This window comes from Lingula anatina, chromosome 6, assembly GCF_051362555.1.
Source record: "Lingula anatina isolate TDL-2025a chromosome 6, LinAna3.0, whole genome shotgun sequence".
NCBI classification, from domain to species: Eukaryota; Metazoa; Brachiopoda; class Lingulata; order Lingulida; family Lingulidae; genus Lingula; species Lingula anatina.
This window is the reverse complement of record NC_141772.1, coordinates 13,189,381-13,311,276: the sequence shown is the minus strand read 5'-3', so window position 1 is coordinate 13,311,276 and position 121,896 is coordinate 13,189,381. Positions and strand designations below refer to the sequence as shown.

Genomic DNA, 121,896 nt, shown 5'->3' with positions numbered 1-121,896 from the left:
AAGCTTGCGAAAGGCAGAAACCATCCCGTATCCCCACCTCATCGTACCGTATTCCTACCTCATTCCTTATCCCCACCTCGTCCCTTATCCCCACCTATCCCCACCCCACCGTAACATAATTACAAGTTAGGACAAGTCAAAACGTCAAACAACGGGACACGGATTTGCGTGGACAGCCTAACCTAACTCAAGCAAGTGATGGATTTTGAATGGAGATTCTGGACAGGTCAGAAACGGGCCAACTTTGAAGCGATTTTGGTGATGATTCATAGGCTTTCCGTTAAACTGGAGATGGCTTGACGGGCATCTGCGCTTTCTGTGTTTTTCAGGTTATATTCTTTTTCTAATTTTGGCATTGATTCTTTAGATTTTATTTTGTGTTGAGCGTTATACACAGAAGTTACAAAATATATTTGAAAGTTCCAGTATCAACAGGTTCACGTGCCACTGACAATACCTTGTAGTGAAACATAATTTAATTATACAGTTTAATTTCTAATGAATTGAAGCATGTATTTCCGTGCCCTATATGTTCTTCCGCAATATTTACAACTGTAGATATAGGTGTACCCAAAATCTGCAGGAGTCAATCAATCTGTTTTCAAAGAAAAAATACATTTTTAAATAAATACAAGTCCATGTCACATACACAGGGAGATCACATTTACGGCAGACATCAGCGGCTGGTATCCACTTTCCGGGCCACAAACTGATTTTCACACACATTTCTCTGGATAATTCTGTGCACGTTTCTATTGTGTCCAGCGAGAAGTTTGGCACAAAATACACATATTTTGGCTTCTCAGCTGGCCTTTGTCAGACAGTTAGGCTGTATCCTTTAAAATACTCTATCATACACATTTACTGGATCGATCAAGAGACAGAATGTAGTGTATACTACAAAGGGTTAAGAATTCACACGGTTTCACTGCCGTGCTTGTCTGCAATACTGTTTCTTCTGCATCTATAAACAATCCAATTGTTGCATATACCTAAAGTAAACTATTGAATAGATGGAGACCATGCATGGTTTTCCGGGATACATCAGCCCATTCAAGTGTAACAATTTCCTCAATTAAAACAGTCCGTGGTGAGCTCCTGGTTATTTCTGAATCTGTCCCCTAGAGTGTCAGCAATTTCGATTTTCTCAATATCCCGTATTGCCCTCTCCAGTTCCGCCACCTTGTCTTTGTCCCTCGCTGCGACACGCATGGACTTCCAGTACAACAAAATGTGCTCGGCCAACTCGGCGTCTGTCCACCTTGAATGAGAAAAGGCCATTATCAGAAGCCAAATGTGAAAAATGACAAAATGTTAATAATAATAATAATAATAATGATAATAATAAAGTGCACTGATAAAAGAAGACCAAAAACATGACGGAGAGATTTCAAAGATGACATCATTATTGGCATGAAAACAATTACTTGTCGTCCATTCACAGCTGAAATTAAACATGCATATTTCCCTGCCGTCGCGAGCAGGACATGGTTATAACACGATCAGTTATGAAGGTAGCAAGTTTACATGTGTATTCACTAATAAAGTTCCAGATTTACAGTTTGAAGCCCAGTGCTTCATCCTTCTCTGGTACGTATAATATAGTCTATTCGTGACGTCATCCAGAACTGAACCCGGATAGGTTTTAATCTGTGTCTGAATGCACCCTAAGTAAAAAAAATTAAAAATTAAAAAAAAATAATAATTAAAAAAAATTAAAAAAAAAAAAAAAAAAAAACACGGTACCCACCCTAGTCTGTTGTAATCGTTCTTGAAATTGACGATGGTTCCAGTTGGGATATTAAGGTACATCCCTAACCACATTCCGTCATCCACGTGCCGGGCGAGGTTAGACAGACTCAGCTGGGTTAACACGCTGGCTTCGGGCTTCGGGGGTTTCCCTGAAAAAAAGGGGAGAGGGAGAAATAGATTTTTCAATTTTCTTTTTATGTGGAATATATCAATTATTTTCTGAAAAGATTCTATGTTGAAGTATACATGTATCAGTGCCTAATATTAATCAATTTTAAGAATTTTTAATAGAACTACACACACTGGAAATAGACGATGAATCAGAGTAATCAAGTATTAACCTGAGAGGCGGAATATAAGCAATGTCAGAAAATCGATACAGTTGAATTGTTCAGTCAGAACCGTTTCTTTTGTGAAATTTGATGTTAATAAAATGATACCAGGAGCATATCATTCCACAGTCATTTATCTCCCCCTAAGTATTGGTTCAGTAGGGGTGACACTTCTATTGTCCAGTGAGTGTAAATCCATGGTATCGAAGTATTCCACTGAAAGAGGGCTAAAACAGGCCAATTATAATTATCCGTAAACACTCTTTGACGAATTAATTTTTTTAGCCGTGTAGTCTAATGTAAGGTTTTAAAAATAGATTTTTTGTGAAACAAGCAGCTGGTCTGGGTCGCAGTGGAGTTTTCCATGCTCGACCAGTGCGCAAATTTGAATGCCAACGAAAAATCGAAAAATAAAATGAAAAAAAGAAGAAAAAACACCCAAAAACGATGCCAAAGGCCTTTGTACAATAAGACACTTTCGATCTAATACTCTTGATATAATTTATTTTAATTAAACGTGTGCCTGAAGCTACAGATCGATACATAAGCTCCATCACAAGCACTGTTCTGATAGATAGAACAGACCGCGGGTTCTCTGACACACTGACATTTACTTTATTCTTCATTATAAGTCGCATAATGTGCCGGAAAAGACCGTGTACTGTAACTACGCGAAGTGTTTGCCTCGCTGCGCTAAAAGCATGGGCATAAAAAGGCACAGACGCCACTTATCGAAAACCGGCTTATTTACACTACTTACAGTTCGTTCGTTCGATGCTTACATATATTGGGTTTTGTTCAATGATTGCGATACCCCACCCAGTTAAAAATGACGGTAATAATCAAGGAAAAACACCGAAGCTAAACCTCCTGATTTTTTATGTTTTTTTTTTATCACAACAACGCTAAGGCCAACGTCATAAAAGGCGTCTCAGCTCTGCTTCACCAGAGCTTAACGTGAACACCTCAGCACGAGCAGACGTATTAATTCAGGCGTTCTGCTGCCTGGGATCCCGAGCTTAGTTACCGGTTAATAACTCTTTTCTGACTCGGAGTCAATGGCACTCAACAGTATTAGCTTTCCATGTTTGCTTTGGCATTATTTTCAGTAAAAAGTGGGTCGCGAAAATGCTCATATGTCGCTTGCACTGTGATTTAAAGGCTGCGATATTTGTTCGGTAACCGTATAATGTATCTTGCCTGCGTTTTAAGACTAAAAACGGATGCTATCAACAGTTAACGCTTGCCTCCATACTTGTCTAAAACTGGTTAATTACTATTTGCAGTTTTATATACTTTCTAACAGAATTACAGAAACATTTCTTGATCATTTGACCACTTGAAAAGGATGCATCAAACCCATATCTCAGCCGATATCTCTTGTCAGTAATCAAGTATTGATGAATTTGGACAAAATCTCTGGCGTTATAGGTATAATATGCGTATTTAATTCAAAGTAAAACTACACTAAGCATCCTTTATCATTTGATACACATGTAGTAACTTCTTGTGTCTACACGGAAAGGCAGTAGAAAGACATCAGCAAATTTTGAGAACGCGCGAGAAACAGGTCACAGCACCCCATCTTTAGGTGCACAGAATGGTGCTCTTGTACATGTTCTATTCTTACTTGACCATGATAGGAAATAGACTGAATGAAACCATTCTGCAAAGATTATCGTCTGTTATCTCGTAAAGAACAGAAAACTAGGATCAAAAACCGATGCACGAGCGGCAATCTGGTGCACGTACTCCATGGATGCACAGACCCACTGATCAGACTGATGTTTCATGTTAAAACAAATAAAGATATGAAAAGAGCACCAAATGTAAATGTCACTTGTGCAAGACAGATCAAGTTTGCCAACTTATATATAGTAGCAGACTTTTAAACGGTTGTGCAAACCTGCATGCAAAACCTTGTCAGGGGACCCATTTATTGTTACATTGGATTCGAGATTTACACAGCTGTACAGTAGTTGACTGTCCGAAAAAAGAGGGGCTTGGGTAGACTTGGTTGGCATACAGAACCCGTGATAATAAGCCCCATTAATCAAAGTGCAGTTGCTAACATCAAAGAGAGCTTAAAAACTTACCATCGGCAGCCATGGTGGATACAATATCCCACTGCAATTATCGCGTGGCAACAGCCTCAGATTCCTTCCGTGGCTAAAACTTGATATTTGTACACACCAGCGATCAAACCGACCGTAAAAACACAATAATTACCAAAACACAAAAACGGCTCGTGCTCAACCAAATGGGGTCGCTACCTGACAACAAGCCCAGCCCAGTGTATAGAAACCACCTTTAGTTAAAGGCCCTTTACAAAACCTGTTTGCCCGTCAAACAAGGGCAGTTTGTGTAAGCTATACGGCTTAGGATCGCTCTTCTTTAATCGCTGATAAAAGAGACTTATTCAAACCTTTGAACGCATTGATTGCTTTGGTTGTCAGCGCCGACCCTCTGTGAACCCGGCAGAGGGCGCTTTACATCAATTTGTAGCTTTATCAGGCCCTTGCTTGTAAACGTATGTCTGTTTCTAACAAGTTCTCGTTTTTGCGGCAACACGACGATTCACGAATTGAAAAAACTATGAGAATAATTAGGTTTAATGAACCACCAATGAACTAAATAATAACTGAGATTCAATTTGAGTTAGGAATATTTGAAATTATTAAAACTAAGTATGACATATCGCCGAGTGTATTTTACAACATTTCATCAATTCAAATAGGGATATGTCCTTTCCTTAATTAAAAAATGAATAAAAGCATGAATTAATAGAAAAGAAAAAAGCAAAAAAAAAAAAAAAAAAAAAAAAAAAAAAAAAAAAAGCGAAAGAATGAATGGAAAATCACACGCACCACTAGACGATCTTTTTAATACGTAAACACGATGCAAATTTCGCAGATACATTACTAGTCCCTCTCTCATTTGCAGACAAAATTTGATCACGTTTTCCAGGAAAATGTGAACTTTTCACATCCTCTAGTACTTTTTCCCGTGTCATCTTACAATTTTAAGGTTAAAAGTAAAAATAAAAGAGAAAAAAGAGGCTAATGTAAATCATAATCGACTACGGAACGATTTTCAGTGGGTCCTTTCTTTACTAAGAAAGACCCCATTATTATTATTATATAATTTTGCAGACTTTTCTCACTTTACAAATTCCTCTACATTTTCATGAGACACGGATAAAATAAAACGTCGGAGTCATTGGGCGTACATGTATGTCCAGGTGTACAAATTGCAGGCAAGTCCGACAGATCATTTCGTGTTTATTCAAGTGTAGCTCCTATCTGAATTAAAAAGCGTCGTTTAGAAGAATCTGAAACAATTTCAATTTGGTAAAACCTTTAGCATCATTTATTAATCACAGACGGTCGAATCTGAGAAGTACTAGTAGTTTCCGTGAAATTTTCTTGGAGAAATGGGATATTATAATGACGCAAAACCTTTAGGGTTCGTTTTCAAAACGCAAGTCGTAAGAAGCATCAAAAGGCACTAATCATGGAGAAAACAAAGCTCCTTCGATAGAGAAAAAACGGATGATCAGTTACTTTTGACAAGAAATCGAAGGAGATAGTTATTAAAGGAAACAAGAAGACACAAACTAAAAGTCATTCAGTAGCTTATTTGAAAGAAAAGACACCACGTTGCATTTCCTATTTCTTTCATTCGGCATATCCTGTCAAGTTATCCGATCATCATTACAAGTTACTTAAACGTATTCGTTTCACGAGGTCTTTTATCATTTTTGTGTGCATGTCTTTATGTTTAAAAAAATTAGCTAGGCTTTTCATGCCCAGGGCAAATCAACTAATTATTTCCTACAAAATGTGAACATTAAAAGGTTACACCGGGAAAATTTGTATCTAAATTAAAGGTAACTGTGATCAAGTTAATCCGATGGAAATTATCAATAATCATGGCAAACATTATGTGCATTCAGTAGGAATATGCTTTTCTTTCTGTCTTTCTTCTTTGTTTTCCCATCGAACACTTCCTTTGAAATAATTTTTTTTATTCTGAAAATTGGGTTACGCTAGATACCCCGCGGCTTCAATGGGTTTTCTTTTACAAAAAAGTAATAGTGTTTTATAAAATCTTGAAGAATTGCTATTAAACAGAAAAAAAGTTTTTAAAAACTTTTTCATTGAGCATTCTACGAGCAAATTACAAATCAGGGGAAAAACTTGTCGGTCACAGATTGGTAAAGGCATTTGCGGAAAGGCAGTTTGGAGAACTCGGCCCCATAGAACGGGAACGGTGAGCGTTAAGCCTTTGTGCCGATGTGCCAATCACTGTATTGGCGTGACACAGTGGGTTGGAGCGATTTGATGACATTTTGAGATGTTAAAGCAGATCCATTCTGCCAATCACCGCATATAGGCGTGGCGCCTGAAGGACTGAACGGTATTTGAAGGAGTAAAAGCAGAGCTCTTCCTAGCATATCAACAGTCTCAGTTTATTGGTTCATCTATACCGAAGAATAAGAGAGAGCTCTCGACATTAGTTCAAGTTTTTCGTTGTATAGCCTTTCGTGAATTCGCCACCCCCTCCACCATGGTGTATTACTACATACCTATGTGTGTTTTACGATTGTCTGTGTTCCAAATACTACGTATGGGATCACTTGACACATCGCCAGTGGGAAACGTGAAAGTTCTCGTCGGCTGCCACGTGAACATGTCCCAAGCAGCATTTGAACAGGTAGTAACGACAGCCGGTTTGGGCATGCCTGACCAGTCTTCATTTGTCCGAAAGTATTTTGAACCCACTTGCAAGCTGGCCTATCAGAGATTGCTTCTGGAAACGCCCTTCCATCAGACCCTATTCCTCATGGGGCTTAACGAAAGCTTCTGCACAGAGTTGGAATTTGCTGGACGGAATTCCAGCTTCGCCAGTTTTAGACAGACCATGGACAGACTTCTAGCAAATGGCAGAAAGATAATTGCCGACATCATTGAAATGAGTAGCAATGCCGCCGGAGAAAATGACACGGTAGAGGATGTCGCTGAGAACTTTGTCACAAGTATGAGAGAAAATACTCAAGTTTGTCTAAGGGTTCTGGACATGAACAAAGCTCATCCTGTTTTCCTTGAAGAGTATCCAAGCTTTCTTCAGGACTCTATCCAGACGTTCCACTGCGTGCTAAAGGGCAACAGTAGCAGGGGAACCGTTTTTCAATCTGAAAACACATGGTTCTCAGCGGACACGTTTGTTGGAGACTGTGGAGTGCTTGAGTTAAACTCAAAGACGGTTCAAATAACACCAATATTCGATGTATCGAAGGATGAATGCTTGGGTAACAACACGCATTTTAATTACCCACTCAATGATACGAAATATATCTGCATTCAACCGAAGACTCCAGATGGTTCCCCACTTCCATCACCTTCGTTTTGCCAGTTCAGAGACAGCGATTATCCCATAGAAATGCGATTTAACATAACCTCATTGACTTTGCAAGTTTGTCCGTCAGTTTTCCACCCTGCAGAGGGCGTGTTGCATACCGTAACAGTGACAAACTCCCTACAGCAATGTTTCGAATTGTTTTCATCCATCGATTTCGATGAGATGGGACGCTATACGCTACTTTATGCTTACTTCACCATCGGTTTCGGCCCATTAGGACTTTTCGCCAATAGTATTATTATGGCTGTTCTACTCTGCAACCCAAAGAAAAGCCGAAGTACGGTCCTGCTACCGGTTTTTCTTGCTCTTACAAACTGTTTTTACTTGCTAGTGACATTCGCCGAAAGTATACTTATTCTTTTTACAATCTCTATAGCGGACTCTTTGCCAGGGTGGTCATGTATACCGATACCCGTCCTGCTAGTGTTCACCCAAGACACATGTGCATTCATGGTCTGCCTAATGACCTTTGACAGATTCCTTGTCGTATGTTTTCCTTTAAAGAGAATGTTTGGATGTTCTCACTCGACTCTCATGAAATCGGTAAGTGCATAGTATTTTTTGCGTTGTTTCTATTCAATACAGGTGTTATGGTCATCGACGATAATTGTTCATTTTTGTGACAGAAACTTGTGGAAATTGATCGAAACACAAGTAGGCCTAGTGATAATTTTGGTTTCGAACAAACTCGTACTTGCCAAACACTTAATCACCGGACCATATTTTCCAAGATGGCTGCCAAAATAATATCTGGCAATATTTTGATATTTAAAGTGGCCAATCAGTGGTGTAAATTCAGTATTCCATCTACTAGTAGAAAAAGTAAACTGGAACACGGTTACTACTGATCTCTATGATTGAAAGAAATATTCTCTCATTTTTTCAGTTCGCCTTACTCGCTTTGATCATTTCCTTTATCGGGGGACTTCTGTTTTCCACAAATCTTCCACAGATGATGTTGGAAAATAAATGTGCCTTTTCACTTGAAAGTTATACCCATGTCATGAAAAAGATGGGCAAGTCAGCCGCCGTGCGGATGTCAGGATATGTACTTTTATTCCTCTTCATGTTAATCATGAATGTCAAAATAGCTGCCGTAATGAACATCCAAGCGAAAAAGCGGAAACAAATCTCTTCTGCAAGTTCCTCAAACGCAAAACGAGAATTAGTTGGCACCGTGTGCCTTTTGACTTCGTCCATATCGTTTCTCTTTTTGTGTTTGCCCTACGTGACGAGTTTGGTGCTGTTTTTTCTACCAGAAAATGGAATTATAAATCTTGAGGAAATGGCTTTCCAAATAATCGGCAAGCTGACATTTGAACTTTACAGCGTTGTTAACCTTATAGTATTCTTAGTCAGTGGCGCCACCTTTCGTTTAGCGTTTAAATCCTTGGTATCTAAAGTTTTCCACGGCACTATTTCGTTGTTCAGGGCGAAAAGTGCCTCTGAATCAAGTTCACACAATTAATGAATATCAGTATTCTTTATGGACTCTACATTCAATGTGTACGTTATCCGTTTCGTACTGAAAATAAAAATAAAAAGTAAAGTTTTTGGCACGTGAAAGAAAGAAACTAAAGAATATACTTATCATAAATTTTATTATGTTATATACTTGTGATGTTTGTCATACATCAGGGCCGTAGCCTGAGCAAAATGCCAGGGGGGCAGTAAGCGGGCACGAGGGGGCGAAGCTACCGAAAGGGGAGGGTGTGGTGTGTAAAATTCCAAATTCCAGGGGGGGCAGCTGGCCCCCTGCCCCCCCCCCCCCCCCCCCCCCCCCCCCGGAGGCTACGGCCCTGTACATTAAAAATATATAATATATTAAATTGTGATCCTCTAATGTCGATTAGTTGTTTGTGAACCTTCATATGAATAGGATCAAACGTTTGTGACCTTCGCAACGGTATTCATAGCATCCGAACGTACGTACAGCTGGTCTTATCCACTCTTGTGTCAGCTGAGCTTGCGAGCAAATTAACTGGAAAGTATTTCTTAAATGAGGTTAAAACAATTAATTAGTTCATCCTAAACACCAAAAAACTATCAATGCCCCTTTTAAACCCTCTTTTAATAATTTTGATAATATGCGTAACAGTATTGATGTCTGTTTAATCAAGGACGTATATTGAATATTCAATATACGTCCTTGGTTTAATCTTTCATGTAAGTAGCCGTAAGTAATGAACACTACCCGGTACGACATGGGAGGTGTTTTGACTATAATAGTTTATGCTTTCCGTCTTTTTTTCGGACCGAGAGTCAAAAGGTTTTAAAATCCCCACAGGTCTGGTCGCCAACTAACCCAAACCGAAATTTTAAAATAAGCTGCTGCTCGGAATAATTATGCTAATAGTGACAGTGTAAAAGGTTAAAATAACGTTCACTTACTGAAGGTCTAACCAATATAATAGGCCTACATTGTAATCCTGTGGTAACGTAATTGTACTGTACGTGACATCTATAAAACGGACTTACTGAACATTAGTGAACAGTTTCGGTTACAGACTCCCACCTTAATGAGACATACCTGTTGTTATTTGCATAACAATAAGTTGTTCATCGTAGTGCGAGCTGTCTTCCCGAACGCTCACTTGACTGTTGGACACGGTGGGGTGTAGACGCAACAAAATGTGTGGTGCAGTCACAAGGGTGACCTTTTACAAGGCGTAGAGGCAAATGCATGTATGTGAGTATCACCTTTTTTTTACAATGATCACCAGCATTGAATGCTAAAGGCGCAGACGAAAGAAACAACATGAATCCTTGTACAACTATTCCCATTTTTATTTGTATGTCACTCAGATAGAAAATGGGACTCCAAACTGAATGCACGGAATGAAGGGCGCTCTCACCTTTGATGATAACCTAAGATTGCTTAAATCTTTTAGGTCTGCACACTTTAGCTCTGTTTGAATATTTTGTGTTCCCCTTGATAATTGATAACGAACATTTCAATCTATTTTTTTTAAAAAATGGCGTGTGTGTGTGTGTGTGTTTAAATATACGTACTACTCACTGATGAATTTATTAGATGATGTTTGTCCCAGTTCGGAGATTCTGATCCAAAGATAAGCGTGTCCAGTCAATGTGTAGGGCCTATATCAATTCCACAGTGAAATTCTATGGTCAAAGTTGATCAACAATACAAACGTCTCTTTTGACGACAAGCGCGATAGTTCAAAAAGGAATTTCAAAACCTTTTTATTTAAACTAAATAATCTTAAGTTCCTTCCCTTTTTATTGATTTTTACCTTAAACAAATCAGTATTTGCATTTTTTGTTATTATTTATAATGTTTATAGCAGTGCTGAAACCTTTGTAACGCTACTTTGAGAAATGAATTATTATCACTGTAAGGTAACGTACTATCCTAGCCCTAATGGTTCTCAGTTTCAAATGAAAATCGGGTTCTCTGTTTTCGCTTATGATTGATAAGTTCTCAAAGATCTTTATATAAAACAGTAAAGACACGCATATGCCCATTTTAAGTGCACAGTAAATAATGATTTCCCAGATACATATTTTATTCAGCCTGCCGTCTTCAGTCTGCCGTATGTTTTCCAACCATTACACGGTTCACTATATTAAAAGTTAATTGCACAACAAAATTATGCGCAATGTTTTTGTGAAATTCTTCGAAGAAAATTTGTATATTAAATATTTTGCCCTTTTCTAATTTGCGTTAACATGTAGCTCACTTGAAGTGTTACAATATGTGAAAATTACTTTCTCTTTTCAGAAGCTCAACGAGATTCTTAACAACATGCGCCTGCAAATAACCCACGGTCGGGTGCCCAGAACCCCACGCTCATCCGTGCATCTATTATAACAAAACTGAATAAATACTTTAAAATTCAGCATTTTTGTTATGAAATTATAATGATTAATATAGAAGTAATGATAAGGAAAAATGAGTAGTATTATTTCATGTTTGAGGACTGATCTAGTTTGTGTGGTTGACGGTCTTCTGTAATAATAATAATAATATTTATTCATAGTCTAAAATCCATATAAAATGTTCAGTAGACTTTACATGGGTAAAATGAACAGAACAAGATGACTAAAGTAAATGAAAAGTTAGTTAAAATAATAAGATCTGAACTAAAGGACAGTTGGGATTTTAAGATATTAAAAATAAATTGTACAGTGTAAAAGATAACAGCCAGTTAACTTGATTATAAAACTTTTTGAAGATATAAGTTTTTAATTCTTTTTTAAAATTGTCTTCAGACTCTATTATTTTTATGCTACCTAAAGTAATCTAAAAAGTTGAAAGTCGTCAATGCAATGAGAAATGTGCCCGGCATTTTGTAAAGAATGAAATTTGAGCATGTAAGCCGTTTTAACACTGAAAGATAATATTAAAAACGGTTTCCTCCAACCACCCATATTAATAGATTAGATTTGTATGAATTTTTAAATCAGCTTTTTAAAAATTCACATTAAATTTTTGTTCTACAGCAAAATGAAACAAATTCATCCCCCCTGCTGATGGATGGACTCTATACATCTGTCACCTCTTGCATAAATGGACCCAACCCAACTGTCTACCCCTACAATAAAATGGAATCGCCCTAAATATAACCCCAATCATGGAATAAACTTGCCCAACCTGTCACCCCTCAAATGGAATGGACTGGCCCCACCTGACACCCCTTAAATGGAATAAACTTGCCCCACCTGACACCCCTCAAATGAAATGGACTCACACTACCCGACACCTCTCAAATGAAATGGACTCACACTATCTGACACCCCTCAAATAAGATGGACTCATCTCACCCTACACCCCTCAAATAGAATGGACTCACCCCACCTGTTACCCCTTAAATGGAATGGACTCACCCTGCCTGACACCCCTGAAATGGAATGCACTTGCCCCACCTGACACCCCTGGATTGGAATGGACTATCCCCACCTGACATCTTTCAAATGAAATGGACAGTGAAGAACATTAGAATAATGTCATGTTAACGTTTGCTATGGTCTAATCTATATATAACCCTGTGGCAATGTTATCAAAATGTTGTGTTAACTGGGTAAATGGCCATGTGTAGTATCTGAATTGATTTACTCTGCAAATATGTAATATCTTTAAACACTTAGGTCTAAAATATTTTAAATTTAACCCAGTCATCATATACATATATATCTTGGAATTTTACAAGTATCAAGCCTGGTTATATTTATTGTGTACCATTCATCAATAAAAAAATAATAATTTGGATACACATTAAATTTAAACGAGTAAATGGACTGACAATTTCTCTCAAAAGATACTACCTAACATCTTGTTCAGCATTGAAATCCTTGGTATCTCACTACAAATTCTACTGAATCAAGTTCAGTTATTAATGAATATCAGTCATCTTTCTGCCTTACATTTAAAGTGTGCATTTTCTGCTTTGTACAGTACAGTGTATGTCATGAAAACCAGGGACTGCTATGGATATATATTTAACTGAAGCAGGTCCAATTTTTGGCCTAATCGTTAGATGTATGACAACCCTTAATTATTTAATATTGCCACTTTGCAAAACCACCATTAGAAAAAAAAACAACAAAACTTAAGCTGGGTAGAATGTCTAAAAAAAAAAAAAAAACAATTAAGCTGAGTAGAATGTCTACCAAAGGAAAAGATTTGACATCTAAATATAATGCATCATTGAAAGTGGGAGGATTAATAACCTTTTCTACAAAGTATAGTCTGAAGTTGCATAGAAAAAAAAACCTAAACAAAAGAAAAAAGTTAAAGACTTCGGAGTCAAACATTTGAGAAACCTTACACTTCATTTCCATTGGGTGTGCTTTAAATTGCCTGGCAATTAACCAACACTTAAGCTTCATTTTATCATTATTATAAAGATGATAATGTCTACGGTTATTAAATTAATAGGGAAGCATTGATTTTAATTTGTAAGAGTATGTAAATGAGACAATTAGCATAATGAACAGTACTATACATCATGACATTAGGACAAAAAGGTTTTATTTATTACACAATAAAAAATTTAACATTTTGCAGAAGCTATTAATGTTAAATTTTAGCGTAACTTCCACTTACATGTTAGAACAGAGAACTTTAACAATAAATAATGCTATTTATTATGTAAGTCTGCTATCCAAACAGGATTTTAAAATAATAATAATTAACTTAAAGCTACATGCTCACCCTTGACAATAAAATTTAAATTTTGACATGTTAAATCAGCACCATGAATTACTATTAAGATATTTGATTTTTTTACATACTTCACAGCAATAAAGAAAATAAATAAATAAACAAACTGTGATAACTAATAGTTCATTTGTTGACAATTGTGCAAAAATATATTTTCAAGTAACATAACAGAAAATATTAAATTGATGTGCAGCAATAAAACAGTCAGCTTTATGAAGTGTGGTCAGTTTCATTACACAAGGATTGAAGGACAGGATACTATTAAAAGGAACCCATTTGTAACCTCTGCTGATATCTCCCATATTTGAAAACTGTACAAATTACACCAATTTCTTTAACTTCTTCTTCTCCTTTTCTCCTCAAACATAAGGAAATCACCCACAAGAAGGCATTTCTGTATCATATACCTGTAATGTTGACTTAATGCTGATTTAATTTTTTTTTGTGCAAATGAGTAAGTTCAAATCTATAAATAAAAATGTCAAAAACAAATTTACAATTATACATATTATTTGAGTGTGATGTCTTATATCAGTCAAAGGAAAATACAGGTACAATAATTATATCTTACAGGAAATAAGTTAAGTATGCAAACAACATACTAAGAATTAAACAAATATATTTACAAACATTTTATAAATTGAAATAAATCTGAAGATGCATACTTTTCTAGGCAGTTACATCAACTTGCACAGTACATAAAGCAGTATACAAAATTTTGATTAGGTTATGTAAGAGAACTGTACAAATCAATATCTAAGAGAAAAGTTATAAATTGGGAACACATAGATCTATCACATTATGATTGTTGAATATTTTATATAACATGGAATGTTTATTGTACAATGTCACCAGCAAAAGCTATTTTCACCACTGCATATTAACAAAAATGATTGTTTAGTGCACCCCTGATAAACGTCTTTCTCAAAATTAAGTGAAAACTAGTTATATCACTAATATGAACTGTAAGTTGAACAAAGTAAAGAAAATATATAAGGCCTTTGCTAATAAGGGAATGTCTATAATAACATTTAGAACAGCCATGAAGTAATAGAATATTTTCTGTCCTGTAAGTTGCAGTCACTTTGAACTTTTCCTTGTAAGTTTTGCCTTCTTTGAGGTATACTAACCCATGTTACAAGCACACATTGATCCCATTAGACCATATCAAGTCTTTGGGCTTTTTTTTTCAAAATATTAAGTGCACCTCACTGAAAATGCTACTAATTTGTTACAATATAAAATACAATATGATACAAAACTGTATATACACACCATCTTTTCACAGATTTGAAACAAAAAGACATGCAAAAGATACACTTAACAATGTATCAAATTCTTCACTATATATTATGATAACTTAGGTTCCATGAATTATGCCTGCTCTGTCTCTGAATAAATTTGACCATATGGTATCACATCATCACCTCCAATGATTTCATTTTTTTTAAAATTCATTGTCAGTATCTAGATATTAATGTATGGGTAGTCTGTTGGGTAATGTGACCCAGTGAACAAACATGGCCTCTGAATTTTCACCTCATGGGTATACAAATGAGACATCTGAATGTTCAAAATGTACATCTATAAGTCAACAAGGCAATGCTATCTGTATATTCTGTGCACTTAAATGACAGGTCCCCTTTGTTTTATGATATGATTCTGATTGAAGCTACATTTCAGATCCTGCACACTTTACCAGAGGAGATCCATCCTTGGTGCCACAAATTGTGCACACTTATGGAGTACATTTCTTTTCCACTGGAAGGCTTAGATGGCTTCTAAATCACCAGTTTCTTTTCTGAACCACTGAATTATTTCAGATTGTCATTGGTAAATAATTTTATTTCACCTCCAGTCCTGCTGTTCTTTTAGTACAGAGAAAGAGTCGGAGTGAACAGACATGGAGTCGGCGTCCATGAAGCCCCCGTGGCGTCGTTTTTGATACTCCTGCAGCTGTCTGGCATGTTGGTCCAACCCTCCATCCCACATTGCTATATAGCCATAGGTCTTCTCTGGAAAAACAATGTAATTCTTCTGTTATTTTGACACATAATTAATTTGTGATTTTAATTATAGTTGGTAATATTTATGAAAAAAAAGATAAGCTTTAGGTCAAAACTAAGACAAGGCAGCAAAGCTGTCAAATGTACAGACAAAAAACAGGAAATAACTATGCACAAAATAGGCTACTGTCAATTCTGATGCAAAAGTACATTATGTTAAACTGCAAATTCAACATCAAATTTTAACTATGCTCAACAGGTAATACCAATGTAAGTAAATTGTGTAACAAGTTCACACTGTGAAAATGTATAACTTCCAGAAAAAGAAGCCAATTAGACTGCTTTTCCAACTCGGGCTGCATTTTAGTCCTGTATTACTTTTTTGAAAGTTTGGGAATCATAAGTAACATGGTTTTCCCATAATGGTCATCATGGCAGCAGCACCCAAAATTGCATTTTCTTCTATTCTGATGCCATATTACATAATGGTTAACAGCATAATGACCGTCAATTTTTAATAATAAAATATACGTATCATGGATTTTCAGAAAATGTGACTAGCATGGGTCTTCAAGCCCGAGGAACTTCAAAGTCACACCTTGAAAATGTCAATATGTGAAAAAATTAAATTTTCACAAAAAAAAACATTTAACTGTCAGTAAGAATTACCAAACAGACTGCATTGCCTACTGAAGCTGTATTTTAGTCCCATGTTTCTTTCCTGTAAGTTTGAGAACAGTAAGTGACATGGTTTTTCTTAAATGGTCATCATGGGAGCAGTGCCCAAAATAGATTTTTTTCAAATTTTGATGCAATATTACATAATGTTTAACAGCATAATGACCATCAATTTTTAATAATAAAATATTAGTATTATGGATATTCAGAAAATGTGACTAGCAAAGGTCTTCAGGCCCATGGAACTTCAATGTCACAACTTGAAAATGCCAAAATATAAACAAAGACAGCAATGTTCTGAAATGTTTTTTTTTTTTTCCAGTTTTAACAATTTCTAACATAAAACAAAATTAACAGTTTACTACCATTTTTATATGATCAACTAAGAAAATTGATGAGATGGGAAAAATATCAATAGAATAGTGTTAAATGTCCAAATTCCTCCATTCTGAGATTCTGAACATAGTGAATGATTGAATCTGACAAACTGTAATGATATGAGTTTATTTCCATTTTTGACACTTTATTACACAATACACGATAACAAGTTTACCATCATTTTTACATAATCAACTAACGATGTTGTAAAGATGCAGGAAATGTCAAACAAACACTTTTATGTATCTTATTAGTAAAATAATAAGACTGTTAACATGCCTAAGAATTGAATCTGAGGAAATGTGAAAAAGCAGCATAACTTCTAAAATAATGACCTGATTATGCTGATTTTTGAACTCAACCTGCATTTTAGCAGGAATGACCACTTCTGTGAGTTTAATGACAATTGGCCTATCTGTTTTTCGTATATTGTGTTTACAGTGTTGCATATATGCAGAAAAATGAAAAAACAGCATAACAACTAAAATAGTGGCCCGATCATGCCGATTTTCAAACTTGACCTGCATTTTAGTAAGATTGATTACTCCTGTGAGTTTCATGACAACAGGCCTAACGGTTTTCCTTAAAATGCGTTTACAGGGTTGCATATATGCTGAAAAGTGAAAAAATAGCATAACTTCTACAATAATGGCCCGATCATGCTGATTTTCGAACTTGACCTGCGTTTTATGAATATTCATCAGCTCTGAAAATATAAAGCCAAAAAGTAAAACTGCCTTCCACTTATTGTGTTTACAATGAAAGTGCACGGCGCCAGCGCCAGTGACAGTGACGACAGACGCAGGTGATGGCAATATGTACAGACACATCTGTACTTATTTACTGTACTGTTTGAGAACAGTAAGTGACATGGTTTTTCTTAAATGGTCATCATGGGAGCAGTGCCCAAAATAGATTTTTTTCAGATTTTGATGCAATATTACATAATGTTTAACAGCATAATGACCATCAATTTTTAATAATAAAATATTAGTATCATGGATATTCAGAAAATGTGACTAGCAAAGGTCTTCAGGCCCATGGAACTTCAATGTCACAACTTGAAAATGCCAAAATGTAAACAAAGACAGCACTGTTCTGAAATGTTTTTTTTTTTTATTTTTAACAATTTTTTTAACATAAAACAAAATTAACAGGTTACTGCCATTTTTATACGATCAACTAAGAAAATTGATGAGATGGGAAAAATATCAATACAACAGTGTTAAATGTCCAATTTCCTCCATTCTGAGATTCTGAACATAGTGAATGATTGAATCTGACAAACTGTAATGATATGAGTTTATTTCCATTTTTGAAACTTTATTACACAATACACGATAACAAGTTTACCATCATTTTTACAAAATCAACTAACAATGTTGAAAAGATGCAGGAAATGTCAAACAAACACTTTTACGTATCTTATTAGTTTAATAATGAGACTGTTAACATGCCTAAGAATTGAATCTGAGGAAATGTGAAAAATATGCTGAAAAGTGAAAAAACAGCATAACTTCTACAATAATGGCCCGATCATGCTGATTTTCGAACTTGACCTGCGTTTTATGAATATTCATCAGCTCTGTAAATATAAAGCCAAAAAGTAAAACTGCCCTCCACTTATCGTGTTTACAAGGAAAGAGCACGGCGCCGGCATCGGCATTGGCATCGGCATCGCCATCGGCGACGACAGACGCAGGTGATGGCAATATGTACAGACACATCTGTGTCTGTACATAAAAAAAAGAGAACAGAATTATATCATAATTTCTATCTGACAAATTATGTTTTAAAGCTTTTTGTCAATAAATTCTGTAAGAATATTTCATCAGTGACATATCTAACTTAAGTCGTCATGGGAAACATAATACAAAATTTTCATTATTTTCACACAAACAAGCCAGTCGAATTTCAAATTACATCCTGCGCCTCTCTTAACTCACCATCCTGAGCAGTTTCAAACTCCTCTCGGAATGTATGGAACCCAAAACCACCTGTCACCACGCAGGATGTACCCCTCTGACCTGGAAAAAACAGAAATAATGAAAAAAATGATAGCTTTTTGTTACTTTTATTTGGCTACACAATATTTTCATTTAAAGGGCAAATTTATAATGTTTGGATAAAACTTTTAATTATAGACATGGGCACCTTTATAGTGCCTCACTGAAAGTGTTCTGACTGAAAAAAAGAGAGAGGAGAAGCTAAGGTGGAAAATGATTTTTATCTTGAAAGTGAACACAAAAAAAGATGAGACTGTCGTTCAAATTTGAGAAACCCAATGTAAAAAAAAAAGTCCTATTATTATAAAAATGATCAAATATATATATATATATATATAAACTTACTCTTCAGTATGACATTAATCATGCATCTGACAGCAGTGCGGTGGCGTTTCAGCACAGCGCATGGTCGTAAGGAGTTGGTGTCCAGTATCACGAGGAGCCCCTCCCCTGTCCCCACCCACAGAGTGTGCGTGTTCTGTAACAGCAACGACGTCACACGACAGTCGCCTCGGGACAACTTCATAGATGGGTCAAACTCACTGAATAAAAGAAATTAGAGTGTAATTTGCATTATGGAACTCAATAAGTCTAAACCTTTCAAGACAGAAAAAAAATGAAATAGCTATATTCAAATGGCTAGTCTGGGAAGTTATTTTTTTCCTCTCAAATAAACTTTGTTTACTTGATTTTGATAATTGTACTGATAACTTTCTTGACCATTTTACAATTACAGATATTTCAGGTGCACTATCTGTAAAATCTAAAATTTAATGTTAGTAAGTAGTGAATTTGCCTTACTGTTACAACTAACTTAAACCACGGGTAGGGACCTAACTTACCTGACAGTTTTGTAAATGTCAATGGTATGTTTGAGAACTTGCTTATTGAGGTCCCATGCCTCCACAGTGGCCTCCTGCATCTTAGCCAGGTAGAGGTACTTTCTGGACACTACCATGGCACAGATGATACCCCGGGACCTGAAACAGACAACAGACTTTTATAATATTTATTACCTCTATGTTCTAAGTCTCTTCAGTTGATCATAAGTCGTTTGTAACCTTACCTCTAGTATTCAAACACTATGAAAGTAGTAAGCTAATGTTATCAGTGAAAAAGCTATTGTCATACCTTGTGACATAATCTATTTTGAAACACCCCAGAAATAACTTTTTTCTAATGGTCAATCTGATACAGGAAGTAGACATTTACTATTATGCAAATAGTTAAATTGGGGTTATGCAAGAGAAGGTAGAACAACAAAAATAAAAAAGAAACACTCACTGCTCTGTTGCTGTGTCTATTTCTTGTGGAATATCCCTCCAGGTGTCAGGAAGAAGCATGACAATCTTGCTCCCACACCCAATATACAGTGTCTTGGATTGAGTGTGGGGTACGATGCAACGGATAGGTTCAGAGGATTCTCCAAATCTAAGCGTGTATGATGGTTCCGCAAATGCATCCTGAGTGAAATAGAATGAAATAACTACAATATAAAGATTAAGTCACAGATTAAGTCACAAATTTTCCTTACCATTGGATTATTTATATAAATAAATCAGGCGAAGAAATGTATTGCTTTGGAAAAAACTTTTGACACTGTGTGCCCACCCTTACAAAAGTTAAATCTAAACAGTTCTACGGGACTTCTTAGGAATTCTATCCAATTTCCTGTTGCATGTCTATCTAGGGAAGATCCGCAGATCATATATGGCAACCCATTTAAAAGCTTGTCGCTTAATTCCCCGTTAGACACTAAATAGCCTGCGGGGAGTATGCAACAAGCATTCAAGTGGGGCAGCCATATTTGATCCGTCGAACTGTTAGTCTACTGTCCTGAATGCGCTAGAAGTACTCACAGTGAGGACATTGTTTGCATCAAATATAGCGAGCTGCCCACTGGCCAAGCCCACATAGACTTGGGCATCTCCAGACTGGTTTTGACTGAGAAAAGATTAAAATTGAACACAGTGAATATAAAATTTTATTCAAAATATATGATTTACAAAATAATAATAATAAGTATAATAAAAATAATTAAAGAATAATAATAATAAATAAATAAATAATCATAAAAAACATGACTAAAAAGCAATATAACTGCATTAAAAACATTGATTTAAAAACTAAATTTGCTTCCAATACAGTGCTATCATTAACTTCACTATCAAATGTTCTATTTATCAGTAACGATACTAGAACCAGTTATTATCACACTGAAATAAGCCTGTGTAATTTAACAAAAGAGTTCTCAGATGGCTATGTAGAATTACTGAATATGCATGTCAGCAGTTTGTTTACAGGAACAAATTGGCAAATTTTCCCCAAAAAGATTAATAAACATTTATAATGAGAAGACTGATTTTTCTTGTCGTTCATAGGTACATGTAATATGTTATATTTTTTGAAAAAGGCTCATAAGTGTTACAGTTCACGCCAGCAAAACCGGTTGGCCTAACTTATATTTTCCCCATATTCCATCATTCTACTTACTGAAAGTGCATGCACAGCACAGAATCCGGTAACCTAGGCAACTTATGCTTGTGTTCCCGTGTATAGGCATCATATACCCATATATGGCCAGAGAGACAACCAATCAGAACGCAGCTGCTGCCAATGGTTGTTAGGCAGAGAATACGACTGTCTGGATGAAATTTCCCTTGTAAACTCTGAAAGCAGGGTGATCAAAGACAATGTTCGAGTATTTTTAATAAATCGTTTTGATTCCACTTAGATTTTGGAAATGCACGACTATTTTACCATTAAATAAATTATGTGATATCATCTTACTGCAACTCTGGCTGGAAAAAGATAATTAGGGGTATATCCAGAAATATTTTCTGACAGTCTTCCAAATTATTTTTGTTGATCTACCCTCCATTTCTGACTGTCTTCAGACAGAAAAAATTAGATGCCTGTCAAAGTAAACTTGAAAATCTGACCGTTTTACAGAAGACTCAGAAAACGGCCTCAATCAACCCCTGATAATAACGGGAAAAAAATTCTCTCTTTTATATAAATAAACCAAACTGTGCCACAGCCTAAGAACAGACCATCCCAGCAGACATGTCTTACCAGAGTCAGATCCAGGATCTTGGGGTCATTTTCTGTTAGGCTGACCCAGGACAGCTGAGCACAGTCCTCACTGCCTCCACTGCCTACCCACAACTCCATCCCATCACCATCATGCTGGAAGTTAGTTAATTAATTAATTATTAATTAATAATATCACTAACATATGCAAGTAAAAAAGATATATATATATATATATATATATATATATATATATATATATATATATATATATATATATATAAATACAATATGCAAGTATATTAAAAAACACAAACATACAAAAACAAACCATTTCTTAATTAACACATAGCTAAAACAGTAAAACATACACCCAGCATTCCCAGCATTATCAATGCTGTCTTAAGTTTGAGTGGTATAATTTATTCAAGAACCAAAACGCTTCTATCTATTGGAGATTTTCTAAAATTTATATGTAAAGCATTTCTGAACTGAAATTACTTATTCATTATCTGAAAAATTTGATCAGCATGTCTTACCCTAAGTGTCATACATTCTACTGTCATGTTCTTGGAAATTGGCAGAAAGTTTCTGAGGCTCAGCAAGTCACAGCGCTCCAGTTTCTCATGGATTTCTGCTGCCTGAAGAGAAAATGGGCTCAGTATTTTATAGAATTGACCTCAAAATAAGCTCGATTCAAGATAAGATGATACTGTATGGGAGCCGAAATCATAACATGTAATGGACACAGCATTATATTGAATCCAATTCAGTTTCATCCCAAAATAAGCAAGATTCAGGATAAGACTATATGCAATCAGAAACCATTACAAGGAGAAATCAGTCCTGGTTTATGAACAAGAGGTAACAGTACTTATGAATTGTGTACAGAAGTAATTTACTGCAGGGAAAAGATCATTTTTCAGCTAATTTTATGATCGTTCGAAGTTTGAAATTCACACATTACTGTATACTAAACTGTACAACATATTGTCTTCATACACCCAAGCACCACTATGGTGGACAAGTCTTTCTCACATTACAAACACATAAAACCTATCATAGGTCTCTCCTCTGGCAAATACTTAAGGCAGAGATATTTAGCATGTCAAACTTACTGTAGGTCTCTCCTCTGGCACATACTTAAGGCAGAGATATATAACATGTCAAACTTACGGTAGGTCTCTCCTCTGGCACATACTTAAGGCAGACATATATAACATGTCAGACTTACGGTAGGTCTCTCCTCTGGCACATACTTAAGGCAGACATATATAACATGTCAAACTTACGGTAGGTCTCTCCTCTGGCACATACTTGAGGCAGAGATATATAACATCTTGCATGTCTGGCCATGGCTGGCAGCATGGCCTCCCTGTCATAGGGTCTAGCTTGGTTGTGATGGGGTTGATTGGCCGCTTCTGAATGACAAGATAATACAAGGTCAAAATAAGCAATCTTATGAAGTCCAGTTTTGAACTTAACTTGCATTTAACGACTGTCACAATGAGTAAACCCTGTGGTCTGAAGCAAAACGACATCACTGCTTTCAATTGCTTGTTGTCAAAACTTTTAAAAATTGATTGTCTGAAGACATTGCAATTTTCAATACTTTGGTCACACTATAGCAAAATAAGTTTCAATTATGATGAGATATTTTACCTGCAGCAGTGAAGTGAAATTAATTGGAAATAATAAAGCATCACAAATCAGTAAAATCATCTTAATATCACAATTTGCTAAAAAGAGCACATATTACCATCAGCACTGCCTCATCTAGCTGGTTTCTGAATGATAAGTCATCGTAAGGATGTCTGCCATTAGTGACCAGCTCATACAGGGTCATTCCAAATGAATACATGTCCGCCTGCGTGAAGAAGACAAACTCAGCACTGTATCATGTGTTCAGCACATACAATATTATAAACATATTCTACCAGTCTGCAATCTAAAGGAGATGAATACCAAATGGTCAAAATTGGTCAAAAAAGGCTTTACCCATTTATTCTATATAAAAATACTTAACTGGATATTAGTACAATAAAATGTATTACTTTAAAAGCAAACATTCCCTTTCTGCTCTTTTATTTACCACCCCATGTATTTCTTTTTTAAGCTCTGCCCAACCCTGCTTAAAGTCAAACTGCTTTGTAAACTAGAGGATCAGAGAGGCGATACCGCCTCCGAATATTGTACCACCAGCTGGAGCAAGCGCATTCGTATAGACCCCCACATACACAAAATAAGGGGTGCAGCCACCAGTCTTGTGCTTGACAAGCTGTAAAAATGCAATCAACAAGAATTTTCAAAATATGCAAAAAATATATATAACTAAAAATGGTGCAATCAAAGTTAAGTTCATTGTAAGGTAGGTCAAAGGTCAATTTCAAGGTCACAGTAAATTGCCAGTATATGACTTCCTATCCAACTTCAATAGTAACTATGGACCTATCTCTGCCAGTTTTGGAGATAAAAGGGAAGCAAAATTTGCAAAGTTCAGTTCATGGTGAAAAGTAGGTCAAAGGTCAATTTCAAGGTCACAGTAAGATTGCCAGTATATGACTTCCTATTCAACTTCAATAGTAACTATGGACCTATCTCTGCCAGTTTTGGAGATAAAAGGGAAGCAAAATTTGCAAAGTTCAGTTCATGGTGAAAAGTAGGTCAAAGGTCAATTTCAAGGTCACATTTAGATTGCCAGTATATGACTTCCTATTCAACTTCAATAGTAACTATGGACCTATCTCTGCCAGTTTTGGAGATAAAAGGGAAGCAAAATTTGCAAAGTTCAGTTCATGGTGAAAAGAAGGTCAAAGGTCAATTTCAAGGTCACAGTAAAATTGCCAGTATATGACTTCCTATGCAAGTTCAATAGTAACTATGGACCTATCTCTGCCAGTTTTGGAGATAAAAGGGAAGCAAATTTTGCAAAGTTCAGTTCAAGGTGAAAAGTAGGTCAAAGGTCAATTTCAAGGTCACAGTAAAATTGCCAGTATATGACTTCCTATTCAAGTTCAATAGTAACTATGGACCTATCTCTGCCAGTTTTGGAGATAAAAGGGAAGCAAAATTTGCAAAGTTCAGTTCATGGTGATAAGTAGGTCAAAGGTCAATTTCAAGGTCACAGTAAGATTGCCAGTATATGACTTCCTATTCAACTTCAATAGTAACTATGGACCTATCTCTGCCAGTTTTGGAGATAAAAGGGAAGCAAAATTTGCAAAGTTCAGTTCATGGTGAAAAGTAGGTCAAAGGTCAATGTCAAGGTCACAGTAAGATTGCCAGTATATGACTTCCTATTCAACTTCAATAGTAACTATGGACCTATCTCTGCCAGTTTTGGAGATATAAGGGACTAAATGTTATAATTTTGGAGTTACCATAATGTGCCATAAATTTCCTACAGAAAAAATTAATTAAAATAAAGAAAAGGTCATTTTGGTCAAAGTTCTTGAAATGGGAGGTTCTCTGAAGTTGCAGAAGTTTAAATTTGATAAAATAATGTCATTTTTGACCACAAGTTGTCTGCTTTGCCAAGCATTATGTTTTATTTTTCCGGAGTTCAAAATTTATTATCCATTACCGTACTGCACATTTTTACGGAAGCCGACTGGTGCCATATGTTGAAAAAAAAAATTATCTCGAAATTTCGAGATAGCATTTTTTTTGTTCAAATTTCAAAATACTATCTCGAAATTTCGAGATAAATTTTTTTGCTCAAATATCAAAATGCTATCTCGAAATTTCGAGATAATTTTTTTTTTGTTCAAATTTCAAAATGCTATCTCGAAATTTCGAGATAAAAATTTTTTTTGTTCAAATTTCAAAATAGTATCTCGAAATTTCGAGATAATTTTTTTTCTACATATGGCACCAGTCGGCTTCCGTACATTTTCCTTTCACCACCAATATGTACTTTCTGATACAGCGTAACTCGAAAACCGTATGGAATACAAAAAAACCGAGACCACCTCCAGTGTTGGGCTTTACATGCTCTACAAAATGAATGAAAAAGAATGGGTCTCTAGCATTAACGGTTCCCGAATTAGAGACAGTTTTCAGTTTCGGTATCTTATGGCCGCTACTCCTGTGAAAATGCACCGATTGACCCCAAATTCACGGAGATGAAAGATGACCTGAAGGGTAACACTTTCCAATAATATTATTGGTTAAGTCTGTGTGGCGTCTGAATAACAGGGCAAAAAAATTTTTTTTCATAAAAAATTTCATTTTTTTGAAAATTTTGACCCATTTGACCTTGAAGTAAAGGTCAAAGGTCAAATCCGAGGGTATATTTGAAATCTACACATATGACTTTTGGAAAGCCGTCTATAGAAATTTTTCCCGTAACTCCTTCTGTAGGGTAGATAATTAGCATTTAATTTTGCCATTTTTAGACAAGGGTGCATTGCAATGAGTGCCACACCCAGACCCCAATACCGACGAAGCCCAAATTTTACGTGGAACGAGTTGAGATTATAGGTGACCTAAATCCATGAGATGGGTACGGGGGCCCTTACCGTCTAGGAGGAGAAGCGGTAACGGTAACATGGCGGCGGAGCCGGCGGAACGGACCGGACGGGACCGAAACCATGTGTACCGCCAGCGCTAACGCTGGTGGTAAATTTTTTTGTTCAAATTTCAAAATAGTATCTCGAAATTTCGAGATAATTTTTTTTTCTACATATGGCACCAGTGGGCTTCCGTACATTTTCCTTTCACCACCAATATGTACTTTTTGATACAGCGTAACTCGAAAACCGTATGGAATACAAAAAAACCGAGACCACCTCCAGTGTTGGGCTTTACATGCTCTACAAAATGCAAAAAAGAATGGGTCTCTAGCATTAACGGTTCCCGAATTAGAGACAGTTTTCAGTTTCGGTATCTTATGGCCGCTACTCCTGTGAAAATGCACCGATTGACCCCAAATTCACGGAGATGAAAGATGACCTGAAGGGTAACACTTTCCAATAATATTATTGGTTAAGTCTGTGTGGTGTCTGAATAACAGGGCAAAAAAATTTTTTTTCGTAAAAAATTTCATTTTTTTGAAAATTTTGGCCCATTTGACCTTGAAGTAAAGGTCAAAGGTCAAATCCGAGGGTATATTTGAAATCTACACATATGACTTTTGGAAAGCCGTCTGTAGAAATTTTTCCCGTAACTCCTTCCGTAGGGTAGATAATTAGCATTTAATTTTGCCATTTTTGGACAAGGGTGCATTGCAATGAGTGCCACACCCAGACCCCAATACCGACAAAGCCCAAATTTTACGTGGAACGAGTTGAGATTATAGGTGACCTAAATCCATGAGATGGGTATGGGGGGCCTTACCGTCTAGGAGGAGAAGCGGTAACGGTAGCCGTCCGGCGGAGCCGGCGGAGCCGGCGGAACGATCCGGACGAGACCGAAACCATGTGTACCGCCAGCGCTAACGCTGGTGGTACAATTAATGTAAAATTGCGATTGGTTCGAGTTGTATTTCCATTCCCAAGTGAGATATACGTAATCATGAAAATTGGCATGACTGATGACAAGGTTGTGATATGCAATCTTGTGGCAGGACTTGCATATGATTGTGCAATCACACAAATATATTACTTACTGGCAGTTACGTGTACTTTCAAAGCATTCACACAAACCTACGTGAGTAGAAATAAATTCACAATTCATAAACGTTAATCACACATGCACACACAAGAGCAAAACTAAAATATTCTTTTTGAATTAAAACTTTATTTCATACAGGCTATGGCTTTCTACACAATCATAATTCATTAGTTATCTATTCAAAAACCAATAAATAGAACTAATCAACTTTCACCATAATCTTTAAGTAATCTTTCTGCATGTTTTGGACCAAATCTTTATGAAACTCTGGTACATGTAACCAACTGCTGATAAGGATATATTAGTGCACTTTCTTTTTTTTACCTTGAAACATTGTTAAGATTTTCTTCAACAACTTCCAGGAAATGACACCCAGTGAGAGATACATGGCATAATATAAACACTGCACTAACAACTTATAAGCAATAACATCCAAAAGATAGTACTGATACCAGTTTAACCTGTAAGTAGCCTGGGAGTGAAAGTGAAGAGTACCATTGTGCCTAATAACATAGTTAATCCAAAACAACAATTCTTCTTGTCCTGACATGGGAGTATCTTGCAGTAGTTTGGACATTCTAACTGCATTTTCCTTGTAAGACCTGTCATTCAGAACTTTGTTTATAGCAGTTTCTAATGCTTCCTCAGAGAGGGAACTGAAGACCACAATTTCGCCGATCTTGGCACGTTCCTTCAGCTTTCGAGCCTGGTGTTGCTGATCCCAAAGTAATGGCATGGCCACAACAGGAACTGCGTGGTACAGTGTCTCCCATGTGCTGCTTACTCCACAGTGGGTGATGAACAGCTTAGTGGCAGGGTGGGCAAGAAGGTCGTTCTGTGGAAACCAGTCAACCAGATAAGTGTTTTTTCCAAGAAATTTGGGAGCAACACCCTGATACCGCCATATCACCTTCTGGGGAAGTTTGGCAAATACTTTGGCCAGTATTTCTGCTTTGTCATTTGGCAAGGTAGGTACCAAGGTTCCAAAACTCATCAAAATCACTCCATGAGTGGCAGATGCCATTATGTCGGCATAAAACTTGGGAAGAGGTTTTGGAGGTGTCCAGAGGAGGCCAGAGATGGGCTTGACATGGGGCATGACTGGTCTTGGGTAATCAAAGGCAAAATTGACATTGGCAGCAATAAAAAGAGACATTCTTTGATAAGTATGCCTAGCAGATGGCCAATTTTCATTGGGGAGATATTTCTGTTTCAGTTTGTCCATAGTCTCTATTTTCTCATTTGCCCACTCTTCAGCTTCTATCACAAAGTCCAAATTCTGAAGTCGCTCTGTAAATGTCATATTATCACTAAAATCTGTTAGAATATATGGCATATATGATGGGAAGCTAGGCTGATTGAAGTAAAACCATATGTCAAAAAAACCAAAGTTGTTGTAGGCAATGCTAGGAATGTCTAGGTACTCTCTTAAAAAATAGTTAACCGCCATATTGCTCATGTCCACAAAGAGGAGAGAAAATCCTGCAGCTTTGAGGCGCTTCACCAGTTGCTGGTCTTCCAAAAGATTTTCAGCCATCATGTAGTCCACTTTTTCAATTTCTTTAACGAAAGGCATGGGATCTTTCTCAACGTAGTACATTGTTGTGTTTAGGTCCAACTCGCCTCCTTTATTCACCCAAAGCTCTGGCATCTTGTACACAATCAACTCAATCCCAGATACGTTCATTTTAGGTTTGTAGTGGTCCCCAACCAGCATGCTGACAGTGTGCCCATGATCTCGAAGCATGACGGAAATCTTCTCTAGATTCAGTGTTCTCGAGTTGAAGATATGAGTGCAAGGAAAGATCAATATTTTCTCTCCGTCACTTTCCATGGGTACATGTAACAGTACCAAGCTTAAGATAACAACATGCTGTATAAGGTGGAAGGTTGCCATCTTAACATTTACCAAATGGGCCCAAGTTTACCTCTACCCCTTTATATAGATATAAAATAGCAGAGGTCAGGCAGCAACTGGATCAGTCAAACAGCGGTGAAGATAAGCTTATCAATCAATCAATCAACATGCTACAGGTATGTAGCTTTCAGAGGTCAATTTGTCTGGAGCAACCAGCAGTCTGTAAATTTTAAGTAGTATTTGACTGTTCAAAAATTTAAGCAAGGTTCGATAACACAGAAGTATATTTTTCATCATGACAGAAGTTTATATTCAATTTTCTAAATAAGTTATATTCTATATAAATTAAAAACAACACATGGACTGAAATCACAGTTTTTAAAAGATCTGATATAATAATAATAATAATAATAATAATAATAATAATAATAATAAACAAGAATACTGTTTTTTAATTTATACTTTATTTAATATAAACCTATACAATCCTGGCTCATTTAATGTCTTTTTAAATGGAAATGAAAACATAGATATTTCCTTCAACATAATCTTTAAAATAAGTAATCTCTCTGAAAGTATTTGAAGCAAATCTTTATGATACTCTGGAAATTAACTGATGATAAGCACATATCACTGCACTTTCTGTTTTTTCCTCTGAAACATTGTTAAGATTTTCTTCAACAACTTCCAGGAGATGACACCCAGTAAGAGATACAAGGCATAACATAAACCTTGCACTAACAACTTATAAGCAATAACATCCAGCAGATAGTACTGATACCAGTTTAAACTGTAAGCAGCCTGGGAGTGAAAGTGAAGAGTACCATTGTGCCGAATAACATAGTTAACCCAAAATAACAATTCTTCTTGTCCTGACATGGGAGTATCTTGCAGTAGTTTGGACATTCTAACTGCATTTTCCTTGTAAGACCTGTCATTCAGAACTTTGTTGATAGCAGTTTCTAATGCTTCCTCAGAGAGAGAACTAAAGACCACAATTTCGCCAATCTTGGCACGTTCCTTCAGCTTTCGAGCCTGGTGCTGCTGATCCCAAAGTAATGGAATGGCCACAACAGGAACTGCATGGTACAGTGTCTCCCATGTGCTGCTTACTCCACAGTGGGTGATAAACAGCTTAGTGGCAGGGTGGGCAAGAAGATCGTTCTGTGGAAACCAGTCAACCAGGTAAGTGTTTTTTCCAAGAAATTTGGGAGCAACACCCTGATACCGCCATATCACTTTCTGGGGAAGTTTGGCAAATACTTTGGCCAGTATTTCTGCTTTGTCTTTTGGCAAGGTAGGTACTAAGGTTCCAAAACTCATCAAAATCACTCCTTTAGTGGCAGATGCCATTATGTCGGCATAAAACTTGGGAAGAGGTTTTGGAGGCGTCCAGAGGAGTCCAGAGATGGGCTTGACATGGGGCATGACTGGTCTTGGGTAATCAAAGGCAAAATTGACATTGGCAGCAATCATAAGAGACATTCTTTGATACGTATGCCTAGCAGATGGCCAATTTTCATTGGGAAGGTATTTTTGTTTCAGTTTGTCCATAGTCTCTATTTTCTCATTACCCCAATCTTCAGCTTCCATCAGAAGGTCAAAATTTTGAAGTCGCTCTGTGAATGTCATGTTATCAGTAAAATCAGTGAATACATGAGGCATAAACGATGGGAAATAAGGCTGGTTGAAGCAAAACCATGAGTCAAAAAAACCAAAGTTGTTGTATGCTATGCTAGGAATGTTTAAGTACTCCATCAAAAAATAATTGGCTGCCATATTGCTTATGTCCACAAAGAAGAGAGAAAATCCTGCTGCTTTGAGGTGCTTCACCAGTTGCTGGTCTTCCAAAAGATTTTCAGCTAACAAGTTGTCCACTTTTTCAAACTCTTTAACGAAAGGCATGGGATTCTTTTCGACATAATTCATGGTTGTGTTTAGGTCCAATTCGCCTCCCTTATTTACCCAAAGCTCAGGCATCTTGTACACAATCAACTCAATCCCAGATATGTTCATTTTAGGTTTATAGCGGTCGCCAACCAGCATGCTAACAGAGTGACCGTGATCTCGAAGCATGACGGAAATCTTCTCTAGATTCATCGTTCTTGAGTTGAAGACATAAGTGCAAGGAAAGATCAATATTTTCTCCCCATCGATTACCCTGGGTACCAGTGTCACGCTTATGACTAGAAGATATTGTATAAAATGGAAGGCTGCCATCTTTGCATTTACCAAGTGGGTACAAGCTTACTTCTTACCCTTTATAAATATTATCAAATAGCAGAGTTCAGGCAGCAACTGGATCAGTCAAACAGCTGTGAAGATAAGCTGACAGTTAAAGGAGCAAGCACTATGCTAAAGTTCATCAGCCCAAATGCTTATTATAAATCACAACCGTGAGAAGTGTGCTTAACCTCTAGGTCATTTACATCAACTCTTAGAGTCTTCCAAAAGCTCATGAGTCTGGTATTGTTGGTATTGAAAACAATAAGTTAGAGCAATTTACAAAACAAATATTATTTTACCCAAATACTTCTCATGATGAATTGAAAGCTTAGGTGAAATAAATAATTAAAAAATAAATTAATTGAAAAAAAAAAACTGTAGGAGTTTTATCAAGCAGTATTAACATCAACTCCAGACATTGATTGCACAACGTGTGGACATAAAGTCACAGACCACTTATCATGTCACACAGATAAGCTGAAACTGGGGTCACAAACTGTGCTATATACTGCAGGTGACAGTACTGAAGTACTTTTAATCATTTCCCATTTACTGGAGGTTAAATGAGGATTCAGTAAACCATTTGCCATGGCATATTATGAATGTTAGTATCTTTCAACTTACTTCCAAGAAGGTGGTGGTGTATAAAACCAGGATTATAACACTTGTCAACTCAAAACTCATTACGAGTGTCATTATTGTCAACTTAAGGTTAATACAATGTGTAAACATTTTCCTATTGAGCTCACTAGCCCATTATTCAGTTTTAGTTCATTCAGTACTTTGATTATAATTTTCAGATACATTCATATCTTGAGCACACCTGCACAAACCAGCATACACAACAATTCAGACACAAGTGTAAAAAATTACAAGACAATTCTAACTTATTCTTATGCACCCACGAATGTAAAACATTACACAAGATAATTCCAACTCATCCTCATATATCAAAAAGTGTAAAAAATTACAAGATAACATGAACTTATCCTCATACATCCACATGTGCAAAGAACCAAACACGTGACCATTTCCACGTACCTGTGCCCCATAAACCTCCCCTCTGATCACCTCTGGCGCCCTGTATCCCGGGGTACCCTCAGAAGCCCTCAGTCCGCAGGGTGCCGCAAACCTGGAGATTCCATAGTCAGATATCTTGGCATTGATCTGGAAGTGAAAATGTGAAACTATGAACGTCAGACTTCTTCTTTTTTTTTTTTTTTTTTGCTATTTTTCATTGTCCTTTGATATGAAAGTGCACCTGCCTCTAATGATGACAATATTAAAATAACTAATATGATGACAATATTAAAATAACTAATACGTACTTTAGACAATTAACAGTCAGATGACATCATTTCTTTAAAAACTTGAGGATGAAATCTTTTTTAAAAGATTACTTAAAAGTTTACTTTGAACCTAGATTAATCTCTTTGTTGTAACAGTGCTTCACTTTTAAAATCGACTGGTGTGTAATGCTTTGTAACAATGTAAAAAACTACAAATTCATCATGAATTGCAGTAGACTGAAATTCCCATTCTTTTTAAAGTTTAAAACAACTTTGGTAAGAAGTTCATTTCATGAAACCCACCCATCAAAAACACAAGTGGCCATGCTGGTGGAAGTCACACTATAGACACAGAAGACATAAGAATAATAGTACAAAACTCACCACTACATTGGGTCCCAAAGCCAGGTTAAAGATGAGGATGTTCTCTGGTTTCATGTCTCTGTAGATAATCATATTATGATGAAGATAAGCCATTCCCTCAGCCACCTAGTATCAAGAAGATGTGTCAAATGACATGTTACACAGCAAAACAAAAACAGAATGTTCTTAAAGGTAATACATTGTGAATGAACATACAGTAGAACGGGTGCCAAATTTGCTTCTGTTTGACCATGTAACCATTTTCACTTACCATTTTTGGTTCACTTTTTTCTTCTGAAGAGATATAAACTCTTTTTTTGGACATATGATCTTACAGGAAAAAAAACACCTAATGTTTCTGTGGTAGTTGCTGTTTTTACCTGCATAGCAATTCTTTGTTGTTCCGCTCTGCCCAGAGTTCTTGTTTTTAGCAATGATCCAAGAGATCCCAAGGGGGCCACCTCCAACAGAATAGCCCTGGGGTTGACCCCCACTGCTACCATGGATATCAGACTTGGGTGGTTCAGCTCACGGATTATAGTCACCTTATATAACAAAAGATAATGTACAGGTATTCGACTTAAATCAATGGGTCTATTACTTTGGAGAATAACTGTAACAAATTTGAAGTTTTGATCTAATTTCAAGCATGGAGATACATAAGAGAGCTTAATATACTATCAGCCATGTAGTGTATATAGAGCAATGAAGTAACGATAAAAAATGTCTTACATCTAAAGGCCTGGCAAACAAATCACTATCACAACATTCTGAATATGGATGTCACCATCCCCCTTACCACAAAGAACAGTATTTGACTGCATGTGCCAAACAAACAAGCAATATATTAGGTGAGACTCGTAGGAGTCTATACGTAAACATATATATATATATATATATATATATATATATATATATATATAGATAGATAGATAGATAGATAACAATTGTGTTAGATGGGCCCAGTTACCATTGTATTAGTTGAGACTGACCTCTTGTCTCATCATCTTATGTGGATGAATATCTCCTACAGCATTGAACACCTTCACAGCGACCTCCTTATTCTTGTATTTGGCTCTGTACACTGACCCAAACCCACCATCACCAAGTAAGTACTCTGGGCTGAAAAAAGGAGTGAGAGAATTCAGGCAAGAGCTCAGTGTAGAGTGAATATTGTGTTACAGTATTTAATTGCATCATTTTATCACATTTAGATTTGACTGTGTTCCAAGGAAATGTTAAATTCTTACATCCTGTTGTCTCAAGCCCCCATTATATAAAACAAGAAAATAGACTAACTTTATAATTTCACCAATATATGGCTCATAACTATTCTAAGTAGTTTGGATATAGAATAAAAAACTTTTTTTTTCATATTTTTATATTATTTTTACTCTTTTATCTTTTTAACTATTCCATCACATCCTTTACAATTCATCCTGGCCAAATACATTAAAATGTCTGATCAAAACAGCAATACCAACTTAAGCCTGCTACCAATACTAGTAGTTCTTGCTTATAAGGGAACACTTCTGCAATTTGTACCTGGGCAAGTACAAAGACACTAACTGCATTTAACAACAATAAGACAGCACAGATACCTTTTGTTAAAGAAAAAGCTCTGTGGGTCAATTTGAAAATGATCTTCCAAGTCCGCAAATATCACATCTGGAGCCTGAAAAATAACAATCACTGATTCTGTAAATAATGCACAGTACATACGATAATGTATGGACTCGGCAACCTACATGTAGCACTACAACCAATAATAAATCACATAGATTAAATTGAATTTCTTAAATCATATCAGTATAATTTTTTAATAAGTCAATACAAATCAATCAGTACTTACATATAACATACAACTTTTCAGTGCACTAAAAGCTACCTTCTACACTGAGATCAGTAAAGATTTAAACACAACAAGCCAGCTATAGCTAACAAATGTACAGACAACCTATCTCAGTCTTTCTATTAACTTACCAGTCTACTCAGGGGCACTGGCCCACAGTTGGGGCAGTTCATTGATGCGTCCAGCTCCGACTGACTGACCAAGTCATCCAGGACAAAATGGTGGATTGATGGACCTGAAAAGCAAGAAGGGACAAAATATGATGTTGCATACCTTCAACCTTCATGTACATATATCCTAGAAAATGCTGTAATTTAATTTTTCAATATTATGTCATGAAAATGGATTTATCAATAAAGGTGTAAAATTCCAATAAGTCATTGAAAACAATAATGATCATAAAAACTAATAATATATACTTTAAAATTTAATTTAGATGGGAGATAAAAGCACAGTGTCAATATGAAAATGAATTAAGAATAGTCTACTAGTATATATAGCCATTCCAGTAATAGCTGGCAATGTTTGATTTTCAATTTCCAGTCTCCCCAACTGATGTCCAACATTACCCAGTGTCCCATATATTTACCTGTCTAGATCACCACCCTGACTTACCTATGCACTGTGAACAAGGTACTATTCTCTGTACCAGCTCTAATCCAGTGGGAGACTTCTCTGTGAGACCAGGGTACCACTCCTCTATCAGGGTGTCAATGTGGTCCACTATGTGTCCCAGCACACTGGGGAGTAATGATTCCAAATATTAGTTTTCCTTAACATATTCTAAATACTGGTACCAATTCACAAGAATTATAAATTTGTTGTAGTTAACAGAGTTGCCACCATAACAATACTTTAATGTGGAGGGCAACTATTAAACACATAACAAACAATAGATGGAAATACTTGAAAATAAAGGAAAAAAATCCCGAAAATGTGTATATACATTACCTTGTAATAGGCATGTCTATCATTTTCTTTTTTAGGGGGGTCTAATTGCATAGAATAAGTGCTTTATATAGGAGATTTTGATTACAATAACATGTTCTAATACCAGTATCTTAAAAAAAAAACAAACAAAAAAAAAAAACAGCAAAACTACAAGAGTCACAAGCTGTACATACCTTGTCCCCATCTTGCTGAGAGGCACAGTTATAACCACCACCTCATGCCCATCTCTACAGAATGGCTCAATCATAAAGTACAATAGCTGAAAAAGCAAGGATTTGTACTGCATTTTAAAACAATAAATTTAAAAATGAAAGAGGTATGTGCCAATATGAAAACTGAAAAACTCTCAGTTATAAAAGTTAACATAAATACAACAACATGTATTTGTGAAAAAAAATGGATGTTACAGAATGTGTATAAAAACACATGCACCCTGGCCTGGACATTATTTTTGAACATTTTTTCACATAAAATTACAACTATAGTACTCCATCATCCACAGCAGCTTAAAATCTTTATATCAATTTCCTTAAATCTTGTCAGACAATATTATTTCAATTTTTTCATTTTTAACAGGATTAGCAATCAGCTAACTCCTTCAGTTTCTTCCCTACAGGGAGGTCAGAAAATTCCTGAACCTTTTTATTGTAATAGTAGTATTCTTACCTCTGACCAGTAGACACATATGCCTTCTATCCAGTACACTGTCTCAGGGACAACCCCAGAGTCTGGATTATTCTGAAACAGAAGATCATAATGATACATTCCATTTGTCAAACTGTTTTACAAAACACTACTGAAAACATTAAAATTTTGTTCAATACGTATATGATTTCTGGCATAAATAAAAGTTTCATTTAATTTTTCCAAGACTACAATGTTACAGTCTCATAAAAACAACAATGAACAAACTTACAGCAGACATTTTTGGAATGAACACTACAAGTCTTGCTATTAGCCTGGACCAGAACCCAAGTGGAATGTACGGCATCTCGTACTGGCGCTGGATTTGTATTGGCTTCCTGTTGCCATTGCTGTCCACGACATCACTCAATCCTGGGAAGCTGATTGGTGGTTTCTTCGCTGGCAGACGACATGGAATCAGGAATTCATCGTTGCCACGTGGTAAGATGATTTCAAACCTAAACAAAAAAACAGAACAATGATGTCTAATTGTTCTTATTTTGGAAATTTATGGAAATATTTCAAGCTTAATTGCCGCAATCTTTATGTCTACATGTACTTCCAATATAAATAACATTAACAAAAATTCCAAGTATGAGTGTTTGTTAAAACACTTTTCCTCCTTCACACATTCAGGACAAAATAATGCCAAAACCTAAAATCAACTTTTAAAATATGTTCTGAACTTCAAGAAAGTTGTTCTTTCTACCTTGGACCCTTAAGTGCTTCTCAGCAATTTAATAGGCAATTAGAAGCAAGCTGGCAGAAGTCCACCTTTTGCTATTCAATCAATTACCTTCTGACTGATTGTTATCTGGACCTGGCCACTTAGAAAGTAAGGCCGTGTTTGGCCTAAATGTGTGACAGAAGATAATTGCTTGGCCACTTAATTCACTGGTGGTCAGACTAAAAATGACCTTACTCTTAATATTATTTTCAGTTTTTAAATTTATTAAACTCTTGAGCCCTACCGCTCATCAGAATAATAATATAATGTCAATGCATGTCAATTAGTCACTTACTTCTCCAAGAGTCGCAGGTACTGGGGTATCAAGCTTGTTGGAAAGTTGAACTTTTCAAACCTCTTTCCATTGAAGAGCAAATTAATATCTGTTTTACGCAGGATCTACAAAAATAAAATGTATGAAAAGAGTTGAGCCCTTAATTTTTATATATATATAAAATTCTGCCAAAGCTTATGATAGCAGTTTATAAAACATGTAGCAGCATGTGAAGAAAAGAAATTATTCCAAAGATTTCTGGACTGTTTTTAATACTAAAATAATTTCAGAAACATGGCCTATGCCCACATCTTAATCAGCATTTAGAGAGAAAGGATTCTTTGAAAAATATCACACACACTCAATTTCAATATACAAGCAGCGTAAGAAAAAAACAATATTTGATTTCTAAAAACCACCAAAAGTAGCCCCTTTTCAAATCATATGTCCAGATGAAAAATATGAACTCACCCCCTTCTCGTCAATGAAAGGGTTGATCTCCCTAACAGTGATGACCTGTGCCATCATGCGCCCCAGCCACTGGGGGTCCAGGAAGTAAAAGTTCTCTAGCTGTTGAGAGGCATCCTCGTAGTGCAGCATCACGCCAGACTCGTGCAGGAAACGGACAGCCTGAAAAATATCAATTACAGTAATAATACTACACATGTATAACACACTATTCTTCCTGTTCTTTGATGCTGTGGGAACAACCATTTCTAGGTTTATGAATCAAAGCCACTAAATGAAGGAAATACATACATCATTTGATCAAAATCACAAAAGCATGCACACACACACACACACACACACACACACACACAAACACACACATGTGCTATGTTACATACATACATATATACCAGTTTAGTGTTCTGCTGACTGAATGGACCAATTAATGCATGTCTACTTTCTCAGGTTAGTATTAAAATGCTTTTTGTTCTCAAATACTGGTTGCTGTCCTGCTTTTTTCATGTTGATTTCTTTCACCCAGTTTCAATATCTTGTATAATTATCAGTAACACGAAGGTAGTTCAAGGGAATAGACATATGAGTAAATGAGGATACCCAAGAAAAGAAATATTGTAAATTATTCTACAAAACAGACCTGTTTTAATTCCTCATTGTCCAGGTCAAGGTTGGCATCTTTGATAATCTTGCGAAGTGTCTGAGCTTTGATGACGGGTAATGTTGCACGTGCCTTGGCTTCGTAAGATACCAGTTCTTCAAGTTTCTGAAAATTTTCAATCACATGCTGCTTACATTATAACTGGTATAAATCTTCTAAATTTTATATTTATATCATCAGATTTCCTTTTCTTGTTCATATTCTTTAATAAATAAATTTTAATGTCACACAGAGGTTAGACAACTAACTATTAAGTTATCTGCAGGTACAACTACTACCCAGTATGATCTATTGGGGATTTTATTCAATTTTAATTTTCTTTTTGTTTCTTTATCTTAAAATTCATCTACCCTTTTTATTTTGAACTTACAATGAAACTTTCTGGAATCTTCTGTCCCATCACTGGCTGACCTTTGATCTTAAACCTGATAACAAATGAATTTATTTATTAATAAATACAGAAAAAAAGAAAGAAACTAGTGATAAGTGAAATCCAATAGCAGGACTATGAGCACCTAATTTCAAATGATGCATAAAATCTTTTTTTTTCTTTTTTTTTTTTTTTGGGGGGGGGGGGGGGGGGGGGGGGGCAGCCCTTAAACTTCATTATTGTCTTTTGATGAAAAAGTAGAATTTGATAACATGTAGACTTTTCATAGCTTGCACTTTGTAACACTCTCATGGACTAGCACCCATGCACTATAAGATAAACTGATGTAGGTAAGTAAACAAAATTAATTTTCCTTAAAACTGGTTTAGTTTGCACAGAGAAAGACACAATGTCATTCACTTGTAAATAAATCATTTAAGTGATGTTGTCGGTGTATTGAATATTACTTTCTATGAGAGTGAATCTTTCCTATTATTTTCTTTAGTACTAATTTTTTTGTTTTAAGTGCTTTGTGCAAACAACAAAAATTATGCACAAATACATAAATTATGAAGCCACTCACCCTTCCACTGCCTCCTTTATCTTGTCCCGCAGTCGCTCTATGTCACTGCTCTCATAGCAACAGTTCAATTCTATCACAGCTTTTACATCAGGAAAGCCTGGAATAGAAATACAATTCCCAGTCAGATACAAAACTAGCTAGAATATACAAAAAAAAAAAGGACGCAACAACTGACCTTACATCTATTTTTTCAAGATTTTGTTCAGATATGGGGCATCATCACTTTGTATCTTTTCTCAAGAACCATATACCTCCAAGCAAGGACGTTTTCTCACAACAAACTAATTCGACTTGATTATAAGTCTTTATTACCTGGCTTGCAGCACAGCTCAGAAATCAGACTTCGCATCTCTTTGATTTTTTGCTCTCTTTCATCTGAAATGAATAACTTCGATTTTGTCACTTTTTTCTTGTATTTTACAACACTGACAATTAATACTAACACTAATACTAACTATTATCTATATACTAGGTACATTATATATTTTGCTGCTATAAATATAAACAGACTAGTTTCAAAAATCCGTTTTAACAAATCAAGTGTTATAGAAAATAATCATATTTGGCACTGAATGGAGAAACCTGGTGATCAAAACATAACAAACTTGCTGTCTTTTATCAGCTGATGCTGCTTTTTAGCTTTTGGATGATGTTCCAAAGAGTTTGTATAACATTTGTAGACATCTTTGAAGTCTGACAGTGTTGGGTTTTTCCTAAGAATCTCACACCAGATCCTTATTCCCCATAAAAATATACAAACTGATAAATCACTGATAATAGAAATGTATACCTTTGGCAAGGCCATCTTTGTGTGTTCCCACTATAATAACAGGGCTATGGGGAGCTCTGGCTTTGATGTTCAGAAGCCATGGTCTCAAAGTTTCCACCTCAGAGGGGCCGATCTGTAGGTTGTAGACCACCTGGAGAGGAATGACCATTTTATAATTAATCTTATTTACAAGTCAATTTATCTTTGCAAAGTCTTTTTCTGAAGAAGTGTAACTAATGCATGTTTTTAAGGACAAACAATTCAAAGACACAGTTCATCAAAATATATGAACAACATGGTGAAAGGCAGATTCTGACATGAATCAATCAATATCTTAATCCAAACATGCTGTACCAATTTCTCTACATTTTTGTTTTTTGGTAAAAAAAAAAATTCTTGTGCTCCAATCTAAAACAATCCAAGCTTTTTTTCATTTAACATTAAGAGTGAACCAAGGTGAATGGAATCTATGCATTTTAGGGATATAGTGTATCTCTTTGACTGACCAGATAGAGTGACCGGTTGGACAGAAAACACTGATGGGTGTTGTAGAATTCTTCTTGACCAGCAAAGTCCCATGTACTCAGTGTGTAGTGTGGTGGCTTTCTACGGCCTGTGCGCAGCCTGTAACAGTACAATACAGTAGAAACTTAATCAATGTCCCAAATTATGTTTTTAGAGGGAAAAATTGTTGAGAGGAACTCTAATGTTGAAAACTAAGTTGATAAAAGTTGCCAGTCATTAGGAAAAATCCCTTACTGCATTTAGAATGCACATTGCATAAATCATATAATACACTGTAGTGAATAGGGTAGATATTCCTATAATAATTCAATTGGTCACTGGTATGGCAGCGTAAAGTGCCAGTTTTTAAGTTTCTTTTATAATTCTCTATGATTTTCTACACACTATTACACAAACACGTACACTGTACACACACACACACACGTGCACACACAAAGAAGTCTACTTACTCCCAGTCTTTCACCTGTACCCCCACTGTAGCTATACTCTTGTCTGGTTGGGGTAATTTCATCAGAGTCCGTATCAACGTGGACTTCCCTCGCCCTGCATATCCCACCACCATCATCTTCATACGATAGTGCTCTGAGGCCTGTAATATTCAACACATTGAATTTTGGGCCAACTTAAGTACAAAACATTTGCTACAAATAATTTAATTATGCTAATATTATACATCTTTATTCTTATTTGGCTTAAAATTATAAAATATTTTAACTTTTCCTTCACAACTTCTCATTTATCTGGCAAGTCAAAGAATAACCAGATTTTTAACTATAGGATATCATATCTTAAAGTGGAAATTATGTATCATTACTACTGTGGAATATATAAGCACAGAAGTGGGCTGCAACCAAGGAATTCTTGATCATGCACCTTTTACTCATAACCCATTACTCATATTAAAGAATTATAAAGAATTAAGTTAATGGATGCATGTTTAAACAACAAATGACCACAGTCAATTCTTTTTTTAATCTCCAGCTGATTTATATAACATATCAATACCAATATTTTTAAATTAAAAGACCTGTGTTCTTTATTTGTGCTGTCACTACTTACATTTCTCAGTCTCTCAGACAGGTAGACAATAAGGTCCCTGGTTCTCCCCTTCAGTATGGCTTGGGGCAAATCTAGCTCCAGTCTATCATATCTCAACTAGTGAAGAAAAATATTTTACATCTCCATTAGCTTTTACTCTAACCGGTTAGCAGCAACTTTGATAAATAGAGTATAGGTTCGTGGCCTAATTTAATAACTTTTAACTGATATAAATGTAGAAGAATTACTAGATCTGATATTCTGCCCGACTTGGTAACAGATGTGAATATGCTAATATCATTCGAAAGTTTCCACATCAAGTGAACTAGTGAAAGTTTCAAAAATTCTTTCAGGAATAATTTTACAATTATCTGTCTAGATTTCATCTTTGACACTATTTAAAATTTTTGATGAAAATCCTAATAGTCTAATTTTAGTGGCACGTCATCAGTTAAGTTCATAGCACAGAAACAATGCCATGATAACCTCTACAAAGTTCAAAACACATGCTAAAAACCACACAAGCATGCAAGCACATGCACTCTTACCTCCCAAAGCTTGTTAAGTCTTCCCATCTCATCTGGCAAAGTAAGTATTGAGTTGTGACCAATATCTAAAGATGTCAAAGACGACAGGAGACCTATCTCTTTGGGAACCTCACTTAGTTCATTGTGGTTGATCTCTAGTCTTTCTAACCCAGACCAGAGTCTAGCCTCTTCTCCACCTAGATTTAACTGAAATGATAAAATATTAATTTGTGTTAAACCCTCTTTTATACCACTCTGACAATGACGTCTTTTGGGTCACAGTAATATCTCACAATAATATCTTTATAAGTATTCTTTTATTAAGACCAACTCCATACTTGGTCTTGGAAAAATTGTCATATTTTATTCTGTAGTTTTAATCTTGGTTGAAAAACATTGTAGTTTAGTAAAATTAAGTCATGCTTTCTTTTTGCTAACTGATGAGTAAAAATTAACCATGGGGTTTGAAATCTTGGGCTTTTGATTCCCAATTAACCTACAGTGCATATTACACTAATCTTTCCTTTTTGTATGAAACTAGTCCTGCTTCAATCAATACTGTTTAAAAATATCATATCATTGTTTTCCCCATTGATATCACACCTGAACTCAGGGGCAGATCCAGAGCTATTTCCTGACAGTCTTCCAAATTATCTTTATTGATTCATCCTCCAATTTTGACTGTCTTCCAACAGAAAACAATAAGATACCTTTTCTTGTAAACTTGAAAATCTGACCATCTTCTTGAAGACCCAGAAGACTGCTTAAATCCACCCCTGGAACTTATGTCACCTAGGTCTGGCAGCTTACCTTTTCTATCTTATTATTTCCTAGGAAAAATTCCCTCAAGTTTGGGGTCTTCCAGTTTTTGGGTGTTGGAATGTCAGTCAGATCATTGTGGCTCAGGTCTAGGCTTTCCAACCTAGGAAGGAAAAAGTTTTTAAAAGGGGCTGTTGTACAGAATGTCTTAAAATCTTGGGCTGAATTAGCGTGACTTGCTGAATTTGAATATAGCTGACTATATTGCAGTGTTGGCCTGGAATTATTTTACAAATGGTTAATTTGTCCCACAATAAATGGAGTGTGTATACCTTTCTTTTTTTTTTTGCTATTGGTACCAGCAAGGGTAAAAATCACTGTTAGGACTATCACGATTAGCTCTAGTGGTACCATCAAAAAGCCAAAATGTGAGGTGAGGGAGCTTACATGTTAAGATTCATTGATTCCAACATGTGCAATGAGTGTCCGTTGTAATAAATTTTTTTTTCCAATTAAATGAACAACACATATCACATGATATGCAACAAAAAGAAAGAAAACTTTCATTAGATTCATTACACATTCATTTTTGTAAATGCAGCTTGCTTTAATTTATATTAAACAACACCTGATGAAAATATGTTACTTAAAATCAATTGCTAACCTCTCTAGATGTAGGATGAACTTTGGGATATAGGGGGCCTCTTCCTGACCCAGTCTGTTGCGACTAAGCTTTAGTGTTTGAAGCTTTGGCAAGGTTTTTGCCACCTGGGGCGAGGGCAATTTTTCTGAAAAAAAAAATGCTATTATATGAAAACCTTTTTCTATAAAGAAAAAATTACAAGTGTAAAGTAAAACATATTTTAACAAGTTAACATGTTAGTGACACTGATTCATATGGCTGAAAGCTCTATATATACCCATTTAAAACAAGCATGCTGCATACTAAAAGTTAAACCCAAAATTTTAAAAACTTTTTAAAAATCATTTTCATTGCGAAACTTACAAGGGCTTAATGTTACCCCATCCACAAACAAAACTGAACCAACTTCCAAAAAAGGCAACAATCTTTAGCAGCAGAATATATACAACTTATTTTAAACTAAATAAAATAACGCTCTGAAATCACATCTAGGCAGGACTCACCAAGTTCATTACAGGAGGCATCTAATTTCTCCAGTGCATTGAATTCCTCCAGGAATTGCTCTGGTATCTCGGTCAAGTAATTCTGAGCTATGTCTAATGTGTGCAGCTTCTTCAGCAGAAGTGGACGGTCGGGTAACTTGGTGATCTTGTTTCTGTGAACATTCACAATACAAGACAGAACTATAATATGGGTAATTATTTTGCAGTGTTATTAAGCAAGCTTTAATATTGGCAATAGTTAAGAAATATGACAATTATCAACTGCTCCAACAACTGTTATTAAAAAACTTGTCACATCTTGCTACTGTCACAATGATCCAAACTGTCACATTTCAGAGTTGGGACAAATTTCCTTTCATACCAGCTAACTATCTGCTTATCTTTTTACTTGTATTATAATCCTTGCACCTACCATTAACCATCCTTGTATCAACCCCTTGATACCCATGCACCTACCTGATACCCCTGTACCTACCCCTTGATACCCCTGTACCTACCCCATAACATCCCTGTACCTACCCCTTAACATCCCTGTACCTACCCCATAACATCCCTGTACCTACCCCTTAACATCCCTGTACCTACCCCTTGACATCCTTGTACCTACCCCTTGATATCCTTGTACCTACCCCTTAACATCCCTGTACCTACCCCTTGATATCCCTGTACCTACCCCTTGACATCCCTGTACCTACCCTCTGATATCCTTGTACCTACCCCTTGACATCCCTGAACCTACCCCTTGATATCCTTGTACCTACCCCTTTATATCCAGTTGTGTTAGCCCTGGCATGCATTCCCTATACCTACCCCTTGACATCCCTATACCTACCCTTTAATTTCCAGTTGTGTCAGCCCTGGCACGATATCACTGTACCTACCTCTTGATATCCCTGTACCTACCCCTTGATATCCTTACACCTACCCCTTGACATCCCTGTACCTACCCCTTGTTATCCCGCTGTGTCAGTCGGGCCAGGCATGTTGTCACTGTACCTACCCCTTGACATCCCTGTACCTACCCCTTGATATCCAGCTGTTTCAGCCCAGGAATGTTATCACTGTACTTACCCCTTGGTATCCAGTTGTGTGAGCCGTGGGATGTTATCCCTGTACCTGCCCCTTGATATCCAGTTGTGTCAGCCCTAGCATGTTATCCCCGTACCTACCCCTTGATATCCCGGTACCTACCTCTTGATATCCAGTTGTGTTAGCCCTGGCATGTTATCCCTGTACCTACCCCTTGATATCCCTGTACCTACCCCTTGATATCCTTATACCTACCCCTTGACATCCCTGTACCTACCCCTTGATATCCCTGTACCTACCCTTGATATCCCTGTACCTACTCCTTGATATCCAGTTGTGTAAGCCCTGGCATGTTATCCCTGTACCTATCCCTTGATATCCAGTTCTGTCAGTCCTGGCATGTTATCCCCGTACCTACCCCTTGATATCCCGGTACCTACCCCTTGCTATCCAGTTGTGTTAGCCCTGGCATGTTATCCCTTTACCTATCCCTTGATATCCCTGTACCTACCCCTTGATATCCTTATACCTACCCCTTGACATCCCTGTACCTACCCCTTGATATCCCTGTACCTACCCTTGATATCCCTGTACCTACTCCTTGATATCCAGTTGTGTAAGCCCTGGCATGTTATCCCTGTACCTACCCCTTGATATCCAGTTCTGTCAGTCCTGGCATGTTATCACTGTACCTACCCCTTGATATCCAGTTCTGTCAGTCCTGGCATGTTATCACTGATCCAGTCAGGGATGGAGCCCAGGCGGTTCTGAGATATGTTGAAGTGGTGAATGGAGAACGACGTGGTGGCTGGAGGCTTGCTGATATCTTCTATCTGTTTAATCATAATATACATGACTATTGTTATAATAATGGTAATATTAAAATGTTGGCCATGTTCATTTGAAACTCAAGATATGAATTGCACATATATGATAATTATCAAACACAAGCTGAAATATTCTCGCACTGTTAGCTTACTTCCAACCTGGATGTAGGCCTTCATCAGAATGAAGTGAGTAGAATGGCCAGGCTGGGTGTAAGCTCATTGAATGAAAATACTTCAGCTTGGGTTTTATATTTATCATATGTGATCCAATTACTAAGCTAATGCACATTTTTGCTCATGAATTATAGAAGTGTGTATCTTTTTCTCCCTCTCACTTTCTCTTCTGTGTATGTGTGTGCGTGTAAGAGAGAGAGAGAGAGAGAGAGAGAGAGAGAGAGAGAGAGAGAGAGAGAGAGAGAGAGAGAGAGAGAGAGAGAGAGAGAGAGAGAGAGAGAGAGAGAGAGAGAGAGAGAGAGAGAGAGAGAGAGAGAGAGAGAGAGAGAGAGAGAGAGAGAGAGAGAGAGAGAGAGAGAGAGAGAGAGAGCAAAAGAGGTCTTACATGATTGAAGGAGAGGTCCATAATCTTGAGCCCTTTACATGCCAGTGCCTGAGCAGGGAAAGTAGTGATGAAGTTGTACCTCAAGTAAAGCTCTTCTAGTTTTGGCAGATACTGAAATTACATTAAAAATTTTTCATATTATACATATTATATACTATATATCATATAATTGTATCCTTCATTGAATTGGCAGATAGGCCGCCTAATTAATATCACAATATGGAGTAAAAATATACTAAGTAATACTTGTACACAAAAATTAAAACAAATTACGAACCATAAATGGTTCATTTTAGTCACGTACACTTCTGAAACGGCAAATTGAGGAAAAAATGTCAGTATGTCAAAAACAGCTGCTCTTTTGTCACAAACTTAGTAAAAACTTATCACTCACTTGCGCGAAATATTTCAATGTACCATCAGCCCAATTAATGAAACAATTTAAATGTAAAAATCAACTGTATGAAATATTATCACAATTTCAGATACCTCAAAAAGCTCATCAGGGACATTTTGTAGATGGTTCTGACTTAGGTCTAGTTTCTGGATGGCTTGAAAGTGGACAAGAAGTGACTTGTCCATGAGGTCACTCAGGCTACCTATGCGGTTGGACGAGACATCGAGGGAGACCAGATCCTGCTGGTGACACACCATTCCTGGGAGGTTACCTTCGGTGAGGCTGCGTTTCCGTGGCATTTCTGTATAATATACATTTAAGGCAATGAGAAATGTTTGTTTTTTTAAGTGGAAATCGATTTTTAATAATAACTGGATAGAAAAATCCTTCTCTATAAATCATTTAAACTGATACAATTTTAAATAGCTTCTTGTTTCTCAAGATAAATCAATATAAAGTAAATTGACAAACTATATAAAATTGATATGTTAATATAAAAGTTCTATAACTAATCTATAGTGATCAAAATAAAATCAGTAAGCAGAAAGAGAAAGAAAATTACTGAAAGTAATCTCATAGAAAGCAAGACTATAAATTTTCTATACATTTATTAATAAAACAATTCTAATTATTATTGTCAACAAACTTGCAAAAGAATGGTCAAAGCAGAGCTTCCAAAGCAATTCAGTCCAAAAGGAAAGTCACTATTATTAATTTTTACTGTGGCTAAGTTATTACTAGGTCACTTCAAGCAATTCCAAATACAACACACTTGGGTTGATAATTTCAAACTTGCTGCACTTATGATCATTCACTTATTTATTTCTGATCCCAGTATTGCAGATTTGATTTTTGTTCGCTTTCACACATTTTTGATCTGATAATAGTTGTCATGGGAGTTAAAACAGAGGCTAATAATTTTTACAAAATTTAATACCAAATAGCATAACCCCTCACCAAGGCCAATCATCATCATCATCCTTCGCCCTTGGATACAATATTAGCAGCAGCAGCATCATGTTTAGACAATCAGTCGAGGCCAATCAATTTATAAATTATTTTAAAAATTCACCTTAATGACTGAAAAATGAAGTGATTGGTTTAATTTTGGCTAAATGACATATTCAGATGTATCCAGCTGGCTTCAATTATACCTGGAATGTTGGAATTAGACCCAGATGGAATAGAACTTTCTGAGCACTCCAAACTGCTTTCTAGGATGCTCTCAAACTGTTCAACATGGGAAAATGACACATTTTTGGTGGTTGAAGTCAAGGAGGAAATATCGATGATGGGACCAGGTTCATTGGTGAACTTTCTTCGTGGTAGAAGTAGATCCTCAAGAGAAATCGAGGGGGGAGTATCGACCATGTCAGCAGGTTTACGGGTTATCACTATTTTTGGTACTGGTAGAAGGTAATCCTCAACAGACAATAAGTATGGGGAACCTTGAACCCAAATAAATAAAGCAGATAAGCAAAACATAGCAAACAATGTACAAGAATTCAGTAACTTCAAAATGAAGTGAAATGAAATGAAAATGATGTGAGGTTAGAGGTATAAAGCTACTGTGAAACAAGATATTCTTAGACTGAGTAAGTTTCATAAAACAAATACACATATCCAATGTTTCCCAAAAATATAAATAAACAACTTCCCAAGTAACAATTGTGTAAAAATAAAGTAAAAGGTAAAAATCATATCAAAATGAGGCAGTAGGTACATTTGTAAATTCATTTGAAACAACACAGTAATTTTATCAGTCCTTCTGTCTGAAAATTTCCTGTTTCACAGTATTTAAAAACGGAACTGTTAAAACATATACTGAGAAAATATCTACTTTAAACTACAAATAAATGTTGACAACATGTAAAAACAATTAGTACACTACAAGTCACAAAATATTTCTCAACTTAAAATCTAAAGAGGCTGAGAAAAAAAAGCTTTGTATGTAAACCACTGAACAAGATATAACCACCAGATGTGTAAAAAAGCTTTTAAGAGTTTTGAGAGATATGCTTAAATCAAATAACATTTAAATTTTGATTGCCATAATTCACTTGGTGTGTTCCATAATCTCCACTCCAATGCTAATTTTATTTTGAGAACATTCAAATGTTCTATTTGCTAAAAATAATCTTAAGTTTCTTTTAATTTAAGCATACTTGTGTAAGGAAAAAATAAGCATATTACAATAGCTACTCACAGAATTAAAATATTGCAATGTTCATGATTTATCCTCTTTATTAATTATTAACTCATTAAAATAAAGATAAACCCAGCTAGCCTTTTACAACTTGGGAGAAGTCTTTTTCTAATAAAAGTTCTGGAAAATCTTGGAAATTCTAATTTAGTGAGTAATTATCGTAATAATTATAAGAATAAGCATCTCGTTCAATAAATTCAAAAGACTAAATCCAACGCAAGAAAGTACAGGATCACCCCAGCATGAAACCTTTTCTTCAAATGCTAATTAAAAATAACCAACTTCTGCCAGGGAAAATCAGAAAATTGATTTAAAAGGAACATGACAAATGAATTAAAATTTTCAGTACAACTGTAACTTCACAAAGAAGATAATAGTGATGCTAGGATGAATCAAGTTGGTATTTTAGGGAATAAGAAGGTGTTGGTGAAGAAGGAAAATTTCTGTACAAGATGTCAATTCACCTGGAGTGCCTTTCTCAATGTTGGACTTCACTCTTTTCAAGGGTCGGGTTATCTTCCGAGATGGAGTGACAGGCAAGCTTGGACGCTGGAGAAAAAATGGAACTCTCACATTATGATAACAGATTGCAATTAACCTATAATTAATAATTAGTTCATGGTCAAATATTTTTCTACACTGGACATTTTAATATGGTAGTTAAAACTACATATGGACATATGGTACAGTAGTTAAAACTACTGTATGTCCTATACAATTTTGGTGTACATTTTTTACCTGATAGTCAGCAACAAATTCAGTTTTCATTACAATTAACTTGAAGATAATTCTAATCAATATGCTGTTAAAACTATATACTTGTGTCTAAAAAACAGATAGAAATCTTCTTGCAAATAAACTACTTGAATTGGCTTAAGAAGGTGATCCATAATATTTCATCACTTTAAATCAAATATCCATAGTTTTGGCCAAGAAATATTAGTTCATTTTAAACAAAGCATATTTCTAAAAAAAACACATGCACAATATGATATAAAATTTAATTACTTTTAGAGGAGATGCAATTTTCTTGGAGATATCCGTCCCTTGTCTTCCAAATTTACTTGTCCATGGAATTTCTTCTAAGAGATAGTCCTTGCTCTCAGCCTCGGGGGTCAAGCGAGGGTCAAAACGTGAGAAAGGTGTATTAGCACCAGATACACTTCCTTTCTTCCACTCTTCAAACTCTTCTTTTTGAAAAGAGAAGCTTGGGGACTTTGGAGGCTTCACTTTAGAATTGTCTAGAACAACAACAACAAAAAAGATAGATAGTTAAGTATCTCCTGGTATAAAACATTGGACTTTACTTTCTTTTTATAAAACAAGCACTTAATTTGGTTTCACCCAACTATTAACAACACTTCTGGTAAAAATTGACAAGAATAAAACTTTTGATCTGAAAAGATAAAACAAACTAAATGTGAGAATCGACTTAAGTTGCTGGCATACACTACGTGTATACATTCAAGAAATCCCCCCACCCATCCCCTTTATGCAACTATCCAAACATTTTCCTCATTTACCTGTTTCATCTACCGCTATGGTGACCAGGGAACTTCTTCTTCGGTCTTGACTCTCTGGTGTGGGGCTGGGCTCCCTGAAACTGCTGGTGGCCAGGGTTTTCCTTCTCCATTTGTTGCTTTGTTGGCTCTTGTTAACTTGAAGGGCATCATACGAATTGTCATCTTGAGAGCTGGCCTTGAATAACAGTTCTTTCATTATCTGTTCAAAAATAAAATTGAGGTCAATTCTTCTTCTTATTATTTATGATAAAGGGAAGCTTGCTGAAAAGTGCTCAATGTAAAGATTACTGAAGAGGTGAGTTAAATAAATGATTTAATGAACAAATAAATAAATATATAAATAATTGTCTAAGGTTGACAATCATTTACACAGTTACTTCACAGACTTTATGTCCGTAGCACACACACACACACACACACACACACACACACACACACACACACACACACACACACACACACACACACACACACACACACACACACACACACACACACACCTATACATACCTGCATTCCAGACTTCCTCCTGGGCGTTGCACCATCCAGAGCATCATACGACCCACACCTCTCCTTCTCAGAGAGACCCGGGTGTGAATGCGCCTTCTTTGGCGTCGGCAAAACAAGTCCAGGGTTTGGCTTCTTCATCTGCTGCATCAGGTGACCACGGGAGAAGGTGTACCTCAGCTGAAGCTGGGGGCTGGCTGTATCCTGGGGGATGGACTCCTTCACCAGTTGACGCTGACGGCGCTTCTCCTTGCAGCTCTGAACCTTTAGGGCCATATTCTTCCCCTCAACTGGAACAGAATTTTGTAACTTTGAACTCTTAACTGAAGCATCCCAGTCAATTCTTTGCTGTTAAGGTAACCGTATTGTGTCAAGCTCCTCTATAGAGTGAAAAGTCAAAATGAAAATTCTGGTTCACCAGTTTTGTTTTGAAATGAGATGAAATAGGAATTATTATAAATGAATGTCATATATATATAGTATATATGTTTGAAAAGGAGTTCACTTCTTGTGTTGTGACAAGGTGGAAACACATTTCAAATGTAAGTTCCAGTAAGAGTTTTAATTACAATCCCGTCTTTATTTTAGAGTTAAATCAAGTTTTCTCTTTATGAACTGACACTTAAGTGAGTAATAATTCATTGGAGAGGCACCTACCTGACACGGGAGCAACGAAGGTGGTTCCAGTCAAAGTTGGGAAGAGCCAACTAGGTTTAAGAGCACCTAGATTAAGACCACTAAAAGAGCCGAGGCCACCTGGAAGAAAATTTTTTTTATCATTTAGGTCTATGAATCTGAATGAATGCAAAAGTCAGCAAAGCTGACAAAGGTGCAGACAAAAAGCAGAAAATAATGATGCACAAAAATAGGCTACTGTCAATTCTGGTACAATGACACATTATGCTACACAGTAAAGTCAACACCTAATTTTAATTATGCACAACAGGTAAAAAACAGGTGAGTAAAATGTGTCTGTACGTAATTATAATTGGGTGGGCCTCTAGTATACAAAAATATCATACTATGTCAAGATAATCCAAAAGCCGCTATTTATTATGAATACTAATTGAATCCTGTTCAATGGTTCTACTTACTTTGCTTATTGTGGCCTATGTATTTCAGCAGTATTCCCGTGATGCTGTCATTGTCTTCTTGTTCGAGGCTAAGCCGTAATGCCCGAGGGAGATCGGTAACACCCTGGAAAACACAATCAAGACTTGAAGGCTTATAATATGATCATTTTCCAAATATGGTGAGGTTACATTTAAAAGTGATACAAAGATATATTAAAAGCTCAAAAGTTTATTAATAACATATTCATTTTTCTTGTAAGATAAGCAAACACTTAAAAGATAAGAAATGCTAGATGAATAAGACAACATTTTAAACAACTGGAAAAACATCTTATCTGTAATTTATAGATATAATTTTAGAGCATGTGAGGCAACTCCTTTTCTGTTTTTTACAATATACTTCTTTTAGGAGAGATTTAAAAGGAAGGGAGGCTTTTTGAATGAGAAGAAACAAAATAAAAAAATATTCGAGAAACATTTTAAACTAGCTTGGTTAAAATCAAAACACTACCTGAAGTAAAATAATGATGGACCTTAGGCAAAAAATGCCTGTTTTAACAAGAATTTCACCAAGTCAATAATGATGGATCTTAGGCAAAAAATACCTGTTTTAACAAGAATTTCACCAGGTCTTCATGTCCTCTCAGCACGGCATAACACAGAGGAGTCCTGTGACCAGAACCTATATTGACATCAGCACCAAGTTCCACCAAACACTCCACACTCTGAAAGGAAATAAATAAATAAAATAATAATAAATAACATTGAAAATACTGCTATTCTTTTTCTTTCACATTTACATGTGAAATAAGGGTACCGTACATAGGACACTGCTCATCTCTGCTGTATGCAGTATGAAGTGACACATGCATTGAAGCCTTGCTGTCAAAAAGCCAAATTTTACCGATAAAATCACTTCTTCAAAGAAAAAAATTAAATCATCTTCTGTTTGTGGTATATAAAGTTCCATTAGAACTTTATCAATTAGTTTCATGCCAAGTCTTGGCATAATTAATAATTAGTGTGACCTCAAATGATTTAAAGATCCACACAGATTCTCTTAATATGTCAGTGAGCTTAAGTATATCATTATAACAAGCACAAGCTCAATTTGAAATTGCCAGTACACCGAATATATTACTTCATATTTAGGTCAACCAGTTGGACTTGCCTGTAGCATGCCTTTCATGCAAGCAGTCAGTAGCATTCTGGACTTGAGATCTCTAACACAGCTCAGCACATATAGACACTCGCTGGCAAGATCAAGCAAGTCTGCAAAAGTCAAGTGTCCAATATACGTAGATGTTAGTTCCTTTAGGCAGATACTGCATGAGCAAGCAAACTTCTGTGTTGAATACAGTGTTTGTTTGGGCATATATGTATGTGTGACTTATTGTGTGATTTATACATATTTATACATATGTGGAAGCACATGCTATGCCATGAGTTCATATTCATAAAAATAAAAAAAAACACAAATAGAATCACCTTATTTGTGTTAGTTCATAAATAAATAATTAGAAATATTTTTCATCATTACTCATGACCGCTTATAAAAGATTAACTTTTTCATTTGCCACAAAGCCAAATATTTTAGCAACAAACTCACAATAAGCAGTAAATAACTCTCAAAATAATTCCTTCGTCAAGCTTAAAATTTTTTATCACCTAAGGCTTACCATAAATTACATTAGTGATTCAGGCTTTAAAAAGAAGAGATAATAAGGACCTACATACTATTTCTACACTAATATTTACATTGAGGTCTTTCATCAAATTCCTCCAGGATGTCAAACAAACATTCATGAGCACCAATTTCAACAAGGACATCACTGAATTCCTCCTTGTTTTCTGCTAGCACCTGTATAGCCACACAGCCCTGGAAAATTACAACATACCAAGGTATGAGTTAAAGACAAATACATCATAAATTCACAGTATTCGTCAATTTTTATATTTTCATGGTTACCATAAGAGCTTTAATTTATTGGTGTCTGTACGTAACAGTAACTAAAGCAGAGATTTTCTCTTCTGTATTTGTATTTGAATTGATTCAGAATTAGGAATTAGTGCCATACTTGTCAGAAAATTCTCCTCGTTTCAAATGACCAACAACTCACTATTTTTATCAGTCCTACCGTATTTCAATCAGTCATGTCCGGTTGACTGGTCATGTCTGGTAGGACCAATAGTTTCACCATGTCCGTGTCTAGACATGCCTATTTAAGGGCGCATTCCCATAGATTTTAGATCGATCTATCCCCGTGGGGAGTCTCACTAGATTACTGTCAGATAATCCGGCGTAAATGTCTGTCCCGCCTACTACAAGCTATAAGGGGGTAATTAACTTTCGTATTCGCTAGGCTGACAGCTATTTAGCGTGAACCCCGAGGGAGTTGGGTCGATCTAGTTGGATCGATCTAATCTCTGGGAATGGGGTCTGAGATTACACATGTATAAAAGGACACACCTGCATGTACACACAGTTGACCTACCTCTGCCTGCACAGTCAATGAATCCTCGAAATTCCGCATGGCATTCATGATCACTTTGGCGAGCACCTTTTCTTGATCTTTGGCAATAGTGGCTCCCTCTGCCAGGAGCTGTATCAGCATCAGGCCCTTCTTCTGGATAACAAAGCTGTCTTTGAACCGGCTCATGGCATCCACGATTTGTGTCAAAGCTTCGATGTCGTTCAGCAGTTGCACTCCACCAGCTGCAGACGTAGAGAACAATTGTGAGTTGTAAGCTTTAATTCTTAACCATTAATACTAACTATTATCACCAACATTTCATTTAGCATAGAATTGGAAGATACAAGGTACAAAAGTGGTATTTTTTTAATAGGATCATAGAACTACTTCTATGATAGAATATGGCCGAAGCAAATAAGGTAAACTTAACTGCACCAGCTCAAGTCTTATAAGAATTAAATTCAGTGCTTCCACACTGATACCCCCAGTACAATGTATCCTGTGGAGAGAATGAGAGTGAGAGAGTGTACATGTATGTACACATCTTTTTCAAGTACATTAAGCTATATGCTTGCTTGTGTTGTAGAATTACCCCCCCCCCCCCCCCCCCCCCAAACCCAGGGAACTAGCCAACAAGAACTTTGAACAGCTTTTCAAAATTATGTAATACGCATTGTAGTATTGTAGTAGTGGTGTTGGTGGTGGAATGTTGAGGGGGGGGGGGGGGGGGGGGGGCTTAACAAGCTGACCATCTAAATGATAGCTGAACTGCTTTTTGGCTAAGCCCTTGCTTCAACCCTACACTCTACCAGGGTGGCAAATATTATAGGCAGATTTTCCAGAGATACCAAAATGACCGTCTATTAATCTAAAGACATATCTGTGAATATCTAGTGAAAAATCAATCTGCGGTCCTGGTAGAGGAAACCTCAACCCCATGCTATAGGGAAAAAGATGGCCTTGCCTGCAGCAGCGAAGATTGACAGAGCCTCCATGCCGACTTCCTGCAGGTTATCTGACGTGCGATGTGTCTTCATGGCACTCAACACACGCCTGTGGACTTTCTTCAACACTTGCTCATTACGCATTATTTCTGAAACAATATATTAATAAATGAATGATTACCAATGCCTGATAAGATTGCTATAAATATCGGAATCCCTGTTGCATCTCCACGGGAGCAAAGAATAAAGATCAACATGTCACATATTAATTTGATAATCAACTTGATATAAGATAACATGTAAAATCTTGTCTCAGTATACTATAATGCACAAACATAAAATCATAAAAAAAGAGAAAAATATCAAATTCAGATATCCAAATTTACAAACTTTTATTTGTAAACTTTCACTAACAAACGAAGGGTTAATTCTCAGATTATAAAATTTAATCCATTTTGAAAATTGAAACACAAAATAAAAAAAAATATATCTAGTATCACTTGTTCTTGTTATGCGTATGCCATTGTTTCAAAATAAAACACTTGTATTCTTGACCAATTAAATAGAAACCTGATTAATATTGAACAACCAAATTAAACCATAACTGAAAATAGTCTATCTGACATCAGTCTATCTGACATCATCATTTTGCTCAACATGTTTCACAAATTATAAGACTTCACTGCATTCTTATACTATCATGTCCTCCTGTTATATCAGATAGACAATTTCTGGTCTAAGTTACTTCCAATGTGAACACATCCCATGTTTTACATGACATCATGTTTGTCCTCTACTTACCCACATCAGCGAGGCAGGCAATGGCCGCTGTGGCCTCAATCTGAACTCCGACTTCCATCGGAAATATGGTGAGGGCACGAATCAAGTAGTTGAGGGTGCCCTGATGCATCATTAGTTTCTTGTTGTCTTCACTGTAAAAAGCAAAAATTATAAACATTTGGGTTTTAAATTATTTTTTAAAAATCTTAATATTAAGTACATCAGTGTTATTTAAATACCTATATTTAGTCCACAGGACTGTAAAAATTAATCCTTTTTTACCGCTTATCAAAACTGGTGAATACTTTAGTAAGCCTTTTTTATGTTCAATAGAAATTTCAACAGAGTTGTTAAAATGAATAATTCACATTTATTATCTACTATACTGAATATAGCACTTTGTTAAAAATATGGTGCTAATCAAAATCATCAGGCTTATTCATACTTGTTACCATGAGTGTTTACTTATTTGTTTACTTATTTATTTATTTATTTATTTATAATGAGACAATCAACCTCCTATGCACCCACCTGAATATGCAAAGTCCCCGTATAGCCTTACATGCATATTCTTGCGCCTTGGGCAGCTTTTTATGGAGCTTCATGCCGTGCAAGATGGCAATATATGCATTTCTATCAGTGAGAAATGTGCGCAAACGTGCTGAGAAGAAAAAAGGCGCAAACATGCAAAAGATTACAGGGGATGTGAAATGTTGTGTTTTCATCAGTTCTATATATAATCATTTAGTAGCCAAATCATTTTATTATTATTATTTTTTTTTGGGGGGGGGGGGGGTCTAGATATGGTTTTCTCTTTGGGTAGCTGATAAATTTGCAGTACTCATACTTTACAAAATATAATTTTGAACAAACTTTACATTGAGGGGGGAGGGGAACTCTAGGTTAAATTTCAATATATCACCTGCATTTAGAAATTAATCTTATAACTGTGTAAGTGAGAACTGATGAGAACACACACATAACATAGATAATATATAATATAAATATATAAGTGTATATATACATAATTGTATTGTATTTGATTTTTTTAAGCAAAGAAAGCACTTGAGTGTGAGAATTTCATCCAAATAATACATATGTAAATGTATTGTTTTTCTTAAGCAAAGAAAGCTCTAAGAAATTCGTCTAAATAATATACATATAAGTGTACTGTATTGTTTCTTCTTAAGCAAAGAAAGCTGTTGTAAGAAATTCATCTAAATAATATATACAGGTGTATTGAACTGCAAAGAAAGCTACTGTGTCAGAAATTCCTCTAAAACGGAACACGGACAATATTGCAATTATATCGTATGTGATACAATATAAAGATATGACACGTAGTATATAATACAGGCCCCAAAAATAGATGAGGCTGTGGAAACTATTGGGATAAAATAAAATATGCCCATTTTACCCTAAGGCTCCTTTCAATCTAAAATCAGTGTATGGTTTGAACTTTGACAAGTGTAAAGGTTGGAAATAAATAAAAAAAAAAAAAACATTATTACTATAAAAGTACTATAGTAACTGTGTTATTATGCTATGCTGTTGTGTGCGATACAAATAATTTTTGCACACACACACAAATGATTTGAACTGCGATTTATATATTTTGAAAGGTCAGAGAAGCCACTAGATGTGATTTATTTAGGTTACAAAATTTATATATCTACTTATTATCATATTTTATTATTATTTTTTAAGGGGGGGGGGGGAACTCAATATATTTTCAGGAATAATGACACAAAAATAAACAATATCACTTATAGGGAATCTCAATCAGCTATGACCCATAACATAAAAACTGAACTTACTATTATCAGCAGCTAGCCAGTAGATGGCGTTGCAGGCAGCGATGAATACATCTGCATCCCGACCATGCATGAGGATGACACCAAGACAGTGAGCGTGTATTGGGTCCCTATATTATAATAAATATGTAAAACCGCTTAGTCAAAAAGATCAATAAAATTAAATAGATAATAATGCACATGTAAAGCAAACATTTAGAAAACCTACATCAAATCAATATTTCTTTTCACGAAATGAATTTATGAATTCCAAGGACAGAAAAATAATCTGTGGACTTAAAAAAAAAAAAAACACCATTGAAACATGTTCAAAGTTTAAAACATCATAAGTTATAAATCATCACTCACTGGTTTTTCTCAGAATCCTCGCCAATTTTGTCTATCAGATCTGGGCAGTGCTCTAACAATTGGGAAAGTAACTGGCATGCTACTTCCTGGAAATATGAGTACAATGATTTTTATATTAAAAAAAAAACAAAACTGCGATTAATTACCTGAGAAAACACTAGCAGTGAAACTCTTAAACTCTTTTATTTCAAAAGAAGTTCAAAATATGCTGCTTGAAGCATAAAGCATGGAAAAACAACATGGGTATATAGAAATGCAGAGATTGGAACAAAGATTATTCTTATCAAACATTTGAATACATGTGACACGCCACGAATGCATGTGCCTCTGTTACAAACCTACGAGCATACTGGGGGCATGCTTGATTATTTTACATTTGACTCTGTTATTCAATTTCCAACCACAAAATACTGAAACAGATCTTCATGATCTTTAACCAAGATGAATTATGTTCAGGGTGGAGGAAAAATGGTAGTATGATATATGACAGTAAGGGTAGGCGTGCATTATATATTATCAAGGCTTGTAAATATCTTGATATATACGCTCAATAAATCATCTCACATTGTCAGCACTATTATAACACAAACAAACCCCCTCTAACTACGTACCCACAAAAATCAGACTTTCAAATACATGAACTTAGCTCAATCCCTGTGTTCCTAATAATACAAACTCACACATTTCTTATTACAAATATAGCAGAATATATCATAGGGTATCTATCATAACACAATTATCTGGTCAAACAAAAACAAGCATCATTTATTTCAATCCAATAAATCAAATGTAATCACTGAGTGTCGTGACATAACTTTACATTATTTCAGCTAAGCTCATTATAGGGCTATAATTTCAAGAGATCTCCCCTCTCACCTGTACTGAGGGTTCCCCAAAGTGCTCCCTCATGGCAATATACACCTGCTTCAGCCACATCTCCTCGTCCAAGGACTGGGGTAATTCAAAATTAAGAACGGAGGCAGCTGGGAAAATACCGAGAACATATGTAAGGGAAATGGGGAAATACAAAATTTTCTACCTGAAAAAAAAGCAATAATTAAAGATTGTGAATATGTATTTTTCAATACGCAAATAAATACATAAATTTTTATCACGATAAATATGTCAACACTAAAAACCTCATATATTTTGGTATATTATGGGCTTTAAAGATTTTTTTTAAATAAGTAGTGAATTTCCATTAAATATTTTAATTATTTCTACTAAGAGTATCTGAGCTTGAAGGAGTGTGCAGACCCATGTCATGGTTTCATTTTACAAAGAAAGTGAACATGACTACTGGCATGTGCATGCATGCGTGCATGCACATGCGTCAGGAAGAAAAGACTCACCCATATTTGCCAATACCCCAAGACCAAAGGCCTGCAGATTCACATCCTCGGGGTTTTTCATCAGCCCATTCAGGACAAAAACATGCAATTCTTCCTCCAGCAACTGTTGCTGAACATCAGCTGAAAAAGACGGAATATCAATGTTAAAATCCATACCTATCACACAAGGTGATAACAGTAAACAACAGCATAAATCCACTGATAATTCGACAAAAAATGCTGAAGTACTGAGCTAACGTATGGGTGGCAGTGGTAGTAAGTACATTACAGTGTGTAAACAAGTGTTGATAACTTAGCTAGGTGACATTTACTGATAAAAATCTCGTTTCCACCTTTGGCAAGAAAAGTTGAGAAGCCTCAGGGAATAACACCCACTGTCTTACTTTTGTGGCTCTCTCTCTCTATAACAACACACACACACACACACACACACACACACACACACACACCCACACACACCCACACACACACACACACACACACAGCATAAAACTTTAGGTGGCATTACACTCTATTAAAAAAAAGTTTCTCATCAACACACCGGAGTCTCTACTTTTTACATTTCTATCTTTGAGCTCAATTACACCATCTCCTGCACTGTAAACAAACAAACAAACAAACAAACAAACAAACAAACAAACAAACAAAGTATAATCAAAAGAAAACAACCCAGTTCTCCTAAACTCTCAGATCTCCATCACCCTTACCATTCATGCTCAGCTTCTCCAGCACTCCTAAGCATGCTACAAACACCTCCTTGTTCTCCACGTGTTCCTTAAGGCACTTGCAGATCAGGCTGGCCAGGTCTGGCTCCTGGTGGTGGAGGAGAAGGGGGCTACCTGAAGAGAAACGTGAACGTTTTGTCTGAGAAATGTGCTCGTTTACATGAGATAACATAGACTGAAATTAATTTACTACATCTGTACTAGTACATTATATATATTATACAAAAGATGATAAGGAAATGTTTTGTACAAAGTATTGTACTTAGCAAAAATAAAATAAATAAATAAATAAATAAATAAATAAATAAATAAATAAATAAAGAATTTTCCACATCTTATCATTACAATCTTTATTCAATTCCCAAAAAGAAAAGAATCTAGATGGATAGTTTACCAAGTTTCATCAGATCTCTCATCATATTACAGGCCTCTAGGACAACAGGCACGGAGTGAGGGTTTTTCTTGAGGGCATCGATCACCAGGCGATACTCCTCCCCATTCATCAGGCTGTCATAGGTCTCTTTGTCTGCATCAGGGAAAGTGATTTCTTTTTGTAAGATATTTTAGTCATGATAGTGTGGCGTATATGATATGGACAATGATGATTTTCATTTAACACTGTGTGTTCACTTCTTTTTAAGCTACAAAATGTAGGTCTTATATTTGTGCTAATAAACAAAAATATATCATTCAAAACAAACAACTCATGACAGAAACAGTCAACAGAAAATTAATAAATATTACATTAATGTTTTGTGTGTGTGTGTGTGTGTGTGTGAGAGAGAGAGAGAGAGAGAGAGAGAGAGAGAGAGAGAGAGAGAGAGGGAGGGAGGGGGGGCACCTGTATCCAGAATCATCCTTAGAGCGTAACAGGCCCGTGCAGGAACATCTGGCTGGTTCTGGAAGGAGCTCAGTGCCACCAACAACTTCCCCAATAAGTCTTTGTCTCTCTCCAACAGCAGTTGTCTCACAGGGGCTGCAAGGAAAAAATACTATACTAAGTAATGTATTCTTTGATTACTTATCCCATTATCCTTCTGCTTCGCCAACCTGTAACAAATTTCAACATTTAAATATACTTTAAAAGGACAAAATGTTTCTCTTTACCTCTTAACGTTTTAATGTTAATAGCTGTACAAAACTGACTTATCAAATATCTCAATACGTGATACGTGTTATATTATAACAGCCCTATAGAGACTCCAAAGTTCACGATCAATGTTGTCTTTAGATCACCGAAAGTCAACTATTAATAGCTATCACCAGAAAAATGACTCATGGACACCTCTTTGCACCTATCAGCTATGACATCAAAATGATATCATAATTAAATATACACCTGATATCAAAGACCCCAACCATGAAGTACCTATCAGTGTGTTAGAAATAGTTCAACTTGGTAATTATCGTTAGATGCGTGGTATTTTTTTTCGTTAGGCTGCATCTCCTAGTCCCTCCAGAAATTGCTACATTTCTAACTGGAACCGTATGCCATTGATACTTTATGCAATTCAACACAGATACGTGTATGTGTAGGTTTGTGCGCACTAAAAAAACTGGTCTCTCTCAATAAAATAGGATAAATTCTCCCCTCCCCCTCCTAATGTGCATTTGTGATGATCTGTTCCGGGGTAAGCAGGAAACAAGGAACGGATAAACTATTCATTGCACCCCATCTTCCTGGACATCTTCATGCACACAAATCTTAAAAGCAAAGGTGAACAGGTGAACAAATTTTCTTGCAAGACTCTAGGTTTTCTAATTCTGATTTTTTGACTTTCTACATGAAAATGTTTTCTTCATCACTTCGGGATCGAGATATGAAAAAATTGACCAAGAACATCTCATGGCGGGGAAATAAACTTTAGATAGCCCACAACTTTTTGTATTAGACTTGCACTTAACTGACAAAGATCTTTATATCTTCTCAGGTATTGAAACATACAGATACCTTATCATCAACATACACATTACTTATTATCAATAATTTTAATTTTAAAGTTAAACTAGAGGATCAGAGAGGCGATACCGCCTCCGGATATTGTACCACCAGCTGGAGTAAGCGCATTCGTATGGACCCCCCCCTTCCAAAAAGGGACACCATCACCAGTCTTGTGCTTGACAAGCTCTATAAGATGCAATCAATAAGAGTTCTCAAAATATGCAAAAAAATATAACTAAAAATGGTACAATCAAGCAGATTTTCGAATTGACTTGCATTTTCCTACCCTTGATCACTCCTGTATTCTCTAGACAAAAGGCCTATTGGTTTTCCTTGAAAAGTGTTGTTAATGGTGCATATATGCTGACAAAAGAGAAAACCTAGGGGCAACAAGGGGTACATCTCTGCTAGTTTTAAAGATATGAGAGGCAAGAAAATATGCAAAGCTCAGTTCATGGTGAAAAAGTAGGTCAAAGGTCAATTTCAATATCATAGTTTATGAATTTCTATTCAAGTTCAATAGCAACCATGGGCATTTCTTTGCCAATTTTGCAGATTTAAAGGCCTGAAAACATGCAAAAAGCAGTTCATCATAAAAAGTAGGTCAAAGGTCAATTTCAAGGTCACAGATTGCTAGTGTATTACTACCTATTCAAGTTCAATAGTAACTATGGACTTATCTCTGTCAGTTTTAGAGATAAAGGAGAAAGAAAATTTGCAAAGTTCAGTTCATAGTAAAAAGATGGTCAAAGGTCAATTTTAAGGTCACAGTAAATTGCAAGTATATGACTTACTACTTAAGTTCAATAGTAACTATGGACCTATCTCTGCCAGTTTTGGAGATAAAAGGGAATGAAAATTTGCAAAGTTCAGTTCATGTTGAAAAGAAGGTCAAAGGTCAATTTAAAGGTCACAGTAAGTTCTATTCAAGTTCAATAGCAACCATGGGCATTTCTTTGCCAATTTTGCAGATTTAAAGGCCTGAAAACATGCAAAAAGCAGTTCATCATAAAAAGTAGGTCAAAGGTCAATTTCAAGGTCACAGATTGCTAGTGTATTACTACCTATTCAAGTTCAATAGTAACTATGGACTTATCTCTGTCAGTTTTAGAGATAAAGGAGAAAGAAAATTTGCAAAGTTCAGTTCATAGTAAAAAGATGGTCAAAGGTCAATTTTAAGGTCACAGTAAATTGCAAGTATATGACTTACTACTTAAGTTCAATAGTAACTATGGACCTATCTCTGCCAGTTTTGGAGATAAAAGGGAATGAAAATTTGCAAAGTTCAGTTCATGTTGAAAAGAAGGTCAAAGGTCAATTTAAAGGTCACAGTAAATTGCCTCTGACTTTCTATTCAAATTCAATAGTAACTATGGGCGTATCTTTGCCAGTTTTGGAGATAAAAGGGAACAAAAATTTGCAAAGTTCAGTTCAAAAATAGGTCAAAGGTCAAATTTAAGGTCACAGTAAATTGCCAGTATATGACTTCCTATTCAAGTTCAATAGTAACTATGAACCTATCTCTGCCAGTTTTGGTGATAAAAGGGAACGAAAATTTGCAAAGTTCAATTCATGGTGAAAAGTAGGTCAAAGGTCAATTTTATGGTCACTGTTAAATTGCCAGTAAGTGACTTCCTATTCAACTTTAATAGTAACTATTGACCTATCTCTGCCAGTTTTGGAGATATAATGTTACAATTCTGAGTTACAATAATGTGCCACCACAATGTACTTTTTAATACAGCATAACACGAAAACCGTATGAAATACAAAAAAACGGAGACCACATGCAAGGTTGGGCTTTACATGCTCTACAAAATGCAAAAAAGAACGGGTCGCTAGCATTAACGGTTCCCGAATTAGAGACAGTTTTCAGTTTCGGTATCTTATGGCCGCTTCTCCCGTGAAAATGCACCGATTGACCCTAAATTCACGGAGATGAAAGATGACCCAAAGGGTAACACTTCTCAATAATATTATTGGTTAAGTCTGTGTAGTGTCTGAATAACAGTGCAAATAATATTTTTTTTGTAAAAAATTTCATTTTTTTTGAAAATTTTGGCCTGTTTGACCTTGAAATAAAGGTCAAAGGTCAAATCCAAGGGCATATTTGAAATCTACACATATGACTTTTGGAAAGCCGTCTGTAGAAATTTTTCCCATAATTCCTTCCGTAGGGTAGATAATTGGCATTGAATTTTCAAAAATTTTGACAAGGGTGCATTTCAACAAGTGTCACGCCCAGGTTAATGCACCGACTGAGACAAAAAAATCTGGGGGTTCAAGTTGAGGTTATATGTGACCTAAATCCAAGAGATGGGGACAGGGGTCCTTGCGGTCTAGGAGGAGAAGCGGTAACGGTGACTTGTATCCGGCGCCAGTACGCGGAGCCGGCGGAGCCAACGGAGCCGGCGGAGCCGGCGGAGCCGGACGAGACGGGTCGGGACTAAAACCATGAGTACCGCCAGCGTACACGCTGGTGGTACTTATAATAATAATAAAATAAAAAGTGCCTTCAAATGAACATAAACACTGGAAATGTAACATTACAGATTTTGTCTAGAATTTTTACAAGGAATAAGGAAAGTTTAACAAAATTCAACTACAAAGGAGCACACAACTGTGATTAATATTGTAAAACTTTTTGACATTTTTGATTTATGTAACTGACACTTACAGTATATAACAGTACAAAATAGTTTCATTTTAATAAAATGTCTGAAGACTAACCCTACACAGTTGGTAAAATGTAACTGTGAACACAATCTTAGAGTTAATAGTTCACATATTTATTTTGGCATTTCAATTACCTCTGCCTGAATACAACAAGTTAAACTTTCTGATGTATTAAACACCAGTGGAGCCACATACAGTGAAACCTGAAAGCTCAGCCAGTGTAGGATAAAATAAGAATTTTAGGTAGAGGAGAAATGGGATAACTATCTACAAAATTCATTTTCATTAATGCAAGGTGTATTTAAAGTCTTTCTAATAAATAACATGTTAAACTAGAGGATCAGAGAGGCGATACCGCCTCCGGATATTGTACCACCAGCTGGAGTAAGCGCATTCGTATGGACCCCCCCCCTTCCAAAAAGGGACACCATCACCAGTCTTGTGCTTGACAAGCTCTATAAGATTTTCGAATTGACTTGCATTTTCCTACCCTTGATCACTCCTGTATTCTCTAGACAAAAGGCCTATTGGTTTTCCTTGAAAAGTGTTGTTAATGGTGCATATATGCTGACAAAAGAGAAAACCTAGGGGCAACAAGGGGCACATCTCTGCTAGTTTTAAAGATATGAGAGGCAAGAAAATATGCAAAGCTCAGTTCATGGTGAAAAAGTAGGTCAAAGGTCAATTTCAATATCATAGTTTATGAATTTCTATTCAAGTTCAATAGCAACCATGGGCATTTCTTTGCCAATTTTGCAGATTTAAAGGCCTGAAAACATGCAAAAAGCAGTTCATCATAAAAAGTAGGTCAAAGGTCAATTTCAAGGTCACAGATTGCTAGTGTATTACTTCCTATTCAAGTTCAATAGTAACTATGGACCTATCTCTGTCAGTTTTAGAGATAAAGGAGAAAGAAAATTTGCAAAGTTCAGTTCATAGTAAAAAGATGGTCAAAGGTCAATTTTAAGGTCACAGTAAATTGCCAGTATATGACTTACTACATGTACTTAAGTTCAATAGTAACTATGGACCTATCTCTGCCAGTTTTGGAGATAAAAGGGAATGAAAATTTGCAAAGTTCAGTTCATGGTGAAAAGTAGGTCAAAGGTCAATTTAAAGGTCACAGTAAATTGCCTCTGACTTTCTATTCAAATTCAATAGTAACTATGGGCGTATCTTTGCCAGTTTTGGAGATAAAAGGGAACAAAAATTTGCAAAGTTCAGTTCATGGTAAAAAGTAGGTCAAAGGTCAAATTTAAGGTCACAGTAAATTGCCAGTATATGACTTCCTATTCAAGTTCAATAGTAACTATGAACCTATCTCTGCCAGTTTTGGAGATAAAAGGGAACGAAAATTTGCAAAGTTTAATTCATGTTGAAAAGTAGGTCAAAGGTCAATTTTATGGTCACTGTTAAATTGCCAGTAAGTGACTTCCTATTCAACTTTAATAGTAACTATTGACCTATCTGTGCCAGTTTTGGAGATATAATGTTACAATTCTGAGTTACAATAATGTGCCACCACAATGTACTTTTTAATACAGCATAACACGAAAACCGTATGAAATACAAAAAAACGAAGACCACATGCAATGTTGGGCTTTACATGCTCTACAAAATGCAAAAAAGAACGGGTCGCTAGCATTAACGGTTCCCGAATTAGAGACAGTTTTCAGTTTCGGTATCTTATGGCCGCTTCTCCCGTGAAAATGCACCGATTGACCCCAAATTCACGGAGATGAAAGATGACCCAAAGGGTAACACTTTCCAATAATATTATTGGTTAAGTCTGTGTAGTGTCTGAATAACAGCGCAAATAATATTTTTATGTAAAAAATTTCATTTTTTTGAAAATTTTGGCCTGTTTGACCTTGAAATAAAGGTCAAAGGTCAAATCCAAGGGCATATTTGAAATCTACACATATGACTTTTGGAAAGCCGTCTGTAGAAATTTTTCCCATAATTCCTTCCGTAGGGTAGATAATTGGCATTGAATTTTCAAAAATTTTGACAAGGGTGCATTTCAACAAGCGTCACGCCCAGGTTAATGCACCGACTGAGACAAAAAAATCTGGGGGTTCAAGTTGAGGTTATATGTGACCTAAATCCAAGAGATGGGGACAGGGGTCCTTGCAGTCTAGGAGGAGAAGCGGTAACGGTGACTTGTATCCGGCGCCAGTACGCGGAGCCGGCGGAGCTTATGGAGCCGGCGGAGCCGGCGGAGCCGGCAGAGCCAACGGAGCCGGCGGAGCCGGCGGAGCCGGCGGAGCCGGACGAGACGGGTCGGGACTAAAACCATGAGTACCGCCAGCGTACACGCTGGTGGTACTAATAATTTTAAAGTTAAAACTGTTTCTTTAAAACTGAATGTTCTAGTGACTAACTTTCTTCCACGTACATGTATATCTGCTAATACACAGAAGAACTGATGTAATGATGTGCTATAAGCCTAAAACAACAATTCATTTTTGATGGGAATTTTTGAACAAGTATACTCACGTGTACTGGTTCTACTACATGAACATGATCAGTGTCTCAAAAGTCATGTAAATTAAACATGGTATCAATATGATGAAATAAACTGATACCTATTTATCATATTGCTACTAAATTTCTGAGTCATACATCATGTGGTTTTTTTTTCTTCCTTCAAGATAAATTGTTTTATTAAATAACCAATCAGATGGCTTCAAAGTACAAGTATAATGTGATATCCTTGTCAATATTATCATTATTATCAAAGCCACTGAACTGGCTGTATTTCAGTCAAAATCTTTCCATTTCTTTCACTTTTGTCCTCATATAATAATGCTCAAAGAATTGAATTTTTGCTTTCACTAAAGACTTCCTTATAAATGTTATTTATTATTGAAACCAAAAATATCACTTCTTTTCCTACCCATATCTGTGTCATAGGTCACATGATTTCCTGGATTTGTTGACATATCTGGAAAGGTCTATATTACCTGACTGTGCCAGAACACCAATGGTTTTCAAGGCAGCTGCCTGGATTGAGCCATTCTCGGCATGGATATCAAGCAAATACAGGACGTGTCTGGAAAATAAATAAATAAATAAATAAAGAAATAAATAAATAAATAAATAATTTAATTAATAATTTTTGATTTGTATCCTTCCAATTCTAACACAATTGAAGCATGAAGTTTTGAAAGTGAAAAAGTGAATTTTTGTCAAATTTGGTGCAGTGTGAATTGCAAAAGTAATAAATAAATAGATACAGCCACAAACAAACTTACCAAACAACATCTACTTAGTAACAGTATCTATCTAAAGGTACATCTTTGTAGCATATAATGTAAAGCATTGTACCTTACAAGGCATCAAACAGGGTCATGTTTCAGGAAATAGGACAAGAGCCCTTTTAGTGATCAGGTATCTATTGTGCATTGTGTCAAATGTCTTGACCACTATAAAGGCAAAAATGTTTGATCAATGTTCTCAGCTGTTTACTCACAGTGCACAATCTGTGGTCTGGATCTGCTGTTTTAACTTCCCACTGGCAAAGGCCAAGTCACACAGGAGATTGCAGCCACACTGGCATATAATAGGGAAAATTTTGATAATTAGTACATAAACGTCACCATAAGCTAGCAAATCTAATATGCATTGTATCCTGTATAAGTATATATTATACCTATAAATCATTTACTAGGGCACAAGTATTTAAAATGTTCCTTACATGATATTGATCTTATATAATAATTATCATCTTTACCAACATTTAATCAAGGTGGTAAAAATTTATTTTTGGCTATTTAAAGGTAAAAACAAAACCTATATATGAATACATTCTCTATCAAATATTAAACAGAGGAAGGAGGCAGAAAAACACACTAGCATACTGACTGTTTCTTGATGGTTGAGTTCAGGCAAAAATTAATTACGACCAAAAATTAACTTTTAATCTATGTCATCAAACAATCCAACTACAGGTAATTTTAACATGTTGACTGAAGGCTGCATTTTTCCTGTTCATCAGATTGCATAGTTACTAAAACCCATTGAATATTTTATTATTAATCTTCTATAACTGCAAATTTTTCATAATAATTGTAGGAATAGCACTGTAATAGACTGACTTTAACCTTGCAATCATTTCCTTTTCAATTTTACCTTGATTTGGCCTGCATGTGAATTCTGTCAAGAATAACAATTACTTCAAATGATTATGTGGAATCATTATATAAGATCTCCCCAATCCATTCAATAACATGAAGTGAAATAGCTGACCAAGTCAAGAATGGTGTACATACACAGCAAGATCAGTGCCTGTTGGTTAACCATGTACAAATTTGACATTGGGCAGTTGGCAGACACACTGAGTATACTAAAATATTCAACTGAACTGACCAGCTATCATTAACCCTTCCAGCTGCTTTCTTTATCTAAATGCATGTTTTTCTTCTCATCAAATAACACGAGAAAAACTCACAAAATGATTTTTTTCACTTATTATGTGAGATACATGTATATCCAATAAGTGACATAATTCTACATTTAATTTGATTATAGTATGCTAGAATCGCTAATTTTCTTGTTATTATAGACACTTGTGTTCCCTTTTGTCTATAGGTGTTTGTGATCAAGTATGTTTACAAACATGTCAACGGAGTAAAGAGAAGATTTTTTCTGGTCCGGATATCAAGAGATGACTAAATATGTTGCTTTGAAATAAGATACTAAACCAATAACAACAAAGGGAAAAAGACACTGTCAGTCAAACAGCACAAAATGCACATATTCAATAAGCAGCACTTGCAACCTTTCATCCACTAATATATGGCTATTCCAATCACACCAGCCACTGTAATTACTGACCTTCAATGTCCACTAATTTTGAAATACTCTCCATCTTGAACAACAGTACTAGTATGCTGTTTGGGCCGCAGGGAGAAAACTAGATATATCTAATCTATTTGGTCTAGAGACTCAGCTAGCAGTACAATAATATACTGCTATTGATGATTCTCTCAGCCTAGTAGCATTCACTGGCTAGACAAACAACACCTGACCTTCTCCACAGTATCTTATCATGTAACACTTACTGTACAACCTTCTCAACATAGCCTGCTGTAATATTTTTCTTAATTTAGTCAGCTATTTCTTTTCTTTTCTTTAAATTGATTAATTGAATTAATTTTCATGAATTTCCACCTTCTGGGGTGTGTGTGTTTCATTGTAATTAACTTAATGAATAAATATTATGAAAACTGTGCCCCTGGGATGGTGTTACATAATAAGCAACACTATCAAGTTACTTCTGACCTCTTTAGGCCTATTTTTAACATTCAGTGAGAAAGCCAATACATGTAGTACAGGTATCTACGGAGCTTTGTTAGTATCATATTAACTTTTTTCTATTTTCATTTAAGTTTTATTTTATGGAATTTTCACCTTGGTGAAAATTATTTTCACCGCGGTGAAAATAATTTACACCGCGGTGGAAAATAATTTACACCGCGGTGGAAAATAATTTTCACCGCGGTGGTAATTCCTGGCCATCTCGGCCCGGGTGATGAATAGGTAATGAGAACCTTACATTTGCCAGATGCCGTCACGGTGCATGCTATTGTTACATACACACAAGGTTGGTGGATCTGTTCGTGGGGCCACTGCCGTTAACTTAGGTTTCCCATCTATATTTACCACCTATATAATTAAAGTCCCGCTTGCAGTTTTATGCAAAGGGAATCCCATTGTTATTACTAAATACTTAACGTTATTTTTGGACAATGTATTTTTAAATATTAGTGTGATGTGTTTGCCCATAGATCTTATCTTAATAGATGTAATCTCGGTTTCTTCGGAGAGGTTTCTTTTTACAAATATTCCCAATAATACGCAAGTTATTATAAAGGGAAAAGCGACGTACAACATTGCAGCATTTCGGTGATTTTTAATCTATTCGAATGCTGCCCGCTTCCTCCACATTCCTGGGATGATTGGCACATAAACTGGTTAAACCGCGTGCATGTGCATGTGAGTATCTTTATCAACTTACTTCCCAGACATCTGGTAAATTTTGGATTTGTACAACCTACATGTATGCATCACCCGGGCCGAGATGGCCAGGAATTATCACCGCGGTGTAAATTATTTTCCACCGCGGTGAAAATTAATTCCCACCGCGGTGTAAATTATTTTTCACTGCGGTGAAAATAATTTTCACCGCGGTAGAAATAATTTTCACCGCGGTGAAAATTCCGTAAAAATAAAACTTAAATGAAAATAAAAAAAATGTTAATATGATACTAACAAAGCTCCGTAGGTATCTCAGAAGAAATGATTAAATAGACATTTTCTCCCAAAACAAATTCTTCCAGCTATTATAAAATAGCGAATGTATAGTACACACAGGTGGAACTTTAATCTAGCACTGACAAAACAACAACATGCTATTATGTTTCCTTGATCTAGACCTACTTAAATATTATGGCGTAACAATTAAAAGAACAGAAGAAACTCTAGTTATGATGTTTGAAATTAAGACACTTGAAATTTAGCCAATGGCGGCTGCATTTATTGAAGGCCCCTTGATAAAAGAAATGAAGTATATGTAGCTTAGTGATAAACATTGAATAATGTTGAGTAATGATACTTACTTAAAAATACACTCTTTCTGATTGGTCCTAGCATTATGTGACCCAATTTAGCCTATTGTTATCTATTCCCCCCCCCCTCCCCACCGCCCCGATGACAATCAACACCACCTGGTGACCCTCCAACACAATACTACCAGGTACTTCTGCCTGACCTATCTAATGCTTTTATAACGCATGACTCTTTTCCAGAAAAACAAGTTGTGTAACATATTTTTTTTTTGGGTTAACCAAATAGTTATGCAAGTAAAAACCAACATGCCAAGTTGACATCCCCCCCCCCACCCCTCCAGGCAAAATATGTGAAAAAGGGGGAATTACAACTGCAGAAACCTTTGTATTCTGAGATAAAAGATAGGCAAAACTGGAAAGTTAGAAGAAGAACCAACCCTAATTTTGAGGAAAATGTTTATTTTCACACCTTTTAGTATTACTAATGTTGCTAATTTCTTCAATATTTTTTTCAAATGTAAAAACGCATTGGCTATTGGGCACATTTTACGGTAAGCAGATTTCTTTTCTCAGTGAAGTTGGTCTTGACTTGATTGTAAAAAAATAAGCTTGTTATAGTTAGACCAAGGGTGGTCAGGTTTCACAAAAAAAAGTCAGGCTTAGATAAGCCTACTTAACTTGGCCAGCCAACGATGTAAAATTGCCTTTAGGATATTCGCATCAGAGTTTTACGAACAATTGACCCCTAACGGCTGTAGCTGATGTACCTAAATGGCCCTTTGTTGCCAGCCACTAGGGGTGCAAAAATCAGTCAGGACAATCACAAAATGCTCTAGCAGCTTGCTTAAAAGATAAAAACAAGGCAGCAAAGCTGTCAAATGTACAGACAAAGAACAGAAAATAAAGATGCAAATAAGTGAAAAATTAAATTTTCACAAAAAACTGTTAAATTGCCAGAAAAATTTACCAAACAGACTGCGTTGCCTATTGAAGCTGTATGTTAGACCCATGTTTCTTTCCTGTAAGTTTGAGAACAGTAAGTGACATGATTTCCCTTAAATGGTCATCATAGGAGCAGTGCCCAAAATAGGGGTTTCTTCAAATTTTGATGCAACATTACATAATGTCTAACAGCATAATGACAATCAAATGTTATTAATAAAATATTAGTAACATGGACATTCAGAAAATGTGACAAGCAAAAGTCTTCAAGATCATGGAACTTTAAAGTCACACCTTGAAAATGCCAATATGTGAAAAATTAAATTTTCACAAAAAACTGTTCAACTGCCAAAAAAAAAACAAAAAAAACAAACAGACTGCATTGCCTACTGAAGCTGTATTTTAGTCCCATGTTTCTATCCTGTAAGTTTGAAAACAGTAAGTGACATGATTTTCCTTAAATGGTCATCATGGAAGCAGTGCCCAAAATGGGTGTTTCTTCAAATTTTGATACAATATTACATAATGTTTAACAGCTTAATGACCATCAATTTTTAATTATAAAATATTTGTATCACAGATATTCAGAAAATGTGACTAGCAAAGGTCTTCAGGCCCATGGAACTTCAAAGTCACGCCTTGATAATGCCAAAATGTAAACAAGACAGCACTGTTCTGAAATGGGTTTATTTCCATTTTTAACACTTTTTTAACATAAAACAAAATAAACATTTTACTGCCATTTTTATATGTCCAACTAAGAAAATTGATGAGATGGGAAAAGTATCAATAGAACAGTGTTAAATGTCCAATTTCCTCCATTCTGAGATTCTGAACATAGTGGATGATTGAATCTGACAAACTGCAATGATATGAGTTTATTTCCATTTTTGACACTTTATTACACAATACATGATAACAAGTTTACCATGTTTTTTACATAATCAACTAACAATGTTGTAAAGATGCAGGAAATATCAAACAAACACTTTTAGGCATCTTATTAGTTAAATAATGAGACTGTTAACATGCCTAATAATTGAATCTGAGGAAATGTGAAAAAACAGTATAACTTCTTAAGTAATGGCCCGATTATGCTTATTTTCGAACTCAACCTGCGTTTTAGTAAGATTGACCACTCCTGTGAGTATAATTACAATTGGCCAATCCGTTTTTCTTATATTGTGTTATCAGTGTTGCATTTATATTGAAAATAGTGAAAAAACAACATAAATTACCTAAAAGTGACCCGATCATGCTGATTTTCGAACTTGACCTGCGTATTATGAATATTCATCAGTTCTGTAAGTTTCAAGTCAAAAGGTAAAATGGTTTTCCACTTATCGTGTTATCGGTGCTGCATATATGCTGAAAAAAGTGAAAAAACAGCATAAATTCCCTAAAAGTGACCCGATCATGCTGATTTTCGAACTTGACCTGCGTATTATGAATATTCATCAGTTCTGTAAGTTTCAAGTCAAAAGGTAAAATTGTTTTCCACTTATCGTGTTATCGGTGCTGCATACATGCTGAAAAAAGTGAAAAAACAGCATAAATTCCCTAAAAGTAACCCGATCATGCTGATTTTCGAACTTGACCTGCGTATTATGAATATTCATCAGTTCTGTAAGTTTCAAGTCAAAAGGTAAAATGGTTTTCCACTTATCGTGTTATCGGTGCTGCATATATGCTGAAAAAAGTGAAAAAACAGCATAAATTCTCTAAAAGTGACCCGATCATGCTGATTTTCGAACTTGACCTGCGTATTATGAATATTCATCAGTTCTGCAAGTTTCAAGTCAAAAGGTAAAATAGTTTTCCACTTATCATGTTATCGGTAAAAGTGCACGGCGACGGCGACGACGGCGACGACAGACGCAGATGATGGCTATATGTACAGACACATCTGTGTCTGTACATAAAAATGAGATAACCACCTTGTCCTTAAGCCCACTTTACACTGAATTGCGCCCTTTCTGCGTCCAGTACTATGGCCCATTTTGAGAGTTAAAAAAAAAACTTTATGTACCGACAACTGGCCGATCACTGAGCATTCTTTCTGCAACCAAAGCGATACTTGTGTCTCCTTTCTACAGCCACAGCGATGCCAGTTTCATGGTCGCACAGGACGCAGAAAGGATGCCCTCCAGTATAAAGGGGGTTTTTAAGATGCTTTGTGAAATCAATCTAGGTTCTGACCACCAAGACACACAACAGACTTTGCTAAGATCAATTTTCATTTTGTAACACGGGTCAAGAAATAATACTGTGCATCCTTTTCTTGTGTCTGCCACTTACCTTCTGAACATCGACATGTTTGGGCAGTCTTTTCATTTGTTCTACTATTGCACCGACAAAGGAACATCTTTCACATATCTCTTCCAGCACAGCTATGCACTCGTCTGGAAAAAAAATTTAATGAATGACTTTTTAAAGAATCATGCAATTAAAAGTCTGCTCACTTGAAGCTTTTTGGATTAAAATGCATACTGGCTACAAAAGTTACATTTTACCCAAATCCAACCTTAATTTCTATAATTTATCTAGAGCAGCAATTTCAAATAACAACATCTATTTCATCTAATGTGAAAAACGCGCCAAGTGCAAGACTCAAGTCCTGCACTCTTTGTCAGTTGAAAACTTGTTATTATAAATTATCAAACTAATTTCTTTGCATAGATCAGATCTATGTTCTTTTTTTCTATGAAAAAACTAAATATTACTTAGCAAAAATGCTTGAACTGACATGGAATTCAATAAAAAACATAGCATTTATAGTAAATTCACGTAGAAATTCTCATCAAAACACTTACTGTATTTTATCACAGATGACAAGTCTCGTAACATGTTCAGCAAGGAGACAGAGCTGGGTTTTGTGCACGCTTCCAATTCGGCGGCTAATGCTTGGCACTTATCTTCCTTTTTCACAGGCAAAACAGGTGAGACCTGCCTCTCACTTTCACTTTCACTCGGCATCGACTCATCTTCATGGCTTGTCTTGGAGCAGCAGCTGTTGCTTCTGAACGCTCGGGTGTTCAAATTATTTTCTATTTGAAACTCTTCGACTGAGATGCTGAAATTCTGCACTTCTGGATTAGAGTTACTGATAACTTTGCCATTCTTGGTATTGTTTTTCTGTATTTTACGGCTACCTTTTTCGTCCAACGCATCAAGGGTAGTGGCGTCAGATTTGGACCTGGGTTTGGACCTCCATTTTCTGACGCGTGCTGTAGTAAGTGAAGAGAAAAAACTCCTATTCCATTTCTGTGCCTTGTTCTCACTCATCTTTTTCCCCTGTCTCTATCTCAGTCAAGATGGTTGGCAGAGCTGCTTGCTCATGCTTTTCATGTTTCTGGATACAATTCAAATGCAGGGGGACATGCAGTCCGAGCAGCATATAGACAGCAATCCTCTCACAATTTTTCGGTCACATAAGCATATAATCATTAGTAAAATTGTTGGCACAGTTCAGTATGTTTCCCAAATGCTCATCCACAGTGATAAATCGCCTGCAAAAAATCAATACACAAAGTGCAAAAATATAGCAACCAGCAGCTGAGACACCCTAAAAATACCAATAGTACCAGAAGGCTGCATGAGATGAAAGTCAAGATTTCGAAATTGCAATGGCTTAAAGAAAGAAAAATAAATGAATAAATAATTCAGGATACAGAGTCATGAGTAAATATAGTATGATACATGCAGTAGTTGATAGGAAAATGCATGACGCACTGTAATTGTTGAGAATTTAAAAAGCATATCTACTACTCCCCTTGGAACCAAATACTGTAGCTATTTCAATGAAATCACTGACAAAAAGGCCAAAAATAATCTCACTTAAATAAATCAATAAATTCCAAAACCTACTAGTAAATTAATTCTCACTTAAATAAATCAATAAATTCCAAAACCTACTAGTAAATGAATTATCTTTTGTAATAGAGAAAAGGTAATGTGTTATTATGCCTACTGGGTCTCAGAATGACAAAAGAATTTACAAGAGGCTGAAGACACCTTAACTAAGGAGGGTGTCCAATTTCAAATACTTGATGGCAAGGGAAATTTAATGCTATCACCACAATCATTTAATCAATTTTATCATTATTGTTCATATCATTAAGTATATTACTATTATCATTATTAATATCATTTTCATAATGATCACTGTCATAATTATAAGAACTTTTATTATGTATATACTATAATTCTTATTATAAATATTATGATGATCACTATCAACATTATCATCAGCAAAATCAACATTAATATCATTTCAATTATTAAAAATAAATACCATAAAAGCTTTAAGAACCTTACCTCAGTATTACTTAATGTTACCCAAACCAGTCAATCCATTCCCTTTACCTGTAAAGAACAGAACATGAAATAAAAATCTGCAGTAGATCTTCTATAATTGTACTACCTCTAAACTGCACTCTGCACTGTCAAAATTATCAGCCGATCCAACTTAAATATACCGGTAACCCATGAGATTATCTCCGCTTGCATGAAAGTTCAGTGACACGCCAGCTCTGAATATGGTGTTTTGTTATCTATTGCACCAGCAGTAATTGTTACCCACAATACCCCAAGGTCACCATAACCCTTGGCTGCAGGCAGCTAGCAAAACATTCGAAAATGCAATTACGTACAATGGTAAACAACCAAACAGGTATGTAATATTTTCTTTAAAAAGGCTAAAAATAGCAACAAATGCCAGAAACATTTCTGAATCAATAAACCGGGTAACTCAAATTCTGAAATCAAATTTGATAACAAAAATGGACATTAAATCATTGTGTTGCAGGGCTGTCCCCATGAGCAAAGGGGGGGGGGGGGGGGGATACAACTGTCCCAAGCATTTCCATTAATTTTGTCATTAACAGCCAATTCCATTAAAATATCCAAACTTAGGAGTACACTTGCACTGTATATTGGCCTTCTGTTCAGAAGTCATGAAAAAACCCCTCAATTATTGGACACATCAGTGAAGATAATTAGAAATCCATTTGACATGGAAGATAGAACCCTTGTCATCTGGCATCAGAAAATCTTAAAAATGATAAAAAAAAAGTGCATTTACCTTAAAAAAGCAAGGTACAGAAAAAACACTCATCAATTGGCCATTTGATTTCTTTATCTGTATTAGCACAACCTTAAAGTGCAGCTATTAACAGAGAGAGAGAGAGAGAGAGAGAGAGAGAGAGAGAGAGAGAGAGAGAGAGAGAGAGAGAGAGAGAGAGAGAGAGAGAGAGAGAGAGAGAGAGAGAGAGAGAGAAGAGCAAAAAAAAAATGTATGCATTATTACTAAAAGGGTCACCTTTTAACTATTTGTTTTCACGTACAGACTAGTCCAGGAAATTGGTGAAAAATTGTGCATTTTTTACCTACAAGCATGAAATTTGGCACACTTATGGACAATAAAATTCTAAGCAAATTTGGATATATGGGCATGTCTGAAAATTCCAAAATGGCCGTCAAATCCAATATGGCCACCAAAATACCTTTTCAAATTAAAACTTCAAGTACATAGTCTTCTAATGACTTAAAATATCATATAAAGGTTAGAAAACACCATGGTAGGAATCCTTCAGGTGTATTAAATCCAAAATGGCCGCTAAAAGTAAAAAAAGCAGACCATTTATTCAAGTTATCCATTTGAATGGGGAATTCATCAAGCACTTAAAACTACAAGCATAAAATTTGGCAGGTTTGTGGAAAATGAAATTCTGAGCAAGTTTGGATGTATGGGCATATCCGAAAATTTAAAAATGGCCTTCAGATCCAAGATGGCCTCCAAAAATACGGCTTCTAATTAAAACTTCAAGTATATAGTCTTTTAAGGGCGTAAATATCATACAAAGGTTAAAAAACACCACGGTATGAATTCAGAATCAATATTTGCTTTTTTAGGTGAATTAAATCCAAAATGGCCGCCAATAGTAAAAAGCACTCTACTAATCCAAGATATCCAGCAGAGTGGTTAATTCATCAAAAACTACAAGCATGGCATTTGGTTCAGTTGTAAAACAGGATTCCAAGCACTTTTGGATGTATGAGCATGTCTAAAAATTTCAATATATGGCCCCCAAATCCAATATAGCCGACACAAATACCCGTTCAAATTAAAACTTCAAGTATATATAATCCTATAATAACTTAAGATAACATTTTATGGTTAGACAAGACTATGGTATGCATGAAGTATCAATATTTGATTCTTTAAGTGTATAGAAATCCAAAATGGCCTCCAAAAATAAGAAAAACAGGCCACTCACAGCAGCAGTATGGTGAATTCATCATGCACTTAAAACTACAAGCATGAAAATTGGCTCAATTGTACAGAACAGGATTCTAAGCAATTTGTTATATAAGGACATGTCTGATTATTCTAATATGGCCACTAAAACCCTTTTAAAGTAAAAAAAGACTACTATATAATCTGACTGACAACAGCCTTTACTCTTTTTTGGTTTTTCGCTCCTTTAGTTACATTTAGACCCAAATGACCATAAAAAATGGAACAGGACTCCTTTTGGTCTAGTTGTGACACCACATGCAGCAACTCTATAAATGTCAAGGATATGAAAATGTCAAGGTATTTTCACAAATAAGTTTCAAATTAACGAAAGTTATTTTATCAAGTAAGTGTTGCACATTTTATGGGCGGTCAACCTTTTACTTTAGTAAATGGACAATATCTCAACAGAGGATAACAGCTAGCTACACCGAAATTTCTACTTATTTGGTTAAATAATTTTCATTCATTAATGTGTGCCTAGCTTTACTAGTAGTTGTGTTTCCCTCAGCTTTCCCAGTATTACCTTAAAGCTAAAGCTTCTACATGTAATCCACTTTCCCCAACAAAATACCAAGAGGCATTGGTCGTTTTTAACACCAGAAAGCATCAGTTTACATGCATGAGGGTCAATAGGAATATGAAAGTGTGGTAGGGCATAGTAGTAGATGTAGGTTACTAGTGTGAACCCTTATAGGACCAGTCTTCCAATGCTTCTGACTCAGTTTACATGCATGACGGTCCATAGGAACATGAAAGTGTGGAAGGGCATATTAGTAGATGTAGGTTACTAGTGTGAACCCTTATAGGACCAGTCTTCCAATGCTTCTGACTCCCCTCACCACAGTTAGCAACTGCACACATAACTACAAACAGATGTGGTAGGAGCTACCTGGTAGATTTTGTAAGCTGGGTAAGTGAATACTCCTCATGGCTTCATTCTGGATTGTCCCACAGAGACAATGATGTCGGAAATCTCATGAATTTTTACCTTTCAAAGTCCATATTGCACTAATTTCTTGGTGTAATCCTCAGAATACATCGTTTTTTGAAGTTTTGTATGTATTAACTGTCTGGAGGATTTAAATTCTTTTATTTTCATGTTCAGTTTTTTGAAAGTATAAGTTTGTAACTAAACAAGTTACCAAATGATCAAATGAAAACCAAAGTTTGGCGCCTATCAGTGCTTCTTTTTTAGTGCACGAAGTGTGAAGTCTGCAATGCAACTCTTGGATACAGCACGTATCAACACCTGCCCTCTGTTTGGGGTACAGGTATTTCTTTGCTCATAAATGTTCACTAAATTCTCAGTAGCCATTACTGCGAATGTACTAAAGCCAATTTTTTAAATAAGAAGCTTTTCTAATTTACTTTTGAAGCACAAGATAACATCATAACATTATCGAGTGCAAATGTGCCCCGCTTTTAGTACTTTACCAATGAAAAACACCAAATTGTTGAGACCTGTATGTTTGATTAGCTGTCATTTTTGTTATATTTATGAGCATTTGATGAAGCGCCATGCACTGATCTAGCTGAAGAATCATAACCAACAGACAAAATTGATACACCCCAAGTTTTTTTTTATATTTGCCTCTTTAAGGCTAAGTTATTCCGGTGTTTCTTTCACATTTCATGGATTTTGCATGTTACTTTTTTTCTTAGAAAGGGGGAGTCACTCATGAGTGCCATATAAGAAGATTGCTAACTGGGAATTGATCTAAATGAGAATCCAGAGCAAAAAGTCAAACTACTTATGTTGGTTTATCAAAAGAAGGACTGTTTTCAGTACATAATAAATGTATCATGCTTGATGGTTTTTTTAAAAACTCTGTAGAATAGCTCCTGCACAGGTAGGAATATGCTGATTATACAGGTAGTTTGCAAAGCCCACATGCCTATTCACGAGTGATTACAATTTAATAGTTGTGGTCTGCTGACTTTTGGAGGCCATTTTGGAATTTTAAAACCTTAAGTGGCAGATACTGATACTTCATACATACAATGGTATTTTCTAACCATTAAATGATATTTTTATAAAAGACTATACAAATGACTTTCACCTTGAAAGGGTATTTTGGGAGCAATATTGAAATTGGCTGCCATATTGGAATTTTTAGACATGCCCCTATATCCAACGTTGCTTAGAATCATGATCTACATAACTGTGCCAATTTTTATGCTTGTAATTGTAAGTTCTTGATGATTTTACAAAACTGCTGCATATTTTGCGTAAGTAAACTGCTTATTTTACTTTTGGAGGCCATTTTGGAATTCTATACACCTGTAGAAGCGGATATTGATAATTCATTCATAGCATGATATTTTCCAGCTATAAAATGATATTCTAAACCATTTTAGGACTATATATTAGATGTTTTAATTTAAAAGAGTATTTGTGGCGGCCATATTGGATTTGGCGGCCATACTGGAATTTTCAGACATGCCCATATATCCAAAAAAGCTTAGAATTCCATTATCTACAACTGTGGCAAATTTCATGCTTGTAGGTAAAAAACGCACAATTCACCCTTTTTTCTGCACCAATTTCTTGGACTACATGTAGACTGTAAAACACATTAAAGCAAGGTCATTCAACTTTCAAGTCACTAGTTACGAAAACTTTTCGGTTATTGAACTTTCACCTGATAGGTTGAGAAGTGCAAAACACGCTACCCTGATTTTCACGAACCGCTTCCTAAATTGAAAAGAAAAATCAACAAGCTGGCTATGGATTTCTAACTTGTTTTTTTTGACACTGCTATTTGCTCTCCACAACATTGTGTATTAAGCAGCAAGTGAAGCATACCAAAATACAACACCTGGGCCTGGAAAAAAACAATCTATGACATCAGGGTATACCCAAACAATCACCAGCCAGAAATAAGTGAGGCAGAAAACAGAAAACACCTGCAAGAAGGGGAGGAGAGAAAGAGAGAAAGAAAGACTTATTCATTGAATGCTTTCTGTCATCTCAAATGTTTCTCTGTATATCTTTCAAAGGGTATTTTTATGAACAGACTCACCGTGTCTTTACATATGGCCATCACCTGCCTCCATATTATCTTCAAACTTACACAACTGATGAATATCCATTCAATATGGGTCGAGTTCATAAATAGCTTGACCGAACCATTTGTCCAAATGATATGCTGTTCTTTTTTCTTTTTACTCTTTTTACCATATACCGGTACATCCAATACAAAAAAACACATTAAGCAGAAAATCTGTTTGCCTATTGTCTTCAAACTTATAAGAGTGATCAATATTATAAAAATACAAATGGAATTTGAAAAAAAAAAAAAAAAAAACCAGCCTGATCAGAGTATTTTTCTGAAGCAATGCATTTTTTTGTGAAATTTTCGTATTTTATTCTTATTTTCAAGGTGTGACTGAACTCCCCTAGCTGGGTATGAAGCCATATGCTTATTACATTTTCAGAATATCATTGTTACATATAGTAGATAATTAAAAATCGGTGTTGATTGGGCTGTAAATAAACAATATGTTATATATTGCATCAAAATTGACTAAATCCCCTACTGTTGGCATCACTTTTTTGCTTTTACATCTGTACATTTGACAGCTTTGTGTTCAGGTTTGTTGTTGTGGGTAGCCAGGTGCAGATTTACGTACTATTGTTATTGCGTAAATAACATCCCCACATCATTCTGGGTGCTCTTGACATTGGATGTTAAGTATGCTCAGTTCCGCCAATTTTACAATCGAAATAAGTCGGAAAAACATCCTGCTAAATTTACTCCAGACGAGACAAAGTGACATCTTCATTGTGTTTTGTCACCAGCCTACGACTTCAATACTAACTGGGGGCATTAGTATGTATGCTCTTTGCCCTCACTCAATCTTACATAAAAGCTGAATTTCAGTACTATTTATAGCACAGCCTTCAACTTAAAGACTATTTTTTTTCATCGGTCATTTGTTATATTAAATATACCAGATAAATTTTATTTAAATTTTGTTAAAATGAATGATATTTGGATATATTAATAATGATCGTCATTATAAGTGTTTATACAAATTTTAACCAAAAAAGTGTTGGGGGGATTTTTTCCATTTATTTATTCACCTTAATTTGCCAATCAACAAACCCTGAAATTTCTTTTGAGCCTAAGACGGTATCACACAAGCATGCTCAAACACATGGACATGTCATGCTATCACTTATTCATTTAGTCAATATCAAATTTTTTATATTAAAATTTCCTTTCTTGAATCATACATTACTGCAGAAATCACCTTTTCAACAAGATTGACCTTGAAAAATGACACTTCGCTGCATAACTACCATATATTTATAACATTTACAAAAGCATGTTTGGTCTTATCATATCAGCTCAACAATAATCAGAACTTTATAGATTACAACCTCACCTTAACATGAAAGGGGAATTCCCAGGCCCTTGGGATGGCTGGCTGGGGGTAGGGGTGGGGGCCACACACCCTCTTTTATAGGTTGCCTCCAAGTCAATTACATGCACTTGTATAATCTGGTACATTCCTATCAAGATGCTCACTCAGGTATATTACAAAAATTTAGCAGAAGACGTGAAAATATTCAGGTGGTCATGTGATCTGTAAGTCATATGATTTTTGTTTACAATACATATGCAGGTAAGCAGTGGTTTATAATGAAGGCAAACAATGGATGTGAGTCATAAAATTCAGTCTTGTGAGCGCAGTCAAAGTGACATACTCTGACATTTGTTGGAGGAAACGAGTCAACATGTAGTCTCTTGAACTGACCCATGTGGTTGTTATAGCAGGGTAAAAAACATAATTTCCATCAAAACATGCACTTAATGTAAAATTTGAATGGACTCAACTCTAAAACAGAAATCAAGGAAGAAAAGCTGCCGGATGTAATGGTATATATAAATGACAAAACTGACAGGAAAAGTGACATAAAAATGATGAACAACTACTTTCATGATGAAAATGCACGAAATTCCTTTCTTGTCAATTTTAATGCACAGGCCCGTAGCCAGCAATTTCAAAAAGGGGGGTTCTTTTTTTCTGAAAAAGTGGACCTTTTACAATGAAACCCCTGTGTAACTATATCAAATTTTACCCAGAATGGACCTTTTCCTGACAAACTGGGTGGTTCTTTTGAACCCACAATGGCCACAGGCCTGATGCAATATAATGCTAAATTTTAATTAGTTACTATCTGTTACTGGCATACAAAACATTAGACTAGCACAGGGTTTCAGACCAATTGGAATTCAGCTTTACACCTTGAGAATAATAACTGATAAAAAAATTGAATAGTCATAACTTCAAGTAAAACAATCCAATCAGGCTGGTTTTTAAAACCAGAGCAGTATTTTAGTTTGAAAATAATGATTGACACCATTCTTTGAATAGTGATAATGATAAACATGCACAAATATGTTTTCATCATATTAAAATTTTTACATTTTCAAAAATGCATTAAAAAACTTTCATAAAAATTGTCAGTAACATTCATCGTCAGCCTACCTGGTACATCATCTGAGTTCTTTTTCTGTCTGCCATGCAATGACACTAAATAGACTGTCACACCTGCTATATTTATAAGATTTAAAGAGTATTACATAATACTACTTCTTATGTAATTTACTACTTATTTGTTGTGGCACTGAAATCACAATATGGGGTTGCGGAAATAAAAATGGGGGGGGGGGAGGAGAAGAGAGTTGCAATAACAACAACAACATGTTTTTCCTTCTCAAAGTTCAAGAGGTATACGATTTAACAACAGGAATTTTGTCCAATTCAAAAATGGATATCACATATCTATTTTTCAACTCTGCTGAAGATGGGGGAGGGGTTATTTTCAACGATGCAGGTTTGTTTGTTGTTTGTTTAGGCCAACTTCATCAATAGCCATTGCTTCCAATTTTGTTTTGACCAAAGCAATGCAGCTGTCTGGCTGCAAGGAATTTTAAGAAAGACTGAGCACAATGAGATAATATAATGCAAAGCTATAAATAAGAATGAAGCTTCTGGTCACTTTAACATGCCAATCAAAAATTTGACCTTGACCTATTGTTGGCCTCTCCCAGACTGACCAGAAAAGAGCTGACCAAAGTACTGGACCAAAGTTCTTGAACTATCACTCACCCCTTACATTCTTTCTGTTAAGAGAGAGCTTTAAAAGAAAAGAAAGAAAGAAAGAAAGAATGAAAGAAAGAAAATTATTATTATTATTATTACTACCACTATTACTACAAATAATAATGATACTAATAACAGTATTTGCTATCGACGTAACCGGCTCAAATGTCTGTCACACCTAGTAAAGCTGTTTGGGGGGTAATTATCTTTACACCCTAGCTGATTCGGTAGGCGTGACAGACATGTAAGCCTCATGAGCTGATAGCCATTTACACTCAGCAAGTGATTTTTTGTCTAATTCCTTTGAATGGCAGGCTCACTGGAGAAAAAATTGTTGCTGCATAGAGAAATCCATTCTACTTTCTCTTCAAAATCAAAACTGATTTTTTCAAACATAGCTTTTTTAAAAAGAAATATCACGAGAGCTGAAACGTGGCTCAATTACACTCATTGTGGGTTTGTAGATAATAACAATGCTCAGGCAGACAAAGCATTATAGTGAAATTTAACAATTTCATGGAGAAAGGACTTGCTCCTAAATGGGCAGGCGAATGAATTTGATTTTCTTGTTTTAAACTGTCAAAAATTATAATTTTTGGGAAAAAAAGAGTCGGTATGAAGATAACAATTGCCACTTGACACTTGTGATAACACATGATAACGTTTATCGTGTCACTGCCGTCAGCTTGACATTGTGACACCCCTCAAATTCAAACAATGCAAGAGAAAAATGTGGGTAAAAAATCGCTCGCAAATTGACATATTTAACAGATCAACCAAATGCGTTCAACTGAAAAGTATATAACAAGCACAAGCGACCTACTACTTACAAGGTTGAAAATTCCTCTTCTTGCTGACCGGTTCTACAAATGTTGTTTTGAGATTAGCGCCAGCTGCTTCTAACACAGGGAACAGGAAAAACTTGAGCACTATATGTCAATTTTGTATTACTAGTACAAAATTTCTAATACCTTTACTATTTTTTCTATAATAATATCAAATGTATGCTACTAATTACTTTCTCTGATATTTTTAAATCCAGAAATTTTAACCATCTTTCTTCTTATCAGCATAATCCCTGTTGCCCTCAGAAGACATATTACCTTCCTTTAAACAAAAGAGTTCTTCTTCCGGTTGCATTACTCGTGCATCGACACGTGCGATCGATCATAACAGGTATTATGCAATTTTTGCGACGGCTCGTTGCTATAAATATGTATACGGTGTCTAGACGAACTAGTTGTTTTTCAATTTGAACTCCTTTAGATTTGAATAGTATGTAGGTTGTTTATTTGATTTAAATCATTCAAAGTCCAACGTGCACTTCACTGTCTCCAGAGTAGAGGCACAGTTACACTGTAATATTTATAAGATACAGGTTCTCATTAAGCTTTTGACTTTCAAGTGCAAGAGAGCAAATCATGTCAGTTGTTAAAGATTTTCTAAAATCTCAATTTAATTGTTATCTATCCCTGTTAACCATATTACTATTATCGGCAGTGCGGCAGTAATCAAACATTGTACACTGTACTGTAGTTGCATTTACATGTAAATTTCCTATTTCTGAGACTATAGTGATTGTAATGCTATTATGCTTTGAATCCCAGCATCTCTCTCTTAAAGTTTTATGTTCTCTCAAAAGCAACACTGAAACTGGGTGCGAGCAGTTGTCAACACTATACTTAGTATTAAAATACTAGTCCTACAAGTACAGTATACAGTTAGTACTCAAAACTACATGTGCATGCATGTAGCTGAATAGCATTTTGGTGAGGGCACTCGTACATGTACAGTAGCACAAAGTTTCCTGAGATAGCACTCTTATTTAGAATTCCCTATATGCACTATGTCTAGTACATATCAGAAACTACAATAGGAGTTCTAATGCATGACACTTAATTTGTACTAGCTGTGTACCTGCAGATACAGTTCAGGACTGGTGTATAGTACCCTGACTGTGGGATCTGTATTTTTACATCATATATTTCACCATTTTAGGCCTGTTACATACAGCTCCACACTAGGGATGAGCAAACGCTCAGAAATTAGCCCAAAGTTTGCCTTTTTTAGTCCTCTGACCAAAGTGTCCAGCCAAGAGTCAAACAACTCTACAGTCAGTGACCAGGAGGGGATCGGTAAACAGAAAAAGCACAAGAAAAAGAAAAGCTCAGAGAAAAGTGAAAGTAATTGTTTGTTTTATCATGTAGCAGTTAAGTGTCATTGTAGTATTTGAGCCAATAATAAAACAAGCATTGGCATTTTTGCATGTTGTTAGGAAAAAATGAGATAACAAGGGATTATAATGTGTAAAATCAAAGAAAGATTTCATTGTTTCTGGAATTGTAATTAATGGCTCTTGTGTTTGTGTGTGTGTGTTTTCTTAGCATATATAAAAATCAAGTTAATTATTTCAGGTGAAAAACATTTAAACAGATTTTAGATGCTTTTTATCATTATAAGTAAATTACTACTAAGAAGAGAAGCACAACCCAATCCTAAGTGCAAGCCAGCTTCTGAAGGACCATGTTTCTAGCTATGACTTCACTTTTTCAGAGACATCATTGAAGTCTGGGTCTTCTGGTATTCAACCCATTACTTCCTCTGAAGACAGCGATGAAGTGCTACGGAACCCAAAGGTACAAGTGCCAGTAAAAAAGGTTCCCACCAAACCATTAGTTGAGGAACAGACAAAGGAAAACCTTCACACTATTTCATCATCTTCTTCTATTGAAAGTGAAGAGGGAGAACAAACTCAAATGCTGTCTGGAAAATCAGAAACATCGAAACGCAAGAGGCAGAGGCCATCTGCACAGCTGCATTCTGGGAAGTCTGCCAGTCAACCTATGGCCTCTTCATCAGAGAGTGACACTGAGCTCCCAAATTCTAAATTTGCCACTCCAAAGACAAAGAAAATCAAAACTGAATCACAAGCTAAAATCACTGCCTATTTGAGCCCAAAATCAGCTCTCAGGGAAAAAGCTTCACCCAAGAAAAAAAAAGAAAACAATAAGGCTGAGAATGTTTTAAATCCTAATAATGAGCCACAGTCAGATGTTGATCAGGACTTGTCAGATCTTGCTAAGAAAATTGCATATGATTCCCAGTTTTCAGATGCTGCAAGTGAGGTTTCATTTTCTCTGCATGGTTCACCAAGGAAAGCACACTTACCTAAGAAAAGGTTCATGGAAAACATTGTAACTAGTCCGGCTAAGTTTAAAAAAGTGATGCCAACCTCTGATTCTCTTAATGATGTGGAAACAGCAAAAAAGAACATAAGTGATAGCCCAAGCAAAGCAAAGAAAAAGAAAAAAGAGAAAGGTGACAAAAACAAAAATAAGCTAGATGACACTCTGTCTGCTGTTTTTAAAAGTCCAAGTAAAACTAAAAAAGGTGCCATTGAAGGTAGAAATACAGAAAATCATGAAACTAATGGTGTACATAAAGCACAGAAGTCTGTAATCAGCAGTGAATTTTCAGCAAACCAACATGAATTGGACATTTCAGTCCCATTAAATAATGAGAACCCTGACATCTCGCAAACTAATGACCATGAGATGTCTTCAGATGCAGAAGAGCGGCCAAGATTGAATGAGACTGACTCTCAGGGCTTAGACAAGTCGAGAAAAAGGAGGCTTCCTGTTTCTGGGAGTAAAGACCATAAAGGGTCTTCAGATGACTCTGAGGAAGAAGTGCAGCCGTCACAGAAGTGTTCTCCAGCAGGGAAGGCAGGGAGTGGGATGGGTAGTCACAGTAAAAGTGCCTCCAAAGTACAGGATATGTCAGAGAGCAGTGACAGTGAGGTGGAGGTTCCTGATGTACAGGGTACACCAGCGCCATCTGGTGGCAAGAAAAGACAACTCAGGTATGATCTAGTTCTTTATGTGGATGCATATCATTTTGCCTTTTGTCAAACATCTGGAATTTATCAGTCTTGGGGATTAAAATAGGTTTATTTAGGTTTCCATTTTCTTGCTGTTTTATCATAATAGCAAGTTTCCTTTTGGTAGTGTAAAAAATCTTATGCAGGACACACATAGTAGCAGGTAGCTTCTGTTAGCAAAATATCAGGCCTGTTGTGAACTCTCTGGCAAATTTGCCTCAAATTTGCTAAAAATGTGCAAAAAGGATTTGCAGAAAATAAGCTGCAAATTTGCAACAATACAAATTTTTCTTGCAAACTCCTTGCCAAAAACTTTTCATTTTGCCAAGGGTTGAAACCGTAATCTGTATTGCCAATTTTACTTCAGGTTTGCAGTCCCTGAGGATATGACAGAGTTTAATTTTACTCCCAGTAAACACAGAATTTATCTCGAAGATGTGATGAAGGAGGGAAAAGAGCTTTGGTTGATACAGACTCCAGTAGATGTGAGTTTTATGGCTTTTGTTTGTCGTTATATTGATGAAATAAGAGTGATACTGGGTATGCTCAATGGCTGTTTCATTGATGCATATTTCCTAGTAGAATAAAAAAAGAAAAAGAAACAAGTGCATGTATCATATGTGGCCAGTGAATCATGAATCTTTGTTTTGAACATTTATACGAAAACTATATATTTAAAAAAAATAAAATAAAACAACAACAACAAAAAAGTAATAATAAATAAATAGATATAACATAATGCAGCCACATGTAATAATGGATATTTGTCTTATTTTAGTTTGATGTCAGTCAGATGGATGGCCAGGGTGTTATACTAAATGGGTCACAACCCTTGAAGAATGGAGATAAGGCAAGCCGAGGATTTGGTCTACTTGTGGGTGATGTTTTAAAGAGAGAGCTTTGGTTTACAAGACTTAAGTTCTTAGTTTTTTAGCATGTAGATTTAGACTAGTTTATAAATGGAAGTTGTTTTGTCTGATTTTGCCTTTGCATGTTGTTTGAGGTCTAAGATCTGCTGCTGAGTTGTCAGCATTAAGAAGCTGAAGAAATGTCATCATTTTCAAAGTGTAGATTTAAATCCTTGCAGATTAGAAATCTTTTTTTTTCTGGAAGAACAGGGCTTTCAGATGTCTATGTCAGGGGGAACCAATGATTGAAGATTTTAGAGGGTCTCGTATCATATATCTTGGACACTTGGCAACTATGATATAGTTGAATACATTCATAAACTTTCTGTTATCTGTTTACATATATTCTGTTTGCATATGTTTAATAATTAAAATATTACATTTTTCACTCCTCCACATTTTAATTGTAATTATTGCTTCTCCCCTAGGAAAGAACATATGAAGTTTTATCATGCAGAGATGACAGTCTTTCAGTGAGTATTGTACATCATTTGTTGGGATAACTTAAGGTATTGTAGGGACCAACTTTAGACTTAAGACAGTCTTAACTGGTATCACAAGACAATCGATTCTTGTTTACTTGGTTTTGAATGAATCTCACAGTTGTTGATAACAATTTAGTAAATAAATAAATACATAAATATAAATATGAGAAATTACAACCATTATACTTACAACAATGCACAGTTGTTAACATAAAAATACTGATACCAAAACAAAATAAAGTGGTAATTGCTCAGTTTTATTTATCTATTTATTTATTTATTTAATATAGTTATTTGCTAATGAGTCATTATTTCCCCAGACTTCCAACCTGAACCTTCTGTTGCCAAGGAAAACTGACCAGAAACTGAAAACAGGTAAATGGCAAAATATAGATCAAGGATGGAAATTTTCTCCCATTTCTGAAGATTTCCTCCCCCCTTATGTGGAAATGAATGTTCTCAAAGTCGCTGGATTTTTTGCATTATGTCCAACAACTAAGTTGATAGGGATTACATCAGACTGAGCTTTATGAAAGAAAGAGGGGGGGGGGGGATGCTCAATGAAAACCACTCCTTCTTCCCAAAGTTAATGATGTGTATAGAGAATGAAAATCTGGTCTCTTAAATTTATATATATATTTTGAATAAATGATTTATTTATTCATTTTTATCTCAAATCTTAAGAAATAAAATTATAGTAATTCTCAGATCAACTTGTTTTATCTGCCACCTAGGTCTTCCTTAAAGATAAATGTTTTGAATAAAGGATTTACTTATTATTTATTTTTATCTCAAAAATTCAGAAATAAAATTATAGTAATTCTAGTCTCAGATCAACTTTATATCACTTACACCTAGGTCTTCCATTCTCCGGCCGTATGACCATTGTGGAGACAGTCAAAGTGCCCAGTGTCCAGATCCCAGAACCAGTGGTCAGGAACTATGACCTTCCACCTGGGCTGAGGCAGAGATTTCAGCCATTTGGATCAGGTAAGTGTTATGGGGAAGATATCTTTTAAAAAAAATATCAGGTGACTTGAAAAGGGTTTTTAAATGACATCGCAGAACAAGATTATAACAAACAACATCGAGTCTGAGAAGAAAAGACTGCAGCAAAGAGCAGTTGAAAATATCTGCACATACAGGTAATCTAACATCATTTGCCTCATTCTCTTTAGGATGAAAAAAATGAATCTCTAAAGACAATATTCGAGGAGAACGGGTTTCCATGAAAAAAATTCTAATTTTTAAAAAATGCCATAATTTTGTTCATTTAAGATGCATAATTTTTTTCCATAAATTTTAGATTCACCAGTGGAAATGGTGTGCAGTGGTAAGTGGAGTTTATTTTTATGTGGTTCCTATTATCAATAAAAAACAAAATCTTTCTTTGTGAAGGCTGTAAAGGGTATGTTCTTTCTGTTGAAGCAATGGTGTTTGATGCATTTTAAATCATAAGATTATGCATTTGAATAGTATAAAGTAATGCTTCAAGTTGTTAGTACTTAAAAGTTGGTACTTATTCCACAGCATTCTCATTTATGTAAAATTTCAAGAGATTGTGAAATTATGCAATTGTATGCCATGTGAAATATATTCTTTTATCTTATATGTAATATTTCAACTTCATATAATTGTGATTTCTTTGAAGTGCATTCAGAACTGAAAAAGACTGAAAAGAAGAAGAAAAAGAAGAAAAAAGCAAAGGAAAGAGAAGTTGCAGAGGATGCAAACGAGACTGGAGCTCTCAGCAACAGCATTGATGCAGGGGCAGAATATAACCAGGTACAGCAACAACAATTTAAAAACTAATCTTGTCTAAAAACAAGTTTTTATTTTCAAGAGTTCCTCACTTTTTGCAACCTCAAACTTATTATGAAGTTAAGTAAAGGGAAAAAGTTCCAGTGAATAATAAAGAAAGTTTTGAGATTCCTATGCCCCCCCCTTTTCTATCTGACAATAAATTTGCTGAAAATTATTTTAAAATAAATATGATGAGAGTACCAGGGATTGACCATAAGTCTTATATGAATGTGGAAGGAATAATCTGATGAAAAGAAATTTCATTTTCTCATGAAGGCAGTCAACATTTTTGTCCAAATGTGCATGGACTTGCAGTTTTCTATTTCACAGAGAGTAGTTAAAATTGTATGTTAAAAATTATTTTTTTAAAGCATATGACTTTTTATCTCCAGGGAGATGCCGAGCCCCATAAGCACAGTAAAAAGAAGAAGAAAAAAGAGAAAAAGAAACACAAGAAAAACAAAGATTAGAATTGAACAGTAAAGAAGAGTAAGGAGTGACTTCAACCATCTCTATATGCTAAAGCAAATTATGAACTCTACAAATTCCACAGTCCAAATTACTAGCTAATGGAAACATATGCTCCAGTTTTAGAATTATATTGAAGAAATTTGTGTTAGAGGATGTGAACCATTGTAGTTGGAAGAAATCCTGAGTAATCAGAAGAAACTCTACGTATGTTGCAATGAAAATGAAATGGTTTTGTTAATCTTGCGTACATGCTAGGATCCTTCAAACAATGGGTCCTAGATTCGAGCCTTCTTTTATCGATTTACAGTTGAGCTTATGGAAGTGTACTGTAAAATATCTTCAGTACTTTACAGTTTTCCTGTGGTTTACTTACAGGTTTCTGTGATCCAAAGTTTTTTTTTCTTCATTTTGAAAATAAAACAAATGATGACAAAACCAATACAAGAAAAATATTTTTAATAACAAAGGAAGTCATTTCACTGTAAGCTTGGGTTTTTATTGTACCTGATAACATTAACTGCTGCCAGCTTCAATGAGAATGAAACATACAAGTTCCAAAAATGTTTTCAAGAAAACCCCCTTCTAGGGACACATAGTAGTAGCAACTGGGTTCACTGTACTTCTATAAAACTAGGAATTCACATTAAAAAGCTTCAGTCTCTTAAACACCCAGTGTTTCATGTTAAACATGGATTTAAATAACTATAAATCAAATGTAAAACATGAGATAGGACAAAATTCATCAATCAATTGGCAATGCTGACTTATTCAAAAATATGAGATACAAAATTAACTCTAATTTTTTCATGGCAACTGCAACTTCTCCCTTTAATATGATGCGTAAGTTATCTAGAACACTTAAAAAAATGTCTGACATTGTTACACCTCATTAAAACAGCATACTGTTCCACTGATATCTTAAACCAGCTTTCTTAAATATCAAACACGACAACCTGTGAAAAAAGATTGCCACAATTTTGTTTCTATTTTCACATGATATTCTGCATTTCAAAAATACTTTACTCAGCTGTGCTCTGCACATTCTGTATAATTATATCAGTGAACTATCAAACAGATGAGTCCCAAGCTAAAGTGGTATTATTTCTTTCATCACCTGTGTGAACCTACAGCCTTTGAGGCACAAAAATAAGTGGTTAAAATTTCAACACATCCTGAGCACCCAAAAAAGTTTCAATAATCACTGATCAATAGTTTTCCTACTAATATTGCTCTTAGTCAAGGTATACTAGAGATATTAGTTGAATGAAATGCCACTACTGATCATAAAATAATACAAGTGGCAAAACGACATAGACTGAATTAAACCTGTGTTGTAGAAATGTTTAATAAATTAAATAAATTTGTCTCAATTTGATAAATTCAACGGAGCTACCACAGACAGGCTTTATAATTCCTAAATTTTAATTTCCCATTTTATTTAAAACATAAACAAAAATCAAACATAAATTAATCAATAAATATCAATATACAATAGTCATATATGGCAATTATCTCAAATATGGCAGGATTATTTGCACCAAGCACATGGATCTCTTCCGTGATTCATGCATTTCTTTTTAACCAACAACAAACTTTATACAGACAAATATCACTGAAATTGTGGCATGTCAGCCTAAGTTCAAGACATTCTCCCCAAGATTGAAGAATCATACTCATAATCATCAACTACAACTCAGTATCATACACATACAAGCATTTAGGTAAATTTTAAAACTGACACAGCACGTCATTCTAGACTTAATGTCTTGGATTGTAATAACATCAAATTGCGACAATGGCAACCTGTCTTCACACCAAAAAAATGGTTTTAAAAGATTCCAAAATCTTTCAATTATTTAATAAGTCCAAATCCTTGCTTTCTGACATCCCTCCTCCCCAACCCCCTGTCCTACCCTACTCCTCACAGTAAATACGCACAGTGCCTTCAGGTTGGGATGGAAACAAGACAAATACTGGCATGCCTGCTGAAGCTGCTAAACGATAAATAATTACCCCCTAGCATCTTAAGTAGGCCTGACAGACATCTAAGCCGCTTAAGTTGATTGCAACTTAGGAGGAATCCCCTCGGAGATAGACTGATCCACAGTTAGTACGACAGGGTCTGGGAATGGTCCTAAAGTCCCCAGAAATGGAGATTTAGCCCATCATGGAATGTGGTACATCAGGGTACATGGCACATGTCAGCCCTACTCAGAGGACTGCTGTTGTTGTTGTTGAGATGACTGCAGCACTTCAATATAATGCTGTACTTCTTCAATACAATGCTGACCAATCTCTTGCAGGTTCAACTTCAAACTTCTCTGGATTGGCTCCTCCAGACTTTGGTCTTTGCTTAAAAAAGAAATTAGAACTAAAAGTACCTCTGAATGTGATGTAAAGAAGGAAGGGAGCCGGTATAATACTAAAACAAAACAGACTGTCTGTATCATTTAGTAATTAGTCTGATTTAACATTATGTGTACATAATAAGAACATATGAAAATATTCTGTTATACAATAGTTTTGAATGGTAATTATTTGTATTGACAAGTAAGTGTTAGTCTGCAGGTCTTTTTTTTTTCTTTTAAATTACCATCTGGTCATTTATCATCAAACATGCCTATGTAAGCCTTTTGCCTATATAATATTATTACCTGATCAGCATCTTCACCACTGTAGCAAATGTCTCACAGTCCTGTCTATATGCCTGAAGAATAAAGTCACGGTTTTATCATCAAGTCACACAACCTTGTTTCCTTTCAACTGCACATATAATTGTCAGCCACATGTGCATGAATAAGGCATAGATAGAGTATATATCTAGGTCATTAAGGCTTCGTTCACATGGAAAGTCTATTTTCTAAAAATCTATTTTCTATTCGCCGTATGTGCTCTGAATATCCCGCGGCGTAATTACTGGCGGCGCGAGCCAGTTACTTCCAAAGCTGTAATTAATTCTTGGGATATTCAGGGCACAGGGACCGTGATTACAAGATACCGCGAATAGAAAATAGATTTTTAGAAAATAGACTTTCCATGTGAATGGAGTCTAATATGAGATAACAAGTGTCTTTTTCCTAAGATATTAACTACAATGTACAGACCAGTTTTCCATCTCAAGTATCAAGTAAGTATCCACTTATCAATGTTGAGAACTAAATGGCCAGTGTCCACTGGTAAAAGCATACATGTAGTTAATATGAAAGTCAGTACAGTATTCTATAAATCACATCACTGTATTGGGAATATCTTCAGCAGATCATAAGAGTAGTTTGCCTCTCGCAGAAAGTTATGTGAACTCAGAGCTTACACGATCAAAAATGGAGAGAAAAAAAAAAAAAAAAAATATATATATATATATATATATATATATATATATATATATATCAAACTTGTTTGTTTAATCTCAACCTTAAAATGTTGAAAAAGTGCGTGTGTGTGTGTGTGTGTGTGTGTGTGTGTGTGTGTGTGTTTGGAGAAGTTTTAAATAAAGCAACTGGTGTATCCAAAACTATTTATTGCACAACAAACCTTCTCAACTTCCTTCTTTTTGGCCATCAGCATTTTCATATTCTCCACTGTTAGCCCAAGATGGTTCCCAACTCCATTGACCAATGGCTTTGAAGTGCCCTTGGAACGATTCCCCCCTGATTGGTCGGTATCTGACATTGAGGCCTCCATTAAGTGTTCCTGAGTGCCATTCCTCTCAGAGCTGCTGGTGTGCGGTAAGGGTCGCCTACTCCATACCACTCTGTAGTCGACATCTTTGGTGTATTTGTGATTATATTCATCTTCACCTGAAGAGTCGACTTCTAAAAAATATCACAAATACAGGAATTATTGTAAAATGTAATTTCCTCTAAAAAAAAAAACAATCTGCGGGAGACATTTCTTCAAGTTTTTCATGCACCCCATCATGGTAATTAGACCATCAAACATGAAGCACTAATCCAATATGTGTACAAAAAGGGGTGACAAATTCACAGCAGAGTAACAAGTGACATATTGGGCAGAAACTTGATTATATAAAGAAGACACACAGAGCACCTTGTGATATAATAATGATGACACGTGGATAAGGTAATCGTCAGAATTAAACACCTGTCACAATGGCACTGTAACCATTACCTCAATAAATAACTCATAAATTGCAACCCACATGTCATTTATTCAAGTAAATTACTACTACTCAACTGTTCTGGCACCATACAAAACAGCATGTGAATACCATTCAATATGACAATTGTTGCAGCACCTACATAAATTTATCATTAAATGAGGCATCTGACATGACATAATATATTAATCACCTGATACATATAAATTAATAAAATACAAATGTCAATTTTACCAGGAACAGTCATCTTGAAAAGATCAGCCTCTAGCACTCCAATGAGATATTGAACACTTATCTAGTACATTGTATATTCTGGAGCATTCACTGCTTAGCTAGCTACAGACAGTGAAGAAAACAGGGAATATATCAACACCAGTGCTGGGAGCTTCACAGCTGTACCGCTTCTGCCTCTGCCTCAACTATGTCAGTAGCCATCTTGACACTTTCAAGGTGAAATGGGAGTATCTTTTATTGAAAGAGCCATTGAGATGGTGCAATTTCCAGTTTCATGTCTTTTATGAAAGAGAAATAAAGCCAATTTGATGCGATAATGAAAAAAAATACTTACTTTGAAATGGTTCGGTAAGTTTCTTCCTCCTCTTCTCCTCTGAAAGCAACTCTTCATCCCTCCTCCTCTTTGTAGCACTGTTCACATCCTGTCCCCTGCCCAACTCTTTCCCTGACATCATGGCTGGTTTGCTACTCCCTCCGTCTGACCTTGACACCTCCGATCCTGGATGACCTTCGACCGTTTTCTCATCACCAGCAAGGCCCATTTCATCAGAACTTTGGACTGTGAAAGATGGCTTAAATTTACTGGACCCCATTCTTTCCTTCAGTTTGGCATCAAGAGACGAAATGGGCGACTGCTGGACTTCACTGTTTGTTTCATTTTTGTTACTAGAGCCATCACCACAGGGCTCTGCAGTCTTTCGGATGTCATGAATCCATTTTCCAACATCTTGCGGTGACTGGGCATCTGTGTCTAAAATGTTAATTTTCTGCAGCGGGACTTTAGGTTTTAGCACCATGTTAAACTGCTGAGAACGCTTTGAGGCCAATCCATCACTACTTTCTTCTTCACTCAACTTGGAGGCTGTTTGAAGAACCAATGGTGACCCAGTCAGCGCCTCTGCATCTAAACCATTGGCCGAACTTGCACTATTTGTCCTGACATTTCGACTATCACTGCTTTTCTTCATGTACTTGACACCATCCTCCAACCTGCGATGCTGTTGTTGTTGTTCTGGGGACTTCGAACTGGAATGGAAATCTCGCTCTTGGGACGCAGAATGCCGGGAATAATGAGACCCTGGAGAAGACCTGACAGTGGTGCCACCTGGTGATGTCCTAGTGGCTCCACCTTGTGGCGATGCTAGAGACCTGCCAAGGGATGAACTTTTAAGCATCAGTATGGTGTGAATTAATATAAACTTTGGAAAATATCAAATTCAAATGTGGGTTCAGTTTTGAATGAGGCTTTGTGAAGAGGGGGAATAACAGATTCAGTTTACAAATTCATTTATTAAAATCTGTTACAAAGTTCTGTTTTTTGATAATGTTTAATACAAGGCTTACAATGTGATTTAGAGTTTTTATTGCATGCAAAGAATTCGCAAGTCTATTGGTTGGTCGGGCCATTTTTCACCAGTCAGGCAGTATATGGTTGTGCGAGTAGGCTGCCACGTTATAGTGCTTGTGTGCCCGTAACATGCATGGTTAAAACGGAAGAGGCAGTTGAACGGCAGCCATTAAAAAATTTTTTTGAGAAGAGGTAGGTGTTATAAGGGGGTAAATGTATGCATCATATGACAGACGGTTGCTTCGTTTCGGCCATTGGAATGTTAAATTTGCAGTATTTAGTGTTAAAGCGCGGCTGGGAAAGGATAAATTATAAGTATTTTCAGCTCAACGAATGCATGGTGTGGTGCGCAAAAGGCATCTTTAGACGCTGTGCACTCGGCACGTTGACTTGTATTTTAGTGCCTTGCTTTAGATGAAAAGGCTGCATAGCTCATAGCTCAAGCGGTACAGTGGTCGCTCTGTATTGTAAGCGGGAGGGCCCGCGTTCGAGCCCCTGTGTGGCGTGTGATTTTTTTTCTTTATTTCGTTTCTATTTTTTATTTTGTTGCATATTTAAGCATATGTTAACATTGTTTTATTTATTTATATGAAAAGATAGTTACATAATTATCAAATATCTACTTATGAAATAGACTAGAAAATATGGCAATCATTTATGCAATTATAATGCAGTGTAAAATAAAGTTAGATTTAGATAGAATAAATATGCTGTCAGTACAACTTGCATTTTCTTGTTTAATTTGTAATTAAATCTAAATATTACTAGATTCAAAAATGAATAAAAATTAAAAGTAAACTGAAATTTAAAAAAATTTACAACTTTTGCAAGTTTTTTTGCTCTCTATGAGCAAATTTATTAACTCAATTGAAAGGCAGTCTGGGCAAACTTTTAAAACATGTATCCATACATGTAATTTCTCTCTCCAGTGCTTTAGTTACTGCGGATACCAAGTATCAACTTACCGTCTTTCTTTATCACGACTTTGACTTCTTTCACTTGACTTTTGTCTACCTGGGGAAGAATGTTCATTTTTTTCCGTACTTCTTTCCAAACTATGTCTGTAACTGGAAGACTGTAAGAATGAAAAAAAAAATCTTCAGTTGTTTAAGTAAATTATAATGACCCTTGGATTGCAAACCAAGCTTATACACACTGTTTTATATTTTCAGCCATACTTATTCACTGACATCAGATTATGTAAAATAACGTATCATACATTCTAATACCTGCATGGCATTCTGCTGATTGTAAGATATATTTATGCTAATTCATAAAACCTTAACAACAAATCAAAAATATACTGAAATCTTTCCCATACTGTACACATACATCTTACGTAAAACCAAAATTTAAGCCAGTGAGAGAGAGAGAGAGATATCAAACTGTAATACAGTATATTCATACTAAAAAAAAAAGCAAACAATACAGTATATTCATACTAGGTTTTTTCTTCTTGGGCTTTTACTTCTAGACCTTGTCCTTGACCTTGACCTAGATTTGGACCTTGTCCTACGAGACCTGTGTGTGTATCCGCGTCTTGGCATGCTAAAGTTTCCTCGTCTGTACCAGGGGTTTGCACGAGCTCGTAAACTGTTTACCCTTGAATTGGGGAACTGAGTAAAATTGGCCCTTCTTGATGGGGAAAATGAGCGTTGACCTCTTTGGTTAACCGCTAAAAAATATGTAAGAAGAGTCCAGTGATCATAATTTAAACAAAGTCTCAAACTAGCAACATGCCATTATACCTTATTTGGTGCAACACACTCAAACTTTCACATTTAGGAGTCCTCCCAACCCCCCAAATAAATAAATAAATAAATTGAATACAGTACGTAATAAAGGAACTGGACACAGCATAAATGGCAAATATGCAGACACTTAACATAAAAAAACTCATTCTTATTGCCCCGTATCAAAGGAAATGGACACATTTCAGTAAACAACAACTACTGTAAAAACTAGAGGATCAGAGAGGCGATACCGCCTCCGAATATTGTACCACCAGCTGGAGCAAGCGCATTCGTATAGACCCCCACATACACAAAATAAGGGACACAGCCACCAGTTTTGTTCTTGACAAGCTGTAAAAATGCAATCAACAAGAATTTTTTAACTATTGCAAAAAATATATATGGTACAATCAAATTTAAGTTCTTCGTAAGATAGGTCAAGGGTCAATTTCAAGGTCACAGTAAATTGCCAGTATATGACTTCCTATTCAAGTTCAAGAGTAACTATGGACCTATCTCTGTCAAGTTTGAAGTTAAAAGAGAAAGAAATAAGCAGAGTTCACTTCATGATAAAAAGTAGGTCAAAGGTCAATTTCAAGGTCACACTTAGATTGCCAGTATAGGACTTCCTATTCAAGTTCAATAGTAACTATGGACCTATCTCTGCCAGTTTTGGAGATAAAAGGGAAGCAAAATTTGCAAAGTTCAGTTCATGGTGAAAAGTAGGTCAAAGGTCAATTTTAAGGTCACATTTAGATTGCCAGTATATGACTTCCTATTCAAGTTCAATAGTAACTATGGACCTATCTCTGCCAGTTTTGGAGATAAAAGGAAAGCAAAATTTGCAAAGTTCAGTTCATGGTGAAAAGTAGGTCAAAGGTCAATTTTAAGGTCACATTTAGATTGCCAGTATATGACTTCCTATTCAAGTTCAATAGTAACTATGGACCTATCTCTGCCAGTTTTGGAGATAAAAGGGAAGCAAAATTTACAAAGTTCAGTTCATGGTGAAAAGTAGGTCAAAGGTCAATTTTAAGGTCACATGTAGATTGCCAGTATATGACTTCCTATTCAAGTTCAATAGTAGCTATGGACCTATCTCTGCCAGTTTTGGAGATAAAAGGGAAACAAAATTTGCAAAGTTCAGTTCATGGTGAAAAGTAGGTCAAAGGTCAATTTTAAGGTCACATTTAGATTGCCAGTATATGACTTCCTATTCAAGTTCAATAGTAACTATGGACCTATCTCTGCCAGTTTCCGAGATAAAAGGGACGCAAAATTTACAAAGTTCAGTTCATGGTGAAAAGTAGGTCAAAGGTCAATTTTAAGGTCACATTTAGATTGCCAGTATATGACTTCCTTTTCAACTTCAATAGTAACTATGGACCTATCTCTGCCAGTTTTGGAGATATAAGGGACTAAATGGTATAATTTTGGAGTTACCATAGTGTGCCATAAATTTCCTACAGAAAAAAATTAATTAAGATAAAGAAAAGGTCATTTTGGTCAAAATTCTTGAAATGGGAGGTGCTTTGAAGTTCCAGATGTTCAAATTTGATGAAATAATGTCATTTTTGACCACAAGTTGTCTGCTTTGCCAAGCCCGCACATTTTGCTTTCACCACCAGTATATGACTTTTTGATAAAGCGTAACTCGAAAACCGTATGGAATACAAAAAAACGGAGACCACCTCCAGTGTTGGGCTTTACATGCTCTACAAAATTAAAATAAGAATGGGTGCCTAGCATTAACTGTTCCCGAATTAGAGACAATTTTCAGTTTTGATATCTTATGGCCGCTACTCCCGTGAAAATGCACCGATTGACCCCAAATTCACGGAGATGAAAGATGACCCGAAGGGTAACACTTTCCATTAATATTATTAGTTAAGTCTGTGTGGTGTCTGAATAAGAGCGCAAAAAAATTTTTTTTCGGCAAAAATTTTGTTTTTTTGAAAATTTTGGCCCGTTTGACCTTGAAATAAAGGTCAAAGGTCAAATCCAAGGGCATATTTGAAATCTACACATATGACTTTTGGAAAGCTGTCTGTAGAAATTTTTCCCATAATTCCTTCCATAGGGGAGATAATTAGCATTTAATTTTGCCATTTTTGGACAATGGTGCATTGCAATGAGTGCCACACCTAGACCCCAATACCGACAAAGCCCAAATTTTACGTGGAACGAGTTGAGATTATAGGTGACCTAAATCCAAGAGATGGGTATGGAGGCCCTTACCGTCTAGGAGGAGAAGCGGTAACGGTGACTTGGCGGCGGAGCCGCAGGAGCCGGCGGAGCTGCAGGAGCCGGCGGAGCCGCAGGAGCCGGCGGAGCCGGCGGAACATACGGGTCGGGACTAAAACCATGAGTACCGCCAGCGCCTACGCTGGTGGTACAATAATCTGATGATAGTAGTTTTTCATAGTGAAACTGCCAAAAACAAAGCCATTCAATATGTATGAGAGTTTCATAAAAATATATACATTAGCACATATGGGCTGCATGTAGCAAAGATATATGCAAAAAAAAAAAATAATAATAATAATAATAATAATAATAATATCTTTTGTAAAAATAATACAATATGATCAATAATAATGATAACTTTTGTAAAAAGTAACATGATCATGTTGACTTTTAAAGGAACCTTCCTTTTTACCAAACAAAGAGACAAGGCAAAGTGAAAAAGAAAACAATCTGGCAGTTATAGGGTGAGCAACAGATGTGTCGACTGTTAATAAAAAAAATGTCTTATAAGCATCTTGACTGATACATTTTATCAGTTGATACCATGCATGCATATTATATATAAAAAAAAAATTCAAACACATATACACGCACCACCACCAAATTATTATTTTTTTTAAATATATATGGTTGCCTTAACTAATGGGTTATTGCCTGATGACTAGAAAAAAAATCAGATATGTACCATTTACTATTTAACTGAAACACACAACAAGTCTGTGACAAGTCTGAATTCAAACTGTGTATAACTGTGTCAAAGTAGATAAGCTGGTGATCATATTTTAGTATTTTAAAAGATAACAGCAAAGTGAAACTAAGACATCAACTGGTCAGAAAAGCAATTAAAAAGAGTCATTTTAAGTGATGCTGTAAACTAATATTCAGCCTTCTTTGGCTTTCTTTTTGCGTGTAGAAGTCAGAATGACGACAACTACACAAAATCAATATATTCTATTCATGTCTGCCTTCTGCTACCCCTTGCACCTTTCTCTTCCCACTATACCTACCTTCTCCTCAGATGAACTGTTACTTACTTAAAGTAAACATTATCCTTTTTAATGATTCTCACAATTTATTTCATCTGTCACTGCCAATGCTGGTCCAGTAGAACTTTGTGAAAAATATTTCACGTTATCCACATTTTTTTATATTTACTTCCAAAATTCATTCCGTAAACATAGTGGCATGGTGAATCCAAACTTTAGACACATGTAACACTTTTTAAAACTTCAAAACACAAATATATAAAATATACCCACAGCGCCTGTGCTTTTCCCTATTAAATTTGTAGTCTTTCCTCCACATTTTGATGTCTGTGTAGTCCGTTTACACTGTAGCAAACAAATTTCTACATATAGACATACAACAACAGCTGCAGCAGCAACGTAGTCAACTTGCAGACTTTACGAAAGGCGTCGGACCGTCGGACATGCCTGGCAAATTTCGTCTCGGTCCGATAAAAAATCCTGTATTGTCGGACCTTATGTCCGGCGAGTTTTCAAACTGACTGGGAATGTGTAAATATAAGGAATACGTTGTTGTTTCTTTTCTGGACGATATATTTTACTTCATTCGGAAAGAGAGACGGGGTGAAAATCTCGGGGAGTTCCCAGCTAATTATACATAATTTATTAACCTCAGTTTCACTCACAAATACTATTTTATGACTGGCTGAGGTTGGGGAATTCCTGGATGATGTAATGTACAGTCTCGTTTTCGTTTCGTAATACCTCTACACAACAAAATGGCCGCAACACATGTGCTCGTGCTATTTGCGTTTTTACCGACTTGATCCTCTGTTTCTTCATTATCAGTCGTACACAGTACTCATGGATAAGCCTTTTGCTTAAAAAATGACGTTGTTGAACTTTAAACACTTAGTTGGTGCAAAGCGTGGCAAAAATGAAAACGAAGTGAAGAAGAGAAATGGAAGTTTAATAAATTGGAAAGAAGGTAGGCCCTGGCGGACTTGTGATCTGTAGGAGAGGAAAATAGTGTGAGCCGAGTGTCAGGAGTACTAAAGTTATCATTTTGATCAATAGCAACATAAATGTTACAGCTTTATTACGGGTTCTTAAATTATGGAACATATGTACGTATTTGCATGTACCGTTCATCACGAGTTGGAGAAAGTGCAATTGAACTTGATGAAAGCTCACAGTTTGAGTTTCTTTTTATTAAAAAAAAAAAAGAAATAAAATGAAGAAGGAACTTAGACTCGGACTGGACAGTCCCTGCCAAAGCTTCAAATGGATGAAAGAGACCGCCTTACTGTGCTGTTTCAAAATGCACATGTTATTGCCAAAAACAACGTGCGAAATGGTTATCTGCTTAACAGACGTTTTTATGGACATACATTTGATATTACTAGCTACACATTCTTCATACTTGTATTGGTTTTAGTCCTTGTGTCATTCCAGAGCGTCTTTTTTATTAAATAAAAAACAACTTGTTATGCAAGTAATTTTTTGCCTATTTTTTCTTTCTTATTTTACTTTTTTACAAATAAATATATATCAAAAAATTAATATTTATTTAATGTCAATGATTTAAAACGTTAGAAAATACACATGAAAACATGAATTATGGTTCATATTTCTATTATTTTACTTCGGTCTGACAGATTTTGTTTTGGTCTGACAGAATTTTTAAGCTTGTCAGACCGAATGTCTGACAGATTTTTTGGCCTTTCGTAAAGTCTGAACTTGGGAGCAGTACACACACGCACCCTGCAACACACAACACTAACAACAGCTCATCCTCTGTTAGTCGAAAAAAAAATCAATATCGGTGACCTATATTGATAGTCAACCAATGGTGCAGTGTGTCAGTGCAGTTCCCTTTTAGTAACAAATTTCAGGCCACTATTGAGCAGACTTATTCACAAAGGTTATCATGCACTGGGAAAGTCCCTTTTTATAGGTATCGACTATGTGAATTGACCCTCTGGCAACCCTCCAGACCACGCAATATAACACTGTGCAAATAGCAAAAATGTAAACACATAAGGACAAATGCCCTGTAGCCCGATTTTACTGTATGAATAGACTGAAAGAAACATGGGAATTGCATTGCTAGCTTTAGATCATTGCATTTTGGTCTGCCGCAGACAGTTAATGAAATATTCATTAAAGATGCATTGGAAGTCTTTTTTGCCAAAAAAACCCCGACCAAATGCCACCATGTTGGTTCAAATAGTATAACTTACAGCAATACCAAAAGACATCCATTTTATATTATCCGAAAATTTATATTTGAACAGATTTTTCTGCTTGTTCTGTGCTAAATAAAAGCAATTTTTTGGCAACAATTAGGCCAGATAAGTGGGTCAAACTTATGATAAAAACCTTGAAGAAGGTACACATTAAAGTTCTTTTAGGGCTGATGGAGTGAGTAATTCAAAGTATCCCTTGGCATGTCAACTTCATTTGAGTCGTATAAGAAACTAGTAGAAGTGGTTTATATGCATCACTGGGAATCCATGCTCCACCGATGCTCGTTTCAAATATACCTTTAATAAAAAAGTGATTTATATGCATTACTGCATAGGAATCCACGCTCCATCGATGCACGGTTCAAATGTACCTGAAAAATAGTTTTCTTAGTTCTTGGAAAAATTATCCCATACAGTTTGTGACAAAAGTTTCAATTCTGATAAAAATATTTCTTATCTTTTGGGATGGAAATTAAAAAAAAAAAATGTTTGACAATTGAGATTCCCACCCTTTACATATATGTCTTGTCCTTTTTCATATCCATCCATATTTCAGACTAGTTCACATCAAATCAAAGTTAGGCTGTTACTATCATTTTGACAGCTATACAAAGGAAAACCGTCCTAATATCAGATTAATGCAATCTCAATCTGACAAAATTGACAAAGTTCATTTTGGTCAAATAAATGGTATCAGTAAAGAACAGGTTAAGCACACACCTACTGTACGCTCACTCTCTCCCTTTCGATTTCTCTTTATCTCTATCTTTCACACACACACACTTCCCTATATTCTCCAGCCAAATAAATTCACTTTCATATCTGGCAAAAACTCAACATGCTCAACATGCTCCCACATTTTTCTTCCCCTTGATTATGCCGCCCCCCCAACCCCCCCCCCCCTCCAACCAACCCACCATATATTGCATAAATTGTTGTTTAAGTGCCCTTACCTTTCTGTCTGGCCTTTCTGAGGTCTTTATACCACGTTACACAGAGTCTGCATCCTAAAACTTCCTGCCCGTCAAACCTACGAAGACAGCATTAGCATACAATATTTAAGCGTGAGGATTCGCTTCATGTAACACCACAACATACTGGTATCCATGCGTGGATCAAACTGGGACTGGTTTCATTATTACCAAGAATTCAGCTGTGTAAAATAGTGCAGGGGTGATAAGGTGGATCACTGCTGAGCTGAAAACCATCTGAACATCATATCGACTGATTTTGAAACAGAGACATCACAGTACAGAACCCAGTGTTTTATAGCCATTACATATCTCTCTTTGTCAACAATTGAGCACCTATTAGCTGGAACCTGGATATCATTAAAACAGTTTATCAATTTACAATAGCTGAAAAAAAGACTATAAAAGACTTAACAGCATAAAAATGGGCTTTGCACTAAGAGCAACCCTCTGAACAGCAGAACATCTGGAAATGACAAGTAATGATAACCAAATCATAAAATATACATGCCAGGCCGGTTCACTTGGTAAATGGTGGCTGTCTGGAATATCCAAAATACAGAAAGAGAAAAAAAATCTGTCTTCTCAAATATCTGAAATTTAGTACGAGAATTACACTACAGAGGACACATAACTTCTTGAACTATTGCTGCATTTATATCTCCATGCAGCCCAGGCCTGGAAAACAGAAATAAAAAGCCTTACTGAGCAATGAATAATCTTCAACACATGTACTTGGTTTCCTGTTCAACTGCAACTGACAGGCAGGTAGAGGCAGTGATCAGCCCAACACACACACACACACACACACACACACACACACAGGTTATCCTTCCCGATGTACTGGTACTAGTAATAGAAACAACTTCCCGGTTATGTAGGGCAGAGATGATTCAAGCATTAAAAAAAAAAAAACAAAAACATACCAGCTCCTGACTCTGTTGTCCTGGCAGACTCTGTCTTCATATATTAACTCAGTGGCAGGATGAACAGCAACTGTGAAGTCCTAACCAGATATAAATAGACCGAGCCTGCACCAAAATCAATACGTTCTCGGAAAATTCAATGAACCTCTCCTCCCAAGCATGCAAGGTGTGTATCCTGCATTTGACAGCTGCAAACTGCTGTCTGTAAATAATTCATGGGTTTACGTCGCCTTTGTTGTCTCAAATGGCTGATCTCGAATGCCGCAGGGAAGTACAACTCTATTATCTATCCTGCGCTGCACATTTGATTATTGCTTTGTTAAGTATCATGTATTTTTCACAAGGCAACCAACCGCAAGCTTTTCAGTAAAACCCTGACTAATTTGAGAGCCACCATATCAGTGTTCCTGTATTCTGCATTATAACAAAAAACAAACAAAAAAAATTTGCATAATAGCATTTAACTTTCAGCACTTGGTGATAAGTTTATGTACCTCTCAGCCTAAGTATGTGCATTCACAGAAATGCGCGGTTACAGCATGGATCATATGGAATTCAAATCACAGGAAATACCTGATTACTAGTAAGTAATTCTTTTTCTTAGTATTCTAGTGGCTAGGTCTGATGTTCTATTTATCAGATCACTTCAGTGTACCTCCTTAACCTAAAAGCACCGATTTAAATCTAAGGCAGCATTCACAGCCAGTATTTGATCCACTGGCTAACTTGTCCACGTATCAAATATGGCGCAACCCACCTGAAAGTGTGCCGAGATTTAATTGCTCTGCCCCTGCTGGGACGGCATGAGATGGGAGGCGGGAATCCATCATCAAGCGTGCACCATATTTGATCCACGGACTAGTTAGTACACAAATCAAGTGGCTGAATGCGCCCAATCATAAATCACAGCATACCAGTCTTTTAGATCAATTCTCTGGTTGTACTATTGGGCAGCTTTCTCCTCAATGAGGGCAACAGTTTCTCTAGTCCAAAATTATGTGTTTTACCAGTCAGAATGACAAACTTATTCCTGGGACTGTCCTCGAGATAAATTTTCCACATTTAATTTTGACATTTATTAGCCTATAAAGAGCATCAGTTCATCCGCCCCTGAGCATTGTGAACCATTGTAACAGTCATCGATCATTCTAGCCTAGCAAACCCATTAATTTTCCCTGTATGAAGTCCCATTTGTCTCAATATCACTTAAAAAACCAAAATGTTTACCCATAAAATCAATACTGCAGGAAAACAATGTGAAGTTGCCATTTTTTATAGTAAATGGAGGTTTGAAAAATTGAACTGAATCATTTGCTTTATGAAGAAGCTTCCCATAACTGAACTACCAGTCTATGGGTCTGTTCCCACAACTTTAGATCGATCTATCACCGCGGGGAGTCTCACCAGACTACCGTCAGATAATCCCCCTTAAGTGTCCGTCCCCGCCCACTACAAGCCGTAAGGGGCAATTAACTTTCGTGTCCGCCCGGCTGACAGCTATTCAGCGTGAACCCCCAGGGAGTTAGGTCGATCCAAAGTAGGTCGATCTAATCTATGGAAATGGGGTGTATAAGTTATTTATAGATAGCTTTGTCAGGTCTGTATATCTGAAATCTACTCTGCTTTCAAAGAAGAACCATGATTAAATGTAATTCGATCATGTTTCTCCTATCACCTTAAATTAATTTGAAGTCTTCAGCTTTCAGTAGCTTTATTATAGTTATCACCAAGGTAAATCTGTAGGATTTCTTCTGGGCCATTTGAAGTGTGAATACAAAACAGAGGGCAAAATAAACATAAATCTATCACAAATATACCGACTTCCACTCACCTGTAGCCTACATCAGATAACTATATCATATCACATATCATTACAGTGCATGATAAGTGGTTTCTGCAGACTGGACTTTCGATAAATGTGTGAGAAAATATACGTTGCCCCAGAGAATAAAATAGTGAATTTTTTCAATCAACTACAAATACTGAAATTGTTCTTTACCTCAAATAATTTGATGTTTATCCTAAGAAACAACTTTTCAATATTAGTCAGGGGCAGGCAGAAGCTGTCTTCTAGGTCTTCTGGAAGACAATCAGTTTTTTTAGAGTTTACATTGAAGGGCATCTCATTTTTTCTGTAAGAAGACAGTCAAAACTGGAGGATGGTTCAACAAAGATAATTTGGAAGACTGTCAGAAAATATCTCAGGATCCGCCCCTGATCACTAGTACAGCTGTTAGTTGAAGAAAATTCACAACTCTATTCTAACTATATAACACAGCTGATGAAATTATTCCCAATGCCCAAGCTCTAAAAGAATTGAAATAACATACAAATGCCAGTGGATACTGCTCAGAGTACGTAATATTTACCTGAGGTCTAGATCAGTATACAAAGAAATAAGAATAATTCCAGCTATTGATGTCAGCTTTGTCACATCTGGATATATATCAATTTAACTAATATGGAACACGGGAGATCCAGCTGGCATTTATCTCTGCCAAATTTCCATGTATATATAACTGTTTTTCTTAGAATTAAAAAATTAAAAAGAAACCACAGTATGGAGATTAAACTTTGTCATAAAAGAATTTCCAGAACCAACTTACGATTTCCCATGTAAGGAATAGTCCACTTACAAGAAAACCCTTTATTTGCTATGCCCTAAATAAACAAAATTCTTGAACAAAGTGATTGCTTTAAAGGTAAGCCGAGTTGAAGAAGGACTAAGCAAATAAACAGATGAGATAAACCTACTATCAGATCTAATCGAATGAATTCAAAGAAAATTGGGTGACTTTGGCAATTTTTAGAAGAAAAAAAATTACCTGCTAAATGCCAATTGCAAATATTTAAGTGAAAATACAAAATACACAGATAACTGGTACTGATACATTTTCATAAGCAAACAAAATTAAAGTAAAATAAGTTTGGTTCTTGTATATATGGCACTCCCCATGTGCCTCAGTGTTGTTTACATAAGATGACAATTAATATACCTGGGTTTATCTGGGTTTATTTGCCTTCCCCTTCCCCATCCTGTTGATTCAAAACTTGATAACAGTTCATTTATAGGTTCAGCTACTTTAATTTTAACTCAGATATTTAAATGATTTTAATAAACTTTGACATATAAAGTTATACTTCGTAGTGTAAATTGGCCATGGAATCACCACTAGGATAAATCCCTGGGGCCCTTTTAAATATGTCCTATTATAAACCATGAAATCACTTCTATGATATGCCTGTGATTTAACCCCTTTTCAGTTAAAGGGATAATAACTCTTCGTATGAGATCTATATTTCCCAATAAAAACATTGTGAATAACTCAAAGAAATATGATATATTCTGTTTTACCACAAAAACGGCAGTTTAAGCTATTATTCTGATATCTGAGGTTGTCTTTAGACCACGTGACCTCCATTGATGGCTATACTCCGTTAAAATCTCTTAAGAGATTTTAACAAAAAACCCAACTTTTTAGAAAAAAACCAGGGACTAACTTTGAATGTAAAAATGGATTCACTAACCATTGGTAAGTATGGAAAAATTATTGTTTACTCCAGGAAAATTCATTTTTTGGCCGAAACGAAGAGTTATCCCTTTAAAAATTTATTCATAGTTTTCAATAGTAACTTATTTTTACCATTTTTAAAAGTGTACCTGATGTTTGGTAGTGGCACGTATTACCTAGATAAGAACAATCCACCTCATTATTGCAGAACACATTCCTCATGGCACATCTACAGCATTCAGTCCACATGACTATTCTAAACAAAAATTTTACTTCATTTTCAGTCAATGGCAAAGATGCCTGCTGCTATACTGCTGTTACTACTCTATACAATCAGAAAGAGTCTACCTCATAGTAGTGAAAACAACTTTCATTGGTAAGCAACAAAATTCAATTTGTGGTTGCATAATAGCTGCTTACAAGTCCATTCCATCAAAATCAACAAAAACAACAAAAAGAGTTGTTGCCATAGAGGTGCCATATTAAGAGCATCCGAAAATGTACAAATTTAGAGCCTGAGGTTCTTCCTTTTCAAACAAGACTCATTTTTGATCAAATCCAGATAACTTTACCTAAAACTAAAAGAGCACCAACAAATCTGACAAAGTAATTGCAGGCCTTTTGCATGAACTATGCAACAGTAAAGTATCATTAGGAAGAGAAAAAAAATAAAGTTACATTAGATAATATACGATCACTACTAAAAAACAAACTGATAATACCAGTCCATCACAGCTTGAACTTGTCACTAACTATAACATTGCCTCTACCAGGGTCACTGATAGATTTTTTTTACTAGATAAACACAGATGTGACTCTGGCTAATTTATGAAGCAAACTTCTGCTGTGGAAAAGTGCACATAATTACTATAGTAATCTGTGGCCCCATTCTTATAACACCATCGATCCAACTCTGCAGGGACTGTTACTGAGTGCAATCAGCTTAACTGTCTTAACTGAATACCACACCTCTTGTTTCCAATGTAGTTGTATATATATATAATCACCAGTTTTTCTGTATTCTACTACAGGAAGAGGTGTGCCATCGAGATAAACTTATTGCATTCAGCGAGAGTCCCCGCAGAGTTGGATTGATCTAAGTGGACCAATGAATTAAGTGATGGGAATGGGGTCTAAAACTCACCTTTGTATGATGTCTCTGGCCACATCATTGGTCTCAAATCTCAGCGCCAAATACAGGTTCGTCTGATCCTCGGTTATCTTGAAGAAATCCACAGAACATTCACCACCTTCATTGGTAAAGAATTCTCTACAAAAAAAAAGTTGAATATTGAAAATATATATAGTATCACGTACTGCAGAGTATTAAAACCCTCACAACTGAGTGTGCGTACAGTAGTAGGGCCTGCACAGACTAAATAGACCGATGGCTGGGTGGGGGTTTGGAGAGATTGGAAATTAAGGAATTTTTTTTAAATAAGTTATCTGTTTGGAAATTAACAGAGTGATTTATTTTAACATGTAATTACACTGTTGAGGGGTTTACTCCCTTCATTCACAATCCTCAGTGTATCAATCTAAATTAACCCAATTAGTTTAATTTAGTTGAGCACAGGTGCTCTAGCTGCTTACAGGTGAGTGTCTGTGCACGTATAATATGTATCCGTGTGTGTTTGTGGGGGGGGGGGGGTGGGGGTCAGCTAACTCATTAAATATAGATTTGGGGAAAGTCCATACGAGACATGCAACATTCGCTACGGGGCATGCCAGTGAGCATGAACAGCAGCAGCAAAAGCAGTAGGATGGCAAGTGTGGCTGGCAGAAGTAGTAACAGCAGTAGTACATAAATTGTTGTAGAAACTTGCGTAGTAGTCTAGACGTAATATTTATCGCAATTTCTACACGAGCACAAAATTTTCATTCATCGGCCGTACTTTATTAGGCGATGGCAAAAAAAAAAAAGGGTGTACAAAACCCAATAAAAATGAAATATTCAAAGCACGTACCTCACTGCATTAAGGTCGACATCACCAGTAAATCCGCGAAAAAACAGGGTATGTCGACTGGACGGAATCACCATGTGCGCCATATTGCGGAACCAAGTTGAACTATTAATTTAAACAAGTTTCAACACTTGCAGCAGCCCGAGCAACAAGTTGTTGAACTTTAACACCGTTACCACGCGGTATATGTCCCTGTATCTGCTTGACCAATTATGAATATAGTCACGAAATTTGCATTAAAAACTGTTTCGGCCTTGAAGTAGCCAAGGCCCCTCGCGGTCTACAGCAGGCCCATGCGCCGGTGGTTTGCCCCTGCTATATTTTGCTGAACCGATTTCATTTTGGGAAAGGGAGGAAAAAAGAATTTGATAGCTGCAATTAATATTTTGATCACACTTCTTATCATTAAAAAATGCCATATGACATTACGGGGTCTTTTTTCATGTGAAAATGCCAGTCTTTGTAAAATCCTGTGATTCGTACTAAGTTTATATCTGACACAAATGTTTCTCATAATTTCATCTATCTCTCCCCAAGAAGAAGACAAGTGACCCAGTTTTAGCCACAGCCAGTGAGTGTAAACACGCGGAGAACAGTGAGTTCAGAAAGTTTTGTGTGGATAGAAGCCACATTTTTTAGTACAATAGAACATAGCAATGTTATTTTTCCCCTATTTTTACAGTGTTTATCTACGTTACTGGACGACCCAGACAGAAAAGTAGAACATTAAATTATGTTATTTTATGTACCGCGACAAATTTTGTGCCTTTTTAAGCAGAAGATAAAGCAGTCGATATATCGGTAAATGGGTTATTCACAGTGTCAGTTTACCGAGGAGATATATCAGGCGTTATTTATACAGATACAGTGTTTTGAAGGAATCATCTTGTCGGGAAAATATGCAGTTATAAATATTTATTTTCTTGCAAGTGTATCATTCTTAAAGTCGCTGCCCTTGAATGTCTTGAATTTTAAAAATATATTTAATGTCTTTAATGGTGGGCTCTATATATACTGAAGGTGCAACCAAAGTTGATCCCCAGACTAACAGATCTGTGGATCAAATATGGCAGACCCTCTTGAAAGCTTACCACGTAATCCCTGTCGGGAATCTATTCAGTGTCTATATATTGGGTGATTTTCAGCAAGCTTTCAAGTGGGCCAATTAATCAGCCATATTTGGTACGTGGATATGTTGGTTTGGAGATCAACTTGGCAGGGGCAGATCCAAAGATATTTTCTGACAGTCTTCCGAATTATGTCAGGGAGCTATATGGCCCAGCCTTCATTTTTGATGGTCTTCCAACAGAAAAAATTTGATACTCGTCAATGCAACTTGAAAATCTTCTGGCTGGAAGAGCCCGAAGATAGCCTAAATCCACCCCTGCTAAGTGAAGTGCCTTTTATCTCGCTTGATCATTTAAATTGAGTAAGTATTTGTTAGACATTTGACAGTGTCTACTTAAGCATTCGCACACAGAATAAAAATTTATTTTTTTATTATTATTTCAGAATTTTACAAACAGCATAGTATAGTTATGTCTAAGGCTGTCTTGTTACCAAGAGCTGGAGGGAAACTGATAGCCCAACACAGCAAAGATGTCAGCATCAGTACGGAGGGGGTGAAGAAGCTGGCAGCCATGGTGAGGGGTTGGCTCTCGATCTTCTCTTATGCCTGTGTCAAAGATATTCATATATATTTCTGTGGTTTATTCTGTGCACCATATTTTTGTTCTGTCTAATTTTCTCACAGAATTGAGGTCAATATATACTCAGCGGGCCTCTGCATGAATTTAAGGTATATATGTACCCTAGGTTTGTGACGTCATGCAGTCATATCCTATAGGCTCTATTCCCAAAGACATCTTCATTCTGTGAAGGTCATTCAAACTCTCGGGGGACTCTTGCTGAATGCAGTTTAGTAGATTATCACACCTCCTAGCTCTTGGCACTAAATAGAATACAGAAATGAGACAAGGCGTGTCATTCAGTTTAGCAGATTGCACTCAGCAAGAGTCCCTGCAGAAATGGATCAGACTACATATAGACTGAAGGTGTCTATGGGAATGGGCTCCTATAGTGTGTTGGAATCAGGATGGAAGAGATATACCCCACATATACACACTGGCTCAGCTGCAAAATTTAGTGGGAAATTTATAAGTTTTTTGTAATTGAATCTCTAGAACATACATATGTACCAAGGAATTTTTGTTATAGTTCTAATACTGTCAAATTTGATTATTTCAGCTGCTGGAAAAAGCAAAGAAGAGGGAATTCTTTATTGGCAGTTGGCGAGATCACACCCTGAATCCTAAGACATCAGATGAGAAAGCTATAAATTGGTACATTTTTGGTTTTGTTGGGCCACTGCTGAATTACAAATTTGAATCTTACTTGAAACTATGTATTTAGTTATAGGCCTTTTATTTTATTAAAATAAAACATTAAAACATGAGCAAAATCCTCATTTATAATTTTCCAAATTATGAAAGCTTTTATTTGCAAACTTGAATGATGATCAGAATTATACAGATTCTTTTACTATTCTCACTAGCTATATATAGCAGATTATTTACATGTACTGCTGTCCCTTAGACCGAGAGATAGATATTTTTACTTATGTAATCAGGATTGTGAACAGAAATACAAAATTTACAAAGCCAAAAATATTTTTCTTTTTCACAACATTGTCAAGTCAGCAGTCAAGATAGAACAGGAGGGATAAGCATATACCCATATTTACAATTTCACTACCATGATCATTTCTTTGTTTTCTGCTTGTACTAGCTGCTAAAAAATCAGCTATTCAGATGTTACCAACAAATGCGGGTTAATTATAATGCAGAGAAATCCAAATAGAAACTGTGACTTTATTTATACAATATTGCATCTAATGTGTTCATTTCTTATTCATAATCATTTATTTATTTATTTATTTATTTATTTATTTATTTATTTATTCTACTTTTAGGATTTTCCTATGTGATACTCTCAACTTTTCTTTCTGGTCCAAGGATGAGAACAATAAATTCATGGTTCGGTATAAAGGCAAAGAGTACACAGGATATTGGTCCCTGTGTGCTGCCATCAACAGAGCAATAGACGTGAGTAACCAGTGATTAAGAAGGAAAATCTGGATCCCCCTGTCTCTTCATGAAATGACGTAAACCTGAAAGTAGTCCCAGCATAAATAAGACGACTGAGAATTATTATTTTGCATATCTCAGAGATGTTGTATACCTATTCTTTTCTTTTTAATTTTGCCCGAAGGAGCAAATTATGATTCTTAGTGTTCAAAATAATTTGAAAAAATTGACTGCATTTCACAGCTATCTGTTTAAGAGCTCATTATGCAACTGTATTACGTTTATGATAGTGCAATTAATGAATTGAGTGAATACAACTGAATCAGATAGAAATACACATGGTGCTTTTTAATTTTTAGGAAGGCACACCAATTACCGATCCCAATTACTACAGCAAAATGACCATGGACCAGTTAAAGCATGTAATGCGTCCAGACTCTGCACAACAAATGCCTCTGTTGGAGGAAAGGCTTCGTGTGGTGCATGAAGCGGGGAAGGTTTTGGTTGAAGTATGTATTGATAATGATGAAATACTTTTAATGATTTAAATTGTTGGTGGATCCAGAGGAGTGGTTGATTTCCCTGTGATCCATTTCTTTTTTAATATACAAAATTGTTTAATCACCTCTTCCCTTCAAACTTACAAAATTTCATAAATTAACAAATTGAAGTTCAACAACAACTATATCCTTCACATAGTTTTACTTTTAAATTAGTAATTATCAACAAGGAGGGGTTGGAAGGTGAAAGCCCCCTCCCTTTCTATACTTTTCACATTGGGAATAGAAATGTTTTGCTTTAAATCATAAAAACTGATATGGGAAACATTGACGTAAATAAGATGAGTTTTTTATTCTTGCTGATGAACAAAAATGATTATTCCTTTTCCTCAATTTAGCTGTTGAAAGTTAATTCATGCTGCAACATTTAATCGTTTTGGCTTAGAAAAGAAATGGAAAAAAAGATAACCAAGTTTGGTATTTTTATATATTCCAGTTACTAGTACCACCTGGCAGTACTCATAGTTTTAGTCCCGACCCATCTCATAGAGTTTGTAAAGTGGTTTTTTAGTTATGCCATACACATTTTGTAAATGATAATACAGGCACCTAGAGTCAAAAATGATGTTATCTAATCTGCCATTTTTTTCCTTTTTTTTTTTTGGTAAATTAAACATTTTTTCCAGAAATATAATGGATCATTTGTGACGTGTCTCAAACAAGCCAACCAGAGTGCACAAGAGTTGCTGAAACTTGTAGTGAGGGACTTTTCTTCATACAGGGACGAAGTAGAATTTGAAGGACAGAAAGGTATCAATAATTGATATGTATTTCACATGCGTAGGGGCATCCTGAAACCCTACCCCCTCTTTCTTGACTTCCTCTTTCTGTAAATGATGTGGTGTGTTTTTATAATAGATAACAGTGCTATAATAAAGGCTACAGGTAGCGTTTTATATGTTTATAATAGTAATCCTCAGAATTTCATCATCATCACTGTCATCATCGTAATAATGTTTGGTATATGTCATGAATCAGTTCTTTGTGGAAGATGGATACAGTACAGGCACTTACTGTTGACTTAACAACAAGTACATTTTAATTTTAAAAATATATTTGTTAAAATGCTAAATATGTCAAATAATTGCCTTTGTTCAAATTGTCTAATTAAAAGAAATGCCCCCAGAATTTTCATTTTTATTATTTATTTATTTTGTTTTGTTATGTATTTTTTCCCATTTGCATTTGCAATATTTTCAGTTGTGTAAGAATAATTTGTGCTAATAATTTAAGTTACAAGACATTTACTCTGATTTCTAATGTCTCTTTAAAATATGTGGATAATTAAAACGGAATATATATTGTCCCTGAACTTTTAAGAATCTTACTGTAATTTTTTTTCAGTCGGCATATACAAAAGGGTTCAGATCCTAATAGCTGATATTTGGGCATGCTGTTTAGGGGAAGGATTGGGAAAGTTTGATGATATAGACACAGTTACCATGTTTGCTGATTACAGGTATAGTAACTGTAGATGATGCTGTTATTGTTGCAGCATTTATTTGTTTTACGGGTTATAACCTTCAGTTTTAGTTTCAGTATGGTCAAGATGTCTTTCTTTTACCATAGTGAGTCATTTTTGTAAAATGTGCCCTCCTTTGCAGATGCTTTTAAATAATTGAATTTTGTTTTATTTATTTATTTATTATTATTATCTGAGTGGAAAGTCATAGCCAGTGTGACTTTCAATCTGAATGGTGTGTGAAACTGATGGCTACTCTCTATAATAATAATCATTCCTTATTTAATACATTTGTCTTCTCATTTTTCAGTTTCTCTGAATGTTGAAAAAAATTAAAAGAGTCAAAATGGCCAGCTAAATTCAAAAGTTGAGAATTTACCTTATATGTAATATGCATATAACTTAGAGGACAGGCATTAATTTTTTTTTTTTTTACTTTTTATCCAGAATTCCCCAGGCTTTGGTGTACTTTGGGGTGCTGGAATACTCTGATGCATTGTGGGAAATGTTAAAGAGTGATGCTACATTCCGAAGCGGTGACAGGCTGGAAGTCGAAATCAGAGGATGTTCCATCTGGGCAACAGAGGTAATAATTAAAGGGATATCAATTCTTCGTATGAAATCTATATTTCACAATAAATACATTGTAAACAACTCATAGAAATATAATATATTCTATTTTCGTTACCACAAAAATGGCATTTATAGCAATTATTCTGAGATCTGTGCTTGTCATCCAACCATGTGACCTACATAGATGGCTTCCTCTGTAATAATCTCTTAAGAGATTATTTAAAAAAAACTTAAAAAAAAAAAAAAAAAAAAACAGGGACTAACTTTGATTGTAGTAATGAATTTATTAACCATTGGTAAGTATGGGAAAATTGTTGTTTACCCCAGGAAAAAAAATTTTTTTTTTTTTTTTTTTTTTTTGGAGGGGGGGGGGGGGGGAGGCTAAAATGAACAGTTGATATTCTTTTAAGATCTTGATTGAGCACACCAAATTCCAATAACCCTGCCTGTAAAACTTGCGTTTTTTATGGGATATGAAATGAAAAGGAAGCAATAGCAGTGCACATCCATTGTACTTTTAAGTATTAAAATGGGTAGTAGTATATAGAATTGGCAATGAGTTTTATGGGGGTGAAAAGACATTATTTAATGGGGAAATGTTGTGTGATGACCCTATTACAGATAAAAGATGAGCAAATACTGCTTTAAAGGTGACAACTGTAAAGTGGATAAGAGCAGGCATGGTGGTGCATAATAGAGAATGTAGTATCTTAATGGTGTGTCATTATGTTTTAATCGAATACTTGAATCTCATTGTGTATGAGAATTTGGAGTCTGCACTTGAAGTAACTACGAAGGTAGCATGATGTATTTTTTTACCAGATGGGATCATCTTTTATATCTATTATTATGATTATGATCATCATTTGTCTAGACTTCTCAGGTTACTTCCAATATGTTATTAGTAGTAGTACACATTTTCTGTTGTAGCTGGTAAACCAGGAGATCCAGGATTTAATGGCGGCAGATGAGGCCTGCGGGGACATCACGGTGAACTCTATTTTAATTGACCATTTTCTATGGGACTACAGGAGAGAGCATGCAGAGGAAATGAACAGCATTCCTATACATAAGATTAGGTGTATATATTACTAAGAGGGTTTACTTTAAAGATCTCTAAATAGATTAGGTCATACTGAGGGGAAATTTTGTATGGTAATCAAATACCAGTGATACTGTTTTGATACCCACACAGGTAAAGGTAAATATAACTGAGCTTTTTTATGTACAGACACAGATGTGTCTGTACATATTGCCATCACCTGCGTCTGTCGTCGCCGATCATGTCGCCGTCGCCGTCGCCGTAGCCGTGCACTTTCAGCGTTAACACCATAAGTGGAAGACAGTTTTACTTTTTGGCTTTATATTTACAGAGCTGATGAATATTCATAAAACACAGGTCAAGTTTGAAAATCAGCATGATCGGGCCATTATTGTAGAATTTATGCTGTTTTTTCACTTTTCAGCATATATGCAACACTGTTAACACATTTCAAGGAAAACTGATAGGCCTGTTGTCATGAAACTCACAGGAGTAATCAATCTTACTAAAACGCAGATCAAGTTCGAAAATCGGCATGATCGGGCCACTATTTTAGTAGTTATGCTGTTTTTTCACTTTTCAGCATATATGCAACACTGTTAACACATTTCAAGGAAAACCCATAGGCCTGTTGTCATGAAACTCACAGGAGTAATCAATCTTACTAAAACGCAGGTCAAGTTCGAAAATCAGCATAATCGGACCATTATTTTATAAGTTATGCTGTTTTTTCACATTTCCTCAGATTCAATTCTTAGGCATGTTAACAGTCTCATTATTTAATTAATAAGATACGTAAAAGTGTTTGTTTGACATTTCCTGCATCTTTACAACATTGTTAGTTGATTACTTAAAAATGATGGTAAACTTGTAATCGTGTATTGTGTAATAAGGTGTCAAAAATGGAAATAAACTCATATCATTGCAGTTTGTAAGATTCAATCATTCACTATGTTCAGAAACTCAGAATGGAGGAAATTGGACATTTGACACTGTTCTATTGATATTTTTCACATCTCATCAATTTTCGTAGTTGATCATATAAAAATGGCAGTAAACTGTTAATTTTGTTTTATGTTAAAAAAGTGTTAAAAATGGAAATAAACCCATTTCAGAATAGTGCTGTCTTGTTTACATTTTGGCATTTTCAAGGTGTGACTTTGAAGTTCCATGGGCCTGAAGACCTTTGCTAGTCACATTTTCTGAATATCCATGATACTAATATTTTATAATTAAAAAATGATGGTCATTATGCTGTTAAGCATTATGCAATATTGCATCAAAATTTGAAGAAACCCCTATTTTGGGCACTGCTCCCATGATGACTATTTAAGTAAAACCATGTCACTTACTGTTCTCAAACTTGCAGGAAAGAAACATGGGACTAAAATGCAGCCTGAGTTGGAAAAGCAGTCTAATTTGCTTCTTTTTCTGGAAGTTATACATTTTAGTGAAATATTCATTTTTATCATGTTGGCATATTCAACATGACTCGAAGCTCCCATGGACATGAAGCCAAATGGTAATCAAATTTTCTACATGTCCATGCTATTTATAGTCAATAATCAAAAATTAGTGATAATTTTTCTGTAATTTATTATGTAATGTTACATCAAAATTGACAAAAATCTTTTTGCACTGCTACTACAAACATTATGAAAAGAAAACTGTGTTACTTATTATTATTTTCAACTTACAAGTATGATTTTTAGGATTGGCATGCAGTTCAAAGAAGAAAGCCAGCTCAATTGGGTTATCATTATTTATTGAATTTAAGCAGTT

At 35.8% G+C, this 121,896-nt stretch overlaps 6 protein-coding genes and 1 long non-coding RNA gene across 22 annotated transcripts; 3 read left to right on the top strand and 4 right to left on the bottom strand.

Annotated features, from left to right (window-relative positions):
* Nucleotides 1–355: 355 nt before the first annotated feature.
* On the bottom strand, nt 356–4,529 carry LOC106175202 (uncharacterized). Its single transcript, XM_013557083.2, has 3 exons — nt 4,181–4,529; nt 1,751–1,901; nt 356–1,261 (listed from the first exon to the last, which is right to left on the bottom strand). Exons 1-3 carry the CDS (start codon nt 4,191–4,193, stop codon nt 1,072–1,074), a joined length of 354 nt encoding a protein of 117 aa, XP_013412537.1. The 5' UTR covers nt 4,194–4,529; the 3' UTR covers nt 356–1,071.
* Nucleotides 4,530–9,800: 5,271 nt separating this feature from the next.
* On the top strand, nt 9,801–13,114 carry LOC147761170 (uncharacterized). The gene is made up of 2 exons (XR_015334942.1): nt 9,801–10,194; nt 11,248–13,114. It is a non-coding gene; the product is annotated as an uncharacterized LOC147761170 (long non-coding RNA).
* A 360-nt stretch (nt 13,115–13,474) lies between these two features.
* On the bottom strand, nt 13,475–86,543 carry LOC106175217 (leucine-rich repeat serine/threonine-protein kinase 2-like). Of its 6 annotated transcripts, none has more exons than XM_087014655.1 (65): nt 86,409–86,543; nt 77,478–77,525; nt 75,974–76,669; nt 75,459–75,562; nt 69,122–69,201; nt 68,613–68,701; nt 61,870–62,004; nt 61,423–61,554; nt 61,011–61,142; nt 60,304–60,423; nt 59,828–59,934; nt 58,952–59,037; nt 58,607–58,713; nt 57,321–57,450; nt 56,811–56,941; nt 56,030–56,158; nt 55,087–55,307; nt 54,350–54,470; nt 53,763–53,863; nt 53,197–53,316; nt 52,613–52,715; nt 52,176–52,274; nt 51,522–51,808; nt 51,012–51,210; nt 50,497–50,729; nt 49,953–50,037; nt 48,437–48,730; nt 47,375–47,583; nt 46,886–46,996; nt 46,196–46,332; nt 44,471–44,622; nt 43,989–44,112; nt 43,376–43,487; nt 42,587–42,772; nt 42,060–42,155; nt 41,450–41,589; nt 40,982–41,099; nt 40,497–40,626; nt 40,019–40,081; nt 39,707–39,803; nt 39,124–39,178; nt 38,733–38,858; nt 38,099–38,257; nt 37,649–37,752; nt 36,859–37,084; nt 36,609–36,680; nt 36,116–36,201; nt 35,607–35,731; nt 35,123–35,226; nt 34,741–34,814; nt 34,132–34,261; nt 33,520–33,684; nt 33,161–33,265; nt 32,529–32,654; nt 23,550–23,657; nt 23,083–23,211; nt 22,330–22,431; nt 21,833–21,946; nt 21,251–21,426; nt 20,617–20,701; nt 20,042–20,220; nt 19,600–19,737; nt 19,103–19,299; nt 18,698–18,778; nt 13,475–15,704 (listed from the first exon to the last, which is right to left on the bottom strand). In XM_087014655.1, exons 3-65 carry the CDS (start codon nt 76,443–76,445, stop codon nt 15,538–15,540), a joined length of 8,625 nt encoding a protein of 2,874 aa, XP_086870781.1. In that variant the 5' UTR covers nt 76,446–76,669; nt 77,478–77,525; nt 86,409–86,543; the 3' UTR covers nt 13,475–15,537. The 6 variants fall into 6 exon arrangements, with proteins under 6 accessions (XP_086870781.1, XP_086870783.1, XP_086870782.1 ...); XM_087014657.1 differs by lacking the exon at nt 86,409–86,543 and adding an exon at nt 84,961–84,992; XM_087014656.1 differs by lacking the exon at nt 86,409–86,543 and adding an exon at nt 83,854–84,067.
* LOC106175218 (UDP-glucuronosyltransferase 2A3) lies at nt 27,247–29,635 on the bottom strand. Its single transcript, XM_013557115.3, has one exon. It carries the CDS (start codon nt 29,298–29,300, stop codon nt 27,705–27,707), a length of 1,596 nt encoding a protein of 531 aa, XP_013412569.2. The 5' UTR covers nt 29,301–29,635; the 3' UTR covers nt 27,247–27,704.
* A 79-nt stretch (nt 86,544–86,622) lies between the features above and the next one.
* On the top strand, nt 86,623–93,700 carry LOC106175212 (uncharacterized). Of its 5 annotated transcripts, none has more exons than XM_087014666.1 (11): nt 86,623–86,754; nt 87,649–87,761; nt 88,132–89,440; nt 89,826–89,943; nt 90,237–90,332; nt 90,795–90,839; nt 91,172–91,226; nt 91,710–91,841; nt 92,158–92,184; nt 92,503–92,636; nt 93,047–93,700. In XM_087014666.1, the coding sequence occupies exons 3-11, from the start codon at nt 88,335–88,337 to the stop codon at nt 93,122–93,124; spliced, it is 1,791 nt and encodes a 596-aa protein (XP_086870792.1). In that variant the 5' UTR covers nt 86,623–86,754; nt 87,649–87,761; nt 88,132–88,334; the 3' UTR covers nt 93,125–93,700. The 5 variants fall into 5 exon arrangements, with proteins under 5 accessions (XP_086870792.1, XP_013412560.2, XP_086870790.1 ...); XM_013557106.3 differs by having other exon boundaries at nt 86,625–86,754; nt 87,577–87,761; nt 90,237–90,308; XM_087014664.1 differs by having other exon boundaries at nt 86,625–86,754; nt 87,577–87,761; nt 92,512–92,636.
* Nucleotides 93,701–94,696: 996 nt separating this feature from the next.
* Nucleotides 94,697–113,721, bottom strand: LOC106175214 (uncharacterized). Of its 2 annotated transcripts, XM_013557107.2 has the most exons (9): nt 113,395–113,721; nt 112,572–112,697; nt 106,972–107,048; nt 100,267–100,499; nt 99,790–99,899; nt 97,811–98,625; nt 96,657–96,937; nt 95,780–95,832; nt 94,697–95,477 (listed from the first exon to the last, which is right to left on the bottom strand). In XM_013557107.2, the coding sequence occupies exons 1-9, from the start codon at nt 113,475–113,477 to the stop codon at nt 95,333–95,335; spliced, it is 1,923 nt and encodes a 640-aa protein (XP_013412561.2). In that variant the 5' UTR covers nt 113,478–113,721; the 3' UTR covers nt 94,697–95,332. The 2 variants fall into 2 exon arrangements, with proteins under 2 accessions (XP_013412561.2, XP_013412562.1); XM_013557108.2 differs by lacking the exons at nt 106,972–107,048; nt 112,572–112,697; nt 113,395–113,721 and adding an exon at nt 104,064–104,201.
* Nucleotides 113,722–113,833: 112 nt separating this feature from the next.
* LOC106167691 (queuosine 5'-phosphate N-glycosylase/hydrolase-like) lies at nt 113,834–120,291 on the top strand. Of its 6 annotated transcripts, none has more exons than XM_087014667.1 (9): nt 113,834–113,986; nt 114,904–115,034; nt 115,639–115,733; nt 116,363–116,495; nt 116,837–116,986; nt 117,664–117,787; nt 118,382–118,496; nt 118,947–119,085; nt 120,003–120,291. In XM_087014667.1, exons 2-9 carry the CDS (start codon nt 114,930–114,932, stop codon nt 120,165–120,167), a joined length of 1,026 nt encoding a protein of 341 aa, XP_086870793.1. In that variant the 5' UTR covers nt 113,834–113,986; nt 114,904–114,929; the 3' UTR covers nt 120,168–120,291. The 6 variants fall into 6 exon arrangements, with proteins under 6 accessions (XP_086870793.1, XP_086870794.1, XP_086870795.1 ...); XM_087014668.1 differs by having other exon boundaries at nt 113,850–114,006; XM_087014669.1 differs by lacking the exon at nt 113,834–113,986 and adding an exon at nt 114,046–114,192.
* The last annotated feature ends 1,605 nt before the right edge of the window (nt 120,292–121,896 follow it).

Excerpts from the sequence above, each read along its gene's own strand:
- LOC106175218 (XM_013557115.3), bottom strand. The coding sequence starts at position 29,300 with ATGGCAACCTTCCACCTTATACAGCATGTTGTTATCTTAAGCTTGGTA.
- LOC106167691 (XM_087014667.1), top strand. The coding sequence starts at position 114,930 with ATGTCTAAGGCTGTCTTGTTACCAAGAGCTGGAGGGAAACTGATAGCC. Across the intron at positions 115,734-116,362 it reads GATGAGAAAGCTATAAATTG|GATTTTCCTATGTGATACTC; the intron begins GTACATTTTTGG and ends TTCTACTTTTAG. Across the intron at positions 116,987-117,663 it reads CGGGGAAGGTTTTGGTTGAA|AAATATAATGGATCATTTGT; the intron begins GTATGTATTGAT and ends CATTTTTTCCAG.
- LOC106175217 (XM_087014655.1), bottom strand. The coding sequence starts at position 76,445 with ATGAGTGAGAACAAGGCACAGAAATGGAATAGGAGTTTTTTCTCTTCA. Across the intron at positions 54,471-55,086 it reads CATTGACTGTGCAGGCAGAG|GGCTGTGTGGCTATACAGGT; the intron begins GTAGGTCAACTG and ends GTAATTTTCCAG. Across the intron at positions 37,085-37,648 it reads TACCTGCGACTCTTGGAGAA|GTTTGAAATCATCTTACCAC; the intron begins GTAAGTGACTAA and ends TTTTTTGTTTAG.
- LOC106175212 (XM_013557104.3), top strand. The coding sequence starts at position 87,605 with ATGAGCAAACGCTCAGAAATTAGCCCAAAGTTTGCCTTTTTTAGTCCT. Across the intron at positions 91,842-92,157 it reads ATTTCAGCCATTTGGATCAG|ATTCACCAGTGGAAATGGTG; the intron begins GTAAGTGTTATG and ends CATAAATTTTAG. Across the intron at positions 92,637-93,046 it reads CAGGGGCAGAATATAACCAG|GGAGATGCCGAGCCCCATAA; the intron begins GTACAGCAACAA and ends TTTTATCTCCAG.
- LOC106175202 (XM_013557083.2), bottom strand. Across the intron at positions 1,262-1,750 it reads AACGATTACAACAGACTAGG|GTGGACAGACGCCGAGTTGG; the intron begins GTGGGTACCGTG and ends TTCTCATTCAAG.
- LOC106175214 (XM_013557107.2), bottom strand. The coding sequence starts at position 113,477 with ATGGCGCACATGGTGATTCCGTCCAGTCGACATACCCTGTTTTTTCGC. Across the intron at positions 96,938-97,810 it reads ACTTACCGAACCATTTCAAA|AAGTCGACTCTTCAGGTGAA; the intron begins GTAAGTATTTTT and ends GATATTTTTTAG. Across the intron at positions 95,478-95,779 it reads GTGGTGAAGATGCTGATCAG|CAAAGACCAAAGTCTGGAGG; the intron begins GTAATAATATTA and ends TTCTTTTTTAAG.